The sequence below is a fragment of the Pelophylax lessonae genome (assembly GCF_965119305.1).
Source record: "Pelophylax lessonae genome assembly, chromosome: 2".
Lineage (NCBI taxonomy): Eukaryota > Metazoa > Chordata > Amphibia > Anura > Ranidae > Pelophylax > Pelophylax lessonae.
In genome coordinates, this window is record NC_138769.1 from 128,964,424 (window position 1) to 129,101,411 (window position 136,988).

The 136,988-nt window shown below is 43.7% G+C and overlaps 1 protein-coding gene across 1 annotated transcript; it reads left to right on the top strand.

Annotated features, from left to right (window-relative positions):
- Window positions 1–70,569: 70,569 nt before the first annotated feature.
- Window positions 70,570–121,102, top strand: PROCA1 (protein interacting with cyclin A1). The gene is made up of 4 exons (XM_082247392.1): window positions 70,570–71,116; window positions 75,675–75,807; window positions 104,592–104,726; window positions 120,148–121,102. Exons 1-4 carry the CDS (start codon window positions 70,681–70,683, stop codon window positions 120,860–120,862), a joined length of 1,419 nt encoding a protein of 472 aa, XP_082103518.1. The 5' UTR covers window positions 70,570–70,680; the 3' UTR covers window positions 120,863–121,102.
- The last annotated feature ends 15,886 nt before the right edge of the window (window positions 121,103–136,988 follow it).

Below are 136,988 nucleotides of genomic sequence, written 5' to 3' on the forward strand. Positions count from 1 at the left end.
TGGAAGCAGGATACTGAGCACCTACACTGCGAGCTGGTTTACCAGGACTGTTTTTAGGTGCACCAACGTGACCTAAGGGCCACAACTAAAATCAACAGAACACAATAGGGGACTACCCCCTATAAAGCCATTCGACAAGTCTCTCTATCTACACTACTACACACTAAAGAATACTTCCATCCAGTTAGCCTAAGCCTAGCATAGTCACCATTAATGCACTTTGGTAGTATAGTCTCCTGAATGCAGTAAATTTAGCCTCATTACTGTCCATTGCTGCACTCATTGTGATCTTGCTTCTGTTAATGCTGATTCTGGTGCATAGTGTTATCCTATACCTACTGCTGACCACTGATCACACTATATGTTGAGTTGTATTACTACATTTTCTATTCTACTTTAATGCCTTTATCATCACCAATCATATTGGCTGACAATAAATTGAGAATTACTTTTATAATTTGTTTGGTGTCTGTTTCCTTACACAGCATCCTTATTGTGTAGTATGTGTACCTAATAACGCCGTCTGTATATTCTGTGATATTGCAATCCTTGCTTACTTAACCGGTTGCCGACCGCCGCACGACTATATACTGCGGCGGTCAGCCCCGGCCAGGCAGAGTGACGTATCGGTACGTCACTCGCCTGTCACTGACTTGCGAGCCTATCGCGGGCGGGCGCGCGCCCGCCGAGGCGCGCGCCCGCCGCGGCTCGTTCACAGGCAAGTCAGTGCGTGTGACCGGCGGACTCGATGTCCGCCAGTCACACTGCGATCGCTCCTGTGAAGGGAGAAAGACAGAGCAGCTTGTGTAAACAAGCTGCCTGTCAGTTCTCCCTGTGTAAAAGTGAAGATCTGTCCGTTCTACTATGTAGAACGGTGGATCTTTGCTTTTACACCAATAGGAATGTCCCTACACAGTTAGAAGCACGCCCCTAGGACACACTTAACCCCTCCCTGTCCAATAAAGTTAACCCCTTCCCTGCCAGTGTCATTTTTGCAGTAACAGTGCATATGTATAGCACTGATTACTGCAGTAATGTCACTGGTAACCCCAAAAGTGTCAAAAATGTCAGTCAAGGGTCCGATCTGTCCGCCGCAATGTCGCAGTACCGAAAAAAAAATCGCAGATCGCCGCCATTACGCGTTAAAAAAAAAAAACACCAAAAATGACAAAAATCTTTCCCTTTGTTAGTAAACGCGATAACTTTTGCGCAAACCAATCAAAATACGCTTTTTGCGATTTTTTTTTACCAAACATAGGTAGCATAAAACAAATTGGCCGAAAAATGTTAAAAAATTTTGATTTTTACTTTTTTTTTGGGGGAATTTCATATAAAAAAATGTGAAAAATATTGTTATTTTTGCAAAATTTACGCTCTTTTTTTGTTTATAGCGCGTGATCAAAAAATCGCACAGGTGATCAAATACCACCAAAAGAAAGCTCTGTTTGTGGGAAAAAAAGGACGTCAAATTCGTTTAGGTACAGCGTCGCACGACCGCGCAATTGTCCGTTAAAGTCACGCAGTAAAAAATCGCAAAAAAACCCCTGGTCCTTTAGCAGCCAAATCCTCCGGGGCTTAAGTGGTTAAAGGGATTGTAAAGGCAGAAGGTTTGTTTTATCTTTTTCCTTTTTTTAACAGTTATCTTTTTCCTTTTTTTTAACAGTTTTTATTTTTTTTAACTTAAAGCATTCTATGCATTAATATAAAAAAAAAAACTTTTGTGTGCAGCAGTCCCCCTCAGCCCCTCCAATACTTACCTGAGCCCATCTCTATCCAGTGTTGTTGCAGGAGTGATGATTTAAGACAAAAATTGGGTTTGGCGCTGGTATTATCGTGCCTGAATAGGGTTAAATAAGGTTACATAAAAATAAAAATTCCTAAATCACAGTGTACCAAAATGCATATACAGTGCCTTGTGATAAAAAGAAATATGTGTTAGTGCCAAGTGAAAGTGACCAGTGCTATAATAGAAACTGTGCAATCCAAAAGAGAATAAAGCCTAATGTGATTAAAAAAACAACAATAGATCAATATTGGCACAATTCATATAAAGTGACCAGTGCTCCGAATATGAAGTCCTTGTGTGATACAGAGGGACCATATTGTGTCCTTATTCCAGTGTTCCAAATATCATGTATCCACACTATAAAAGTCTTTGTAATGGTGCTGCTAAGAAAACATTTATTGGTGATGTTGCGACAGAAGAGAGTCCCACAAAGTCATGTTGTGTGCCCGATGTCCCCACACATGTCCCCCTCTTGTTGCTTCACTCACTAGAAAACTCTCCCCTCAAGGGGGTAACCAGCATTAACAGCTTCCCATGGCTGTATGTGGAAATCCAGGACCAGCCCTGGGGTGTCTCTCCTTATCCTTTCTTCCACTTCCCCCAGCAGCCTCAAACATGCATGGAAATAGCAAAAACAAACTCTATAGCGTAATTACCATAAACCACAATTTATTAAAACTAATAGTATTACACTTACATTTGCTTTAAAATCAATCAGCATAAGAAGCCAGGAAGTCCGGGACGCAATGCGCTCCACCGACCCGAATACAGAAGTGATGCAATTGGGCTATACAACAATGGTGCAGGAGTGTCTCAGCTGCCCTGGACTCCCCTCCTCATTGGCTGAGGCAGCAGTGTGGCATCAAAATCAGTCAGCCAATCAGGAGAGAGAGGAGGCAGGGCCAGGTCGCAGCTCCATGTCTGAATGGACACAGGGACTCGGCTTGGGTGCCTCTATAACAAGCTGCTTGCTGTGGGGGCACTCAACAGGAGGGAGGGACCAGGAGCACTGAAGAGGGAACCGAGATGAGGAGGAACTGGGCCACTATGTGCAAAAGCAACTGCACAGAGCAGGTAAGTATGACATGTTTGTTATTTTAATTAAAACAAGACTTTACAATCACTTTAACCTAGTGTGTCAGAGGGGCTGAAGTCATTGAGGTTGAGGCAGAAAACAGAGGACCTATCATATCCAGTGGCTACTGAAGGGTAGGGCTACAGAACATCACCTGTTTCAGTTTTTTTAACAGGCCTCAGATGTGCCAGAGCAGAATTTAATTAAAGTAGTATCACTTTTTTCCGTTATTCGGTTCTTCTACATGTATTTTGTCCTATCTTCCTAGGTGCATTGTAAACGTTAGCTGCTAGTTGATAGTGAATGCCTGTCTCCAGCATCAGTATTGGCACGAGATGCACTGGAAAGAGAAAGGTTAGCCTTACGTCAGCTTCACTTCCCGCTACCTTAGGTTATACCTGCTTTTGGAAAAGCAACATGTTGCTTTTAAAGTGTTACTAAACCCAGGACCCTGCATTCACTATATCTGGTCTCCTACAGTACAAAACATGGACGTGCAATTATTTATTAAATATAAACTGCTAATTACCTTTTCCTTTTAGCAGTACATAGCAGTCTCGTGATTTCTATCAGTGCCTGGTTAAAGCTTGTAGGAGGAGTTTTCATACCACACTGGCTGTCCTATTAGGATGCAGGACCCTCTGTCTGGACAGTGCTAATATGCCCTTTACTGATCACATGCACTCTCGCAAGAAAAAAACAATAACTGTCTAGCAACACACATCAAACTGTGCATGTGCAGACTGACTCGGCTAACTCAGTCTTATCCAGAGATGTTTTGGGGACAATGCAAGAAGGGGAAGATCTGTGCATACAGGATCAAGCAGCCTTTTTACACAATGCAGAGGATTAACCCCTTAGGTTCCACAGAGTATAACAAACATGCTTTACTGCATATACAGACTGATTTTACTGTTATGGGTTTAGTAACACTTTAAGACCTGACTTTAATGAGCCAATGGCACAGTGCATAGTTCTTTAACCACTTTACGTCTGCCTGCAGTAATATTACTGCGGCAGAGTGGCTCGTTATCGTCTGACGACGTAGTACTACGTCGTCAGACACTCTCCTTCCTCGGCGGCGCGCGCGCGGCGCCGGTGGCTCGCTTCCTCTGTATTCAGTCACAGCGGGAGTCGGGCCAGGGGAGGAGCAGCGGCGATCGCCGCCGCTCTTCCCCGATCATCGGGGATCTAGTGTGGCAGGGTCAGATTGCAGGGTTCAGCATAGCAGAACATACATTAACCACTCCCTCTCCGATAAAATTAACCCCTTCCCTGCCAGTGTCATTTTTACAGTAACAGTGCATATATAAACCACTGATTACTGCAGTAATGTCACTGGTACCCCCAAAAGTGTCAAAAATGTCAGTCAAGGGTCCGATCTGTCCGCCGCAATGTCGCAGTCCCGCAAAAAAAATCGCAGATCGCCGCCATTACGCGTTAAAAAAAAACACCAAAAATGACAGAAATCTTTCCCTTTGTTAGTAAACGCAATAACTTTTGCGCAAACCAATCAAAATACGCTTATTGTGAATTTTTTTACCAAACATAGGTAGCAGAAAACAAATTGGCCATAAATTTAAAAAAATTTAGATTTTTACATTTTTTTGGGGGGAATTTCATATAAAAAAATGTGAAAAATATTGTTGTTTTTTCAAAATTTACGCTCTTTTTTTGTTTATAGCGCAAAAAGTAAAAATCGCACAGGTGATCAAATACCACCAAAAGAAAGCTCTGTTTGTGGGAAAAAAAGGACATAAATTTCGTTTGGGTATGGCGTCGCACGACCACGCAATTGTCAGTTAAATTTGCACAGCGCCGAATTGCAAAAAGTGGCCCAGACGTAAGACAGCAAAATCCTCTAGTGGTAAAGTGGTTAATACAAGTGCTGCTAAAAACATACCAATGTATTTTGAGACAAATTAAAGGACAAATGAAATGACAAGAATTTATGACTAATTTCTGAGTTCAGTTTTGTGGGAATTCTACATAGCTTTCTCTGTTCCTGAACAACATGGATATGGAAATACATTGCCCTAAAATGTATGTAAAGCCCAACATTAAACTTCCCTTATTTGCTTCTTTTTAGCCTGTTAAAGTGTTACTAAACCCAGGACCCTGCATTCACTATATCTGGTCTCCAACAATACAGAGAACATGGAAATGCAATCGTTTTAGTAAATATAAACTGCTAAACACCTTATCTCATCAGCAGTATATAGCAGTCTTCTGACTTCTATCAGTGTCTGGTTAAAGCTTGTAGGAAAAGTTTGCATTCTCCCCTGATTGTCCTATGAGGCTGCAGGACCCCTGACCCTCTGTCTGGACAGTGCTGATTGGCCCTGTGCTGATCACATGCACTCTCCCAAGAAAAAAAAAACTCTCTAACAATACACACCAAACTGAGCATGTGCAGAGTGCCTCCTAGGGCTCTGAGCTATAAGCAGATGGACCGGGGACATTAAAAGAAGGGGAGGATCAGAGAAGACAGGATCAAACAGCCTTTTTACACAATGAGGAGGATTACCCCTTAGGTTCCACAGTGAGTATAACAAGCATGTGTTACTGTCTATGCAGTTCAGCTCCAGAACATTTTTTTTATTTTTCGCATACATGTAAAAATCCTAATTTTTGGCAATAAAATGAATTAAACCCAATGCAGAACATTATATATTTTCTGAAAGCAGAGGCACTGTAGAAAAAAAGGTGATAGTTGTATATTTTTGTTTCACGTGATATTTGCGCAACTGTTTATTAAATGCAAATTTTTAGGAAAAAATATAATAAAATCAATTTTAGTGCAAACCACGCCATATACAGTAATACCCATTTTTGGTTAAAATACAAAAGATGAGGTTGCACTGAGTAAATAGATACAAAACATTCCATGTCTTAAAATTGCGTGCGCCTGCGATATCGGCAAAAACTATGATGCCCAAAAATCCCCAAAAAGGTGACGCTTCAAAAGCCTTTACAGCTCATCAGTTTAGAGTTAACTAGTAGATCTTGTGCTAGAATTATTGTTTTCACTCTGACATTTGCGGGGATATGTCACATGTATGGTGCACCCTGCTGTCAGATGTGTAAAAGTGATCGGCAGATATGGAGTTTCCTCATCACTTTCACTTTGAAGCAGAGGGGCGGCTGAACAAAACTGCAGCCATCAGCTTAAGGCAGTGATTAAGGCCCCTTTCACACTTATGCGATTTTGACGCGACTTGCTATGGCTCAAAACGCAATCAAATCGTGGCAAAGTAGTGCAGGAACTACTTTGAAGTCGGTGCGACTTCAAAACGCACTGATATGAATGGGGCTCATTGAAAATAATGGAAAACGACTTGTCATGCGATTTTGCGGTCCAAAATCGCGGGACAAGTCGCACTAGTGTAAAAGGGGCCTAAAGGTTCACTCTTTGGATGTACATAGTACTCCCAAGGAGCTAAATATACAGACCGATTTTACGGTTGTGGGTAAGGTTGCCAGGTGTCCACTATTTGAGCGGACAGTCCACTTTTTTCACATTATGTTCACTATTTTTTTTTCACAAAATAGTGGACATTTGAGACGCTAAGTTGTTTCAATCTAATTGATCGCAATAATCCTCCAACTTTAGAAGAAATGACGAACATCTGGTTATTATCACCATGGCGAGAAGAACTTCCACCCAACACTCTCTTCGATGAAATTTCTGCCTTAGAAGAAGTTTATGTTCATCTGCTGGGCGATTCATCCCTTGAAAAGTGGACGTACTTTTTTAAGAAAGAGCCAGCTCTGAGTTTACTGACACTGTTCCAGTATTGTGCATCAATTCCGGTATCAAATGCAAACGTTGAACAAATTTTCAGCGTCATGGGAAATTTGTGGACTGACGAACGTAACCGACTGCTGGTACCATCAGTTCGAGTGAACTTTGTATATTTTTTAATATTTCTCAACGTTGTACTGAAATTAAAGAATTATTCCTTAAACACAAAAAAATTGATCAAAGCTGTGCAGTCAAAAATAAAAAAATACACACGTCGACAAAGTAAAATGTAATTTAATATTTTACATATTATTATAATATATTTAATGTTTTGAATTTCAAGTAAAGTTTTGAAGTGATTATTTTAACACGTGTTAAAATGTTTGTAAGAAAATATATAATTTAATTGTAAAATTTTTTTTTACTTTTTTACTACTTAAGCCCCCAATCCCCCCCCCCCCCCCCCCCTGCGCTTGTCCGCTATTTTCTGGAAGCAGACCTGGCAACCCTAGCTGTGGGTTTAGTAACACTTTAAGCATTCAGTTGAAAGCATTTTGTTCTATTTGACAAGTTTGAAAAAACTGAATTTTTGTAAAATTCGGGCAAGCAGAGTGACTTTCTTCAGTGACAGCTGTTAACTCAGAAGACAACTGCTCAAGGCAGTATCCAGCAACTCCAAAGAAGACATTGAGTGGAAGATTTTTTACCAGAAGCGGCTACCTGCAGGTAATTGGATGCACACCACTACACATGGACACAGGAGAGCACTGGGTTTCTGACCGGATCAACAGATATTTCTCTTACGTCCTCCGACAGTCGCCGCCCCCTCACAAGTCTTCACCAATGGGTATTGACCTTTGCTCCGCAGGAGTAGCTAGGCACAAGATTTGTTAATAACAAAAGCTTTTAGCATAGACACACCCCTAGGGGTTGTCCCATTAGTCAATACCTCCCTGCACCAGCATTCCCAACTCAGTTTGGTAGCATAGCAGTAAGAGTACACAAAAACCCCCAAAAGAGGGGCGGGGGGCGGCGACTGTCGGAGGACTCAGAGAAAGGAATTTTACGGTAAGATTTTACAAAAATTCTGTTTTCTCTTACGTCCTCCGACAGTCGCCGCCCCCTCACAAGTCTTCACCAATGGGATGTCCCAAAGCAGTGTAGACATGAGGGGTGGGAGACGTAGCCGCAGAAAAAGCAACGCAGTACCCACATCAGAGAAAGGAACCTTACGCACAGTAAGAGAACCAGCTGGGCAACAGGAAATGTGCTCAACAGAAGCAACAACCCAGTAACACAAGAAACCCAGGGGTGAAAAACACCCCAACAGCCAAAGACCCATAAACAAGGGTTCCTATGGCACTGCCGCACTGAGAACTCGCGGCCAAAGGAGGCATCGGTTGATGCCCAAGCATACACCTTATAAAAAGTGGAGAAAGTGTTCCTGCAAGTATAGGCCAGCATAGTGGCCTGTCAGAACCATTCGGTAATGGTCACGCAGACTCCGCCATGCCCTTCCGAGGTCCCTCAGGAAGGACAAAGAGGGAATCCGACTCGCGAAAGAAAACAGTGGACGACAGGTGAACCCTGATCGCCCAGACAACATCCCAGGAATGCAAAGCAACCCCCTCAGGATGCTCAGGCTTCGCACAGAGCAAAAGCACGACAACGTCCTCAACAAGGTGAAAGTCCGAGACCACCTTAGGGAGGAAGGACGGGTGAGGTCGCAAGACCACCCTACCCATGTGAACCACCGGGTAGGGAGATCGGCAGGACAATGCCGCCAATACTGACACCCAGCGAACCGAAGTGATCGCCACCAAAAAAGGGAAATCTGACCCGACAGCAGAGGCAACGACCTCTCCTTGACGTAGTCAAAGGGGACACGCTGCAACACGGACAGAACCAAGTTCAAGTCCCATGGAGGCAAGGGCGCCCCCCGAGGGGGGCCAAAAGGCGCACACCTCGAACAAGGGTGCGAATGAGGAATGAGACGCCATAGGGCGCCGAAAAAAGAACAGCCAGTGCCGAAACCTGGCCTGGAATCGTGGCCAGCGCCAAACGCTGGTCCACACCAGTCTGAAAGAAAGCCAACACTCTTGACACCGAGCATGAGCGAGGGGAGAACCCCCTGGACACACACCAGGTAAAGTATGCTTTCCAAGCACGGTAACAAATATTACCGGACAAGGCTTTTCCAGCCTTGAGTAGAGCAGGAATGACCTCAGCGACTGTAAAGCAGGAAGGAAGATCGGTCTTCGAGACAGAAGGGCTTCCCGCAGTGGCAGGTGCCACGGAGGCACGACTGCCATATGAACGATGTCCGTGTGCCAGAACCGGTGAGGCCAGTCCGGAGCCACCGGAAATACCGCGTGCGGTTTTAGGCCAACCTGTGAAGGAACCTTGACCGCAACTGAAGTGAAGGAACGGCATACCGCGGACTAAGCTGATGCCAAAGTGCCACCAACGCGTCCGAGGCGGCCGCCCGAGGATCGCGCGTGCTTGCCACGACCCTTTCCACCAGGTTGTCCAGCCGAGACGCGAAACAGATCCACATTAGGGGATCCCCACCTCGCACACAGCATCAGGAAGAATTCCATGCGTAGGGACCATTCCCCCTGGTCCAGGGTCTGGCGGCTCAGATAATCGACCCGCCAGTTCCCCACCCACAGAATGTGAACTGCCGTGAACGCCGGGACGTGAGTCGCGGCCCAAGACAGAACGTCAGTCACTTCCCGGGCCGCTCGGGCACACCCGGAGCCCTCTTGGAGGTTGATGTCAGCCACCGCGGTGACATAGCCCGTCTGTGTCCGAACCAGACGGCCCCGAAGTTGTTCCGACCAATGGAGAAGGCAAAGCTGTATCGCTCACCATTCCAGAATGTCGATCAGAAGGGAGGATCCCTCTCCCCGACCAAGTTCCCTGGGCAAACAGGACGCCCAGAACACCACCCCAGCCCCGACGGACTGGCAGCCGTGGTCATCACCGACCATAGCAATCGGGCGAAAAGACCTACCCCCCGACACAGCCGGGGACTGGAGCCACCACAGAAGATCCCTTCTGGTTTGGCGCTCAAGGAAACCCTCAGAGCCAAGACTGAGGATGTTTCTTCCCACGTGGCCAGAATCTCCACGTGGAGAGACCGCCCGGGAAAACTGAGTAAAAAGAATCGCCTCGAAGGACGAGACCACTAACCCCAGGCACCGCATACAGGTCCTGAGAGAGTAGGAACGGGTGTCCCTGAGGGACCCGACCCCTTCCTGAAGAGTCCGGAGCTCTTCCTCCGGCAGGAATACTCTAGCATGAGCAGAGTCCAGAAACATTCCCCGATAGGGAAAGCTAACAAAGGAGACAGCGTCGACTTCGGAAGGTTGATGGACCAACCGAACTCCTGAAGCGCCCGTACCGTGGTGGACAGGGCGTTCAGCAGGTCCTGACTGACCCTCGAGCTTAACAGGAGATCATCCAGATATCCCAAGACCGCAATGCCCTGGGCTCTCAACAGGCCCAGAACAGGCGCCAGCACTTTGGTAAGAACCCGTGGGGCCGAAACGAGACCGAAAGGTAACGCCACGGACTGGCAACGGTCCACCGTAATGGCGAACCGAAGGAACCTCTGGTGACCTACGAAAATGGGGATGCGAAAGCACGCATCCTTCAGTGCGACAGAGGCCAGGAATCCTCCCGGGCTCAGGGCAACCCCACTGAGTGCAGGGATGTCATGCAAAACTCCCGAACACGCACAAAGCGGTTCAGAGCATACAAGTCCAGGATCGGACGTACTTCGCCCTCCCCACTGGGCACAGTGAGCAAATCGGAGTAAAAACCTCCGAAAACCTGTCCCGGTGAAGCACCGGGACCACCACCCCCTGGGCCAGGAGATCCTGCATGCGCCCAGGAGACAGCCGAAGAATTGTATCTCGTTCGAACGAGTTCCTGAACCCACCTGTCCCGAAGCGGAACAGCCAAGGCTGGAGGAAAAAACGCACAAAAACGTCCCCCCACCCCAGAAGCGGGTGAGGGTGTCCCTTCAGGCAGAAGCGGAATAGGGCGCAGAGCCGGCGTAGCCGGACCATCGCTACCCGCCCAGGGCTTCTTCTGGCCACCTTGGCCTTTCGAAGGGTCTGCCTTGGACTGCGACTTAAAGGCACGAAAAGGACCCCTGAGAGGGTCCAAATGCGGGGCCCCGCTCGCCATGAAAGGATCGTTCTTCGGATTCTAGGGCAACAGAGTGCTCTAGCCCCCAGTGACTCCATTCACCAGAGTATCCAAAGCCTCGCCAAAAAGGCGAGACCCAGCACAGGGAAAAGCATCCACCGTTTTCCGTGACCATTGGTCAGTCGACCAACACTTCAGCCAGATCAGTCGACGGCAGGCACCGCGACACTAGACAGGCGTGCAGCGAAAAGGGCCTCACGCAAGGCCGCATCGCAAAAGTACATGACCCCCTGATGGAGTAGGTCTACCATAGCCAGCGCAGCTGGTGGTGCAGCAGCGGACACAAGGGTGCGCCAGAGCCCCTCAGTCCAGGCGGTCCCCGCCTGGGCCACCATGACAGAAGGGAAATAGGTTCGAGCATAGAGCCCGCCACCATACAAGCAAGGCGGGTAAGAGACTCCAACTTCCCGTCCTTAGGATCCCGGAAAACCGGGGTATCCTCAGTGGAAACCAGGGTAACCTAGGTCAACGCGGCCCCAGCGCGATCCACCTGGGGTGCCACGCACTAGCGCTCCTCCGTGGAGGGCGCAACGGGGTAAAAGCAGTGTAAACGGACCAGGCACCGTAAAGGGCTTCTATTCTTTTTTTTTTTTAAAAACGCCATTGTTCAATCACAGCGTGATGAAATGCAGTAGGGCAGGGGAAAAAACCTGCGCCGACTAGCGGGGTCTATGTATCCCAAAGGATGATCTCTTATGGGAGGGAGCAGCTCATCTATGAGCGCAAGCTCTTCAGGCGAGTCCGGAGGAGACGTAGCAACCCCTTCAACCTCTGCCTCCCCTGTAGACCCCAAAAGGTCCAGAGATGAGCGAGACCCGGAAAGGGGGAAGCCAGGCACAGCAGCCACATCACCATCCGAAACAGAGATAGATAACCTTGCCCACTACTATGCAGAACATTCAGCCATCCGCACCTCCATCCATGACATCAAAAAAGTCACTACAGCGGCCAATTAGGCACAGTGGGGGTTCAGCAGACCCAGGGTCCCCCACCAGGCTGGGGGGAACCAGCTATCCTGATAATTGAACAAAAGGTACTGGCCCTTTAAGTGCCGCGGCGAGCGCAGCCCACCGCAAAGCTCACATATGAATTAGGAAGGATAGCCCAGTAAGGAATGGAGAGATCACCTGCAGAGCTCGCAGAGCGTTGCTACTGATCGCCGCTCCATAGAAAGAGGAAGCGAGGTCACTAAGGCTGAACTATACCTGCAGCAGGCTCAGGGAAAATGGCTGCCCATAGAAACCAATGGGGGCTTCTAGAAAATGGCCGCCGACATGTGCTCTGATCGAGCGGCCCGCCACACACAAAAAAATGGCGGCGATCGGCGCCAAAAGCACCGCACTGCAACCCTGTGCGAGACCCAGGGTGAAACCAGCAAATCACACACAGTGAAAATGGCGGACCGCGCGGCGCTCCGCCGCAGCGGTCGCCGCCACACATGTCTGCACTTACATCTCCCATAGTTATTCTCACAGCGGAGCGAGAGAGGCCCCCCCCGCAGCACAAATAAAGGCATGTAACCCCCATAGGGTTCGCAGCAGGGAGCCCGCACACAACAGACATGGGAGGGGACACACAGCCACAGACTGACACCCCAGACAGAGGGTCCCCACACAGAAGGTGCTTACCGTACCGGATGGTGTGGGGAGCCGTCTCCAGGCGACAAACTGCTATCCATAATGACAGGGAGTGCCGCAGCCAGGACGCAGTGGACCGCAGCACGAGACCGCAGAATGGCGTCCAGTGAGGTAGCCACCTCACAGGCAGCATCCCTGCAGCGAGCAGGGATGGGTCGTTCATGGCGCCAGGGTGAACCGTAGCTGAACGCTCGATGGCAGGCTGGGGATCCATCTGGCCCTCAGCCCTGGGATCCAGGGCGGCCAGTCCGAGACCCAGCTCCGCATGACACATCTTCATCCGAAGATCCCTAACTAAGAGCTGACAAAAAAACAGCTAGTAAAGTAGAGAGAAAATACTTGAAATAAAATCAAAAAAAGGGTAGAAGGCTGAGACTGAAGCCCCAGCACAGGAAAGCCAGCTACTCCTAAGCTAGGCAAAATCAAACTGAGTTGGGAATGCTGGTGCAGGGAGGTATTGACTAATGGGACAACTCCTAGGGGTGTGTCTATGCTAAAAGCTTTTGTTATTAACAAATCTTGTGCCTAGCTACTCCTGCGGAGCAAAGGTCAATACCCATTGGTGAAGACTTGTGAGGGGGCGGCGACTGTCGGAGGACGTAAGAGAAATATCTGTTGATCCGGTCAGAAACCCAGTGCTCTCCTGTGTCCATGTGTAGTGGTGTGCATCCAATTACCTGCAGGTAGCCGCTTCTGGTAAAAAATCTTCCACTCAATGTCTTCTTTGGAGTTGCTGGATACTGCCCTGAGCAGTTGTCTTCTGAGGCTGTCAGAGTTAACAGCTGTCACTGAAGAAAGTTACTCTGCTTGCCCGCCCCCTTCTGTTCCCTCCACCATTTAAATTGTTAGTATTGTTACTCTCACACAATGCATCGTGTTCTGTGAATGGGCGGTGGAGATCCTCTCATTCAAGTGCTCCTCTTTCATTCACAGAACGTGATGCATTGGTGGAGAGCAGTAATATGCGTTTTGTGAATGGCAGAGGGTGGTGCATCTTTTCTCAGTTGCAGAGGCTGCTTTTAACCACTTAAGCCCCGGAGGATTTGGCTGCTCAAAGACCAGGCCCTATTTTGCGATTCGGCACTGCGTGACTTTAAGGGATAATTGCGCGGTTAAATGAAATTGACGTCCTTTTTTTCCCACAAACAGAAAGATTTTTGTCATTTTTATTGTTTTTTTTTTAACGAGTAATGGCGGTGATCTGCGATTTTTTTTTGCGGAACTGCGACATTGCGGCGGACAGATCGGACCCTTGACTGACATTTTTGACACTTTTGGGGGTACCAGTGACATTACTACAGTAATCAGTGCTATACATATGCACTGTTACTGTAAAAATGACACTGGCAGGGAAGGGGTTAACTTTATTGGTGATGCAGGGGTTAAGTGTGTAAAGGGGTGTGGCTAATGATGTAACCACAGAGACATACGATCCTACAAAGCAGGATCATATGATCTCTGCAGTTAGATCATGGAGAATGACAGGCGGCTTTGTTTACATCAGCCGCCTGCCTTTCTCCCTCTTTCCCCCGGGAGATCGCGAGTGACCGGCGGACATCGGGTCTGCCGGTCACATGCACGGGGATGTTAGGGAGTGAGCGGGGGCGGGAGCGCGCCTCCGGCGGCGCGCGCTCGAGCCCTAGAGGCTCTCAGGCTAGCGACGTAGTACTATGTCACTTTGCCTGTACGGGGGCAAGTGGTTAACCTTAACAGCTCCAGAAGATAGCCGCCTAGGGAGTATCCGACAGCTCTAAAGGAGACACTTAGCAGAAGATTTTTACCAGAAGCAGCAGGCTGCAGGTAATGGGAAGAACACTATTACACATAACTAATGTGTTTGTTCCAAAATCTCAAAAACTAAAAACTAAACCTCAGCTTTCAGACTTGCTGACAGTGAAAGACACGGTATAGATAAAATCCAGGATCTAGCCTGCTTCCTGCTTTCCAAGTATATACGCCTACAGTTAGTGGGATTTTTAGGATATCAGAAAGGAGTTTTGCATTATTACATGACTATCCATTCAAATAATAAATTTTTATTTTAAGAGAGTACAGAATGTTCTTAAAACCAAGTACACGGCCAAATATCTGTGCTCCAAAATATGTTGATGCGTAATATAAAAAGGGACGCTACACTTCCTATCATCATGTGGCAAATATCATTATTTACATACAGATATGAGGTAGCCAATCTATAAATATACCTAACACCAATGAGATGTCATGCATCCACATATACATATATTTACATATTAAAGTGTTACTAAACCCACAACAGTAAAATCAGTCTGTATATGCAGTGAAGCATGCTTGTTATACTCAATGTGGAATCTAAGAGTTAATCAACTGCATTGTGTAAAAATCTGTTTGATCCTTTCTTCTCTGATCCTTTCCTTCTTCCATAGTCCCCAAACCATCTCCTGATAGAACAGAGTTTTGGGGGCAAGCTGCACATGCTCAGATTCGTGTGTATTGCTAGAGAGCTTTTTTTTTTTTTCTTGGGAGAGTGCATGTGATCAGCACAGGGCCAATCAGTACTGTCCAGACAGAGGGTCAGAGGTCCTGCAGCCCCATAGGACAATTAAGGGAGAATGAAAACGCCTCCTAACCAGACACTGATAGAAATCACAAGACTGCTCTAATTGCTGATGAGAAAATGTATTTAGCAGTTTATATTTACTAGAACTATTGCATTTCCATGTTCTGTGTACTGTAGGAGACCAGATATAGTGAATGCAGAGACCTGGGTTTAGTAACATTTTAAGTTGCACAACATGATACTAACAAAATGAAAAGAAAAGTATTTATTTGTCTGCCTGTATCAGCTGGCATTCACACAGTGGATATAGAAAGGAGGGCTGAGAGGAGCAATAAAGGAGGGCACATAAGTCCCACTAATTTTCAAAAAAGATATACAGATTTAGATATACCGAGTAAACTTAGCTTCACGTGAAAAAATAAAGTTGAAGGCCTCACTATGGGAAAATTATGTATGTATATGTGTATAGAAAATCAGACACATGGCATAAAGATGTATTAAATTTGGGTCCACTCCAGATACAGTAGGTCCCATAGAATCTAAAAATAAATAAAGATATATAAGACATATTTGGTGGTTTCCATAAAGGACCACACAAAAGCAGGAGGTGAAGTTTCAATCCATGTAGCCTCTATGCAAGCTGACTCTGGCGCATTGTATCTTTAGCGCATTTATTTGCACATTTTTTTCAGCCCACTTATTGAGTGGCAACATTCATTTGAATGGGCCTCCCTCTGCTCCAAAAACATGCTAAAGAAGCTTGTGTACCAAATTCTGGCACTAAGCTAAGCAAGTTTTGCTTCAGACGTCTTTGCATATTTTTGTGTGGGGTTTAGGAAATAATTGCACATTTTAGCTTTTTTTCATGCATTTGCAGAAAACGTGGGGCAGAAACAAACATTTCTGCTACCATCAGATGTGAACAGCATTTCGTCACATGTGCTTCTCAGCTCCACCAGCTATCTTCCAAACAAATTCACATCTGGCCTATAAAAACGTCTAAAACGTCTAAAAAAAAATGTTAAAAAAATGAGGCCTGAAGCAGAGGCCATGGCTTCCAAGGACTGCATGCTCAAGTCCCACTGGCTTAAAAGAACCACCCCTTAGAAAATGCTGGGTCATAGGACCCATTTTTCTGTAGTTGCTTATAACCATTCTGTGAAAATCTTTCCCCAACGTACAAGGTCTTTCCTTTTTGCATTATAACTCCCTTTGGCCCGGAGTTTTTTTTTTTTTAAAAAGTACTTTTTATTGAAATTTTTCAAAATTGAACAAGACATACATAAAAAAAATAAAAATAAAAATTTTAGTAGAGATAAACACGACTGTTACATCAAAGTAGGTAGTGTACATGCACAACCATTATTCAGTAGGCTTTTGAAACACCCATCCATATGAGAGTAACATAATGAGCACAGTGACATCATGAACAGTGTCATTAGGTTATTCATACAAGAAAGAAAGGGGAAAAGGTGATTTAAACAGAGCCCATCATAATGCCAGTATTACAAAACAAACAAAATAAGGCCCCTTTCACACATACGTTTGTCCATTTTTCATCCATCCATTGACGGATGAAAAACAGACATCAGTGCATTCCTATGGAAAAATAGATGACAACGGATGATCATCCGTTTACATCCATTTTCATCCGCTTCCGTCAATATCCATTTTTTGAAACGGATGAAAGCCCTATTTTTCTTCCGTTAAAAAACGGATCGGAAGAAAAATGGATGTAAAATGACAAACTGTCCGTTTTTCATCCGTTTTTGAATTTGTAGTTAATGTAAAAAAAAAAACGGATGAAAAATGGATGACAAACTAACAAAAAACAGATGAAAAATGGATGAAAAACAGATGAAAAACTGACGAATACTTCATCCGTTTTTGCGTGACAGAACTGATGAAATGAACGGTCCGTATGTGTGAAAGGGGCCTAAAAGACATTGAAGAAAAGGGGTAACAAACCATGTTGCATCTCATTCTCATCACCAAGTAACCAAAGTAGATATTAAGTAGAGCACCACTCATTAAGTTCCTCATGCCATGGTGTTTAGACAGTAAAGGACAATCTTGGACGTTACCTGGTTCCCCAGGAAAAATACTTGCAATAGTGAACTAACTAGCACTGGAATAGTCTTAAGGAAACCAAGAAAAAAGGGGCAAAGCCTGGGATTGCTATCCAAGGTTCCCAGAACTTAGAGAACAGATTAGGAGTACCACTCCGTGTGTATATTTGTTGTTCTCTCAATAGGGTAGTATTCACCTGCTGTCTCCAATCTTCAAATGTAGGGGAAATAAAAGACATCCATCTCATGGCTGTAGGTTTACAGGCTATGAAGAGTAGCCGTAACACTGGCACTCTAACCTCTGGTGGAAATTATTCCTCCTCTATATCTCCCAAAAAGCAAATCACTGGTGAGAGTTCCAGTTGTATAAAAAATACTCTATTTATTGTGTCCACAACCTCCCGCCAGTATCTAACAAGCTTAGGCATCATCATCAAAGCGTATGAATAAAGTCAGCTGTGTGCCCCTGACATTTCGGACAGTCCGGGGTAGATCTACAGCCCCATCTATATACAGAGAGTTTATACTGAATAAATGGTGCCTCCTACAGTATGTGTACAAATTGTTAATTACCATGCAGCTGCTGGTAATTATGGGAATGAACCCAAAGTGCGTGAACAAGTGATTTAAATTTGAAGCGCTACGTGGGTTTGTAATGCTTGTTTTAGTGCGTCAATGTAAAAACTGTTATATTTGTGCCATAAACCATCAAAATATTCACATGAATATTGAAAACATTATTACAAAGAGATAAGAACATGTATATTGATAAAATTGATAAATGAAAAAATAAATTATATAAAAATGTGTCCAAAATGAACAAATATGGTGTCTTCTACACCCAGTGCTTAAATGTGCTCTATATTTCTGTCTCACTCGTGCTCCTATGTGCTCACATCCTTAGATCATTTTCCACTCACCCTAGTGTAGCACCCTCTAGCTAGTGTACTAGGTGTATATAGTTCAGTTGATAGTGTAGGTAAATTGGCTTGGCTGAGAGCCAGGCCTGGGCTGAATCTGGGTCAGGGTTGAGTGACTCAGGAAGGTTGGATGACTCATCTGACAGCCCTTCTGATTCCTCCCCATGCTTCTGGAACCTTGGAGAAGCTTCTAGATGTAGTGGGTGGAAACTAGGAGCGGCTGCCATGCAAATTTATGAGGACTCTGGCCAATCCCCAGCAAATAGTCTGGCAGGGGGCAGTCTTACCTCATAAATAGACATGAGTCATGCCAACAGGAGCAGTCGGGTGGAAGATGGAGATGGATATGGAGTTCTGAGGAGGCTATCAGAGGCCCTCGCAAGGTGCCCTCTAGTCTGGGAGGGGAGGGACCTCAAGTCTGGGCCTGGGGTGCTGGAAGGATCCATCTACAACACACGAAGGAAACCCTTCCTGGAGGCACGGGAGCAGGTGAGAGGCAGCATGCCTGGGGGTTCTCCTTAGATGTTACCTGGGTGGGCTGGTGTGTGTTCAGTCTGGGAGGACTGTGGAGAGATTGTCAGTGTCAAGGGTGTCGTGGCAGGGCCTGATGTGTAGAGAAATGTCTCACCGGATGAAGAGCCTGGAACTACGTGCGATCCCAGGACAGGGATGCTGACAGGATATCTTAGCAGGACACAGGTTCACCAGAGGCGCGGAGTCTAAGTGCTAGCCGGTATTCACCAGGGCCCCTGATGGTGGGGATGAATTTGGCTGCGTGCTAACACCAGGTCGTGGTCCTCTGGATTCCCCAGCCAAGCCAAGAGCAGGTCCAGGTCCAATAGCTGGTAGAAGATAAGCCGATCAGGGTGAGGCAGAAGAGTAGTCAAGACAAGCCTGGATCAGGGCGGGCAGCAGGTAATTAAGGTCAAAGGCAAGCCTGGTCAGATGATCAGGAACAGCAGGTAATTTCAGGGACAGGAGACAGGAGAGCTGGAGATCACACAGCAAAGATTCAGTGTGACCATTGCCCTTAAATAGGGCGTTTGGCACCAATTATGATAGGTAGCCTCAAACTATTCCATGCTAGCCTCGAACTGTTCCATGGTAGCCTCAAACTATTCCATGGTAGCATCAAACTATTTCATGGTAGCCTCAAACTGTTGCATGGTAGCCTCAAACTATTCCATGGTAGCCTCGAACTATTCCATGGTAGCCTCTAACTTTCAAGGCGCCTCTGCATACGCACATGTGCATAGGCTTTCGCCGGTTTGTGGCACCAGTGCGTCTGCGCATAATAGTGAATCCCTGACAGTCAGTCTGGGAGGACTGTGGAGAGAGTGTGGGAAAAGTGTGGAGGAGTTACCAGGAGGGCTAGAGAAAGAGGCAGCTGCAGCCAGGTGGGTTGGCAGTGCCTGAAGAGATGGTGCTGGGATAAGTGACCACAGAGAGGAAGTGCTGGGAAAGTGTGAGCTATGTCACCCTGTCTCCAAGTATAGGGGCTGTGAGTCCCTGCCTGTAATGGGCCTTTGTTGCCAGATTGCAACAAGGTGATAACACTGAAAGTCTGCAAACAAGTGAGTGCTGGAGGAAGCATAGTGTACAGTATATAGACTGTATATAGGAAAAGTTTGTTTTGAAGTCAAGTGCGCATCCCATAATTTTTCAATCCCTATCTATGTTCTAATCCCTCAATAAAACAAAAAAAACAAAGTACCGGACTGTTTTCTGACTCTGTAGTGACTGTGAAAATTCCTGGCTGTGCAGGGTGGGGAATCCAATTTTACTTGCGGCTCCTTAGGGGGTGTGCTACACTGGAAACAAAAGAGATGTCTGGGAGGCCGCAAGCCAATGCAATCCCATTTATTGAGAAAGGTAACATTTTTACAGCATACAGTGGAGCAGGACCAAAACAGCTGACGCATTTCGGACTTGTATCAGTGCTTAATCATAGCTACATCAAGCTATGCATTACCAAACTCCATATATATACAGTGCCTTGCGAAAGTATTCTGCCCCCTTGAACTTTTCAAACTTTTGCCACATTTCAGGCTTCAAACATAAAGATATAAAACTGTATCTTTTTGTGAAGAATCAACAACAAGTGGGACACAATCATGAAGTGGAACAAAATTTATTGGATATTTCAAACTTTGTTAACAAATTAAAAACTGAAAAATTGGGCATGCAAAATGATTCAGCCCCTTTACATTCAGTGCAGCAAACTCTCTCCAGAAGTTCAGTGAGGATCTCTGAATGATCCAATGTTGACCTAAATGACTAATGATGATAAATAGAATCCACTTGTGTGTAATCAAGTCTCCGTATAAATGCACCTGCACTGTGATAGTCTCAGAGGTCCGTTTAAAGCGCAGAGAGCCTCATGAAGAACAAGGAACACACCAGGCAGGTCCGAGATACTGTTGTGGAGAAGTTTAAAGCCGGATTTGGATACATAAAGATTTCCCATGCTTTAAACATCCCAAGGAGCACTGTGCAAGCGATAATATTAAAATGGAAGGAGTATCAGACCACTGCAAATCTACGAAGACCTGGCCGTCCCTCTAAACTTTCAGCTCATACAAGGAGAAGACTGATCAGAGATGCAGCCAAGATGCCCATGATCACTCTGGATGAACTGCAGAGATCTACAGCTGAGGTGGGAGACTCTGTCCATAGGACAACAATCAGTCGTATACTGCACAAATCTGGCCTTTATGGAAGAGTGGCAAGAAGAAAGCCATTTATTAAAGATATCCATAAAAAGTGCCGTTTAAAGTTTGCCACAAGCCACCTGGGAGACACACCAAACATGTGGAAGAAGGTGCTCTGGTCAGATGAAACCAAAATTGAACTTTTTGGCAACAATGCAAAATGTTATGTTTGGCGTAAAAGCAACACAGCTCATTACCCTGAACACACCATCCCCAGTGTCAAACATGGTGGTGGCAGCATCATGGTTTGGGCCTGCTTTTCTTCAGCAGGGACAGGGAAGATGGTTAAAATTGATGGGAAGATGGATGGAGCCAAATACAGGACCATTCTGGAAGAAAACCTGATGGAGTCTGCAAAAGACCTGAGACTGGAACGGAGATTTGTCTTCCAACAAGACAATGATCCAAAATATAAAGCAAAATCTACAATGGAATGGTTCACAAATAAACATATCCAGGTGCTAGAATGGCCAAGTCAAAGTACAGACCTGAATCCAATCGAGAATCTGTGGAAAGAACTGAAAACTGCTGTTCACAAACCCTCTCCATTCAACCTCATTGAGCTCGAGCTGTTTTGCAAGGAGGAATGGGCAAAAATGTTAGTCTCTCGATGTGCAAAACTGATAGAGACATACCCCAAACGACATACAGCTGTAATCGCAGCAAAAGGTGGCGCTACAAAGTATTAACTTAAGGGGGCTGAATAATTTTGCACGGACAATTTTTCAGTTTTTTATTTGTTAAAAAAGTTTGAAATATCCAATAAATTTCGTTCCACTTCATGATTGTGTCCCACTTGTTGTAGATTTTTCACAAAAAAAAATACAGTTTTATATCTTTATGTTTGAAGCCTGAAATGTGGCAAAAGGTCGAAAAGTTCAAGGGGGCCGAATACTTTCGCAAGGCACTGTATTTATATATATATATATATATATATATATATATATATATATATAGTGTAAACATGGTATACATAATTACCTTGAGTTAGATCAGGTGCACTCCAAACAAACAGACTACCGGGCTGCCAAAGCAATCAATGGTGATCAGAATTAACCCTTAAAAAGGTCTATTAACAGATCCCAAATCATTTTGCCATTTACAAGCCTCATTATACATAACATAATATTAATAAAAAGTTATATTAGTGTGTATATCCATACCACCTCACCTTCACTAAAATAACTGTTCAACATACGGATAAAGATAAAAAATGTCCATATAAAACATACGTCAGCACTATACTATATTGAAAATTCATCATATTAATTACACCATATTTATCATGCAAACCAAATAGCACACACATGTAGAGAACCATCACACCAAAGAAAAAAGAGGAGACACCACACATACCGTGTATGTACTCTATAGACAATAGAAAGCTCTATAGATTTATAGATACAAAAAGCATCCCAAAAAGAATTTAAATAAATAAACAAAATAACTAACAAAAATGAGAAACGGGGGGAAAGATGTTCATTAAGAGGGCAGAGGATGAATAGACAGGCAGGTGTAGTAAGGTAGAGTTCACCACACAAAATGAGCCATATTTATAAAAACATACAATATAACAAGTATTGCACTGCATGCACAACAATAGGGAATGACGGGAAACAACCCATTCACAATTTAGATCCATAGACCCGTTAATAATGGAGCTGCCAAGGAGAGGGGTGTACTATAAACAAAAATACTTTTCATTATAATAGGAAACATCCCACTAAAAATGCATACCCACTGGCCTTCGAGTAATCAAATTTAATATCCAGAACACCTCTCTCTTGCACAGTAACCTAAACCTGTCTCCACCTCTAATAGATGTCTGGCTTTTCTCAATGCCTTGTATTACGAAACTAGAACTATCCTTGTTATGACGTTCACGCTAGTACCTGGTATTACGTTGGTATTATGATCCTTCTTTATGTCATACAAATGATTGTGCAATCTGTCTTTCAATCTGTGTGTGGTTCTACATTCATATTGAATATAGGTGATACAGCTGAAAGTCTGCAAACAAGTGAGTGCTGGAGGAAGCAGAGGAGTGTATATAGACTGTATATAGGAAAAGTTTGTTTTGAAGTCAAGTGGGCATCCCATAATTTTTCAATCCCTATCGAAGTTCTAATCCCTCAATAAAACAAAAAAAAAACAAAGTACTGGACTGTTCTCTGACTTTGGAGTGACTTTGAAAATTCGATGTGCCGGGCTGTGCAGGGTAGGAATTCCCATTTTAATTGCAGCTCCTTAGGGGGTGCGCTACACTAGTATTCCCAAAACCTTGAGCACAGATAGCGACCACAGCCACTATGATCATGTTTTGGTCAGGGGTGGCTGATGATTGACTTCAGGCATTCCTAGGCACTGCAAGTATGATGTCCAATGATGGTGGGTAGGGCTGCCCTACTCTGACATTGGGATGGGCTTAAAGGGGTATAAATAAATAGGACCTGAGCCTACACTGCAAACATATGCCGCCTTTGTACCCACACAATATCCTTTAAAAGTCCTTGCCACCAGTTCAGGTTTTTTTATAAAATGTTTTTATTAAAACACGAAGAATGATGGATACATTTGTTATATCTTTTAATTAGTCTCTCTGGACAACAGTAATGGAAATAACGGCGTTAGTTTTTACAGTAACCAGTAATCAAACGAATTACTGTTTCCCCTATAGTAAGGCCGTTACCATTAGTGCCGGTTCACACTAGGTCGCTCTGACTTAGGGGGCGACCTGTGAAGTCGTGTGCAGCGTGACTTGGCGCAACTTGCACGGACTTCATAAAATGAATGTCTATGCAAGTCACCTCCAGGTCGCCTCGAAGTAGTACAGGACCCTTTTTCTAACTCGGAGCGACTTGTGTCGCTCCTATTAGAAAGGCTCCTGTACCGCACAATGGGAGCGTGACGGACCGCGACTTGTCAGGTCTGACAAGTCGCGGTCCAAGTCGTAGCAGTGTGAATGGGCTCTTACTGACAATAAAAATGCGACGTTACTATAATTTCAGTGGCCAGCAGTGTAACATCTGATCCTGCATCCAGTGATTGGTGGGCAAGCAAGGGGCGGCCGCAATGAGAGTAAGTGGAGCTGTCAAAATGAAACATTGTTGTCGGGGTGGGTGGGGCTGGTATGCGGGGCTCCAATCCCCTTGTTCCGTGCATAGACAAACAGCAGCTGGCTGGCGAGGAAGATGGCAGGGGGCGGGACCAATTGTAACTACTCTATGTGCATCCACAGCGGTGTATAATAAACCTGAATTATACACTGCTGTGGGTGCATATACAGTAGTTACAATTGGTCCCGCCACCTTCCTCCCCAGCCAGCAATGTATACACACTGCAGATGCCGGCTGAAACAAAGGGGCGGAGACCCGCATATCGGCCCCGCCCATCTCCGACATCACTGCTTCAATTTGACAGCTCCAATCACTCTTATATTACTCCAGCTGAATACAAAGGTTATCACAAACGGCTACAGAAAGAAAATGACCTCCTGTTTCTCTGTTTATACTGAGTCTGCGACTAGGTAATGTCACACCTTAGTACATCAGTCTATGTCTGGGATGTCATTGACTCTGAGGCAAAATATATATGCTTGGAGATGAGGGCCACTATAGCCAGCATATTTGGGGATCCAAAATATGATATTGTTCTTGTCCTGCATATAAAGCATTTTGCAGAACTGGCAAACATCTGGTTTAGTCAGATTCGGCTGAATGCAAAGTCTTGCCACCAAAGCTGTCAGGCTCCATGTTGGCTGTCTAGTCTGCTTGTGACTAGCCAAACAATTTCAGGACACTTATTTATGTACCAACTAATGCCGCCATTGTTCCTGGCTCCTGTGTGCTGCTAATCAAGATTTTAAGATAAGTGTGCTATGTTTAACTAATTGGTGTCTTTGCAGTTAAACTAATTCCTGTACCTTGCACTCTGTACAACGCATTCCTGAACTTTGCACCCTGTACAACGCACTCCTGAACCTTGCACCTCTTGAAAAAGCACTCCTGAACCTTGCACCCCGTACAACGCACTCCTGAACCTTGCACCCCGTACAATGCATTCCTGAACCTTGCACCCTATAAAACGCACTCCTGAACCTTGCACCTCGTACAACGCACTCCTGAACATTGCACCTCGTACAATGCACTCCTGAACATTGCACCTCGTACAACGCACTCCTGAACCTTGCACCTCGTACAATGCACTCCTGAACCTTGCACCCCGTACAACGCATTCCTGAACCTTGCACCCCATACAACGCATTCCTGAACCTTACACCCCGTACAAAGCATTCCTGAATCTTACACCCCTACAACACATTCCTAAACCTTACACCCCGTACAACGCATTCCTGAACTTTGCACCCCGTACAACGCATTCCTGAACCTTGCACCCCGTACAACGCATTCCTGAACCTTACACCCCGTACAACGCATTCCTGAATCTTACACCCCTACAACGCATTCCTAAACCTTGCACCCCATACAACGCATTCCTAACGCAATAGTTACTTTCCCTGGTAATTAGTTACTTTTTTAATGATGTAACTCAGTTACTAACTCAGTTACTTTTTGTGAGAATTACTAATTACTTTTTTTAAGTAACATGCCCAACACTGCTGGACAATAAATATAAAGCTAACTCTTCTGGGAGTGTCAAATCCTACTTTTTCTTTTTATTTCAGCTGTCTATTTCCTCCCCAGCTGTCATGGCTCACGCTGACAGTGCTTGAGCTGCTTGTTAATAGTATTATTGAACAAAAGTGGTTTCATCTGCAGCCCTTACAGCTCCAGAAAGAGTGTCTCTAGAGCTCTTAGGGCTGCAAAATGTGAAAAGCGTCATTCATTCTGTAGCCAGGTGCTTGGCTAGATAGAGAGAAAGTTAGGACATTGTGCTACAGCTGCTTTCTTTAAGTATAACTAAAGGCAAAACTTTTTTTTTTTAGTTTTGGATAGAGTGGAGATGGATTAGAACACCTGTACATTTTTATTTCTGTCTGCGACCCCGTTAAGAAGATTCCTCCTCTCTATTTGTCCTGTATCATCATTGAAAAGTGAAAGTAAAAGAAAATCACAAATTTTGGGTTGTCCCCAAAAAAGCAATAGCGGGGAAATCTTCCAATGGGGACAATAGTTTTGGTGACCATGGGGTCCCTAAGAAATTCCTTTAATTTGCAAATATTTATTTTTGTGTATAAAAAGTAACACTTAAAGAAGTGCACTCCCCGCGCCTAGGACTTTTTAAATATGGTGTTTTTTAAATTTAAAATTTATAAAAATTATAGTGATATTCTGTGAATATAGCAGCAGCAGTAGTGAAAAATAGTATATAAAAAGAATAAATGTATTTCCAGACCAGTTAAATACATCTACCTCTTCAAACAGTGTCCAATGTTTGTATACCCACTATAAAGCATATGGAGTCTCTGTTTTCACCATTGGCTCTGTTTTAATGTATTGTTTTACATATATATATATGATTTTCTTTTTTCTTTTTAAATATTTTCAATAAAATGTTAGTGTTTTAACCAAATTAAAATTACTCTGCCTGTCCATCATGTACCTCTAAAGTCCGTATTCTTTTTGGTACAACTAGTTGTTGTACCAAGTTCTCCTTTGGTCTATATATTTAGGATTATGGCACACCGGGGCTAGCTCACTTTCTTTTTTCAACTGATTTAAAACCTTACTCCTTTCGGATTGGGCTTCCACACTGGGGACCTTGTGTCCCCTCTTCCTTTAACCCCTCCCTCCCCCCTCCTCTCTTTCTCATGCTGTCCCCTTGTAGCTGGCCAGCTAAAACCTGTCCTAGGTTGCTAATATGACTCACATGCATATACAGCTAGACCTGCTAATAACCTTAATACAGTGCATATGTTTATATGTGAGAGACAAAAGCAGTTATTTACTGTGATTTTATGTTTGGATGTCACATAACAGTTGTATATTGTGTTCACAGAAGCAAAAAGAAAATATGCCTGTAAGTTTCATTGTATGCCTGTAAGGTAAGCTCAGACACAGAAGAATTGAAACCAGAAAGCACAGAGTTAAACTTTATTACCCATAAGGAGTTTGTGGCCAATCACAGCCAATCTCACACTCAGCAACAGTCTTGGCCAATTACAGCCAGCCTTACACCCATTTTTTTGTCTAAAGTTCCATGCTCTCAGCCAGCATTCTCATTCCACTACAGAGAGGACATCTCTACAGACACAGATCCACAGAGTATGTTTTATGGAAGCAAGTGGCCAAAAATAGGTAATTAACAGTTCTATATGTTCCTATTGTTAGTAATGTGATTAGAAATGTATACTGAACTAGTTATGTGTTCACTTGTAGTTCCACCGAACGAACACAAACTCTAACGTCATAGCAAACAAACTATTGAACACAAACTCAAAAGTTATATCAAACAAATACGTAAACTATCGAACAGTTGAACCACCATTTGTTATACTTTATTAAGCACATGTTTGTACATGGACTGTCTGCTGCAAAGTGTCAGTGTTATCTATGAAGAAAAGTTGAAGTTAATAAAGAAGACATCTTAAGCGTTTGGTGTGCTCTTTAAACCTACTGCTTTCCATAGAACGGTATTAGAGGAATTTATAGAGTAACAGACAGTCTGGTTAGACTGAAGTCAGAGAAATCTAATTATTCTAATGCCACAGCGCATAAGGCACTTCATAGTGCTGCGCCTGCCACACCCCTGTCTTTATCTTCTTCTTCCTTTTTGCTATCCTTCTACTTCAGTTGACTCTAAACTACCTTCTTCCTTCTTAAGTTGCTGGTTTATAGTGACTTAACAACATCCGATACAGATTAATGCCTGTACCATTGCGAGTTCACTATTCACTTGTTTGTAGACTTTATACGCTTTCAACACTCTGAACTCACGAAACAAGCAAGTTGTTTTTCTCTCACGTATGATATCGGCTAGATCCTATGCATTTAATGAAACTTTATAAAACCTAATGTTTATCTAATGTTATTGCTGTTATTGCATATGCTTATCCATATATTCTATGTTACGTGATTGTTAATTTTCATTACTTCAATAAAGCACCATTTTGTGAAAAAAAAAAATATGTTTTGATAACGTCCAGCGTGCATGAGGCCTAAATGATCACATTCCCTCTGTTCTCAGCTGCATAAGAGCTGGGGGAGGAGAAGCATCAGTACACTAAACTCTTCAGTGAATGGCTATGCAGCAGGGGCATGTCAAGACAAGTCTGATCATTAGAGGAGAGGAGACTGAGTTCCCAGCATAGATAGAGAACTGACCACAGTGTGTTCTGCTGCTTAGTGTGGTCAGTTTTTAATAGAAAAGCAGAGGGACTGTCAGGAACACCAGGGATTTCACATAAAGGAAGCTGTATGCTCTGGCTCTGCCATATGTTGCACCCTTCCTGACTGCTGCACTACCAGAGTGCAGAGGTCCAGAGTATTTAACACACAAAATGCCCCGCCCCCCCTCAAAACAAAAATCTACCATCCATACCTCAAGTCAACCCCACCAGCAAAAACTGCCCCACAAGGGAAAATCTTCCTACCAAGCAAAAAATCCCCACCCCAAGCAAAAATCAACCCTCAAAACTACTTCTGCACCCTTCTTCTTTCCATCCCTGCACCACTTGTTCACTACTCCTGCACCCCCTGCTTACCATTGACCTCTGTACCCCCTTGGCCACCACTCACCTCTGTACCTCCTCATCCACAGCATTCTGTCATCTACCACTCACCTCTGCACACCCTCATCTATTACTCCACTACTGCTAACCTCTGAATTCCTCTGCCACGACTTCTGAACCCCTTTTCCACTACTGTTTACCTCTGCACCCTTCCCTTGCTCACAATGTAGCTCCCTGCCCCCCTCCTGACCAAACTTACAAACAAACTTACATAAAATAACATGGCTGGCAAGGGTGGTGCAGCTGAGATAGCAGAGTAACCTATTAAAAAATAGTTTGGCAGTTGCAGTGTCTGGGCCCGGGTCACTTAGCAAGAGATACAGGGCTTGTGCAGCAAGTGCCCATTGCTAACTGCACCCCAGCAGCATATTCTGTTTATGAATGCTGCTATATGTAATTGTAATTCAGATATGGCTAGAAGGAGAATGTTGTTTTGGATACAGTAGTGAAGGGTTAAAACCCCTGCAAGGTTATTTTTTCTTTTGCTGTCCTATCATTTTCCTTCACTTCTTGTTTCAGAGACACAGCAGGAAGTTAGTGGAAATCTCCTAAAGTTAGGACAACCCTAACATTTTGGACTTCCCTTTTTCTCAGTGACGATGGTCACCAGTACAAATAGAGTGGTGAATCTCCGAAAATGGGACACAGAGAGCAATAGAAAAATAAAATAAGGGCTAACCCTTCCCCACTTTATCCAAAACTTTAAAACACAGTTTTGCCTAAAGATGTACTTATATTAGATGGTATATGGACTGACAATGCAAAAGTTAAAGGAAATGTTGTTACAAAAGAGAGATTCTGATGGCACCTGTCATCTCCTGATGAAGTCTAAATGATAAAATTGGTCAGGCATGGTCATGTTGACTGAAAAGGTAAGGAACAGAGGGCGCACCAGCCTAGTTCATTACCTTTGTGATACTTTTATTATTAAAAAAGGATGTAGATACAAACTATATTACCAAAAGTATTGGGACGCCTGCCTTTCCACGCACATGAACTTTAATGGCATCCCAGTCTTAGTCCATAGGGTTCAATATTGATTTGGCACTCCCTTTGCAGTTATAACAGCTTCAGCTCTTCTGGGAAGGCTGTCCACAAGGTCTAGGAGTGTGTGTATGGGAATGTATGACCATTCTTCCAGAAGCGCATTAGTGAGGTCAGATACTGATGTTGGAGAGAAAGCCTGGCTCGCAGTCTGCACTCTAATTCATCCCAAAGGTGTTCTATCGCTTTTAGGTCAGGACTCTGTGCAGGCTAGTCAAGTTCCTCCACCCTAAACTCGCTCATCTATGTCTTTATGGACCTTGCTTTGTGCACTGGTCCAAATCATTTGGTAGGGGAGGGGGGGGATTATAGTGTGGGGCTGTTTTTCAGGGGTTGGGCTTGGCCCCTTAGTTCCAGTGAGGGGAACTCTTAAGACATCATCATACCAAGACGTTTTGGACGATTTAATGCATCCAACCTTGTGGGAACAGTTTGCGGTTGGCCCCTTCCTGTTCCAACATGACTGTGAGTTTTAGGTGAAGAAAAATGATTGGCCTGCACAGAGTCCTGACCTCAACCCGAACACCTTTGGGATGAATTAGAGCAGAGTCTCAGAGCCAGGCCTTCTTTCCAACATCAGGGCCTGATCTCACGAATGCACTTCTGGAAGAATGATCAAACATTGCCATAGACACACTCCTAAACTTTGTGGACAGCATTCCCCGAAGAGTTGAAGCTGTTATAGTTGCAAAGCGTGGGCCAACTCAATATTGAACTCTACAGACTAGTACTGAGATGCCATTAAAGTTCATGTGCGTGAAAAAAGGCCCGTGTCCCAATACTTTTGGTATTCTAGTGTATAATCCCAAAGGTCAACATCAATAGGACCTAACAAAGTCCAAAAGGTACTTCAACCAGTCTGGTCCACTAGACGAGTCCCAAATGTGAGATGAATTTCTAAAAAAAGCTGATTTGTTTAGTGGGGAATCCCCTCTTCTTCAGAGCTGGTTTTGAAACATGCATAGCTTATTCTTATATTGTGGTCTAGGAGGATCACATAAGACCCCAGAACACGGCTCCTTCCATCCATAGGCGGGTATATAACATGAATCAAACTTGAAAAAATGGTAACAAGAGAAATGGTAACAGGAATATGAACCCAAAATTGACTTCCTGTGGCTCACATTCATTGTAAATATAGATAGCACTTTAGTCACATCAAGTATCATGCACATAAAAAACAATTTGTGAGAATTCATAAATCATAATATTATTAAAGATTTATTGAAAATAATACCAATGAATTCTCACAAATTCTTTTACTGTTTCTCTTGTTGCCATTTTTTTAAAGTTTGATTCATGTTATATACCCGCCTATGGACAGGAGGAGCCCTGTTATGGAGTCTCATGTCATCCTCCCAGACCACTATATAAAGATCAACTATTCGTGTTCCAAAACCAGCTCTAAAGAAGAGGGGTTTCCATTCGAAACACGTCAGCTTTTTTGGAAATTTATCTCAGTTTTGGGACTTGTCTAGTTTAGTGGACCAGGCTGGTTGAAGTACCTTCTGGACTTTGTTATGCCCTATTGATGTTGTCGTTTGTGAGTATATATCTATATCCTTTTATAATATTAAAGATATCGCAAAGGTAATGCACTAGGCTGGTGCGCTCTTTGTTCATTATCTTTTTAGTTTTCATTCTGGGTTCCCCTAGCCTGTTGTGGAGGGCAACATAGCCTGTGCGGAAGATGGATTAGCTGAAGATTTTAGACTATCCTTTCCCACATAATTTTCTCAAGTACAGGACATTTGTTTATTTTCGTGGTCAAGTTGAGATTGTAAGATTTTTAGTTTTAATAAGTTGAAATCACTAGAAGCATTTTTCTTCATCCTTTATTCCCCTTGCAATATAAAATTGAAAGGACTCCAAGGTGGCCATGGGTGAGGGAATCTGGCTGAATGGTTGTGTGGAGCTGATAACAACTTGTGAGCTAAGTGCTAGAAGGTTGATCCACAAAACAAGTTTTTACTTACCTTACCACTAGATGGTTAAATAGTTCTGGTGAGTGTGCCTTCCTGATGTTATGTTAAAGAATCATGATTGCTATTGTGCAAATGTTTGAAGACTTTTTTTCCTTAGCTGGAATAACTACTGGAATATTATTTTTTTTGTTTTTTTAATTTTTAGGTACAATAGTTGAAAGCTTCAAAACAACACAAAATAAAATATTTTTCTGGATTTAGATTTGAATCCTATTGTTATATTACTTTTTATCTCCCTTTAATTTCATCCATAGCCATTTCCCAAAATTTGATAACTGCCTTCCCATTTTTTTTTTTTTTTGCTGAGGTTCATTTTTAAACATTGTCCACATTCTCAGAAATGACTTTGCAATTAAAAACCGATTAAGAAATAGCTGTCTTCAGCTAATCTTGAGGAAGTCATACAGAGAGTTGCCCTTGACATCCTGAAAGACAAACAAGGAAACACAGAATGAATTCAGCATGTTTGTCTTTTGAATTATCTTACTATAAGAAGACAAAACAGGTGCTGATGCCAAATGCCAAGTCTGACGATACAAGTATCAAAGTTCGGTACACCAAGGTGGAAGAAAACATCTAGAGAATGGAGATTCTAGGACAGGGATCTCCAAACTATGTCCCTCCAGTTGTTTAGGAACTGCAATTCCCAACATTCCTAGTCATGTCTGTGAATGTCAGAGTTTTACAATGCCTCATTAGATGTGTAGTTCTGCAACATCTGGAGGGCCATAGTTTAGAGATTCCTGCTGTAGGACATCAATGAGAGGGTAGTACCTCAACACAAAACATTCTCAATTAGTTGAAGTTTCCACCCAAATAGATTACTTTTTAACAGAACTTCCATCAAAATAATCCTGCTTTTATACTATAAGGGCATAGTCACAGACCATTGTTACAGTGTGCATTAACAAAATGTAAACTAATGTCGTGCTACAAACAAAACCTTTCACCGGAAAGCCAAACTGGAAATTACATTAATGGCCAAAAAGTTTGTGAAAATATGACCTACTATATGATCCAAACCCTGTAATTTATTTTACGTTTGGGTGTTTCCACTGAAGAGTACTGTTAATGTTACAGTATACAAAACATCTTAGGTAATTGTGCACTTCCCAGCTTGTGGCAACAGTTTGGGGAAGACCCTTTTCTGTCCCAGATGACTTTACACTGTACACAAGACTAGCTCCAAAAAGGCATGGTATTATGAGTTTGGTGTTGAGGAATTCAAGTAGATTACACAGAACCCTCACCTTAACCCTACAGAATACATGTGAGATGCATAGGGATGCTGATTGCAAGTCAGGTCTTTTTGTCCAGCATTAGAATCCGACCTTACAAATGCTTTTTTTGGGTGAATGGGCACAAATTCCCACAGCTGCAGAAGGAGGGTCAACTTCATATTAATACCCATGGCTTTGGAAAGGGAAGTCTAACAAGCTCATATAGGTGTGATGATCTGGTTCCACAAGCATTTGGCCATATACTATAGCTCCAATCAGATATCCAGCTTCAGTTTATTAAGGTCTCATAAAACATTCCCAAAGAAGAAACACCTATCCCTTAACAGGTAAGAAGTCTGCTCATCTGATCGAGAGGACGACTTCTTGCATAGAGACAGTTACTTTAAAGATGCTGAATTCATATCTTTCAGCATTTATTTTCACTACCATGACAGCAGGAGATGAAGATGTGATCACAGGAGTCCCAACTATCAAGACAATACGGTTGACTGAGCTAACATTATCCTTTTTTAAAATCTACCTGAATGTAGGAATCTCAACTGCAAGAAAAAAAAAAACATTTTAAAAGAATTACATGAATTGATAGGGGAATGCTTTGGATTCTAGTGAAGCCATTGTCTACAGTGGATCAACCTACACCAAAGTGAAAAGGGATGCCTGACCCTATGTCCTTACAATTATTCGAATAACCTAGTTTTCCCCAGATATCAAAGAGTGTCTTATTGTCCTAGTACTGACCACCACTAGTTATATGAAATATACACATCCTAAAGCCTGGTATACACAAGTCGTATTTATTTTTCCTTCACCTCAGCAGGGCTGAACAATAAAATACTGACAGCAATTGTCCCTGCTGTTCTATTGTGTTCTGACAGGGTGATGGCACCCCCCCCCCGACAGAATACTCCGGTCAGCTCTCTCAACCATTGGCAGGAGCTGATTGGCAGACCTTTATACCATCATGCCCATTCAACAGAGGCTGTCTGACTTCCCTCAGACCGACTGCAGTACACAAGGGCCGGATGTTGGGTGGTTTCTTATAAACCGGGCGAAGCTGGCCGACATTCAGCCCATGTGTACTAGGTTCTAATTGGAGTTAACAAGCATTATTTAGGTAGTGATAGACAATGCAATAGTGCAAATTCCAGTGCCAGATATTGTGATTACACAACCTCCTAGCTATTTGTTGACTAAGTCACACGAGTGAACCAAACAGCATCCTCATTTGATGGTGATAAGGTGCCTTGACCACATTCTTTAAGACAAAGTTTATTTTGTCAGAGTTAATAGCTGTAATGGAACTGCGACCCCCACTATGGGTTTGTGTGTTTCCGTCAGAATACCGCTTCCTTCGGTCTTGAACATAGATATCAGATATTCTAGCCGCCCCCATACAAAACTAGCCAAGAATAGCTTGTATAAGATCTGGAACATTTATTGAACAAACTCACACCAACTATATACCCCACCTGGTCAGGTGCCTGATTACATTATCATATGCAGATGAAATTGTGTACAGAAATATAATAAACATATCTAAGGAACAATCAACACAAACAGTATTGTACTTTCCCACTAGCAACTAATAGATGACAGTGATTTATTTAACTTGAGCTAATTAACTAGCAGACTGATCGAGCTCATGAAGTACAATGCACATTATTATAAGTGTAAACACATCCCCACAGTAGACAATAGGTGAGTTAATCACAAAAATAAACAATGTGAAGAAGACAGGTGGTTGAGCTGATGATATTAGCATCTGCCATGAGTCTGACTGTGCAGAGCAGTCCTCTATTGGCAATAGGCAGCTAGGCCTTTAACATGGATCCTAGGCCTAGAGTCCCAGAGTCTTTGTGTCTTGGGGAGATGTGGACGTGAATCCAAAGCAACATTACTCAAAGGGTCCCCCCCAGCATACACCCCACAAAGAGCAGTGTTCCCCCCACAAGGCAGGGTCCATAGTCAGTAGGCAAGAGGCTAGCCTGCAGTCCCCTCAAAAAGCCCCTGTCCTGAGTGAGTTTGTCACAATAGTCTTGGAGGATAAATTAAGCTTTGGTAATTACATGATTAGATACCCATCCAATCCTTTGCAATATTTATATCAGTTTAAAACTAATTACAGCTCCAAAAAATAGGGTGCAAGGAATTACAGAGAAGAATTGCAAGTGCAAAAAGATGGACAATCACTTGAAACTACTTTTCTTTTAGTGATGTAATGGAGCTAAGTAAGAGACCAACTGTGACGGTAGTCACTTTGGTTGGAGGTCTTGTGGAACTCAGCTTACCTTAGAGGGGTTGGGAAAACCCTCTCTCTGCCCCCTAGTCTCCTCTTATGTGTAAGTCCCCTGTGTCTATTTGGGGCACAGGGTGACCAAGAACCCCAGTTGGGTCTGCACTAACCAGACTCACAGTACAACCACACCGGACTCAGCATTTGGTGTTATCCCGGCTATCCTGGGTTCTGTATGTGTGGTTTGTGTTGAACCTATGACAGCAATATTTAAGAACAATATTCCTCAGAGAAATATATAAAGATGAACAATTTCAGACTGTTATAATATTGGAAATGGTGTCCCATAGACCTCTGCAAGATAGGTTGAAATGGGGTGGGGTTTGTTATTGTTAAGTACCTGCATTCCTTTGTTCTATTGTTGTTCTGTCTGCCTTATGATCAACCTATTATGGGATGTACATGTGTATTAGCTTCTAGAGGGGAGGAGGGGATTTCTCCAGCAGCCCTTCCTGGGGACTGTCTACTGTTGGAAAGTTGAATACACCTGTGTGTCATGTTACGCAATGTAGTTCCCCGCCCAGTGTGTTGTTATTATGCAAAGAGGGGGAGGGGGGATTGTCCCCTGAGTTTTTATCTTTTGTGCCTGTGTTCAATAAAGGGTTAGTTGCTTTCAGAGACATACAAGCTAAGTTCAGGCTAGTTTTTGTATGTAGGGCGGCTGGAATATCTCCATCTATGTCCAGACTGGAGGAAGCCACATGCTGACGGAAGACCACAAGTACGGTGTGGGTCGACGGTTCCATTACACCAACATAGAGATATTTATACTTTTTATTTAATTATGATAACAATGAAGAACAGGACTATAAGAAGAAAGCTGGAGCCTGTAGAGAAATCTTGAGACATCCTCTCATATAGAACAGATAACATCTAAAGGCTCTACTTCTAGAAGTGAGGTATTTCAGGTGTATTGGGTGAGCAAATCTTGCTTCTATTTGAGAAAAAAACTGCTGTGGTGTTGGTTTGTTTTCTTGGTTCTTTCCTAAATTCCAGAGTTGCATTAAAGCTGCTTTACCCAGATAGAGTATACTTTCTAATTAAGCATATATTTCCTTTCCTTTGTAACTTCAACAGGTATTACAAGCACTTACCCATTTCTGCTGGTGTACAGGTGATGGTGGCAATTTTGTATAGAGAACGATTACATGCAGCTACACATACTATGGCAAAAATAAGTCTTTATTTTTTTTTTTTTTTAGAAAGTAATTTCAAGAGCGTGCTTATCCCAAGTTTGAAATACCTACTAAGAACTCCATGATTCCCTGAGCCAAATAGCTCACTGTACATTAGCAAACTATTCTCTTCCCTTAATCAAATACTGCACAGAGATAAATGTGAGGTACAGCATACACTGTAACATTTCATCCCTTGAATTTATGAAGGTCTCTCTGCATACCTCTGAATGCCCTAATGCACAAATCTTAGGAAAGGGCTAAATCCTAGGACGGAGGAGGAAGTTTAGGCAGGGCATGTGTGTACAAAGCCTAAAAATGCCCATAGATTTGAAATGTCGATCTACTATTTAGGCAATTTCCAAGCCATTTGGCATATCATTGCATGTCTATGAGCACCTTCAGACAATCCTAGTTTGCTGACCTCAGGGGAAAAGTAAATACATAAAACTTAGTTGTTCCCGCTGTGATAATAAGAGCTGACAATATCTGCAATATGTGTGCTGCAGCTTGCACAGACAAAGCAATGCACAGAAATGTTTTTACTACCTGAGTGTTCCTGTTATGTCTGAAGCTGGGTTTGACCTGCTAATAAAATCTACAGCCAGCTTAGAAGGTGCTTTTATTGCAGGGGTAGGCAACCCTGGAGAAACCTACCTGAACAAAAATGGAAGATCACAAATCTCCAGGTTGCAGCACGCTTTTAATTTTTTTTAAAGAGATAACCTAGAAAAGCTAGTTGAAAAGTATGGTAGGTTTAAAGTACAGAGGGGTCAGTATTAGGTAACGCAGAGTTCAGAGGTCAGTAGTAACTCAGAGTACAGGAGTCAGTAACACAGTATGCAAAGGTTTGTTGTATGTAACACATAGTGTAGGGGGAAGGAGTATGTAACACAGAGTGCCGGGGGTCAGGACTAGTGCAAGGATATTTGACATCCTAGGTGATGACAGGCTAGGTTATTATAATGACAGGCTAGGGTAGTATATAGACAGGCTAGGGTAGTATAATGATAGGCTAGGGTAGTATATAGGTAGGCTAGGGTAGTGTATAGACAGGCCAGGGTAGTATATAGGTAGGCTAGGGTAGTATATAGACAGGCTAGGGTAGTATATTGATAGGCTAGGGTAGTATATAGGTAGGCTAGGGTAGTGTATAGACAGGCTAGGGTAGTATATGGACAGGCTAGGGTAGTTTAATGACAGGCTAGGGTAGTATATAGGCAGGCTATGGTATCATGACAGGCTAGGGTAGTATATGGAGAGGCTAGGGTAGTATATGGACAGGCTAGGGTAGTATATGGACAGGCTAGGGTAGTATATAGGCAGGCTAGGGTAATACAATGACAGGCTAGGATAGTATATGGACAGGCTAGGGTAGTATATAGACAGGCTAGGGTAGTATATTGATAGGCTAGGGTAGTATATAGACAGGCGAGGCTAGGGTAGTAAATAGACAGGCTAGGGTTGTATATAGGAGGGAGAGAGGAGAGGAGAGGAGAGGGGGAGGGAGGGAGAGGGGGAGATCAGCCAAGTTTTTTACAAATTCCAGAGGGGCAGGTTAGACAGCGCAAGAACTGTGCTGTTTAACCTGCTATAAGGAAACAGGATCTCTATTTTTTTTTAGGGTAACAAACACTTCAATGACAAGGAAGGGTTTAAAACACTTACAAGATGTAAGTGAAAAACAAGCATATCAATGAATCCATAACATCCAGCAGAATGTCATTAAAGTGTTTTATTACTGCACTTAGAAGCGCCTTCTTCTCTGCTTTGTTTTACCTATAGAGTGTGCTTCCCTCGTCTGAAGTGCTGCTGTGGTGCATTAATCACATTTCAAGAGCCAGTCATCAGGTACTGTTTATCAAAGTCTCCTTGTCATCCAGAGCGCCCTATTCTCCACACCCCTACCATATGGGATACTCTCCCGGCTGTCAGGGGTAGCAGTGATATCTATGGTTGCCACCTTTGAGTTTACCACCTCCACATCTTCACCCGACTTGTTAAATTTGTTTGGGTGCTCACTCAAACCCAGGGATGGCCTTCCTTTTCTGTGACCCCTACCACTTCCTCTGACTACAGTAACCCACCTTCCTACCTGATAATCCTGGCTTATCCCTCCACATCAACCCCATTAACCACCTTCGCAGTGAGCAAAAGACCCCTTTCAAGGTTGTCAGTTCTGCCCAGTGAGGTAATTTGCTCCTCCAGATCTCTAATGTGAGCTTCCAGAAGGGCAACCGCTCACATGTGTCGCAGCGGTATTCATCCTGGAGCTGTTGCTCCTTTCCTGTATACATGTGGCACACCTTGCTAAAACTCATTATCCCAGTTACAATATTATTATTACTTACAAGAAATTTCAAATGTTACTCCTGTTTCAATCTCCTGTTTTAAACTCCAGTTTTTAACTCACCACTTTAAATCAGATTTTTCAAATTTTCCACTATGTCAAAGTTCCAGCAAGTAAAATGTGGGCAAGCTCAAGGTGCGCAAGCTCAAAGTAAGTTGTACAGAAAGTTATATACTACCTGAAGCACCTGTAGAAGTAAGTAACACAGAGTGTAGGGGTGAATAGTAGGTAATGCAGAGTTCAGAGGTCAAAAGTAAGTAATGCAGAGTGAAGAAGATGGTAGAAAGTAACACAGAGTTCAGAGGTCATAAGTAAGTAGCTCAGAGTGCAGCAGTCAGTGGTATGTAATGCAGAGTTCTGAGGTCAGTAGTAAATAGTGTAGCGTTCAGAGGTCTGTAGTATGTATCGCACATTATAGGGGTCGAGAGTAGGTAATGTACAGTGCAGAGATCTGTAATTTGTAAAACAAGGTGCAGGGGTCATGAGTAAGTAATGCAGAATTCAGAGGTTAGTAGTATATAACACAGAACACATAGGTGAGGAGTAAGTAATGCAGGGTTCAGAGGTTAGTAGTATATAACACAGAACACATAGGTGAGGAGTAAGTAATGCAGGGTTCAGAGGTTAGTAGTATATAACACAGAACACATAGGTGAGGAGTAAGTAATGCAGAATTCAGAGGTTAGTAGTATATAACACAGAACACATAGGTGAGGAGTAAGTAATGCAGAGTTCAGAGGTTAGTAGTATATAACACAGAACACATAGGTGAGGAGTAAGTAATGCAGGGTTCAGAGGTTAGTAGTATATAACACAGAACACATAGGTGAGGAGTAAGTAATGCAGGGTTCAGAGGTTAGTAGTATATAACACAGAACACATAGGTGAGGAGTAAGTAATGCAGGGTTCAGAGGTTAGTAGTATATAACACAGAACACATAGGTGAGGAGTAAGTAATGCAGAGTTCAGAGGTTAGTAGTATATAACACAGAACACATAGGTGAGGAGTAAGTAACGCAGAGTTCAGAGGTTAGTAGTATATAACACAGAACACATAGGTGAGGAGTAAAGCCTCGTACTCACGCAACGATTGTTGGCCGTGGATTTACGGCCAGCGTCCGATCGGCCGTTTGTCGGCTTGTTAGTATGATGCTTCCGACAACCGACTCTGACTTTTCGGCCGAACAAAATCTGGTGTGCATGCTATAAAATTTTTGTTGGCCGTCAACAGAACGGCCGATTGTTCGTCAGTCAGTACAGATTTCGGCAGACAAAAATGTGATGAGCAAGACTGGGCATGCTCAGAGAAGAAAAAACACACGGAAAGTAAACCAGAACATGACATCACTTCTGAAGTTGGTTTTTGTTGGCCGATAAAATTAGTGTGCAGTCTAGAGCACATTTCAACCAACACAACAACACTGGACAAAAGACGGCCGATCGGTCGGCCAACAATCGTTGCGTGTGTACGAGGCTTAAGTTACGCAGAGTACAGAAGTCAGTATGTATAGCAGAGCACATAGGTCAGTAGTAAGTAAAGTAGAGTTCAGAGGTCAATAGTAGTTCAGATTGTAGGGGTCAGTGGTAAGTAACTCAGAATTCAAAGGTCAATAAATAGTAATATAGAGTGCACGGATCAGTAGTAATTCAGAGTTCAAAGGTCAGTAGAAAGTAACACAGAGTGCAGAGATCTGTTGTATATAAAATAGAGTGTAGGGTTGAGGAGTAAGTAATGCAGACTTCAGAGGTCAGTAGATAATGCAGAGCCTAGGAGTTAGCAGTAACACAGAGTACAGAGGATAATACTACTTTATGTAACGCAGAGCAGAGGAGTCAGTAGTTAATAAAGCAAATTTCAGAGGTCAGTAGAAGGCATCAGAGTGCAGGAGATAGTAATGTAAAGTGAAGGGGTCAGGATTATGAAACAATTGCAAAGCTCAGAGGTCAGTATTAAGTAATGCATGGCACAGGGGTCATTAGTATGTAATGCAGAGCTCAGTGGAAAGTATCACAGAGTGCAGGGGTCCATATAGGGTTCAGATGTCAGTATTAAGTAACCCAGAAATCAGAGGTCAGTACTACAGCACTAATCCCCCTCTCTCTGTAAAACTCATTCACCAGACCTCAGATGCAGCGGTGCCCAACTGAGTGAGTGAGGTCCGCCCAGGGTTCCCCTCTGCCGTATTATATGATAGGTCAGAACAGAGGAGGTGTCTACAGTAAGATGCATTAATCTGAGATCTGAGAGGTGGCGGGAGCTGGTGGTATGGAAGAATCCCAACCAACCTATCACATAGCTGCGACTGGCAGGTAGATTGCAATTGACCAGTTGCTAAACCTTGTTCAATGAAATAAGAAGTAGGCAGGGATTTTATTCTGACGTGTCCAAACTACGGCCCTCCAGCTGTTCAGGAACTACATTTCCCATGAGGCATTGTAAATCACTGACATTCACAAGCATAAATAGGCATGATGGGAATTGTAGTTCCTGAACAGCTGGAGGGCCAAAGTTTGGACATAGCTGCGGCATATGGTTTAAATTCCCTCTTCTGTGGAGGTCTCTGTCTCCATCTCACGCCACATTTTTTTTTTTCCTTCCACATTTTACAATTCAAAGCGTTATTCTACACAGGGCTGCCTCCTAGAATGACAAGTATGCTGTCTAAAAGAGGATTGTGTGGGACCCAAGCTAGAGGTGAATGACCAGAAAAGACCAATGTTCAAAGGGGAAGCCATAGTGAATACATTCACTCTAAACCCCCAGCTAAGCCCACTTTCAACTGTATAAAGAAATAAAGTTTAATGACTAATGGCAGGAAATATTACCTTCTTAGAGTGTTCTGCGCCCACATTACACACAAGAGATAAATACTTTCCTAAAAAATGGTTAGAGATCTAAGTGTCAAGATCCTATAAGCAGAACCTTCCTTTTGACCTTTCTGGGCCACATTGAAAGAAGAGGATTTGTATTGGGCCATACATAAAACACACTAACAGTATGAATAGCTGATGAGCAGAAAAAGTCAGGCAGATCACACGTTTTATAAAATATTTTTTATTTGAAAAGTAAAAGAGGGCAACATAAAACTAGTGCAAAATTTGACACTATTTTTTATAAACGAGCGTATCAATATCTGGTTTGATGGATATAGTAGCAATTCTCAACAAATTTTCAAGTTGCTCATCAAATATTTTGGTTCTAATTTTGCCCTTTTGTGTGCTTCATCCTTGAAAATAGTTGCTCACATACAGTATCTCCAAAAGTGAGTACACCCCTCGCATTTTTGTAAATACTTTATTATATCTTTTTTTACGTGACAACACTGAAGAAATGACACTTTGCTACAATGTAAAGTAGTGAGTATACAGCAGTGTTAATTTCGTCGACTAAAACCGACTAAAATGTTTTCGTCGACTAAATTAACACAATTTTAGTCGACTAAAATACGACTAAAACTAAAACAATTCAGATGACTAAAATACGACTAAAATGGCATTTTAGTCTTAAGACTAAAATACGACTAAAACTAAAATTGCATTTTAGTCAAAAGACTATAACTAAAACTAAATCGAAATTTGCTGCCAAAATTAACACTGGTGCATGCTCAAAGCTTAATACCGTAAATAATAACATATTAGATTTTTCACTCCAGGACCAGCAGTAGTATATAATGAGTTTGGAAATTGTAGAAAAAAAGCTTAAATAATGCATTACAAATTACAATTGAACTACACCCATTCGATTATAGATGACTAAAATTAGTTTTAGTTGACTAAAATGTAGGACGTTTTAGTCGACTAAAATGTACTGGAGTTTTAGTCGACTAAATACGACTAAAACTAAAACACTTGCAGAAGACTAAAATGGGACTAAAACTAAAATGACATTTTAGTCCTAAGACTAAGACTAAAACTAAATTGAAATTTGCTGCCAAAATTAACACTGGTATACAGCTTGTATAACAGTGTAAATTTGCTGTCCCCTCAAAATAACACAACACAGAGCCATTCATGTCTAAACCGCTGGCAACAAAAGTGAGTACACCCCTAAGTGAAAATATCCAAATTGGGACCAAAGTGTCAATATTTTGTGTGGCCACCATTATTTTTCAGCACTGCCTTAACCCTCTTGGGTATGGAGTTCACGGAGAGCAACAATTCTTTTTTTCAGAGCCTCAGAGATTTCTTTGCCATGAGGTGCCATGTTGAACTTCCAGTGACCAGTATGAGAGAGTGAGAGCGATAACATCAAATTTACCACACCTGCTCCCCATTCACTCCTAAGACCTTGTAACACTAATGAGTTACATGACACCTTGGAGGGAAAATGGCTAATTGGGCTCAATTTGGACATTTTCACTTAGGGGTGTACTCACTTTTGTTGCCAGTGGTTTAGACATTAATGGCTGCGTGTTGAGTTATTTTGAGGGGACAGCAAATTTACACTGTTATACAAGCTGTACGCTCACTACTTTACATTGTAACAAAGTGTAATTTCTTCAGTGTTGTCACATGAAAAGATATAATAAAATATTTACAAAAATGTGAGGGTTGTACTCACTTTTGTGAGATATACTGATATACTGTGGCAGGCTGGCTTGGCTGCGCAAATCGCCGTACCTGTACCTATTAGCCAGTGGGGAAGCCGATTCATGGGGCCGGCCGCCGCAAGTGCCGTCGGCCACCCGCGATCACTCCCCGTGGAGAGAGAACAGCGGTCTGCTGTTGTAAAAACAGCAGACCGTTGTTCTCTCAGGAATCAGCACAGAGCGCCTGTGATCCTCCTATTTAGGATCACAGGTCTCTGTGTTGATTCCACAAGTCCATCCCCATCACAGTTAGAAAACACCCCCTAGGCATACACTTAACCCTTTGATCGCTCCTGAGCTAACCCCCTTCCCGGCAAGTGTTATTATTACAGTAACAGTGCATATTTTTGCACTGATTACTGTAGTAATGTCACTGGTCCCCCCAAAAAAGTAAAAAATGTCAGTAAGGGGTCCGATCTGTCCGACGCATAGTCGCAGTCCCGCTAAAAATCGCTGATCGCTGCCATTACTAATAAAAACAAAAATCTTTCCCCTAGTTTGTAGATGCGATAATTTTTGTGCGAACCAATCAAAATATGCTTTGTATTGGGAATGTTATATAGCAAAATGTGAAAAATATTGTTTTTTTTTTCAGAATTGTCGCTGATTTTTTTGTTTATAGTGCAAAAAATAAAAATTGCACAGGTGATAAAATACCACCAAAAGAAAGCTATATTTGTGAAGAAAATTTTATTTGGCTACAGCATTGCACGACCACACAATTGTCCGTTAAAGTAACGCAGTGCCGAATCACAAAAAAATGGCCTAGTTTCTAAGGGGGTAAAACCTTCTGGTCCAGAAGTGGTTAAATCCATTGACATCCCAATCCACATTAAGGCCATGTAGGGAGAATGCCTTCAAATCAAAAAATCCCCCAGGGGCATTAGAGTAATTCAGAGCTCTCTGAACGAGAGAAGTCTTGAACAATGGGACTATAACAAGTTCATCTTGAACCTTTTGGAGTTTATCCTCACTCATAACATTTTTTTTTTCAATGGTTTCCACTATCTCCAAAATCAGGGGTGAAGATGGGGACCAAGTATTATGTGAGTTTGGTCGCATTTTGAATAAAAATGCATTCAATTTGTTTTTTACAATTACAATTGAGAACCAAAGTTTACCTCTTCTTGACTGTACATATAAGGATACAGAAAATAGGATACCAACCAGACTTGTTTGAAAACTTACAGCAAGTAACTCACTTCTCCACCCACACAGTCATCCATGCCCTTCCATCTGCTGTCCTGTTAGCTGGATGCAGCAAGCTCCTCGTAACGAGGCTGGTGGCATTTCCAGCTTGATGGAAGGGGCGGTGCATGTGTGGGGATGACATCACTCTTGGTATGTTTACCAGTAGTGAAATGCTAGATGGAGCATCCCACCGAGTTGCCCATGTCTTTTAGACATGCTGGCAAGGCAGGGCATGGGTAAAAGGGGCCGGGGCATGGCTTCCTCTTTTGGAGCCATATTTAAACTTAGCATATATGTGGTGAGAGCTTGTAAGTTTCTTATTTTGGCAGACAACACTGAGGGACAATATGAGGACCTTCATCTACGCAGATGATTTTATTTTATTTGATGCTGCCATGTATTTTTGGGCTCTTGGTGGTTATTGCTGAGGGATGGGACATTTATTTATTCATTGCATAAGACATGGTGCTATTTATGTGCCGATTTACCAGGTTCAAAGCATGCATAACACTACACTGTAGGAGTACTTGCTATTTCTTTTGGATTGCACCACTTATAGATCTCACTATGGGATACTGTGATGGTTATTGATATGGATTGTTACAGTATGGTATTTATTATGTTGCGTTGGTCTCACATCTGAGATTTATGGTGCTGCTGACTTTTCTGAGTGCTCTTTCATTTTTAAAGCTTATATAGTCACTCCATTTCCTTTGCATGGTGAAATTTACAGGGTTAGTCATCCTGACCTCTTGCTGGCTCCTTGAAACAACTATGTTTTTTAAAATTGTGGTAAGAGTCATGTGGTTGAGCTGATATATGTCTTGGGAGAGGTTATGCCATGCTCAGGTCTATTCTTTTTCTTCCTCCCATGGCTCTTTCTGGTATCTTTGTGGAGTGGTGGGGTTCTTGGGCGGCTCCGGACTATGAGGAGACTTAGGTGCGATCTGGGGAGAAGAGGAGGGAGAAAAATGGATGGTTGTGTGCATGTTCGGAGTTATTTTTTTTTTATTTTTTTTTTTCTGTATAATGCCTGGAACAAGATGTTGTATCAATTGTAAAATATGAGGTTTTGTTAGCTATTCTATGTCAGTGTCATTTAATATATATTATTGTTTTTGAATAGCCAAATCGTTTTGTGAACATTGGCATGGATCCTGAAGAAGCAACTACATTTGCGAAATGTGTTGATCTGCTACGCCAATTTGTAACTGTCCCTTTGTGTAATCTATTACATCAATTTGTAACTGTACTTATGTGTTCATTATACTGTATGTATGTGTAATGCATATATGGCATTGTTTTTAATTTTTTTAAATTATTGTAATAAAGACTTTTATGATATTTTGTAGATGATATTTTCCAGTTGAGGCACAATTAAAGTCCCATTTTAATAGTCTCTCATCTATGATTTAGTGAAAGAATGTGGTTTACAATACAATGTGATTAGGGATGGTGCCATAACAGGTGAAGGGTAGATCTACCCACGATTGTTTGAATAATTTTGACACTGAATGCTCAAAACCTGAAGAAGGCGGAGGCATTTTTCCCTATAATATGATGGCTGTATCTGATGCTCTTAACTATTAAATGTTTCGAACAGTCATTTAAGTGAGATGAACTTTTGCACCAGTCGTTCCTTTGTGCACATTCAAGAATCTACTTGAGCTGTGTGGAAAGATCACAAGACCTTCAGCGGAAGAAATATTTCTCTCCTTTTCTTTGAAAAAGGTGTTAATGTGAAAACTTAAAGCCATTGAGTAGTGGAACTTTTTGTTGAGCAAACACACAATGGGACCCCCATTTCTAGAACAATCCCTTCAATGTCTTCAAATGGGGGACGTGGAGAGAATCATTCTGTTTTTGCATCAGCAGTTCTAAAAGACTGGGAACGAGCCCCAGACAATTTTGGCAGGAAAAGTTAGAGACAAAAAGAATGGGAAAGCTATTCCTTCTTTTTAGAATATACTGTATGTGGGTCTATTACCTCCATTTCTTTAATGATAGCTCAGATACTGACAGAACACTGTGTAGAATATTATAGTTAGCTTTATCAAAAATGTAACTCCTGATTTTCTGACGGGCACAGATGCAAGTTTTTTTGAAAAATAAAAATATTTTGGTATTCTGAAAGTGCTCCCTAGAATCTAAAACATTAGACCTAAAACTTCTCCCTTTCTAGGGGATTTGGAAAAGCTAATTTATTTACCTGATCCACTGCTAGATTGGTCCCTGCAGTCTCTTCTCCCCCATGCACAGGTAGCCTAAGGTCCTTTGATGTCATCAAGACTGATGCAAGCTCCATAGTCCTATAATGGACCTGAGGACACCAAGGGACAGCCCACTTGGGGAGCACAGTCTGCCAAGGGAATCTAATATTAGTAAATAAAAATTATTTTACTGTCCCCTAGAATAAACAAGCAATTAATCCTTCTAGAGTGGGCACAGTCCCACTGCAAGGGGGAATTTTAGGGTTAGCTGGAGTTAGGTTTTAGGAAAGGATGGGTTCATCTATATTTGCTTTAAGACATTTTAACTTTAAGTGCCGGTTCACACTAGCGCGATGTGGAAACCAACGTGATTCCAGTGCCGGTTCCCGTATCACATAAGACTCGCAGGCAGTTCACACTGCCCTATGCGAACCGCTGCGGGTGTCAACAGAAAATTAATGACACCCCAAGATCAGTTTGCATATCGCAGTGTGAACTGTCAAATGGTGCAGGAATCAGATCGAATAGATGTGAACATGCATGCGATCTGATTCCAGTGCGGCCAAAAAAAGGGTCCTGCTCCATTTTCATCTGAATAATATGCAAAAGCAAATTCGCATCTCACAGACATTGCATGTGATCTGCATAGCAATGCGATACAAAACACATGCAAAGTCTGGCATCGCTCTAGTGTGAACCGGCACTAACTAGCAGCTGTCCCCTGCCGCCTCTAAGACCGAGAACTGAGCTATCAAAGACTGCTGATCACTCAGTACTTGATCTTCAGCCTGTAGAGAGCTAGTGACTATCAGCCCCTGTCTCTCTGCTTCTCCCCTACAGCGCTCACTGGAGTGCTGGGTTGTGGAGGGGGCCAAAGCGGCTTACTCAGTGTCTCAGCGGCTCACTGAGAGGATGAGCCAGCTGCCGGTCTAGGCATCTGAGTGGATCCCAACTGTAAAGACTGACATAGTATACATGTGCAGAATGGAAAAAATTGTTTGTTTATGAATTTTGTTTTATGGATTTGCTTCAGAATCAGTTTTTTTTTTTTTTTTTAAAGGTTTTTTATTAAACAAACAAAACACAGTACACCAAAAGAAAAATGGCAGTGCAACATAAAAGAGAGGATACAGAACATACAAAGCATCCTCTCCAATCATCTAACAAAATAAAACCACAGTACAGAGAATACCCAGTAATCGTGGTAAAAAGGGGGGGGTAACACATTATTATAAGCAATATATAACGACACATGCGGAGCAAAAGAAGGCACTGTAGACATCGCCTAGGAGGCGTCAGACACCGATGAGGCAGTAAGATCAGAGTCTACCCAGAAGGACCAGATTTTATTGAATTTCTTCGGACATCCTCTGGCCTCATACGTCAGTTTATACAGAGGCAGAGCCTGATTAACAATAGAGATCCAAAATGGAACGTCAGGGGGTGTGGAAGATTTCCAACGGAGAGCAATAGCTTTCCTAGCGTAGAAAAAGAGCAAACGCAGCAATAGTTTCGTGCGAGCCGGAGCATCCTCATCATCCACATATCCTAGGAGACAACGAAGGGGGCTACAGACATTGGACAATTGAGAGATATCAGTTATAAAGGCCGTCACCCCTGACCAAAAGGCACGGACAGGGGGACATTCCCAAAACATGTGAAAGAAGGATCCCACACCATCAGAGCACTTAGAGCAGAGAGGGGAGGATAATGTACCAATTTTATGAAGGAACAGGGGAGTGTAGTAAGCCCTATACAGGAATTTTAATTGTATGACTCTATCCCTGGAGGAAATTACAACCGGGATTTGTTCAGGAAGGACGTCATGCCAAACCTCCTCCGTCAAGTCCGGGACGTTTTCACGCCACTGGGACTCAACCACCGCCAAGCGCTTAGACTTAGAATGCAAAAGCCTACGATAATATGTGGAGACCAGTTTCTCATGTGAAGAGTCAGAGAGGAGATATTCCAAGGGGGATGGCTCCAGCGAGACATCCCGGAGGCCGAACTGCGCAGCCGCCGCATGTCTCAGCTGGAGGTAGCGAAAATGAGCCGTAGATGGTACAGCAAAAGTGGACTGCATGTCCGCAAAGGACCGGAAGGTTCCCCGGACATACAGGTGATCAACAGACTTCACCCCAAGACGGGCCCAAAAAATACCGTCGTCCCGACCGAAAAACTCCCGAAACCGAGGATTGTGCCAAAGGGGGGCATTAGGGGAGTACGACCCCGGAGGGTCGGCCTCACCCAATGCGGTAGCCGCAAAAACGCGTAGAGTGACCGAGATAAGTGCAGTGTTCGGCCTGCCCATAGTAGATCTACGGTGCAGCAAATTTTGCAGAGATTCATAGGACGTGAAAATAGCCGCCTCCAAGGCCGCCGCAGCATGATTGTCCTCGGGATGGAACCACCAATGTGCGTGTGCCAACTGGGAGGCAAAATAATAAAGGCGTAGGTTGGGCGCTGCCAGTCCCCCCGCTAATACAGGTAACTGTAACGCATCTCTGGCCACACGTGCCGGCCGACCCCCCCAGATAAATGAAGTGAAGAGCGAATCGATGACCTGGAAACGACGTTTGGTAACATATATCGGGGAGTGACTCAACACATACAGAAATCGGGGAAGGAACATCATTTTAAAAATATTGATCCTACCCAAAACCGTGAGAGGAAGCTGGGACCAGAGCTGCAAAGAAGATTTAAGTCGGGCAACCAAGGGATCTAAATTATTGGGGAGGAAACGAGACAAGGGAAGTTGAATGTCAACCCCCAAGTATCGAAACCGATCTACCACCTGGAGAGGGCATAATGCGAGAAAAGGGGGCAGAACCTGTGGATCCAGGGGGAACAGAGTAGATTTACTCCAGTTCACCCGGAAACCCGAGAAGTGACCGAAGCGATCAATAATGGACAATAGAGTGGGGAGGGATTGATGTGGATCCGCTAGATATATCAACATATCATCCGCATACAAGGAAACCTTTTCCTCCAAGCCATTGATCACAAAGCCCGCAACAGCCGCACACTGGCGGATCTGCGCAGCCAAAGGCTCAATGGCCAGGGCGAAAAGTAACGGGGACAACGGGCACCCCTGCCTAGTACCCCGAAAAATGGGAAAGGAGTCAGACACGGAATTATTGACCCTGATACGGGCACGAGGGAGATAATATAGAAGTTGTACCCATTTTATGAACCCCGGTCCGAATCCAAATTTCGCCAATACCTCCAAGAGATAAGGCCACTCCACTGAATCAAAAGCCTTGTGAGTGTCCAGGGCTACCACAACCCTGGCCCCCACAGAATCATGAGTCGTCTGAAGGTTGGTAAAAAGTCTACGCAAGTTGATCGAGGTAGACCGGCCAGGAATAAACCCCGACTGGTCCGCCCCGACCAAGTCCGTGACAACCGTATTCAGCCTCCTCGCGAGGACCTTGGCCAAAATCTTCACATCTGTATTAATAAGTGAGATCGGACGGTACGATTCACAGAGAAGAGGGTCCCTGCGCGGCTTCGGGATGAGTACTATAAGGGCTTCCGTCATGGAGGGTGGCAGACGCCCTTCCTTCAGAGCACAAGTAAACACTTTCAACAAATGGGGGACCAGCAATTCCCTATAGTGAAGATACCATTCAATGGGGAAACCATCCAAGCCAGGGGTCTTATTATGTGCAAACGTAGCTATGGCCTTGTCAATCTCCTCTGTGGTCAAAGGGGAGTCTAAGAAGCGAGATTGGTCGACCGACAATGCGGGCAATTCAATATCATATAAAAAATCATCAAGTTCGATAATAGTGTAATGGGCCTGGGTGCGGTATAAAGAGGAATAAAATTCAACAAAACTATGAAGAATAGCAGGAGTTTGTTCTACAATGACACCGGCCTGGTTGGTGACCCGGGGAATGATACAAGGTTGAAAATCCGGCCTAGCCAAGTAGGCCAACAAGCGACTGTTTTTGTCCCCCAGTTCAAAAATTCTTTGATTCTGATATAACAGTTTTTTCTGGGTGCGCTCAATAAGGACGAGATCCAAATCACGGGCTCTGGCCCGCCAAGCGGCGTGATTCTGAGGGGAGGGGTCATCAGAGTATTGCCGTTCAGCCGTATGCAATGCCCGTTCGGCGTCAACCAACTTGGTCTGACGCGCCTTCCGAGCATGGCCTATGGCAGACGAGAAGGTGCCCCGCATAGTGGCCTTGAAGGCGTCCCAGGTCAGCAGTGCCGTCCCCTCCCGTCCATTGAGCGCCCAGAAAGAATTCAATTCCGTGAGCCCCTGATCAGTCACCGCAGGGTCCGCCAGCCACAGAGGGCTTAGTCGCCACAATTTATAATTAGGTGGGGACCCCAAAGCAAGGTCCACCAGCAAAGGGGAGTGATCAGATACCGCCCGAGGGAGGTACCTGATCCCCGAGAGCGGACCCAGCAGTTCCCGAGAGAGTAAACAGAGGTCAATCCTAGATAGAGTGTGGTGTGAGCTCGAATAACAAGAAAACTCAGTAATCCCCCCATGTTTCCACCTCCAGGCGTCCGTGAGGTCCAATTTGTCTAAGTAGGAGCGCAGGGGGGTATGTTGGGAAGAAGCAGCCCCAGAGCGGTCCAAAGCATTGTCGAGGACCGTGTTAAAGTCACCCGCCATAATAAGAGGGCCCTCCGCCATTTCCAAAACCAAACCCAAAACACGGTCAAAGAATGACTTAGTAAACGGCGGGGGGACATAAACATTCACCAGGGTATAAGGTTTACCTAAATATTCAATAACAAGGATAACAAAGCACCCCGAGGGGTCCGTCTTTAAATGTTTAATAGTGACTGGAGCGGATTTGGCAATCAAAATGGACGTGCCTCGGGCATAGGAAGAGTAGGTAGAGTGTAGCTCATACGCCACGTGTGCCCGCTTAAGGGCCATAACCCTGGACCCCTGGAGGTGTGTTTCCTGTAACAAAACAACGTGAGGACTATGGCGTTTTAAATAGTCAAACATCAGAGACCGTTTCACTTTAGAATTTAGCCCCCTGACGTTCCATGAGATTATACGTAGAGTAGACATAGGAATATACCAACAATCAGCGTTAGCGCCCCGTAGGTCAGCCCAAAAACAGGCAAACCCCGAAGGGCCAAGGCACAACCAGCATCTGAGAGGAGCCCAGAAAAAGGAGTACACATAAGACATAAAAAAAGTGACCACAGTAACATAGTAAACAAAATCAACTGCATCGCATAAGGAGAGAGCATGACCCCAGAAACAAAAAAAGAAAAAACTGTACCGACCCTGTGGATCAAAATGGTGCAAACAAACAAACCAAAAAGAAAAAACCCGCCTAGACCCGCAGGTTGCGGATGGCAATAGTAACAAACACCCCCTCCCCCCACCCTAGCCCACCCGGCCCTCAAACCCCAACAATTGAGAGCTTTGTAGCCCATAACAACAAAAGGAAGTCAAATGCAGGGAAACGTGGATCTGCTCGTCCTGTAGTAGACAAACGAGAAAAAACAATAAAAAGGAAAGAGATGAGGGGGGAGCCCCCCCACCCCAAAAATGCCCATCAGAAAAAACAGAAAAATAGGAACCCCGACCCCCAGAAAAAGGGAATAGCCATCTGTCCCAAAAAATCAATCAGGCGAGAGAGGGTCCATGAGGAGCACCAGGACGAGCCCAGAGCCCAACCATACTATCAGCAGACAAACAGTCTTTCATCTAGGAGGAGACCGCCGGTCCTGGCGGCCAGGAGAGCCACGGCCCAAGGAGTCCACCCAGTGCGCAGCCTCCCGAGGATCCTGGAAAAAATGAGCCTTGCCTTGAGAGATGATCCGGAGACGGGCAGGATAAAGCATACTATATGGTAACTGGAGATCACGCAGCCGCCTCTTAACTGCCATAAAGGAGGCCCGCTGCTTTTGGGTGGCTGCAGAGAAGTCAGGAAAGATGGAGATAGCATTATTATTGTAGGAGACACGGCCCTTCTCCCTGGAGGCCCGTAGCACAGCCTCCCTGTCCCGGAAATGCAGAAGTTTAATGAGAAGAGGACGGGGTGGCGCCCCTGGTGGCAGGGGGCGCAGCGGCACCCTGTGCGCCTGTTCAATGGCGAATAATGGTGAAAAAACATTCTTCCCAAAGGTGTCAAGGAGCCACTTTTCCATAAATGATTCGGGGGTCTTTCCCTCCGCCCCCTCAGGGAATCCCAGAAAGCGGAGGTTATTACGTCGGAGGCGATCCTCCATGTCAGTGATCTTATCAATGGTGGCCGTGTGACCCCTCTGTAAATCAGACACAGAGGCCTGCAAGGGGCGGTGGGCATCCTCCAGGTCGCCAATACGTTGCTCCGCGTTGCCCACCCTATGGCGGAGATTATGGACATCCTGCTTCAGGAATGACATCTCCATCCTCACAGACTCAATTTGAGTAGTGAGAGAGGCCTGACAATGGCGGATGGCATCCATGATGGCAGCAAGGGATGGCTCAGGCCTATCTACCCCCACCCCTGCCTCAGCAGCGGGGTCTAGGGGGGAGGAAAGAAGAAGGTCACTCACAGTCTCATGCCGGTGCAGGGAGGAAGAGTCGTCAGGCTCCGAACCACCTCCGTGGGAGAGAGAGGCGGATGGCTGCGAGGATCGTGCAGCAGCAGCTGGCTGGCTCGAGCTCCGTGGCGGGCCGGCGCCATCTTGGGACCGCTCGAGGAGGGAGGCCGACGGCCGGGATCCAGGCGCCTCCGGACCAGGGGGACCGATCTTCACCATCTCCGCTGATGCACCGAGGGATCAGGAGTACACGGGCGTCGGAATCAGGTGAGTAGCGGCTCGGGGTTCCACAGGATCACTGAAGGATCAGGGCAAGCAGGAGAGAGCTCCGGGACCGCGCTGCTCTCACATCAGTAGCCGGCCACGCCCCCAGAATCAGTTTAGTTTTGTTTTTTAATTTTCTAACGAATTCCAAATTTTCCAAATCATTTTAGTGAACCAGAATAGCTGGTTTTTAAGAAGCGGGCCGGGAAGCCAGCCACTGTGTCCTTAACAACCAATGGCTCATCAGCTGTCAGCGGGTTTCCCCACCGACAGCTGAATGTAAACACAAGAATGGTGGCAATAAAGAATAAAGACAAAAACCATCATGGCCCTCCCCTCCTATTCATACCAGAACGTTCTGATCTGGTATGGATTCTAAGGGGAACCCCATGCCAAAATTCTTTAAAAAATGGTGTGGGGCTCCCCTAAATCTATACCAGACCCTTATGCGAGCATGCAGCCCGGCAGGTCAGGAAAGGGGGGAGGAAAAGTGAGCGGCTCCCTCCCGAAACCTACCAGGCCACATGCCCTCAACATGGGGGATGCTTATTGATGAGGACCCTGACCAGTGGTTGTGGGGGTCTTTACCAAGGGGGCCCCCAGATCCCGCCCCCCCTTGTTAATTACCAAAAAAAGTGTCAAAAATAAAAAAGCAATGTCCTCCGAAGTAAATACAACATCAATCACGATAAACACTGCCCCCCCCCCCAAAAAAAAAGGTCTGCACCAGTCAAAGGCTTCTGCCATCTGATAGCTTAAACATCGCACAGTTCTTAAGTAATTAAGGGGAGGGGCCACCAGCCAATGATGTCACCAGGTTACCCCGCCCCCTTGTGACATCATTGACCCAGCATGACGTCACAAGTCGTCAACTCGTCAATGTCATCAGGTGGCCCTGCTTCTTCGTTATTTAAGAACTGCCAGACGGTGGTAGCCTTCGTTGGGTGTGGACCTTTTTTTTTTAAAGGATAAGTCCAGTCAAAGCCTAACTAACACTAAACCTGCTCTTTGCTACATTCTAAGACTATTCTATCTAACCCTGTAAAGCAAAATTCACCGTACTTACCTTTTCTGCACCCGATCCAGGCTCCAGTGACGAAAGCTCTGTGCAGGAGAGGACCGACAAATTAATGGGAAGTGACGTCATTTATAGACTTACAATGGGGCTTTTGTTGTCGAGTGCCTCTCCTGCACCCGCCTTCATGCTTAAGCCATCGCTGACAGCTCTGCGTAGGACCGGACCAGATTGGGTGTAGAATCGGAGACTCAATCAAAGCTGATTCTGGCTTTGTCCGGGACTCCGACCAGCAAGCGGACGTGCCGGCTGGTTGCTCGAGTCTCCCAGTGGGACAGGAGACCAGGGCGGAGCGGCGGGAGGGGGGACGTCCCCTGCCACTCCTTGTGATAACGGCCAAGCGGCTACTTAGCTGCATCGGTTGTTAAGCACCTGAAAGCCAACAGTCCGCTCTAAAAAAACTGTATCGGGGTGAAGCCTACAGTTGCAGGCTTCACCCCGGTACAACCACTTTAACAAAGTGACAAAGAGGTACGTTGTTTAGCGGGAAGTAGTTAATAAAGGGTGTGTGAAGAAATGTCCTAAAAAACCAAACTAATTGACTTTTTCATTGGTTTTAGCACTGGTCCTTGCTTTTGGCTCTGAGCAGCATTTATAAATGGTCGTGGCACTGGGCCAGTTTTACCAATCTCTATGAAAAAGGAAAACATTAAGGAGCTTAAAATGCCTTTTTTCTATTGTCCTAAAGTGACCCTATTAAGGAGTGGACTATTGTCCAACAGCAATACTCTGTAAAAGAAGAAGGATGACATGTATTTCTCAAGAGCTCCAGGCCCAAATACTCTATTGCTTGGCTGTCAAGTGGCAGGTCTTCTGTTGATTACTGTGGTACTCAAACGCCTATGGACACAGATAGCAATTAAAAAAAAAAAAAAAATAAGATGATCAAGGCTTTTACTTTTCTAATGCTACCAAAAAAAAATTATTACGGTCATTTGTGTTCCTACTGGAAATATTTCTGCCACTTTCTGTACTTTTGATTATGCAAGGCAGGGGAAATTTCTCTAAACAAAGCCAGCATGGAAATCCTTCTTCACTTTTTCCTAAACAAAAAAAATGTTTTGGCCAGAGCTACACTTTATAAAAGTTTGGTAAATGCAGTATTTACTAATTACATTTTATTGTTTATCAATCATATAATGCAAATGCAGGATACAAACGTTATTTTTAATTACCTTTGTCCTGAGTGCAAAGAGGCCGTGCCCCAGACTTCCTGGTGTCTTTCATCATCTGCCAAGGTCAAGGCTGCCTTGTCTTCCCAAGTTTGTAGAACACAGGGCACACAGTGGGTCAGAGTTTTCTCACCAGGCCATAGAACACACTCAAAGGGAGTGCTGTGAGTAAAAGCTTGGGGATGATGCAGTCTATTGTGTAACTTGCTCTGAGCTCCATGTAGCCTCCAGGCCTGTCAATGCTTGAGCTACACAGTGGCTAGTGTAAATGCCCAGAAAGAACAAAGACAATAAAAAGAATGTATCTGTTAAAAAAAAAAAAAAAATATATATATATATATATATATATATATATATATATATATATATATATATATATATATATATATATATAGATATATTTATACACACACCATCTAATGATCCTGTTTTTACCATGCTTTGCCATACACTATTTAGCAACCATATGTCCCACGTCAATCAATTTATTTATCAGTAACCTACCTTAGTAATTGGCTGTTATGGGCTACTACACATTAATGTATTTACTTATTAATCATTATCTATGTGCTCTAGGCTATGATACACAGCACAATTGAATTGTCCATGGGACTTTAAAAGGTACATCACCAACATCAATCAATATTAAAAGCTAAAAAATAATTGACGGTTTATTTATGCAAAAATAGTTCAAAATGAATTGCAGGAATAGAAGATTTGTTTAAAATACATATACACTATATTGTCAAAAGTATTGGGACAGCATTTGTGTGGTCAGGCACTAATGTTGGACAAGAAGACCTGGCTCGCAGTCTCCGCTCTTATTCATCCCAAAGGTGTTTTATTGGGTTGAGGTTAGGAATCTATGCAGGCCAGTCAGGGCCCTCTACCCCAAACTCGCTTATCCATGTCAACCAAAAACGCTATTAAATTATTTTTTAATATTCAAAGCAAACTCCCCAATCCATCATTATTTTGTTGAAAAAGCACTTTGAAAGACATCCATCTAGCCTTTGTGGCTGCAGGCATCTTGAGTATGAGGAATGTATGAGATCATTTGCCCAGGCCTGGAGACCAGGAAGTAACTGAATACATGTAAAAAAAAAAAAAAGTTAAAACAAGTAAATCTGATATACTGTCCTATCTATTTACTAATGCTAGCAGCATAAGGATTAGAAATAGTAATTGTTGATGGAGAAATCATCAATGGTGTGCAAAAGGCCAAAGAGAGAAGACATCAGGTCAGAAGAAGTAAAGGAAAAGATGGCAGCAGCTGCAGAAGGAGCGGGAAGTTGGTCTTAGGTATAGAGCAGGGGTCTTAAAACTATGGCCCTCCAGTAGTTCAGAAACTACAATTCCTATCATGCTTAGTCATGTCTATGAATGTCAGAGTTTTTCAATGCCTCATGGGATGTGTAGTTCCACAATAGCTGGAGGGCCGTAGATTGAGGATCCCTGGTATAGAGCATTGCAATACAGCAAAGGTGAGTTTGGAAAGGATTACACTGACTGTGGAAACTTCACACTGGACCTCATGCAACTTGGATTCTGTGGCTGTCCACTGTTCCTCCAGACCCTGGGACCTTGATTTCCAAATGAAATGCAAAAGCCTGTGAAGATTTGGGGAGCCATGTCATCTGCTGGTGTTAGTCTACTCTGTTTTATCAAGTCTAAAGTCAGCGCAGCCCTCTATTAGGAAATTCTAGAGCACTTCATGCTTCCCTCTGCTGACCAGCTTTATGGAGATGCGGATTTTATTTTTCAGCAGGACTTTTTTTCACTTTTTGACACACGCACGCACGCACGCACGCACGCACAGACGCACGCACACACACTGAAGTTTAGCTGTTTCAGCAATCCCTGTCTAATGATCAACTTCTGTTGAATGGTAATGGAAAACTTTTGTCGACCAGAGACTGATCGGTGTATTCTGACAGTGGAGGATTCCTACTATCAGAATACAATGTCCTGGTGGAAGTAGTCCTCCATCAACCTCACATTTATGGATGAAGAAATGTGTTACTTTTTATATTCAGCCCTCTAGGTGAAAGTAAAAAAAAACATTAATCTTTGTCCACCTTAACAGTCTCACATAACATGTCTCCAATTTTTGACTGTCTTTTGCAGCAGGTTTCTGATCTTTACAAACATTTGCAATATGTCTGCAGCATTAACATCTTCTCTAGCATATTTGTAATTGCTGAATATTATACACGGCCCTTTGGTGCTTTCAGGGGCCATAGATGAGACACCCTATACTTCAACGTTTAACAATCACTGGTGTGCATACTCTAAAGTTTGTAAATTAGTACTTATTGGTACACTTTCAACGTGTACTTACAGCAGCCATTCTCAACCAGGCCTCTGTGTGTAGGCAGGTGCAGTCTACTTTCTCCACCGCAGGTGGCGGTCAACTGCAGTTGCATTGCAGAGGGAGAAAGAGTCGAGGGTAACATAGTTCCTCTATGGTTTCCTGGGTCACTGGGTGACTGCGGAGGCCATCTTCGATCAAATGCTATTTAGGGCCATTGCTCACAGGCTTGGCGCACATTTTTGTGTGTGGATAGTGTAGGGTCAGATCACCTATCTGGTAGGGACAGTGATAAGTGGTAAGGAGAGGTTCCAGATGAGAAAGGAAAGGATATGAACACCCCATCCTTCCTGGAAACCTCCTCATTTGGGTACGGACCGGTCAGACTGAATTCCACCCCTCAAGACAGATGCTGTTGACACATATGAGACCTGCTCTGCTACACAATGCTGTTGCTGTAAGTGTTCCAAATCAGGTGCCTTCCCACAGGGTTTGTTGTGAAATATTACATTCTACATTAATACAAATTCAGTTCTTTGCAACTGAACTCTGAGTGTTTACTGCTGCCGTACCATGCTGCACCTCCCCACACTTGGAACCCTAGGGTTCCTCCAGAAGTTGCTAGTGGTTCCTTGAGCTGTGGCTGAATGACCTCCCATTTGATGGTGTCTGCAAAATTCCAGGTCCAGTGCCACTTGGCAGAGCCATCTTTATGACAAAAATCATTTATTTAACTGTCTGTGAGGGTGGCATTCTGACCACCATTGTGTGTGGGGCATCCTTCCAACTGGCCAACAATGTAATGGGCATTATTCTCACTGAGCCCAATTAAAGAATTTTAGCAGGAGTTCCCCAAGATCTGGAAATTATTTCACAGGTTCCTCTGTGGCAATAGGTTTGTGAAAGGCTGACTTTGAGCCATCACAGATATGGTTAATACATTTTAACAATCCAGTCTACTGTGAAGGACGATGGGAAAGAAACAGCTGATTATCTGGGACCAATCCCAGAGGCACGGTCTGCACAGCTGTGGAATGTATCTACATACCCAGCTTTCCCCGTAATCCCCTATGAAAACTCCACTGGGTTTCTTACTACAAGAATGTTCTGTGCAAAAACTGTGAGTGTTTACTGCCGCCACACCATGCTGAACCTCCCCACATGTGGAACCCTAGGGTTCCTTCAGAGGTTGCTAGTGGTTCTTTGAGCTGTGGCTGATTGACCTCCCATTAGATGGTGTCTGCAGAATTCCAGATCCAGTGCCACTTGGCAGAGCCATCTGTATGACAAAAATCATCTACAGTGTATTGCGAAAGTATTCGGCCCCCTTGAACTTTTCAACCTTTTGCCACATTTCAGGCTTCAAAAACATAAAGATATAAAACTGTAATTTTTTTTGAATAATCAACAACAGGTGGGACACAATCATGGAACAAAATTTATTGGATATTTCAAACTTTTTTAACAAATAAAAAGCTGAAAAATTGGGCGTGCAAAATTATTCAGCCCCCTTAAGTTAATACTTTGTAGCGCCACCTTTTGCTGCGATTACAGCTGTAAGTCGCTTGGGGTATGTCTCTATCAGTTTTGCACATCGAGAGACTGAAATTTTTGCCCATTCCTCCTTGCAAAACAGCTCGAGCTCAGTCAGGTTGGATGGAGAGCGTTTGTGAACAGCAGTTTTCAGTTCTTTGCACAGATTCTCGATTGGATTCAGGTCTGGACTTTGACTTGGCCATTCTAACACCTGGATATGTTTATTTGTGAACCATTCCATTGTAGATTTTGCTTTATGTTTTGGATCATTGTCTTGTTGGAAGACAAATCTCCGTCCCAGTCTCAGGTCTTTTGCAGACTCCATCAGGTTTTCTTCCAGAATGGTCCTGTATTTGGTTTCATCCATCTTCCCATCAATTTTAACCATCTTCCCTGTCCCTGCTGAAGAAAAGCAGGCCTAAACCATGATGCTGCCACCACCATGTTTGACAGTGGGGATGGTGTGTTCAGGGTGATGAGCTGTGTTGCTTTTACGCCAAACAAAACGTTTTGCATTGTTGCCAAAAAGTTCGATTTTGGTTTCATCTGACCAGAGCACCTTCTTCCACATGTTTGGTGTGTCTCCCAGGGGGATTGTGGCAAACTTTAAACGGCACTTTTTATGGATATCTTTAAGAAATGGCTTTCTTCTTGCCACTCTTCTATAAAGGCCAGATTTGTGCAGTATACGACTGATTGTTGTCCTATGGACAGAGTCTCCTACCTCAGCTGTAGATCTCTGCAGTTCATCCAGAGTGATCATGGGCCTCTTGGCTGCATCTCTGATCAGTCTTCTCCTTGTATGAGCTGAAAGTTTAGAGGGACGGCCAGGTCTTCGTAGATTTGCAGTGGTCTGATACTCCTTCCATTTCAATACTATCGCTTGCACAGTGCTCCTTGGGATGTTTAAAGCTTGGGAAATCTTTTTGTATCCAAATCCAGCTTTAAACTTCTCCACAACAGTATCTCGGACCTGCCTGGTGTGTTTCTTGTTCTTCATGATGCTCTCTGCGCTTTAAACTGACCTCTGAGACTATCACAGTGCAGGTGCATTAATACGGAGACTTGATTACACACAGGTGGATTCTATTTATCATCATTAGTCATTTAGGTCAACATTGGATCATTCAGAGATCCTCGCTGAACTTCTTGAGAGAGTTTGCTGCACTAAAAGTAAAGGGGCTGAAAAATTTTGCACTCCCAATTTTTCAGTTTTTTATTTGTTAAAAAAGTTTGAAATATCCAATAAATTTCGTTCCACTTCATGATTGTGTCCCACTTGTTGTTGATTCTTCAAAAAAAATTACAGTTTTATATCTTTATGTTTGAAGCCTGAAATGTGGCAAAAGGTCGAAAAGTTCAAGGGGGCCGAATACTTTCGCAATGCACTGTAACTGTTTAACTGTCTGAGAGGGTGGAATTCTGACCACCGTTGTAAGCGGGGCATCCTTCTAATTGGCCAACAATGTAATGGATATTCTTCCCACTGAGCCCAATCAATGAATTTTAGCAGGGGTTCCCCAAATTCTGAAATTGATTTTACAGGTTCCTCTGTGGTAAAAGGTTTGTGAAAGGCTGACTTCGAGCAATTATAGATTTGGGTAATACATTTTAACAATCCAGTCTACTGTGAAGGAGGCTGGGAAAGAAACAGCTGATTATATGGGACCAATCCCAGAGGCATGGTCTGCACAGCTGTGGAATGTATCTACATACCCAGCTTTCCCCGTAATCCCCTATGAAAACTCCACTGGGTTTCTTAATACAACTTTGATTAGTGTGCTGTAATAAAGAAGGTCTTTCTTTTAAATTCCTTGCAGATCACAGACTAGAAATAGGTCACAGGCTGTGCCACAGTGCACAATGGGCCCTTCTCCCAGGGGGTGGAGGGAGCAGTAATAATAAAGGATAGCAACATGAAAGGCAGGATGACAAATGACGCTGTAGTATGGGGACGAATTTAAAAAAGAAGCTCGTTCCTATGGGTCCATTTACATCACACCACCAGCCTAGCACAGCAACACTGGCCGCGCACGCCCCTGTCACACCCTCCTAGGGGAGCCCGGCTTTGGGAGGTAACTAAAGTTCACATAGCTATGGGAAAGGAATAACACAGAGGGATTAATTTTGTACACCCAGACTAGGAAGCAATCTGTTCCACACTAGAACTCAGTGTGTAGCCCAGTTAGAACATTTTGTCTATACAGATACTGCCACAGTGAGCCAAAAGTCCATGCTATCATTCATTTTATGAAAAAAAGAAATCTGACATTTAACGGTTTCCTTGACTTCAGGCAGACATAACAATTTTAAATATTAAAATACGCCTGGTTTGAGAAAATAAAAGGACTGCCATTGCTGATTCCCTTTTGAAAATGATAAATAACGGGCTGTCATACTGACTAACTAAAGATGACCTCCAGGGAGAGATAACATACAAGAAAGAATTCTGCTTTGTAGTCATTAATGCATCATTTAAACCCTAACTCTGGACAAAAAAACTATTTTCTGTATTTGTACAGTAAAAATAAACTGCCACTACTGAAGTGTGCCACATCTATGGCTGCTGCAACAGTAATTAGGCCCATGGCTGCACTGGTGCGACTTGTCATGTGATTTGACAGGTCTAAATCACATGACAAGTTGCACCCTATTGTCGGCAATGGGACTGTTCAAAACGGTGCACCGCTGACTTTGTGGTCTCGCACTGATTTAAAAAATGAATTCCTGCACTACTTTTGCTGATTTCAGGTGCAACTTGCATAGACATCCGTCAATGAAATTGCACAGATGTCAGCCAAGTCGTACCTGAAGTCGCACTGACATGTGGGCTTTGAAATTGTGCAAGTCGCATTAATTCCAAAGTCGGATTTGGTGTGATCAGGGGTCTAAATCTTTTAGGGCCCTTTCACATGGGCTTTCCGATCAGGTCCACCTGTCACTCTTTCAGGTGAACCTGATCAGAAGCTCCATCTGGGTCTATGGGCAGGCTAATGTAAAGGGACTTGTGTCTGCGTACACCTGCCCACCTCTGAGTCCATCCAGGGCACTTTAAATACTTTTCTATTTTTCCGGACCCAAACATGATGGATTGGATGTAGCCTGATGAAAATGGACACAAGCCCATTTACATCCAGCCGACCGTAGAGCTATTATGGGTCCACCTGTGTCTTTCGGATACAAAGTGAATGGCACAGATGTAAAAAATCTGACATGCGTTCTGATTCCGCAGGGGATTCACTCAGCAGAGCGGCTCTGTGTGAAAGAGCTCTTATTTTCATTCAGCCCACATTCTCCTGTTGGCGCTGAACATCTGGTGCTAACATTTCTAGTTCTGGCTGTGGTACATTGATCACAGTTGCTTGCACGCTGTACCCCAATCCTCCATTCTTTTTATGGAATTCAAGGTGCTCTGTGATTGGCGGAGGTGCAGATGATAATTCTCTCCTCCAATCACAGAACACCTTGTTTTCTGCCAAAAGAATGCAGGGTTTGTCTGCATTAAGAATGGGGTCCTTTGAGGTCAGCCACGGTGATCAGTGTACCACAGCTGAAACGTGAAGCCCCAGAGCCAGACATTTGGACATCTCCTACAGGAGAGTGTGGACTGAAAGTAAGTAAAATACTTAATTAAGTGTAATAACAAATGTTTCGGCAGCCAGAGATGAGGCACACTTTATTATTGGAAAACTCTTGTAACCACTTTGTGCCTTCTGCCTCCTGGCCCTTTAAGAGTTCTAAAAGCCAGGAGGTGCAGGCGGCCATTTGGGTCATGTGACCGCCGTGATTGGCTATCACAGCGGTCACATGAATGGTAAGCTTCCAATTGCAAGTATGCATCAGGAGCTTACTGATCCCTACCGGCTTCCATGCTGGGAGCATGCAATGGTAAGTTGCAAACACAGGGCCACATATACGTGCAGGCTCGGCCTCAAGGTCCACCCACTGAAAGGTCGCATATATGCGTAAAGCCAGTGCCAATGTGCAAATGTACAAAAATAGTTTTTAAACGCAAGCAGTGTAGTTATCTGGATTTGACTTGGTATCAGCATCTTGCAGTCCCTTAACAACAGAGCTCAGACTGGAAGAGCCAGCACAAGGACAGTTATGCTGCATTGTTCATGTGCTACCAACAGACATGTTGAAAAGAGAGCAGATAAGCTAGTCAATGTATTACTTTACTTTTCAATGTTCAGTCACAGGTCATGGGAGGGACGAGACCCGTGAGTATTACTGAACTGAAGCAGAGAAAAATCAGATCTCCTGACCTGTCACGCAGGAATGTGCTATGTAGCAGAGCTGTGTAAATCGCAGGAATGGACACATATACAAACTTTGCCAGATAAAACAGCTCCCTTACATATATAGTGTTTTATGTGAATATTTTGCTATTTGCCTTGAGTTCAGCTTTAGCTTGAGTCTTTGACCCAAAATAAGTATGTTGACTGGGAACGACAAAGAAAAAGTTAGAATCTCACATATGAATACTTGTTTCATGTAAGTGACTCAGAGTACCCCAGCATGGCACAGTAACTTACCTCCCAAATTTTTGAGATGGGAACAAGGGACACCTATTAGCAAAAGTATGGAGGCATATTGTGTGTCTATTGGTACCAATAGACACACAGCAGATCAAAATAAAATCAAATATATTTTATTACAAAAATAGCAGCAAAGCAAAATATTAATACAACGTGAGAATGTGCATTAAAATATTTTGGTTCTAATTATACCCTATTGCACTGACTCAACTGTGCTATAGTCTGTAAATACATGCAGTATAGGGTAATACTATATAACGGTAGGAACACAGCTGGTCAGTACTCAACAAGTTTCGTGGTTACCCGCTTCTTCAGGAGTTTGAAGGGTGAAACACTGAAGCATTATTCACTGGGTGCGTGAACAAGGTGGAAAAGGGGCCAGACAGACAAAGGATGCCAATACCAGGCTCCCGGGTGGATGTGAAAGCAGACAAAAGCTATAGATATCTATATAACCCTCTACAGTCGTCAACCATATCTAGTGTATGGAATTGGGCAAGTATTCCACCTTTCAGTTTATGAGGGCACAGAAAATTAATTAAACTGCTCCCAAAAGAAGGGAGGGAATAGAAAGTGCCAGCGTAGATGTCCACAGTACCTGGTCAAGCAGTTCCAATAGATCAATCAGTGGTGGATAATGATAGTAAAAGAATGTAGCATAGTTTATTTATGTCATATATTGAAACCTGGATCCGCTACAATCAGGGTTGTATATACCGTTGGTGTATATGCTGGAGGAGGTGTATGTGCTGGAGGAGAAGAGAAGAGGTTGTATATACCGGTGGTGTATATGCTGGAGGAGGTGTATGTGCTGGAGGAGAAGAGAAGAGATTGTATATACCGGTGGTGTATATGCTGGAGGAGGTGTATGTGCTGGAGGAGAAGAGAAGAGGTTGTATATACCGGTGGTGTATATGCTGGAGGAGGTGTATGTGCTGGAGGAGAAGAGAAGAGGTTGTATATACCGGTGGTGTATATGCTGGAGGAGGTGTATGTGCTGGAGGAGAAGAGAAGAGGTTGTATATACCGATGGTGTATATGCTGGAGGAGGTGTATGTGCTGGAGGAGAAGAGGTTGTATATACTGGTGGTGTATATGCTGTAGGAGGTGTATGTGCTGGAGGAGAAGAGAAGAGGTTGTATATACCGGTGGTGTATATGCTGGAGGAGGTGTATGTGCTGGAGGAGAAGAGAAGAGGTTGTATATACCGATGGTGTATATGCTGGAGGAGGTGTATGTGCTGGAGGAGGTGTATGTGCTGGAGGAGAAGAGAAGAGGTTGTATATACCGGTGGTGTATTTGCTGGATGAGGTGTATGTGCTGGAGGAGAAGAGAAGAGGTTGTATATACCGGAGGTGTATATGCTGGAGGAGGTGTATGTGCTGGAGGAGAAGGTAAGAGGTTGTATATACCGGTGGTGTATATGCTGGATGAGGTGTATGTGCTGGAGGAGAAGAGAAGAGGTTGTATATACCGGTGGTGTATATGCTGGAGGAGGTGTATGTGCTGGAGGAGAAGAGAAGAGGTTGTATATACCGGTGGTGTATATGCTGGAGGAGGTGTATGTGCTGGAGGAGAAGAGAAGAGGTTGTATATACCGATGGTGTATATGCTGGAGGAGGTGTATGTGCTGGAGGAGAAGAGGTTGTATATACTGGTGGTGTATATGCTGTAGGAGGTGTATGTGCTGGAGGAGAAGAGAAGAGGTTGTATATACCGGTGGTGTATATGCTGGAGGAGGTGTATGTGCTGGAGGAGAAGAGAAGAGGTTGTATATACCGATGGTGTATATGCTGGAGGAGGTGTATGTGCTGGAGGAGGTGTATGTGCTGGAGGAGAAGAGAAGAGGTTGTATATACCGGTGGTGTATTTGCTGGATGAGGTGTATGTGCTGGAGGAGAAGAGAAGAGGTTGTATATACCGGAGGTGTATATGCTGGAGGAGGTGTATGTGCTGGAGGAGAAGAGAAGAGGTTGTATATACCGGTGGTGTATATGCTGGATGAGGTGTATGTGCTGGAGGAGGTGTATGTGCTGGAGGAGAAGAGAAGAGATTGTATATACCAGTGGTGTATGTGCTGGAGGAGGTGCATGTGCTGGAGGAGAAGAGAGGAGGTTGTATATACCGGTGGTGTATATGCTGGATGAGGTGTATGCGCTGGAGGAGAAGAGAAGAGGTTGTGTACACCGGTGGTGTATATGCTGGAGGAGCTGCCTGTGCTGGAGGAGAATAGAAGAGGTTGTATATACTGGTGGTGTATATGTTGGATGAGGTGTATGTGCTGGAGGAGAAGAGAAGAGGTTGTATACACCGGTGGTGTATATGCTGGATGAGGTGTATGCGCTGGAGGAGAAGAGAAGAGGTTGTATATACCGGTGGTGTATATGCTGGAGGAGGTGCCTGTGCTGGAGGAGAATAGAAGAGGTTGTATATACTGGTGGTGTATATGTTGGATGAGGTGTATGTGCTGGAGGAGAAGAGAAGAGGTTGTATACACCGGTGGTGTATATGCTGGATGAGGTGTATGTGCTGGAGGAGAAGAGAAGAGGTGGTATATACCGGTGGTGTATATGCTGGAGGAGGTGTATGTGCTGGAGGAGAAGAGAAGAGGTTGTATATACCGGTGGTGTATGTGCTGGAGGAGAAGAGAAGAGGTTGTATATACCGGTGGTGTATTTGCTGGATGAGGTGTATGTGCTGGAGGAGAAGAGAAGAGGTTGTATATACCGGAGGTGTATATGCTGGAGGAGGTGTATGTGCTGGGGGAGAAGAGAAGAGGTTGTATATACCGGTGGTGTATATGCTGGAGGAGGTGTATGTGCTGGAGGAGAAGAGAAGAGGTTGTATATACCGGTGGTGTATTTGCTGGATGAGGTGTATGTGCTGGAGGAGAAGAGAAGAGGTTGTATATACCGGAGGTGTATATGCTGGAGGAGGTGTATGTGCTGGAGGAGAAGAGAAGAGGTTGTAGTTACCGGTGCTGTATATGCTGGAGGAGGTGTATGTGCTTGAGGAAAAGAAAAGAGCTTGTATATACCGGTGGTGTATATAGTTCAGTCCCTATGTATATCTCTTCAATCAAGTGGGCATCCCATATGTACCCCATTCCCATCCAAGTTTAATTCCCTAAAACGAAAAAAACAAAGTGCAAGGACTTCTTCTCGACTTGGTGTGTTTGGAAGTGCGTGTGACTGACTGTGCAGGTAGGGAGACGGACCACAATCACCAGCGGCCCCAACAGGGGTAGTGCTACATATACAGTGCCTTGCGAAAGTATTTGGCCCCCTTGAACTTCAAACATAAAGATATAAAACTGTAATTTTTTGTGAAGAATCAACAACAAGTGGGACACTTGTTGTAGATTTTGCTTTATGTTTTAGATCATTGTCTTGTTGGAAGACAAATCTCCGTCCCAGTCTCAGGTCTTTTGCAGACTCCATCAGGTTTTCTTCCAGAATGGTCCTGTATTTGGCTCCATCCATCTTCCCATCAATTTTAACCATCTTCCCTGTCCCTGCTGAAGAAAAGCAGGCCCAAACCATGATGCTGCCACCACCATGTTTGACAGTGGGGATGGTGTGTTCAGGGTGATGAGCTGTGTTGCTTTTACGCCAAACATAACGTTTTGCATTGTTGCCAAAAAGTTTGATTTTGGTTTCATCTGACCAGAGCACCTTCTTCCACATGTTTGGTGTGTCTCCCAGTCCCAGGTGGCTTGTGGCAAACTTTAAACGACACTTTTTATGGATATCTTTAAGAAATGGCTTTCTTCTTGCCACTCTTCCATAAAGGCCAGATTTGTGCAGTATGCGACTGATTGTTGTCCTATGGACAGAGTCTCCCACCTCAGCTGTAGATCTCTGCAGTTCATCCAGAGTGATCATGGGCTTCATGGCTGCATCTCTGATCAGTCTTCTCCTTGTATGAGCTGAAAGTTTAGAGGGACGACCGGGTCTTCGTAGATTTGCAGGGGTCTGATACTCCTTCCATTTCAATATTATGGCTTGCACAGTGCTCCTTGGGATGTTTAAAGCTTGGGAAATCTTTTTGCATCCAAATCCGGCTTTAAACTTCTCCACAACAGTATCTCGGACCTGCCTGGTGTGTTCCTTGTTCTTCATGATGCTCTCTGCGCTTTAAACGGACCTCTGAGACTATCACAGTGCAGGTGCATTTATACAGAGACTTGATTACACACAGGTGGATTCTATTTATCATCATTAGTCATTTAGGTCAACATTGGATCATTCAGAGATCCTCACTGAACTTCTGGAGAGAGTTTGCTGCACTGAAAGTAAAGGGGCTGAATAATTTTGCACGCCCAATTTTTCAGTTTTTAATTTGTTAACAAAGTTTGAAATATCCAATAAATTTTGCTCCACTTCATGATTGTGTCCCACTTGTTGTTGATTCTTCACAAAAAATTACAGTTTTAGATCTTTATGTTTGAAGCCTGAAATGTGGCAAAAGGTCGCAAAGTTCAAGGGGGCCGAATACTTTCGCAAGGCACTGTACATCCCCTGAGGGTGCAATCCTCAAAAGGTAACCAAAATCCCAGAGTTTAATAATGGTATTCACTGGAAAGCCCCATATGGTACACTGGTAATACCCCCAAGGTGCTCATTGGGCCCTGTGGTCCAGGTCATGTGTATTTCCATCAAATAAAGAGATCCAGAATTGTTCTGTCCATTTTGGTCTCATAGACTTCAAGTGCTTTTGTGTGTTTTTGTGCAAGTTTTTGCACTTAATGAACAGTTCTCCTTATTTATCACTCCTCCTCTCTTCCCACCTAGGAGCTAAAAAAAAAAAAAAAATACACATGCGAAATTGCCAAAATTTAAAAAGTGTATATGCATGCAAAAAATGCCTGTAGAAAGTGCTTTTGATATGCTAGGTGTGAAGGGAGGCTTATGAAGATAAGAGGAGCAGGAGGTGTTCTGTAGTCCAAATCAGAAATGAGTAGTCTAAGGTGACAACGCTATTCCTCCATACTAGGGGATCCCCTGAAGAACCCACGTGAGCGGAAGTGGCGTAACGCGTAGGGCCGTTTGACCGGAAGTGACGTTCGGATGCGGAAGTTAGGACCACAATACCCTGTTTGCAGCGAAAAACGATATTTTAAACATCTGTTTGTAAGTGCATTTAAATCTTTTTCAATAAAGCAGTTTAAGTATGGAAATATGTGAGTTTCTAATTTTGATATCCGTGGGACATCTGGAGAGCCATATACCCCGATCCATACAACACAGGCTGTACACCATCTCTAACTGTAGGAGAAGGAAGGAGAGGAAAGAAGTAGCTGATTTGTCACATAAGGCGTATTACCTTATACATTAAGGTGAGCATCTAGGACACCCTTAGGGGTGACGAATGAGAAGAAGCACCACACATTCTACACGGTGTTTGGTGGAGGCAACACTTTATAGAAGAAGAAGATCACTGTTTCTTTGCAACACAATTGATTTGTGCTTTTTTGGACACTTTTTAAGCACTTTATAAGGACTGAAGATTAGGATTAATCAACTCACTCACCTGTTATTTTAAGCACTGAGCACTTTATTGTCACCCTCACTATTTTGTGGTTTTTATCCTTGACTAATTTATTTTGTTTTAAGAGTTATTTATTTATATATATATAAATTCTGAAGACACTAAGTCCCCGTTCACACTGGGGCGACCTGTGAGGCGACCTGGTCGCCTCACAGGTCGCCTTCCATAGGGAAGCTGCGGACCCGTTCTAATAGGAGCGACACAAGTTGCTCCGACTTAGAAAAAGGGTCCGGAGCTTCTTTGGGGCGACCCGGAGCAACCGTCATAGACTTCAATGTTATGAAGTCCGTGCCGGCCGCTCCGAGGTTGCGACGCGCTGCTCGCACCGCAACCTCGGAGGTCGCCCCGGGAAGTCGGATCGCCCCAGTGTGAACGGGGCCTCATGCACTTTATTTGTTAGATATTGAAGAGATTTTGGTATTTGATTATGATATATTTACTTATTTAGAAACACATTTGTATATATTGATAACTGACACATGGATGTGGTTGAGCACTATCACAGTAATTGAACACATGTTTGGTTGGTGTTCTCTGATCAGGTATTAGACTAGGTGCGTTACTTCCCTGAAGCGTGGTACCCCTTCTCCCCTAGTATACACTTCATACTGTATGGTCTACAGTACCGGTACACGCAGCATCTAGGAAGTGTACACTAGATTCTCTCCAGACAGCGCAAGACTCATACCAATACATGCTATTCCTCCATAGATTGGATATAGTGAGCGTTGTCACTCTAGGACAAGGATTAGGTTACCAACAACCAAAGCAGCCACCACAGGATTTGTAACATTGTTGTTATTGGATTTACATACATAGGACCATCGCTTCACAATAACTTTAACTGCTACAACTCTAACAGTCATCAGAATAAAAAATGTACATTACTATGAGTAGCCAGTAGTAGGAGTGTTCGGCTTTCCATTCACTTACTGCACAGCACAAGATCTCTCTATACAATAGGCAACATATTGAATAGATGAAAGGAGATAGTATTCCTATTATTAATAAAGAATAGCAAGGGGGGTGTCCTCAGGAAGGGGAATTCTTGTGATTGCTTAGTGCTGTGCAAAGGATCAATCTGTGGAGTGCTATGAGTAGAAGTAATGAAGAAGTTTGATATTGCCAGTCTGGCACCTCCTCCTCTTGGTTTTCATTTGTGTGAAGATCAGACCACCTCAAAAAGCCCCTGATAAATGCTGCAGGCTCCGGCTGCTGTCTCCTTCTTGTGGTGCTGAACTGGGTCAGACATGAAGGAGATCCTGACTCTTCTACTAAGCTGCATCACCTGTAGAGGGCTGGGGATTGAGAACAGCCATCCTGTACTGGACTGTGCACTGCTGTCTGTCCAGGGACATCACACCCACTACCAGGTAACAGATGGCAAGGAGCTGGTGACCTCCACCTGGGACACCAGGAGCCAACTTGTATCATGTTCTGTGGAGCAGGATGAAGGTACAGTCAGTTCTTTCCTAACCCAGTGCACCTGGCAAGATGATATGTTGTACAGTAGTTATGGAGGCTTTGCTGAAGCCAGGACTGCATGTTTATACTTCCTGCAATCAAATCAGCCTGGAAGGAGAACAGAATCAAATGATCAACATGCAAGAGTCAAGAGGGGCTTTACCTATCCAGGGACCCTGTGGTGTGGAGCTGGGGATATTGCAGACAAAGAAAGTGATCTAGGTAAGAGCAAAGCTTCTACCAAATTCCAGCTAACCTTTAGATAAGCTGTTCTCCATCAGGGTTCTTCCAGAGGTTTGCTATGGGTTCCTTGAGCAATGAGCAACTTCTGCCTCTCAGATAGGTAACCCTTGACATCCATGATCATTTAGCTATCGATGAGCATGAATACAAATAATATTATTACCGCTGACCATCACCCTTATGTATTTTAAGTTGTAGATATAGTAATTATTAGCGGATTCCCTGAGCCCAGAAACATATTCTAAGGCAGGGATATGCAAACTGTGGCTCTCCAGATGTTGCAGAACTACAAGTCCCATGAAGCATAACAAGACTGACAGCCACAAGCATGAAATCCAGAGGCAGAGGTATGATGGGACTTGTAGTTTTGCAACAGCTGGAGGGCCACAGTTTGCTTATCCATGTTCTAAGGGTTCCCTCTTGTTGAGAGGGTTCAGAAAGGCTGGACTAGACATATGAATATAGAAGGTCCTAAGCATTCAGTGACTGCTGAATCCAGGAGGCTAAATCTTGGTAGGTCTAGGCAATTGACTTTTCAGCAGTAATAGTGGAGGTGTTGTCCTCAGCAACCAAAGAATGTTCTTATGTCATTTCATCAAAGCAGAACAATTGGCTGATTACAACATACAGTCATCTGCATCAAATACAAACTGCAAATATTTTTTAACTATTCTTTTTATGATCATAAAGTTTTTATTTCAGATTTATTAAACCAGACAATAAGTATCCTTTACTAGTTTTTTTTTCCTCCAAGAGCATTTGAATGGATTTCTTTGAAAACAGGAAAGTGCTGCATCATAAAGTTTTGTACAGCTGGAAAGCACACCCTCAGCATACCATGAAAGTGACACAAGAATTCCCTTTTACTGACTTATTGGCAAATTCAGACAAATGCTTTTCAATGTTTCAGTGGGTGTAATTCAGGAACAGCTAGAAATATTTTTGTGTTACCCATAGCAACCAGCTTTTGTCACAGGAGAATGGGATGGGGTGCTACAGAAGGAAGAAACTGATATGTCCTACTGTTCTCAGTTTTATTATCTGAAACCCAGCATTTCAAACAAAGTCCTTGTGTTCTAATTTATTATGATGTGATAATTACTTACAGTACAATAATACGGAAAATGAGCTGTCAAATTGTGATGGTACATATTAGTTGAAGACAATCTGTCACCAAGAGACCTTGAATAGGACTGCTGTCAGTTGAGGATATTAAAGTTAAACTAAAGGCAAAACTTTTTTTTTTCATTTTGGATAGAGTAAAGGAGGGTCATATCTCCTGTAAGGTTTATTTTTTCCATCTGTGTCCTACTGAGGAAATTTCCCTTCACTTCCTATCCCATAGCTAAAAAAGTAAGAGAAAATCCCTCTAAAGTGAGGGAATCCCTGGTTGTCACCAAGGTCACCAGGACTGTTGTCCCCATTGGAAGATTGTCCCTCTATTCCTGTTTGGGCAACACAAAATCTAGGATTTACTTTTAATTTTACTTTTAGGAATAACAGTAAACGGAATAAAAAGACAGCAATAAAAACCTGACAGGTGCTCCACTCCCTCTCCAAAACTGGAAAAAAATGATTGCCCTGGGCCCCTGCCAAAAGGAGCCCCCCTCTATACAAATATATCTTAGTTTAAAAAATGGGTTTCTTTCTATAATATTTTCCTTGAGAAGCAATATTTTGCCCATAATCATCTTTTAAGGTTTCCACACTGGAATGATAAATTCTATCTGTTTTAAACAAAGTTATGCCTACATGTATGTATGTATGTCAGCAACCAGAGGTGCCAATTCCCCTATCCACACATACACATTCATTATGGATGGGGGACTCACTTCTGTAGCGCTATTGTGTTTTGCCAGTCGGGAGACTTCCCTGCTGGCAGAATACAATGATCAGAGCCGCTGGCTATAGGCGATAGATCACCAGCTAGCCCATACATGGGTTGGAAATTGGCAGGTCCCTGCTGAACCTGTCCATAAGTGTTTTTAAAGGGTAGCTGTGATATATGTTTGCTTAGCAAAAGGAGGGTGACACTCTCTCAACATCTGCTTGCTTTTTGGACTACCAATTTATGGGGATGAGATTGGGGCGTATTCGGATCCTAGCCTAAACCCATGTGAGTGAGCTAGCCAGGAAGCTGTCACTGTATTGGGCCAATCATCTACAGTAGAGACATTCCCCACCCCACAACCATACGTATACACACTATGCATATGTGCAGCTGGGCAGGGCAAGAAATGTTCGGCCACAGATGATTGGCCCTGTACAGGCTACAGCTTCCTGGCAGAATTGCTCACATGGGTTTGACCTAGGATTGGACAAAATGCCCAAGCTCATCCCTACTACTGAACATTGACTTCTCTCAGCTCTCTAGTTCAGGTAACTAAACTTCATCCTCCCACCCCAAAAGTAACCTCTCAGCCATGTTAAATGATTAAAACTGGAGTTTAGTTAAAACATTATTTTGCTAAATTTTTTTGTCACATAAAATACCTGCAAAAAAGTGTATCCCACATCCATCAGGCTGATTGATGTTCCTGTAGAAATCTTCTCTCCACTGATGCCTGGTCCTCTTCAGATCTATTATTGCAATACATTAAAGAGGTCCTGATGGAGGCCCACAGCTTTTTCCATTGACAAAAGTTATTACATTGTTTTCATATTATGTAAACAAACTGAATATCCGTGCTACCAAAATGAGCAGATGGCACAAACCACAATGTGATACAAGGTATAGAATATAAAATGCAGCGCTAATTTCATATTATGTAACACATTCTGTGAATAGGGGTGAGGATCCTGTCATTCACCTGCCCCTCCTCCATTCAAAGAAAATGGTCATTTTTATTGAAAACAGTGCAAGGACATTTGTTCATGAAGGGGAGGACATAAAGGGTGTGCAATTTTATGCAATATTAGACCTGAAGCTATTAACTCCCTCAGAGCCAGAAATTCAACGTTGTGAAGAGGACCAGGCATCAGCGGAGAGAAGATTTCCATGGGAACCATCAGCTTACTAGGCATGGAGCATACTTCAAAACAAAATGAATTAAATAAATCTCAGCTTTCAAAGTAAGAACCCTATATAACAAAGAAACTACAAAGTGTCTCCTATTAACTTTGCAAACCAGTAGGCTGTCCTAAATGTGCCACTTTAGAACAAGTTTTATATTGTTCCCTAATTTCAGAGATAAGTCCTGTTTACTGCCCTTTCCCTGTCCAATGAGAATGTCCCAGCAGCTAATAAGGACAAATTTTACAATTTTCACTCACTTGCTGTTTTCATTTATTTTTTATACTTAAAGATGATTTATATGACAGCCTAAGTAGTCTTTTAATAAGCGTTTGATATATGTGGTTCACATTACTATCATTTATGCATGTTAGTTAGCTGCCAGTCAGACTGTGTGCACAAATGACAGGATGACAAAGTCGAATTTCTTATTCTGAATGTGCTAAGAAAAAACTTGAGGTGCAAGCAGGAGAATAGGAATCTATTATCCAGAGAATGCCGTCCATGCTTGTAAACTTTTCTTTTGAAATATAAGTGGAGATAACTGCTAAGATCTTAAAGTAACATTTTGATCATTGCCTATTCCAAATCAAGTGAGATAATCGGTTATAACCTTGAAAGAGAAGTTTGGGCCACAGGAGTGCACTTGCTTGTGCTTTCCTGTGACCCAGAATCAGCCAACAGCAGGCTAAAGCCCACTGTCTGATGATGTCAAAGCGCCGATTCAGGCTCTGGAAGAATCCCAACACTAATGTCAGGATCCCCCCAGCTGCCTGACCAGCGGCTAGCTCAGCCCCCTCGGTATGCCACTGCTCTCTGCTCAGAGTGGACCAAGAACTGAGGGATCAGCAGTAATGTGAGAGCTGGCGGAGGACAACTTCAGCACCGGACCAATGCTGCAGCATGGAGGTATGTATCCCACACTTCTCATCTAGGAGCAGCTGTAGACTGCAGACATTTTTATTGAAACAGTGAATCGCTGCTGAATGCCAATCTGTATATGCCTTTGTTATACGGCTTTATGCTCACCGGAGGTTTTACCAATTCTTCTAGACTCCTTTTCCTCCTGGCAGCAGCATTTTGGTGTTTACAAGCGTCAAGCACTTGAGCATTAATTCATGAATAATAATTCATTCTGGTCAATGAAATTAATTGATGCTCAAGACCTAAAGGAGTCTAGCGTTAATACATGTTTAGGCGCACTTATACATGTTTACGCGCATCAAATATTTTTTTCAAAATGCCGCTGCTCCAGGTTGCAGTGGCTGTGAGTTTTTTCTCTGCTCTAAATGCCTCTGTCCCTAAACACCTATGTATGCCATTTAGAGGCAGATAAAAAAAATGCCTGACGGACCTAACAGCAGCAAAAAAACCATCCAGTGTGCATGAGGCCTAACTCTCGCTCTCTCTCTTTAGATATATATATATATATATATATATATATATATATATATATATATATATATATATTTTTTTTTTTTTTGTATTTTATACATTCAATTATTTTTGTGTGTGTATGTTCAGGTGAACACAGAGAAACAGACTCCTGCTGCAGGACACATGACCATTGTGAGCATGTCATCCACCCTTTAACCTCCAACTATGGCCACTGGAACCTCCGTTGGTACACCATCAGTCACTGCCAGTGTGACAACAAGTAAGTTTCTTATTTGTCATTGTTGAGGTGACTGGCAGGGACTAGTATTTTTATTAAGAAGTTTTGTTGTAATATAGAATTGTAAAAATGTAATAACAAGTAGTCCCTGCTAAATCGGTAGAAGTCCTATGACATCTGTGGTACTGGCAAAGATAATGCTACAAAATTTTTCAAGTGGAAGAAAAATATACGGATGTCTTTTTCCACATTGCGTTACAAGGACACAACTTCTCTGTGCACAAATAGAATATATAACTCAGGCCCACAACAATTTTACATTATCACCAATGATTAACACAATTATGCTCAGTAATTCCTTCACAGTTTAACTGACCTGAACACATCCCAAGTATACTTTCATTGCTGTTACAAGGGGAAAGAGTTGTTCATAATTTAGGACAGAACTCATCCAGCCAAGAGTTCAGTCTATCACCCTTGCAATTACAATGACTGTACATTTTCCTTATATGTGTTTGGAATTTACGCTGTTATTTACTGATTAGGGAAAAAATATATTGTCTCACCAGTGTAAAGAATCAGCTACACTGTACTGAAACATAATAGTTTGTTCTTGGAAACGTGGAACAAATGTACTTAGTGAACAACTCCAAGAATTTGCGAAAGAGTATTTAAACTAGGAAGGGGGGGCAAAAGAGTGAAAATACAAGAGTCCAATTGCCCCCCGAAACAATGCCAGAACAGGTCAGAAGCACAGAGGTTAAGAAATGATAAGCTCAGAGTCCTGTCTACAAATGCTCGCAGTTTAGGTAAAAAAATCAATGAACTTGGGTCAATAATGGAATCTGAGAATGTAGATTTAGTGGCTGTTACGGAGACATGGTTTAATGAAAGAAATGACTGGGACATAACCATACCAGGGTACTCTTTATACAGAAGAGACAGAGTAGGCAAGAAAGGAGGAGGAGTGGCCCTGTATGTGAAAGATAGCATTAAATCTAACCTAATACAAGTTGGTGAGGCCAACATAGAGTCAGTTTGGGTTACGTTGCAGTTTGCTAATCATGCAGTAACTCGTGTAGGTGTGATATATAGACCACCTGGTCAAGTTAAAGAACTAGATGATCTACTAGTTGAAGAAATAGCTAAAATGACAATGAAAGGAGAAGTTATCATTATGGGAGATTTCAATCTTCCAGATATAAACTGGAAAACCAAAATAGCAAGTTCTACCAGGAGTACAGATATTCTAAATTCCCTACTGGGGTTGTCTCTGCAACAAGTGGTTGAGGAGCCAACCCGGAGGGAGGCCATTTTGGATCTGGTATTCACAAATGGGGATTCGGTATATGATGTCATTGTAGGCGAAACCTTGGGATCTAGTGATCACCAGTCAGTGTGGTTTAATATAAGAACTGTGAAAGAGTCACACCACACAAAAACAAAAGTTTTAGATTTTAGAAAAACAGACTTTTCAAAAATGAAATTAGTCATAAATGAGTCCTTATCAGACTGGAACGGATTACATGGAGTCCAGGAGAAATGGGACTACTTAAAAGGTGCATTATTGAAGGCAACAGAAAATTGCATTAGACTTGTCAGTAAAAGCAAAAAAAGGAAGAGACCACTGTGGTACTCAGCAGAAGTGGCCCAAATCATTAAAAATAAAAAGCTAGCATTTTGTAATTATAAAAAAACCCAGAGCAATGAAGATAAGGAAATCTACAAGATTAGGCAGAAAGAGGCCAAGCAAGTTATAAGAACTTCTAAAGCGCAGGCAGAAGAAAAACTAGCTCAGTCTATGAAAAAGGGGGATAAGACATTCTTCAGATATATAAATGAAAAAAGGGAATTAAAACAAGGAATAACTAAATTAAAAACAAAGGACGGAAGGTATGTAGAAGAAAATAAAGGGCTAGCTGACTGCCTTAATGAATACTTCTGTTCAGTTTTTACAGAAGAAAAAGAAGGAGAAGGACCTCCACTTGAAAGGATGACTAATGAATCATTTGATGCATGTGTCTTTACAGAGGAAGACATTCTAAGATTGCTGTCTAAAGTGAAGACAAATAAGTCACAGGGTCCTGATGGGATACACCCAAGATTATTAAAAGAGCTTAGTGGTGAGCTGGCAAAACCATTAACAGATCTATTTAACCAATCATTAGTAACAGGAGTCGTCCCGGAAGATTGGAAATTGGCAAATGTCGTGCCCATTCACAAGAAAGGTAGTAGGGAGGAATCGAGCAACTATAGACCAGTGAGTCTGACATCAATAGTAGGCAAATTAATGGAAACCCTATTAAAGGATAGGATTGTGGAACATCTTAAATCCCATGGATTGCAAGATGAAAAACAACATGGGTTTACTTCAGGGAGATCATGTCAAACAAATCTTATAGATTTTTTTGACTGGGTGACTAAAATAATAGACGGTGGAGGTGCAGTAGACATTGCATATCTAGATTTTAGTAAGGCTTTTGACACTGTCCCACATAGAAGACTTATCAATAAACTGCAGTCATTGAGCATGGACTCCCATATTGTTGAGTGGATTAGGCAGTGGCTGAGTGACAGACAACAGAGGGTTGTAGTCAATGGAGAACATTCAGAACAAGGTCATGTTACCAGTGGGGTACCTCAGGGATCTGTACTGGGACCAATTTTGTTTAATATCTTCATAAGTGATATTGCAAAAGGCCTCGATGGTAAGGTTTGTCTTTTTGCTGATGACACAAAGATATGTAACAGGGTTGATGTTCCTGGAGGGAAACGCCAAATGGAAAAGGATTTAGGAAAACTAGAAGAATGGTCAGAACTCTGGCAACTGAAATTTAATGTGGATAAGTGCAAGATAATGCACCTGGGGCGTAAAAACCCAAGGGCAGAATATAGAATATTTGACACAGTCCTGACCTCAGTATCTGAGGAAAGGGATTTAGGAGTAATTATTTCAGAAGACTTAAAGGTGGGAAGACAATGTAATAGAGCAGCACGAAATGCCAGCAGAATGCTTGGATGTATAGGGAGAGGTATAAGCAGTAGAAAGAGAGAAGTGCTTATGCCGCTGTACAGAACACTGGTGAGACCTCACTTGGAGTATTGTGCGCAGTACTGGAGGCCATATCTCCAGAAGGATATAGATACTCTAGAGAGAGTTCAGAGAAGAGCTACTAAACTAGTACATGGATTGCAGGAAAAAACTTACCAGGAAAGGATAAAGGACCTTAACATGTATAGCTTGGAAGAAAGAAGAGACAGAGGGGATATGATAGAAACATTTAAATACATAAAGGGAATCAACTCGGTAAAGGAGGAGAGCATATTTAAAAGAAGAAAAACTACCACAAGAGGACACAGTTTTAAATTAGAGGGGCAAAGGTTTAAAAGTAATATGAGGAAGTATTACTTTACTGAGAGAGTAGTGGATGCATGGAATAACCTTCCTGCAGAAGTGGTAGCTGCAAATACAGTGAAGGAGTTTAAGCATGCATGGGATAGGCATAAGGCTATCCTTCATACAAGATAGGGCCAGGGACTATTCATAGGATTCAGATATATTGGGCAGACTAGATGGGCCAAATGGTTCTTATCTGCCGACACATTCTATGTTTCTATGTTTCTATGTGATTTCTTTCATCTAAAACCTCTTAACCTCCCTGGCGGTGTGATTATGTCAGGAATTATGTACCAAAAGCGGTGCAATTTTTTGCATGGAAATTTGGCGTTATATATTATAGGCCTACAATTCTTAGTAATTACTGACTTAAACCTGACCAAAACAATACTCTAGTAGACATCCCAGATGTGATAAATTTGAAACACAAACGCATGAATTATAATCTAATCAATAATATAATTTTATTATATAATATATAATATAATACATATATATATATATTATATATAAATAAAATATATATATGTGTGTATATATATATATATATATATATATATATATATATATATATATATATATATATATATATGTGTATATATATATATATATATATATATGTGTGTGTATATATATATATATATATATATATGTGTGTGTATATATATATATGTGTGTGTGTGTGTATGTATATATATATGTATGTATATATATATATATATATATATATATATATAATATAAATGTTATGTGTTTGTGTTTTGTGCAACATTTGAATTTCCCTCCCAGTTCCGCTCCCATGCACCATTGCTGCTGCAGGGAACGGAACCAGGAAGTCATAAGACCGACGGACGAGCGGCTGGGATCTCGGCTGGCGATCACAGCAATGGGAGATCATCGCTGGATCGCCAGGAAAAGGTAAGGGACACCGCTGCACGCTCTGCACATCTACCCCGAGCGTGACTCGGGGATACCGATCCTAGCATAAAAAATCCACCCCGAGTCACGCTCGGGGATACCGCTAAGGGAGTTAAGCAGTTTCATGAATAATGTAAAGCCTAAACCAGAACAAATCCAACAACTGAGAGTGATCTGATAGCAGTGATTTAATTGGGAGTCTGATACTGTCAGTTACTGCACTTTGCACATGAGATTTGCCTTTTTTTTCACTGGCTTGAATTAGCCAGGTCTTTTTAATAATTAACTCCACGGTACTTTTAATTTTTTTAATGTGGAACATTTTCCCAGAGGAGAAGACATTCTGCATTTTCATGTCCTATGGGTTCTTATGCATTCTTTGATGGAATCTATAGAAAATTGTTAGTGTAGCACCCTACAAAGTAGGTGCTAGGTAAAATATAGTGGGCCCTGACTGCCTAACAGCAAGGCCATGATTTTCAGCTGGGCTGTCATGTCTCCAAGGTATAGCTGTTGAGACTGGGGAGTCTCCCCACTGTGCTCCATGAGAGGGTTCTCATAGGGCAGTTGAGGAAACCCAGCCAATGGTGCACTCAGGCCTGTATCTACCCCAGAAAGGCAGATTCTGCCACACAGCATTCTGGGAGTGGGTATAAATTTGAGGGGAACACATGACGCAGCGTCTTTGTTGGGAAGCAGAGTCCTAGGAGGGAGAGTACGGCTGTCTCTCCTCCTGTCAGAAGGATCAGTGGTCCCAGGCGGCTTGCCTGAGGTGACAGAGGGCTGAGCTGAGCTGCAGAGAGGATCCTGTGTGCCAAGGACCAACAGAGCTGAGAGGGGTCCAGTTTCAGGAAAGCATTCCCAGTTTGTGAGTACTGCAACTGCCCCTGGGGTTCTGCCTAGCAAGAGGGGACCACTCCGGTGGAGGTCCAAGGGATCCAGGAGCTAGCTAGCCGGTGCAGGAGCACGTGTAGAGGGGGTGCCTAGTGAGAGGACCCTGAAGTGTAGAGGGGGTGCCTAGTGAGAGGACCCTGAAGTGTAGAGGGGGTGCCTAGTGAAAGGACCCTGAAGTGTAGACGGTGTGCCTAGTGAGAGGACCCTGAAGTGTAAAGGGGGTGCCTAGTGAGAGGACCCTGAAGTGTAGACGGTATGCCTAGTGAGAGGACCCTGAAGTGCAAAGGGGGCGCCAGCGGTTGGGCCCCGAAGTGTTAAAGTGTACAGCGTGCAGTGTACAGTGTTGAGAGTTGCAGCAGCAGAAGCAGTTACAGGAGTTACCTCAGTCAGGAAGGACTGGAGGGAGCTGTATGCAGGACTTTTGAGCTCACAGAGCACCAGAAGTCAGTTCTAAGTACAGTCCAGGACTTTTGAGCTAACCAGAGTGTCAGAAGTCAAGTTCAAGTACAGTTCAGCAAGTCAGTGTGTTTCAAGCGCCAGCAAGCGTTGGTCGGCATCCAGTCGGCGTCAAGACAGCGTTGAAAGGCATTTTTCCACAAAATGTCCCATGTGTACCTAGTTGAGTCAGAGGAGTATCCCACTCATTCCCTTCTCCCATCCCCTATATCAAATAAACAAGACAAACCAAAGATGCCGGAATGGTCATTGTCTCCAATCTCACACTTGGGTATTCAGCTTAAATGGGCTGAAGGTGTCACCGGTAACCATGGAAGACCCACATCAGGCCCAATGCATGGAAAACCTGCTACATTAGCACCAATGGAACCTTTGCTAAACAATACTCACTGTGAGTTGGTTATGGCTACTGTAGCTCTAATCCCGTAGGAGCCACAGGAATTACTGTCCAGGTCTTCCCAACTTCTTCCCCAAGCCAGACACATAACAGGCTCATTCCCTCCTTCTTCAAGGACCAGTCTAGGGGATGTATTTTATTTTTTTTTTTTTTTGAGTACTTGGCTAGGGATGAGGGATATGGTGGGATACTCCAAAGATAAGAAATATGTACAACTGAGGATTTGGTTTTCAATTAGGGAAAAGCTATGATGAAGTCTGGGCTTGTAACAAACAGTAGACTTCAGCTTAAAGGAGATGTACAGCCAAAGCTCGTTTGGCTGTACTGCTCCTGTGGATCACAGGAGTGCAGTTCGTTCCCGATTTTAGCTGACAGCGGGCTCAAGGCTGCTGTCGGCTGAGATCACAGAGCCAGTCCAGGATACAACTCAAGCAGAATCAGGACAATGAAGTCGGGATCCACCCACATGCCTGGACCATCACCCAGCTCAGCCTCTCAGCGAGCCGCTGAGAGCCTGAGCTGACCGCTCCCCTCCACACAGAGCAGCGCTCCAGTGAGCAGGAAGGGGGGGGGGTGCAGAGCAGACAGCAGTGACTGACAGTCACCAGCACTCTGCTAAGGGAGCCCTGACAACCAAGCGATCGCGATGTTAGATTGCTCGGTTTTTAGTGTTAGAGCCCGTGGGAGACATATGCAGCATCAGACCGATGATGAATCCAGCTAGGTAAGTATGATTCTAAAATTTAAAAAAAGTCCACATTTATCTTTTAATTAGAAGTAGAGACATTAGAGCAAAGTCCCTTTAAGTAGGAAAGTTACTGGAAAGAGTTCTTCAGGGCACCAGCCGGTGTCCCCTTTAATAGACCCACAGCTGACTATAACAAGGCACAAGAGGGGTGGCTAAAGCACAAGGTCCCCAAGAATTTGCAATGTCTGTACTCACAAGGTCCAAGGACAGATGGAGTCCCCTTCCAATCTTTCAAGCAAAGCCCTCCAGTGATACCAGACCAATCTATGTCAGACTGGGTCTCAGCATTCCTTACCTAGGATGAAAACTAAAAACTGTGTGTAAACCGGCGCTAATTCCAATAATTAATATTATAAAAAACAATCATAAACCATACTGAAATGACATAACACACTTGTTAAAATATTCATTAATAGTGATTAATAGAATGTCCGCGGGCTTAGGGACCAATTGAAACGCTCCGCTATCTTTGCATGCCTTAAGTCCGATAGGGCTGATGTGGTGGTATTGGTGGAGACACATGCCACGGACCATCTCCAGCGAACCCTGAGACGGCCATGGATTGGCTGGGCTTACCACTCTATATATAGCACTCATTGGAGAGGTGTCTCTATTCTCATTGCCAAAAATGTACAGCTGTCAATTATTTCTGTGTTCATGGACCCCCATGGCAGGTTTGTTTTTTTTACACTTGATGCTCTATACTAAACCTTATTCGATCCTGGCCTGTTATATACCTCCTCCTTATAGTTCTGAGGTTATCTCTGAGGGCGTTTCCTTCATGGCCCAGCACCCTATGGTACCTGCCATATGGCTCAGTGATTTTAACATGGTTTTGAACCCTCCCTAGACCGCATGCACTCTGTCACCTCCCCCTCCATGCCTACCTCCACCAGACTTAGCCGACATCTTAGAGACTTTGCACTTACAGACACTTGGCGCTATTAACCCCCCTGACACTAGAGCCTACTCCTGTTTTTCTACGTCACACTCTACCATGTCACGGATAGACTTCATACTGATCTCTGACTGCTTACTACCCTTGTTAAAAGGTAAGGGTTTTGAGCCCAGATCTCTATCAGATCATGCCCCCTGCTGGGCGACGTTGTCCATATCCCCTTAGGCCGTGCCTTGTCCGTGGCGTCTCCACCCATTTTGGCTTCTGGCCCTGATGGAGCAAGAAGACTTGCCCCGTGAGTGGCAATTCTTTTTCACCACAAACAGAGACTCTGCAACTACAGATGCGATCTGGGAAACATTTAAATTACATGTTCAATCTGTTCTCACCCAGCACATTAACCGATTGAAATTGACATCCCATTCTATCCTTCAACAAGCCGTTGACCAGATGGCATCGGTCACCGCTACCTCCATTCGGGAACCCACGCCCTCAAACCTCTCTGCACTTAGATCTTACACTCGCATTGTTGACCAACTCCATTACGAAAAAGCCAGACAGAAGCTCTTCTTCTGTAAACAATGGTTATTTGAACAGGGTGAAAGAGCGGGCAAGCTTCTTGCTTACCTAGCTAATCAGGACTCTAGACAACCGGTCATGGTGACATTGACTGACACAAATGGTGTGGATGTTACAGACCCTCCGCTCATTGCTGCACACTTTCGCTCCTTTTACGTGACGCTATATACTTCCAAAAACTCTACCAGTGTGTCAGAAACCCAGACTTTCCTGCAACTTATATCTTTTCCACAATTGTCCGATTCCCAGAGAGCTGCACTTGACGTCCCGCTCTCTGTGGACGAAATTGCTTCTGCAATTGCCTCCCTTGCCTCAGCTAAGGCCCCTGGCTCTAACGGCATACCATTAGAGTTCTATGAGACCTTTACGTGCTGACTCCTGAATTACTTTTGCTCTACAACCATGCGTATGACACAAATTCCCTACCTGAATCCATGCGCGAGGCTACAATCATTGTCATTCCTAAGCTTGATAAGGACCCCCATTACCCCGAATCATATCGCCCCATTTCGCTATTACAGGCAGACATCAAGGTCTTAGCGAAGGTTCTGGCATCACGCCTTAACAAGGCGATTCTGTCCCTTATCCACACAGACCAAACTGGTGTCATGCCGGGGAAAAACACAGCCATGAACATATGGCGGCTATACATAAACATTCAGGCGAGTCATGAGCAGGTGGGCATTAGGGCAGTGGTGGCTTTGGATGCCGCCAAGGCCTTCCATTCGATGGAGTGGGAATATCTTTGGGAATGCCTGGAGGGATTTGGTTTCAGCCCCTCGTTTATCAAATGGGTTAAACTATTGTATCATCTGCCAGTGGCTAGGGTGGCGGTGAATGGGTGGTTGTCAGACCCCTACCCTTTAGGCTGTGGTACCCGGCAGGGCTGCCCCCTATCCCCATTGTTATATGTTCTAGCTGTTGAACCCCTAGCCATCGCCCTCAGGACACATCCTGGCATCCAGGACTTGAGTCTAGGACCCATCACAGATACCGTTGGATTATACGCAGATGATATGCTGCTGTATCTTGCGGATACCGGACCCTCCCTACAAAACGCACTGCACACCATAGAAGACTTTGACCGCCACTCTGGTCTGCGTATTAACTGGACTAAATCACATATTTTGCCCTTGGATTAATTTCCCCCTGAAGTAGAATCGGCTTCCCTGCCCTTACTCAGAGTATCCAGGATTAAGTACCTAGGAGTACTTATCACCAACACACCCAAAGAATATGTCCTTGATAATATCGAACCCCTAATCAATACTGTAAAACAACGTATGCAAACCTGGGCTCGCCTTCCATTAGGGGTAATGGGTAGAGTAAACATCGTGAAAATGATACTTCTGCCCAAAATCCTGTACATGTTCTGGCATTCTCCGACCCTGATACCTCTCAAATTCTTTAACGTTATCGATGCCATCCTTAACTCAATTGTCTGGGGCACAAGCAGACACAAGTTATCATGGCTCATACCTAAGAATCTGACCACACGAGGGGGCGTGGCCCCAGTGGCGTACCTAGAGCATTTGGCACCCGGGGCGGATCCTATATCTGGCACCCCCCCCCCCCCCACACTTTAAAATGTAAAAACACCCACAAAAAATTGTAATGTGTTCAAGAATATTTTTTGCACAAATTTCACAGCCCCCCCATCACAGTGCCCCTTGCAGTCTGCCCTCCGTCTCTCTAATCACAGTTCCCCCTTTTGCACTCTCTGCCTCCCCTGCACAGTCCTACCTTCAGCATAAATAGATAGCTAATATTATTAGCAATGTGTTTAAGTTTGAGTAAGAGATTGGAGACTTGCTAAAGGAGATATTCAGAGACTGCAGACATGATACAGGAGATGGTCCGAGACTAAGGGCATGATACAGGAGATGGTCAGAGACTGAAGACATGATACAGGAGATGGTCAGAGACTGAAGACATGATACAGGAGATGGTCAGAGACTGAGGACATGATACAGGAGATGGTCAGAGACTGAGGACATGACACAGTAGATGGTCAGAGACTGCAGACATGATACAGGAGATGGTCAGAGACTGAGGACATGACACAGTAGATGGTCAGAGACTGCAGACATGATACAGTAGATGGTCAGAGACTCAGGACATGATACAGTAGATGGTCAGAGACTGCAGACGTGATACAAGTGATGGTCAGAGACTGCGGACATGATACAAGAGATGGTCAGAGACTGCAGACATGATACAGTAGATGGTCAGAGACTGCAGACATGATACAGGAGATGCTCAGAGACTGCAGACATAATACAACAGATGGTCAGAGACTGCAGACATAATACAACAGATGGTCAGAGACTGCAGACATGATACAGGAGATGGTCAGAGACTGAAGACATGATACAAGAGATGGTCAGAGACTGAGGACATGATACAGTAGATGGTCAGAGACTGCAGACATGATACAGTAGATGGTCAGAGACTGCAGACATGATAGAAGATAGAAGAGCACTAGGGGGGCCGGAGAGCACAGGGGAAGCAGGGAGCACTGGAGGAGCTGAAGGGCACAGTGGGGGGGGGGGGGCTGTAGAGAATTAAGAGGGGGTTTGGAAAGCATTGTAGGGGGGTTGGAAGGTGCAGGGGGTGGAGAGAACTGGGGGGGTGAGCAGGGAAAACCAGGGGGGTGGAGAGTACTGGGGGGGGGGGACAGGGAGCACTTGGGGGGGTGGGCAGGAAAAATCAGGAGGGTGGAGAGCACTGAGGGGGACAGGGAGCACTTGGGGGGTGGGAGAAAGCACTGTGGGGAGCTGAAGAGCATGGGGGGGGCTAAAGAACAGGGGGGGGGGGTCTAGTGCACTGGGGGGGGGGGGGCTAAGAGCACCGAGGGGGGGAGATTAGGAGCACTGGAGGGGGGCCAGCAAAAGAAGTTGTATAGGAGGGGGATGGGGCAGCTGCATATAGATGAATTGGTCTTTCCCTATTCTTCCTGCAGGAGGGAGAGGAGGAGAATCAGTTATTCAGCAGGCAGCTGCAGGAAGAATAGAGAAAGATGAATTCCTCTATATGCAGCAGCCCCATCCCCCTCCTATGCAGCACACACACCTGGGCAATGGGCACTCACCTTCTTCCCGCCGAGGCCCCGCCTCCTTATTCCCGCCAAGGCCCCGCCTCCTTATTCCCGCTGCGGCTCCGCCTCATTCCCGCCGCGGCTCCGCCTCCTTATTCCCGCCGCGGCTCCGCCCCCGTATTCCCGCCGAGGCTCCGCCCCCGTATTCCCGCCGCGGCTCCGCAGCCCCCCCCCCCGCTAGCAGCACGGACTGAAGGAGCTGCCACTGCAGCTGCCTTCACACTGCGGGATCTGTCTGAACACACAGGGCAGGACACCGGCTGACACCCCCCAGAGCTTGGCACCCGGTGCGGCCCGCCCCCCCCATTGGTACGCCACTGCGTGGCCCTGCCTGACCTTCACTCGTATTACCTGGTGTCCCAACTTTCCCACTTCTATCATTTCTGTACTTCGGAGTCTCTTCGATGTCAAACCTTGGTCTGCCGGAGCAAGGATAGCGCAACTCACACCCCGGTACAAACACTCCTTCGTGGACGCGAACCACTGACCTCACCTCCCACCTGAGACTCGATGCTCTTCCACCACCGTCGTGTTTGGGTGTTGGCCCTTCAAAAGCTAGACCTTACGCATATACACACCCATACTCCTTTCTGGCATAATCCACACCTGAGGGAGTTAGTCGCGATACCGGGAGCCGACCTGTGGACGAGACGTGGTGTTCTATACCTGTCCCAAATTATGTGTGATACTGGGGTGTGATCGTCTCAGTCTTTGAGAGATGAATCTGACCTCCCGACCTTTATGCTCTTCAGATACATTCAACTGAGGCATGCACTACAAGCTCAGTTCCCAACTCGGATTCCTACTCTATTTAGACCGCCCATCCTGGGCATCATACTGGGAGATAACCTGACCAAATTAATATCTGCCACCTACCTTGAACTGCGCATCAAGATCACCAACACTGTAAATGACAGGGCCAAAGGGCGCTGGGAAAAGGATTTGGGCCCACTGGATGAGATGGACTGAGACACCATTCTAGACTGCCCTCACCTATCTTCGCCTAAGCTTTCTGACAGACTGACTCAGCTTTACATTATACATAGAGCCTACTTGACCCCATTGCGAATTTCATGGTATCGTCCACACTATAGTTCAAACTGCCCCAGGTGCCACACACAGATAGGTACTTTTTTGCATTTGATATGGTCCTGCCCACCAATCCAATCCTACTGGCTACAAATAATTAAATTCCTGCAGATCATATGGGATCACCTCTCCAACTGGACCCAAGATATGTCTCCTTGGTCTGTTCCCTGACACTGACGTAGATAAATTCTTGCTACCTTTCTCCATGAGACATGAGAAAAGAATAGCTATGTTATGGATGCAGACGCAATCCCCATTCATACAGGCATGGAGGGCTGATGTGAACTCTACTCTCTCATACAAGAAATTGATCTATCGCCATAGAGGCTGTCCAACTAAGTATTATAAAGTCTGGAGTAGATGGCTGGAAAGTGCTGATACCTGTACCGATTAATGTCCTGCTGTGATTTACCTCAGCGGACGGGCTGCGATGGCCCTGCACTCGTATTGATGTATACACCTGTACTGTTACATTACTATGCTGGTTCCACCACATTGGCTGATGGAGTGTGCTCTCACCCTCGCCGCTTAGGCTTGCTTGGGATAGATGTCATAGTCATGTTACCTGCAAATTACTGTAATGTCGTGTTTACTTCATGCAATTTCGCACTTATGGTTGGTTGTACTATACATGTACCAAGTTGTTCTTTGCTGTTTGTATAATTTCCTGTTGAATTGATCTCAATAAACTTCTATTTTCAAGGGAAAAACAATAGTGATTAATATATAGAAGTCCATAAAAAAGTCCATGTGAGTGTGCAAAAAAATATAATTGCTAATGAAGCAAAAATAGTGATCCAAAATGTGATACTAATAATCAATCAAACAGTGTCACCAATGTAAAAATCCCAAAACAGAATCCACCCTTTATTGCAGTGGCCGCTCAATGCAATGATGAATGAATAAGGCGTTTATCATGGGTATAATACTCATTCATGAAGCTCCAATAGTAGTAATAGCTAAGCTGGTATAGAGTTGTGGATAGACTGTGGAGACCGAGCGGTCCATGCCCACATTCATCTTTTTTAACGGTTATGTAAATTACCGATTGTTTTCTATTAAATATTTACTATATATACCACACCATGGAGCCCTTATTTGTTTATTTATGAGTGAATCACCAAGGGGATATATACTTCCAACACGTTTGGCAATCTATCCACAAGTAGTTCATACTAGCTGAGCTATTACTACTATTGGAGCTTCACGGATGAGTATTATACCCATGAAAAACGCCTTATTCATTCATCATTGAGGTGAACGGACACTGCATTCAAAGGTGGATTCTGTGTTGGGATTTTCACATCGATGACACTGTTTGATTGATTATTAGTATCACATTTTGGATCACTATTTTTGCTTCATTGGCAATTATATTTTTCTGCACACTCACATGGACTTTTTTATTGACTTCTATATATTAATCACTATTTAATTAATATTTTAACAAGTGTGTTATGTCATTTCAATATGGTTTATGATTGTTTTTTACACATTAATTATTGGAATTAGCGCCGGTTTACACAGAGTTTTTAGTTTCCATTGGTATGTGGTGACACTACAGAAAGCGACAGCTATTTCATTGCTTTTTCACCTATATATTTTATTTTTAATTATCATTTACTTCACTGGTAGCACATTGGTTATTTGCTTTTATATTTACATAGGATACCCATCTGAGGTCTCCTTATGGTAGCTTGTGCCTGAGAGGGCAGCGTGGACTTCTCCACTCTGGGACAAGACCCAGTGCTCCCAGAATAAACACATTCTCCCAGCATGCCTCAGAGCCTGCTTTCCTGGGATAGGCTTGGACTGCATCAATATTCATGCTGCCATCTGCATAGCTCCACAACAATCATCCAGAAACTCCTCAAGTTTCCTGGATACAGACAGAGCTATCCAGCAGACTGGCAGCAGAGCACACATGTCAGACCTAACTAAACAATTACAGCTCACTGGATACAGTAAGCCAAACTATGCTTTTTACCTTAACCATTATTTATATCCACACTGCCTATAGTGTGGCAAACTAAACAAAAACACACTATAACACTTATCTAACTATCCTAGCACCTACGTAGGAGGGTGCTACACTATGCTAGAACAAGATAATGATAGCAAAGCTGTGTGATTTTCACTAAAACTATCCCACTTAACAAGTAGCTTTTACATTAAGCAACTCCTCTAAATTTTTTGAAGTGCTAACATTTACTAGCTTTTTTTTTTTTTTTTTTTAAAGAGATATGCTCTTGACATATCTAAGCCATAAATTCATCATTTAATATACCAAAATATATCCGCGCTCAGAAAAAAATGTAAAATGAAAAAGCATCCACTAAAAAAACTGTGTTACCAGTCCAACAACAATTAATACATAAAAAAGTGGCGCTAAGGCGCGCTAATGTGCGCTAAATAAGATCAATGCAATAACATATAAACATTGAATAACAAATTCTATTGAAATCAGTATGAACAAATAGTGCAAAAACATTTTGCAAAAAAAGTCCAATAAGGTGATAAATCAAATCTTCAATGAGAAATACAGTGCAAACCAAAATGAGGACCACCGCCACTGACACCCTTCAGCACACGCCTCTTACCAGATCAACAGGACCATAAGTTATAATTGTCAAATGAGCTCAAGCAGACAAGTGGATATGGACGATCCTCACAGGTGAAAGTGTTGGCCACAGACATCGGATCCCATGTGAACTCGAAAATATATAAATAAAAAGGCTCCTATAGTGAAGTCCATCAAAATCAATATGATGTTTATTTTAAGAATACTGTAGATGGCTACAATTAACTTTAGAATGTCAATAAAAGCAAGTTGCCGGCTTACAAACACCGCTCTCTCGTTCGCGGCTCTGCATGCATGATTACGTCACCTTGAAGCCACTCCCGACGCATTTCATCACCAAAGACGTTTACGGGGGACGGGCCAGGTGACAATCATCTTGCATTCAAATCATTATATAGCGGCTAAACATGCTGGAACCAAATTAGATAACCGAGACCAGGTGTGTGAGTCTGGCTCATCTCCATAAATTTGGTAGTAATGGATTTAAGGAACAGCACCATCTAGTGGGCAAAAAATATTATTATTAGACCGTTAACTTGCTGTATAGACGGAAAAAAAAACTTTTTTTTATATAAAAAAATTATTACAATTCATCTTTTAATATAATTTATCCTAAGAAAACATAATATAAAATCATACATAGTAAAAATATAAGACATTAAATCAAATCTAAAATTAGGAAAAGGTCATAATTCAGGCCACTCACTAAAACTAGAGGAAAGGCGGTTTAACCTTAAAGTGCGTACGAGGTTCTTCACTGTAAGAGCGGTAAGGATGTGGAATTCTCTTCCACAAGCAGTCGTATCAGCAGGAAGCATTGATAGTTTCAAAAAACTAGTAGATGGGCACCTTAGAGACAACAACATACAGGGGTATACGATGTACGGTTAAAAGCAAACACACACACACATCATAGGTTGAACTGGATGGACTGATGCCTTTTTTCAACCTCACTAACTATGTAACTATGTAACTATGTAACAAAGTAGTATCATGGACTCTCAAAAACAGCCCGGAAGGATCATATCAGCTGTTAATAAAACAGTTAATGTCCCACTCCACATTAAGTGCAAAGGGAACGTAGGATTTAAGAGAATATACCCACTGGGTTTCATGATGGGAAATCTCCGTTTTTAAAGAACTCCCCCTCCAGTGAGGTATAAAGTGGTCAATGGCTACAAAAAGGGTGTCCTTAGGGTCCCTATTATGAAATATGTCATAGTGTTAAGAAACACTGTGAGAAGAGAACCCAGATTTAACATTACTGATGTGTTCTTTTAGTCTAACTTGTAGCATACGGATCGCTCTCCCTATGTATTGTTTCCCAGATGGACAAGCGATCATATAGACCACATTTTTTGTATTGCAGGTGATACATTTATCTATAGTGTACTCCCTATTGGTTTGGTTGGACTTGAATGAGGTGATTTTCCCACCCTTAAAATGATTAGCTCTTCATACCTTAAATTTAGGACATCGATAATAGCCCTTAAAAGCTCGATCCTGTTATTTTATTAACAACATTAGGGGCCACAATATTGCGCAAGGATGGAGCTCCTCTAAACACCACATCTGGTTGGTGTGGTAACAATGAGCCCAAAATGGGGTCATTATCTATAACAGGCCAGTGTTTCTTTATGATCTTTTTTATGGCCCATTGTTGGTTGGAAAAAGAGGTAGTAAAGGCCCACTGGAAAGAGCTATAATCAGACACATCAGAGTTTTTCCCTCGGAGAAGAGAATTTCTATCTCTGCCCGCTACTTCCTCAACGATGGTGTCTAGTTTCACACTATCGTAACTTTTATCCATGAACCTGTCTTTAAGTAATGAAATCTGTTGATAGTAATCCTTAATGTTCGTGCAGTTGCGTCTGAGCCTTAAGAACTGGCTTTTGAGTGCAGATTTAATCCAAGATGGATGGTGACAACTGTTGACTCCCAGATAAGAGTTACGATCGGTAGTGTTAAAATATGTAAAAGTTTACAAAAAGCCATTTCTTACTCTGATATTCAAATCTAGAAAGTAATTTCGTCTGTACTGGACTCACATTGAAGCAAAATGCCCCGATCATCGACATTAAGTCCAGCAACAAATCGACTCAGAATCACCCCACCAAAGGAGGAGGATGTCATCTATGTAGCGACCCCAAAAGACCAATTTGTGGCGCCTATCAGCATAGATTACATCCTCCTCCCATTTAGCAATTAATCATTTGGCCATACTGGGTGCAAATTTTGCACCCATCGCAATGCCCCAGTTCTGTGTGTTGTAATTTCCCCCGAACCAGAAGTAATTATGAGACATATAAGAACAATGTAGCGCTAATCATCAGTAAAAAGTTCTCAGAAAGATTAAAAAGTCCATGTAAAGTCCCAATATGATCAGATGAAAAATGTAGCGAATCCGTGATACCACCACCAGACACCCAGTTCACACTGACCCTTACCACATAACGATGATCCCCATGACAGAGATCCCAAATGCCAAAAATAGACTCAGTAGGACTCGATATGTATCCTGGATAATATGCGTCCTTCTCTGGAAGTCTCAGGTCAGTAGTCACAGGTATGTAGGGAATGAAGCACAAAGCAGTATCATAGCGCAGACCATTTATTAACCAGATCAAAATAATAGATTAAAAACACTTACAAGGATCCAATCATAACAAGCATGTAAAGCAGTCCAAATTGTTTCCAAGCATGTTCCGCCACGGCATTCCACCAAAATGATGGCCGCCACGTCTCCTCACTGTGGGCGAGCTTGTCCACTGTAACCGCCCGACGTACGTTTCGTTACACTGAACGTCTTCAAGGGGCCTTTTTGAGACATAGCAATTATGAGACATAGCAAACTTTAATAAATCCATTACAAAGTCTGCCTGTCTAGGAGACAGAAGACTTCGGCCACACAAATAATGGCCAACTGATTCCACTCTATGAACATGCGACATAATATTATACAGGGAAGAAACATCTGCAGTAGCCAGAATGTCTCCCTGCTTCCATTCTTCCTGTCTTAACAGGATGATGACATGAGTGGTGCCTTTCAGATAGGAGGGAGTACTAGACACCAAAGATTGCAAAAATTCATCTATATACTTCCCTATGCAGGAAGTAACAGAATTTATTCCACTGATTATCGGATGACCAGGTGGATGAATTGGGTCCTTTTGCATCTTAGGTAAATAATAAATAACAGGTATCCTCAGTGCACACTGATAAATTGATGATAAAATGACATCATTGTATATATAAAAAAAAAAAGTCAGAGTGCATTCCCACACATTTATTAACACATACTATATACCGGGGGTCTCCAAACCCTTTAAACAAAGGGCCAGTTTACTGTCCTTCAGACTTTAAGGGGGCCAGACAAGAGCCAGTGGGAGTAAACAATCCACATCATTCGTTTTAATAGAAGGAATAGTGCTCAATTTGTAGCAGGAGGAACAGTTCCCCAGCATTGGTATCAGTGGGAGGAATAGTGTCCTATCATTGGTGTCGGTGGGAGGAATAGTATCCCATCATTGGTGTCGGTGGGAGGAATAGTGCCCCATCATTGGTGTCAGTGGGAGGAATAGTGCCTCATCATTGGTGTCAGTGGAAGGAGTAGGGTCCCATCATTGGTATCAGTGGGAGGAATAGTGTCCTATCATTGGTGTCGGTGGGAGGAATAGTATCCCATCATTGGTGTCGGTGATAGGAATAGTGCCCCATCATTGGTGTCAGTGGGAGGAATAGTGCCTCATCATTGGTGTCAGTGGAAGGAGTAGGGTCCCATCATTGGTGTCAGTGGGAAGAATAGTGCCCCATCATTGGTGTCAGTGGGCGGAATAGTGCCCCGTCATTGGTGTCAGTGGGAGGAATAGTGCCTCATCATTGGTGTCAGTGGAAGGAGTAGTGTCCCATCATTGGTGTCAGTGGGAAGAATAGTGCCCCATCAATGGTGTCAGTGGAAGGAGTAGTGTCCCATTATTGGTGTCAGTGGGAAGAATAGTGCCCCATCATTGGTGTCAGTGGAAGGAGTAGTGTCCCATCATTGGTGTCAGTGGGAGGAATAGTGCCCCATCATTGGAGTCAGTAGGAGGAATAGTGTTTCATCATTGGTTTCAGTGGAAGGAGTAGTGTCCTATCATTGGTGTCAGTGGCAGGAATAGTGCCCTATCATTGGTGTCAGTGGGAGGAATAGTGTCCCACCATTGCTATCAGTGGAAGGAATAGTGTCCCATCATCGGTGTCAGTGGGAGAAATAGTGCCCCATCATTGGTATCAGTGGGAGGAACAGTGCCCCATCATTGGTGTCGGTGGGAGGAATAGTGTTTCATCATTGGTGTCAGTGGGAGGAATAGTGTCCCATCGTTGGTGTCAGTGGAGGGAATAGTGCCCCATTAATGGTGTCAGTGGGAGGAATATTGCCCCATCATTGGTGTCAGTGGGAGGAATAGTGTCCCATCATTGGTGTCAGTGGGAGGAATAGTGCCCCATTAATGGTGTCAGTGGGAGGAATAGTGCCCCATCATTGGTCTTAGCAGGATGAGTAGTGCCGCATCAATGGTGTCAGTGGGAGCAATAGTGCCCCGAGGGCCAGATAGAGGCAAGCAAAGAGCTGCATCTGGCCCCGGGCCGCAGTTTGGAGACCCCTGCTATGTATATGTTGGTAAAATGAATCCAAGTGAAATTTTGGACTTGGAAGCTATTTGTTGAGGGGTAAGTCCAGAAAAGGACAAATATCACTGGGCTTTGGTAACGTGAACAGTTTTGAATAGAATCCTTTGAACTTGTTGTGTGGGAGGTACTGGCATAATTACTCCCTGGAACAAGAGATGGTTCAGGGCATTTTAAAAATCTGACTTTCCTTCAGAAATGTTTGATTGTGTTAAGCGAAGAAGGTAGTGAGAGTTTTGAACTCTATTTTGTAACCCTTTGAAACCATCGATTGAACCCACAGGTCTGGGACGGTCTGAGAGCAAAACTGTAACAGACATCCTTCCACTCACACACACATATATACAGACACACTCATAGCACTGCTTGCCTGCACATTTCTCCTCTGAGGATGAATAAATCTCTCAGTCTCTTGTTATCTCCGCCCTCATCCAGCCCCCTCCAGCTCTGAAGCTATCATTGGCTTTCCTATGACTCATCCCTCCTCCCTTGCTAGCAAACTCTCTCGAAAGTGAGAGAGAGAGCTGTGCAGGATATCATTAGCCTAGGTGTTTTACCAGACAAGAAAGAGGAAGTGGGCTGTATAAGGTATTTACTTGCAGAAAAAAAAATGTTACTATCCAAAATTAAAACAACAAGGCAGAAGATTTAATAGATGGAAAGATGAAAAAATGAGTAAAGAGTCGCTTTAAGAGTGAGAACACCTTTTTTTGGAAAGAGGGCTTTGGTGAAGACATGGTGGGCTTTGTATCCTAAAAGTTGCTCCAAAAGTAAGGGTTTTGACTTTCCTCCTGTGACATCTTTGATGATTTGGTCAATTGTCTCAGACAAAAGATGTCTGCCTTGAAATAGTGTACATGTGAGGTGCTTTTTGCAGGCAGCTTCAGCTGACCAGGTGTTGTGCCACAAGATTCTGCACATGTGAATGGAGATAAGGGCCATTCTGGAAATGTGTTCCATGAGCTGAAGGTAGTTGCTTCATTAAAGCATGGTCCTAGAACACAGGATCCTCTTGGTTGTCCATTGCCCTAGTTTGGTAAGCCTCAGTTTGACATAATGAAATGGCTGCAAGAGCTGGCTGCAGGGCTGGCCCTGTAGGAGTAAAGAGAACCTTTAGAAGCATCTGAAACTTTCTGTCTGCAGAATCTTTCAATGATGGAACAACTTCAGTTGGTACAGTAAGATCTTTGTTTAAGAACGAGACTGCAGGATCAACTACAGGAATGGATCACTTTTTGGTGAACTATACTTTCCGCTGGATAGAGATCAGCAAATATTTTTGGAGGGGTGAAAACTTTTCTGGAATAATCTAATCATCGTAGATTGCTCATTTTATTGGTTCATGAACAGGGAAAATCTTAATAGATTTTGTAGTCAGAGGACAGACAGAGACAAAGGAGAACCAAGAAGTACCACGCTGAGGCTTTTGTGCAGGGCAGAAGTGAGCTTATTCACATTACCAAGCATGTTGTATGAAGCTCCCACTTCTGGTGTGTGAAGAGTGAGAGGGAGAAAAAACTTTTACAGTCTCCCCTAACACTGCTTCTATATCCTCTTAAATCCCTTCAGTGTCTGGCTTCTATAAGGCTGGCATATTAGAACAGACTCAGGGAGGGGCTGGAGAGGGGGGCTTGGCATTTTGTAGTCCCTTGACAGGGATGGCTGTATTAAAGCTATTATTTGCCCAAGAAATTGTACCATAGATGCAGAAAAATGGATTTTTGTAAAATCTTACCGTAAAATCCTTTTCTCTTAAGCTCATTGACAGACGCAGTCCTCTTGATTAATATCAAATTGGGTTATACTGCCCTCTACAGGAGTAGGACACTAGGCAGAAGGAAAACGTTCTTGCCACACCTTAGGGGCAGTCTCAGAGGGTATATCCTCTCTCTCTCTGCTACAGGATGTTGGTTATGTCACAAAGCAGTGTCAGAGAATTTAACCCAACCCAACTCAAAAGTAGAGGGACGGGTACTGCGTCTGTCAATGAGCTTAAGAGAAAAGGATTTTACGGTAAGATTTTACAAAAATACATTTTTCTCTGTCGCTCATTGACAGACGCAGTCCTCTTGATTAATATCAAATTGGGACGTCCCAAAGCAGTGCCACAAATGAGGGGTGGGATAACAGAAATCAAAATCCAATCTAGAAGGCCCAACCGGTGCCAACTAGAAGTTTTAAAGGCTCATCAGACAAAAGGATGAGACTCAACTGAAAACCCAACAGAAAAAAACCCTCGAGGTAGACCAACGGTCTCCTCAAATTGCGGCCTGCAAAACCTTGCGGCCAAAAGAGGCATCCGACGATGCCATCACATCAACTTTATAAAATTTTGTAAAGGTATGAACCAACGACCAGGTAGCCGCCTTGCAAACCTGGACCACTGACGCCTGATGGCGGAAGGCCCAGGAAGCACTGAGCGCCCGAGTGGAGTGCGCCTTAACAGGGAACGGAGGATTCCGCCCCTTAATAGAATAAGCCTGTACCACCGTCTGTCTGATCCATTTGGAGATAGTCGCGGCAGATGCAGGCAACCCCTTTTTGGGGCCATCCGTGACCACAAAAAGTGAATCCGTTCTACGAAACGAGTCCGTAGTTTTCAGGTATACCCTGATTGCCCGAACCACATCCAAGGAATGTAACGCACACTCCCGAGGATGACTGGGCTTAGGACACAAGGAAGGTAGCACAATATCTTCATTCAGATGAAACTCTGAAACCACCTTAGGAAGGAAGGATGGATTCGGAGGAAGAACCACCTTATCCCTATGAACCACCAGATATGGGGAACGACAGGATAATGCGGCCAGTTCTGACACCCTGTGTGCAGAAGTAAAGGCCACCAAGAAGGCCACCTTCTGGGATAACGTAAGCAAGGGAATCTCCCTGATATTTTCAAAGGGAGGTTTCTGAAGAACCGACAACACCAAATTAAGATCCCAGGGCGGTAAGGGCGCGCGCACTGGCGGAGCCAAGTGCCGCACCCCCTGGATGAAATTCCGCACCAAGGAATGGGTAGCCAAAGGTTTCTGAAAGAAAATTGCTAACCCTGAAACCTGACCCTTGACAGTACTCAAGGCCAGCTTCTGCTCAACCCCCTGTTGCAGAAAAGCCAAGATTCGGGTCACCGAATAGGCACGTGGAGGAAATCCAAGGGATTCACACCACGCAATATAAGACCTCCATGTGCGATGATAGACTTTTCTGGAAGTCGCTTTCCTTGCTTTAATTAAAGTGGGAATAACTGAAGTTGACAATCCCTTGTCCTTCAGCACCTGAGTCTCAATAGCCAGGCCGCTAAAGACAGCGATTGTAAAGCAGGATGGAAGATCGGTCCCTGAGACCGCAGATCCTCCCTGAGAGGAAGTCTCCAAGGAGCGTCCGCGACCAGCCTGACCAAGTCGGCGTACCCGGGTCGATGAGGCCAGTCCGGAGCTCCCAGGATAACTGGAATTCCCTCCACCTCTATCCTGCGAAGAAGTTTCGGCAGCAACTTGGGAGGAGGGAAGGCATACAGTAGCTGATACTGTCCCCACGGGGCGACCAGCGCGTCTGCTGCGTCCGCTCGAGGATCTCGGGAGCGGGCTACAAACCTCCGCACCTTCCTGTTGAGCCTAACTGCCAACAGATCCACCTCCGGGGTGCCCCAATGAAGGCACAGCTGGTGAAATACCTCTGGATGAAGAGGCCATACCCCTTGATCCAGAATCTGACGGCTGAAATAATCTGCCTGCCGATTTTCCACCCCCGGAGTGAATACCGCAGAGAGAGCCGGAACAAACCGTTCCGTCCAACGAAGGATGCTGGCCACTTCGATGGCCGCCAGGACACTCTAGGTGCCCCCTTGGTGATTGACATAAGCCACGGCCATGGCATTGTCCGACTGGACCCGAACCGGGCTGCCCTGGAGCTGCTCGGTCCAGTAAATCAGACAAAGTCTGATCGCTCTCAGTTCCAATACATTTATCGGTAACCTGGATTCTATCGGAAGAAATGACTTCCCCTGGCTGAGCATCGGAGACCGAAGCCACCAGACCAGAGACTCCCTGGTCCGCTCGTTCAACCGGATCCGATTGTCCAGAGAATCGGGATTCCAATTCCATTTGAAAAGAATCTCCTTTTGGAGAATTCGGGCATGAGACTGGGCATACGGTACTGCCTCTAAGAAGGCCACCATCAGTCCCAGGATCCTCATGCAAGTCTGAAGGGAAGGCCAGTTGACGGACAGTAACATCCGAATCGTTCACTGAATCTTCCGGCTCCTGGTGGGAACTAGGAATGATCTTTGGGAAAAGTGAAGAAAATGTTCTGCTCAAGGAACGGGAACTACCGCTCCCTGTTGCATCAAGTCCATTACTGCCCCCCCGCAAAGCTTTTAAGCGATCCAGGGATAGTCGAATGTTTGAAGGGAAGAATCGCACTGGTAGAAGTGATCGAAACTCGATCTTGTATCCCGACCGTATGACCTCGCGAACCCCTTTGTCCGGGATTCTAGAAAGCCATGGATCCGGAAACCGGTGAAGATGTCCCCCCACCCCAGAGATGGGTGGGGGCGCACCTTCAGGCTGTATTGGTCTTATCTTCAGGTTTGGCTGAGCCGGATCTTTGTTTACCCGACCAGCGCCCTTTGAAACCCCCTGCAGGGGCTTTGGAGGGCTTTGCCTTATCGCCCGCCCCAGCGGAACGAACAAACTTTTTATGAGCGGAAAAGGAAGGTCCTCCCCTGTTACGAGGTCCTTTACCCTTAGCAGTCTGTGGCAAAAAAGTGCTCTTGCCCCCAGTGAGATCCTTTATAATCTCATCCAAGGTGGCCCCAAACAGGCGATCCCCTTGAAAAGGGAGATTAGCCAAAGCTTTTTTGGAACCTTGATCCGCCGACCAGCACTTTAACCACAACACGCGTCTGAGGACCACTGCTGAAACCGATGCACGCCCTAGCAAGGGAGTAGCTTCCAGGGCGGCTTCACAGATGAACTGTAGCCCTTGTATAATCTGCTCCAGCAAATCTGATACTGCCGGGGGGATACTTCTCCCCTTTATGTCACGGCGTAACAATTTGGTCCATTCTGTCAATGTTTGTGAGACTAAACCAATGGCCACCACTGGCCTAAATGTTGACCCTATCAGGGAAAAAATGGAGCGGGATTCCGCTTCCACTTTTCGATCCACCGGATCCCTAAAGGACGGAGCGTCCTCCAACGGGATAACAGTGGCTTTGTTTAGTCTGGAAATCGGTGGGTCCACCACTGGTGGTACCGTCCATTTTTTAAGGAGGGATTCCTCAAACGGATAGCGCCTAGCAATGCGTTCCCAGACACTTGCCAGCAAACAAAAAATAATTGCAAAGAAAAAACTTTTTTTTGTAATCCCCCGGCGCAACAGCGCCCCTCAGTGTTACCTGGTTTGGACCCCACAGAGAGAGAGAGAGACCCCAAGGGCTCACCACCTGATGCACAGAAGCTTCTATCCACCTGCTCTCAGCGCTGTCTCTTACAGACAGGAAGTCTTTTGGATTGTTTTCCCGGGTAAAGGAGGCAGCTCCGCCCCTTTACATGCCTTCCGACGCCTCCCATGCTACTCCTCGAGGTAGCTGGTCATCTCCAAAATGGCCACCCCCATGCCGGAGACACGAGGCTACGCCAAGATGGCGGCCCCGCGCGACCTGCGGGAGGAAGGCGGCGGCCCCTGTGGAAAGATGGCGGCGGCCTGTGGAATGCAAGCATCGGCCTGTGCGGCCTGCGGGAGGTGTGCGGCCTGCGGGAGGATGGCGGCCTGCGGGAGGATGGCGGCAGTCCAGGCAATTGCAACCTTATGTATAAGGTAGGATATATCACCCTCTTACATGGCCATCCTAATAGTAATGCCAGCCACTGACTTCAGTCATGGTCCCTTTACAGTGCCCACTCATACAGTGACTACCGATAGTCAGCTCCCAAACCAAGCTTCCTGGTTCTTATTCACCAAATCACTCTCAAAAGGGGGATCTGTGACACCTGTTATAGAATAGAGGGGGGACCCAGGATCATGAGGGTCCGATCATCCCAGGGAGGGGCCCGCGTCCACCCACAAACCCATCGGGGGGAGAGGGGGAACATCTTACTCACCATACCGGAACAGGCAGGCGCCAACTCCTGACAGAACCCCTCTCCACCGAGGTGGGGGGGCTGTCGACCAATACGGACGCCGCGACTCAGTTTCCAACTGGTCGTCGGCGTCCCGGCGAGACGTTTAACTCGCAGGGTCAGTCCCCGTCCAGTGGGACTATGTCGCGGCCGACCCAGCGCGGAGCTAGGGCCTGCACGCGCTCGTAGGCTGACTGGGGTAACCACTGGATCTCAACATCCAGCCCGTCGCCCAGCTCCAGCATCATTGCTTGAAGATCTCACAGGAACAACTGGAGAAAAAAAGCTGCCTAAAAAAATTTTTTCTAAAAAAAAATCTTGCCAGGACCAAAGATCCCAGCAAGGAACTTAGGTCCTTACTCCTGACTAGACAGAAAAAACTAACATCCTGTAGCAGAGAGAGAGAGAGGATATACCCTCTGGGACTGCCCCTAAGGTGTGGCCAGAACGTTTTCCTTCTGCCTAGTGTCCTACTCCTGTAGAGGGCAGTATAACCCAATTTGATATTAATCAAGAGGACTGCGTCTGTCAATGAGCGACAGAGAAAATTCTGCTTTTATTAGCTAGGCTGCTGGTTGCTTGCCAGAGACAGAGCTAGAATCGGAGATGAAGAGGTCAGTGTTGAAATTGGTTCCTGCTTCCAGTGCAAGGGAAGCATCATCACTCTGAGGTTTAATGTTGTGCGGGTCTTCATCATTGTGAATATTTGCCTGAGGTTTAGCCTTGGCTCCCTTTCGTCTGGTTTCTGTAATGGATACATGTGAGGGTATTCCCCGATGGCAGTGATGACGAACCTTGGCATCGCAGATGTTTTGGAACTCCATTTCATATGATGCTCATCTACAACGCAGAGTGCATGAGCATCATGGGAAATGTTGTTCCAAAACATCTGCGGTGCCAAGGTTGGCCGTCACTGCCCTATGAGGTGCTCAAAGAGTAGAGTGTGGAATATAGGGTAAACATGTCCAGAAGGAGTACAAAGCAACTTGGATTTAGACTTTCATGTAGCAAATACTCATAGTGAAATTGCAGGAGGAAACACCTGAATAACCTATAAGAGCTATGGGTAGAAATGGCAATAAAGTGTGTGACCAGTGGTGAGAAGTAACACCTAGTCATCTACCTGAGACTAAGCTCTGAGTGGTTGAATTTTAGCACCAAGTTTAAAAAGTTTTTATTATTAAATTAATACATTACAAACATAGCCCCAGTTTTCACAATAACAGTTAGGGATAAAGGATGCCCTGTCTTACCTGTCCGCAATGCTGGACTGTATATAAAGTCTATGCTTCGCCTATCAAGGTTGGCATACCCTAAAGGTGTCTGGGTTGTGCCGAGGTGAACCCCAGTGCACGATCCAGTGCCCAAAGCAATATTATAAGCCATCCCTGCAGTGTGGGATCCAGGTACAGCTCCCAAAGTTTTACCGTGGTTGCTCTGATCTGGATGCTTGTATTTGTGGTATAAAAATGCAGCGAACATGATAATCCAAATATAAAACAATAAACTGTGTGTAACATAGGAGACTGCCGGCTCTTGCAGTTAATCATACCCACTCTCATGCCTGCCTGCACCCAAGGCCGATCACTCGCATGTGATCGCAGTATGAGGGATTACATGCAAGTGGGTGCAATTAACTGTGATTGCTGGCAGCCTTCCAATGCCTTTAATGGGGCTGCCTACTCGCAGCTAATCGCGGTAACCCCCACTGAGCTGCTCGAATATAGTTGTTGGCAAGGTGTGCATTTTCCATTGATCAAAACCTGGATTTGATCTATTTATTTGTGATGAGGGTTAGGTGAATTTGTTTTGTGTGTTTATCTGCCATTAAAATTTAGTACCAATAATAACAATAATAATGCACCAAAAAATACTTACACCGCGTGTTGTTACGTGCAATAATGTGCTTGGTATATATGAGCACAAGTATAACTGGGCCCTAAGGGAAACCTGTACTGAAAGAAATATAAAGATTGCACTGGTTGATTACTTACTACTAAAAGTGTTTGGAGAATGCCACTTTCTGCTTTGGACAACTTCGTCTGCTTAAGGACATTTAAAATGACCAGACTTACTGGAAGAATTAACAGTTGAAAATAAAGGAAAGTAAAGCCTAAAAATGAAAGCTAATGTAACCACCACATCTAATAACTGGTAAGCTGCAATATATTAGTGGTTGTAAACCCCTACATTATACCCAGTAAAGTGACTGGCCGCAGGTGATAAACAAAAGTCAAACAAATCCTCCAACATGAGTTGCATCTGTTTATCTGCATCAATTCAAGTCCAGAATTTATATAGCTTGTCTGAGCTTCCAGAAAACGGGGTGGAGAGCTGAAATTAAACACTGCAAAGCTCAGTGAGGAGAGCTCTGAGAGCTGATTGGAGGGAAGGTACACACCCCCTTCACACGGCACCCTGGATTCTGGAACAGAGCTGAGGCTGTCAAACACAGACTGCATGCTGGAGGTCCATCCCGTCAGCTTTTTTCTCTTGGTGTGAGGAACACTTATCAGACGTGACGTGATTAATGCTAATAGCAGAGGAACAAAGAAGAATACAGAAATAATACATAGGGGGAGATTTACTAAAACTAGAGCACTCAGAATCTGGTGCAGCTGTGCAGTTAGCCAATCAGCTTTTTCAATTAGGCTTTGACAATAAAATCTGGAAGCTGATTGATTTATATGCAGAGCTGCACCAGATTTTGCACTCTCCAGTTTTAGTAAATCTCCCCCTTAGTGCTCTTCATAGAGACAAGTACACACTATAGAGGGGTAAGCTTTGTTCAAATTTCATGTCTGAGGTTTACAACCACTTTAATTTGTTTTTGGGTTTAATATGGCAAGAAGCCTGCTGTAATCTACGCAATTGACAGTAAATGAAACTTTGCTCTTAAAAGTGTATGGAAGAGCTATTGCCTGCTTGCAACGGCAGCTTTATGACTGCATTAATGTGCTGTTGATTGTTACATTTTTCTCCTAGATTTAAAGAATGCCTTCGAAAAGTCAATGATACAGCTTCACGGGTGGTTGGACAGGCTTTCTTCAATGTCATTAAGGTGCAGTGTTTTGAGTTAACCTACAAGGAGCAATGTGCAAAAAGGACCTGGTATGGATGGTAAGTACAGTGAAAGCAGCAATTTTTTTGCCAACACATATACAGTATCTCACAAAAGTGAGTACACCCCTCACATTTTTGTAAATATTTTATTATATCTTTTCATGTGACAACACTGAAGAAATGAAACTTTGCTTTAATGTAAAGTAGTGAGTGTACAGCTTAACCATTTCAACTCCCGAAGTTTTTACCCCCATTAATGATCAGGCCATTTTTTGCAATTCAGCATTTTAACGAAAAATTGCGTGGTCGTGCGACGCTGTACCCAAATACAATTGATGTCCTTTTTTTCCGACAAATAGAGCTTTCTTTTGGTGGTATTTGATCACCTCTGCGGGTTTTAGAGTTTGTGCTATGAACAATAAAAGAGCGACAATTAAAAAAAAAACATCATATTTTTTTACTTTCTGCTATAAAACATTCCCAATAAATTTTTTTTAAAAATCTAATTTTTTTATCAGTTTAGGCCAATTTGTATTCTGCTACATATTTTTGGTAGAAAAAATCCCAAAAAGCATATTTTAATTGGTTTGCGCAAAAGTTATAGCGTTTACAAACTACTGGATAGATTTTTGGACTTTTTATATTTTTTTATTTTTATTAGTAATGGCGGCAATCAGCGATTTTTAGCGGGACTGCGACATTGCGGCGGACAGATCGGACCCTTAACTGACATTTCCGACACTTTTTGGGGGACCAGTGACACTAATACAGTAATCACTCAGTGCTAAATAATATGCACTGTTACTGTATAAATGACACTGGCAGGGAGGGGGTTAACACTGAGGGTGATCAAAGGGGTTAATGTATGCCTGTTTGTGCTTACTGTGGGGGGGGGGGCTCTGTGACAGGCACAGAGAGATACTGAAACTCCTGATCTCTCCCTGCCTGTGTGACAGAAGACTCGCCTGCTTTGTTTACATAAGCAGGCGGGTCTTCTGTCAGTTTCTCTGATGATTGCAGAAAGGCCAGTGGCAATCGCCACTGCTCCTCCCCCAGCCCACCTCCCGCTGTGTCTAAACACATAGATCTACGTGATTCTGCACCGCTGAGCCACCCTGCCACAGTATATTTGCATGGGGCGGTTGGCAAGCGGTTAAAGTAGTGAGTGTGCAGCTTGTATAACAGTGTAAATGTGCTGTCCCCGAAAAAATAACCCAACACCCAGCCATTAAGGTCTAAACCGCTGGCAACAAAAGTGAGTACACCCCTAAGTAAACATGTCCAAATTGGGACCAAAGTGTCAATATTTTGTGTGGCCACCATTATTTTCACTGCCTTAACCCTCTTGGGCATGGAGTTCACCAGAACTTCCCAGGTTGCCACTAGAGTCCTCTTCCACTCCTCCATGATGAAATGACAGAGCTGTGGATGTTAGAGACCTTGCGCTCCTCCACCTTCTGTTTGAGGATGCCCCACAGATGCTCAATAGGGTTTAGGTCTGGAGACATGCTTGGCCAGTCCATCACCTTTACCCTCAGCTTCTTTAGCAAGGCAGTGGTCATCTTGGAGGTATGTTTGGGGTCCTTATCATATTGGAATACTGCCCTGCGACCCAGTCTCCTAAGGGAGGGGATCATGCTCTGCTTCAGTATGTCACAGTACATGTTGGCATTAATGGTTCCCTCAATGAACTGTAGCTCCCCAGTGCCGGCAGCCCTCATGCAGCCCCAGACCATGACACTCCCACCACCATGCTTGACTGTAGGAAAGACACACTTGTCTTTTTACTCCTCACTTGGTTGCTGCCACACACTCTTGACACCATCTGAACCAAATAAGTTTATTTTGGTCTCATCAGACCACAGGACATGGCTCCAGTAATCCATGTCCTTAGTCTGCTTGTCTTCAGCAAACTGTTTGTTGGCTTTCTTGTGCATCATCTTTAGAAGAGGCTTCCTTCTGGGATGACAGCCATGCAGACCAATTTGATGCAGTGTGCGGTGTATGGTCTGAGCACTGACCTCCTACCCCTTAAACCTCTGCGGCAATGCTGGCAGCACTCATATGTCTATTTCCCAAAGACAACCTCTGGATATGACGCTGAGCACGTGCACTCAACTTCTTTGGTAGACCATGTCGAGGCCTGTTCTGAGTGAAACCTGTCCTGTTAACCACTTAAGCCCCGGAGGATTTGGCTGCTAAACGACCAGGGGGTATTTTGCGATTCGGCACTGCGTGACTTTAACGGACAATTGCGCGGTCGTGCGACGCTGTACCTAAACGAATTTGGCGTCCTTTTTTTCCCACAAATAGAGCTTTCTTTTGGCGGTATTTGATCACCTGTGTGATTTTTTGATCACGCGCTATAAACAAAAAAAGAGCGTCAATTTTGCAAAAATAGCAATATTTTTCCCTTTTTTTTATATGAAATTCCCCCCCAAAAAAATGTAGAAATCAAAATTTTTTAACATTTTCGGCCAATTTGTTTTATGCTACCTATGTTTGGTAAAAAGCGTATTTTGATTGGTTTGCGCAAAAGTTATTGCGTTTACTGACTAAGGGAAAGATTTTTGTCATTTTTGTTGTTTTTTTTTTTAACGCGTAATGGCGGCGATCTGCGATTTTTTTTGCGGTACTGCGACATTGGGGCGGACAGATCGGACCCTTGACTGACATTTTTGACACTTTTGGGGTTACCAGTGACATTTCTACAGTAATCAGTGCTATATATATGCACTGTTACTGTAAAAATACACTGGTAGTGAAGGGGTTAACTTTATTTGAGAGGGAGGGGCTGTGTGTGTCCCTAGGGGCGTGATTCTTACTGTGATTGGCTGTGGCTTCAGCTGTATGCAGAGTGATCAACGGATCTACATAGTAGATCCATATGATCAGCTCTCATACAGAGGGGAGAATGACAGGCAGCTTGTTTACACAAGCTGCCTGACTTTCTCCCTCTCCCCCGCCGATCGCAGAGTGGCCGGCGGACATCGGGTCCGCCGGTCACACGCGCGGGGGGGGTCCGTGACCACGCGGGATCGGGAGCGCGCCTCCGGCGGCGCGCGCTCGCTCCCTAGACCCTCACAAGCTAGTGACGTAGCCCTACGTCACTTTGCCTGTGAGGGGCTGACCACCGACGTAGATCGGCGTGCGGCGGTCGGCAAGTGGTTAAACCACTGTATGGTCTTGGCCACCGTGCTGCAGCTCAGTTTTAGGGTCTTGGCAATCTTCTTATAGCCTAGGTCATTTTTATGTATATTAATAGATTCCAAACATGTCAAGCTTAAAAACTTTGTGTGCCTGTAAAACTGTGACAAACTTGGGTACCCAAATTGTCCATAGGTGAAATTTCTGTCTTTATGAATTATTAAGTTAGAGTTAACTGAATGATGGCCCTAGAATTGTTGCTCTTAAACAGCAATTTGTAACATATGTAGCGCAATTTAACATGTGTCGGTCGTTTCCATACATGAGCGCATTTACCTAATGTGTTTATGTTACTTTTTATTGCAAATAGCCCCCTATGTGACAGCATACTGTAATGACAGATTCTCATTACTGAGACAGCAGGAGTCTATCAATCCCCTGATGTCTCCCCTGCCTTCCACTATAGTTAAAGGAGCACAGATTGTGTTGCATTAGCTTCTTCACTGGCCACAGTAGCCAGGAAAGTGACAGCTGAATAACGTCCACCTGAAAGCCAATCACCAACTGAACAAATTTAAACATTTTCCCCACTGCTACAATAGTTGGGACTGTGTTTATAAACCTGTTCTACCAGCCACCGTATATAAATGGTGCTGGTATACAGGTGGTTTAAGTGCATGTAAGCCCCAACTATAAACTTCAACTACTGTATTTACTTCCTTTTAGCCTGTTAAATAAACATTTGAAAGTGTTTGTTATACTGTATCTGTTTGATAGTGCCACAAAAAAAATACCTGCCGATCCTGCTAATTTTCCTTTTTTTTTGCAGGTAAAAAAATGAGCATTTATTCTTTTTTTCTAAGGAGCCTGCAGAGCATTGCACCTGCAGTCAGCAGATCATGGGTGCAATATCAGACTCCTGCATACTCTCAGCTTGTACCTCCAACACAGGAAGGCAGTTACTGGAGGGAAAGAAGATCAGTGAATTAGGAGAGCCCTGGCTAACAGTGCTTGTACTCTATTCATTCACAGGAAAGTGTGAATGAGTGACACAGCCATATGGGTGGATCCTTGCAATGGCAATGCTGTATTCAAATTGTGTCAGGGGGTCCAGGGCGAAGATGCCCTGCCTGCTGTCACGGGGGGGCATTTTGGGGGAAGGAGGTGCAGATGATAGAACATATTACATGTTCTACTGTAGAAACATGTTTCAAACATGAACTCATCCTTTAAGCTGTCCTAAAACATTGCTATCAGCACTGCCCACTTCACCTCTGAGCTACAGAACACCACCTATTCTGGGAATGGGTAGGAGAGGTGTTCTGCAGTACTAACACACTTCCTTTCCTAGATTGAAAATGCTGCTCCCCCAATGATACAGTAGGGTGGGCCACCTTAGGACAGGCATTGGGTATGCTGGCAAGATCACCAGACAAAAATGAATAAAAGCCTGAACAAGAAAAAACATCTAAGGACTGTAAAAAAATAAAAAAAATAAAAGTAATTTTGATTGTAAATTCCATATCTTGGAGTGTATACAGTACAGGACACCGGCTGAATAATCATAGACCCCCCTGTTATAGGCTGGTACCTTAAGGTGATTGGCCGCTGGCAAACTTTTAAGAACATGCCCCCTGAACATACACCCTATAACCCTATCCCACTCTGTGAGTCCTCAGTTTTGTAGTAAGCAGTACAGAGAAACACAGGAATAGAAAGGAAAGTGGCTTGGGTCCTGTACTATAGCCAAAATTCCCTTTATCCTGATTGTACAGTACAGGACAAATGCTGAATATTAATATACCCTAGGGCGCCGATGCAAGGATTGAGAAGGTGTTGTCTGCGATGATATCCTGGACAACACCAGAGCCCACGTGGGTGTGGGCCACATGACAATACCAGTGGAATGATCGGGTGAACGGTGGTGAACAGCAGTGTCTCACGGGTTGTCCAGGATATCATTGCGGACAACACCAGAGCCCACATGAGCACCCCAATCCCCTTCTATATGCTGCTATGTACTTTACAAGATATGTTAACTGTACATGCAATATTAGAGGATAATTGATTTTAATAAAGGGTACTAATTACACTAGTGGGGCCCTTTTTTGTTCTCTCATATATGAGCAAGAGAGGATTGCCTAATCAAAGGAGTGTCGGTGTTACCCTTGTCCTGATTGCCACAGTGGGATATCTATGCGCAGATGGCCTTTTCCATGAGAATGGATGGCAAATAGCTGGGGTGAGTTGCTGGGCTGAGTTGCTGGGCTGAGGGGCTTTCAGCACGGAGGTGGTGGATCTCCCTGGTGTCTCTTTATTCTGCACACAACAGGATTTCATCTGGTCATCCTATTATCACTATTCTTTAATGATCTGTGAATACTGCACTAGTTAATGAGAACTGTTTATATTATATATCATTTTTCACCCATTGGAGTGACACACAGTGGAAACTGACTATTTTTCACTTGTTTAAGTGGAAGTTACTTTTGCTGGTCATTTTACTCTTGATTCATTTCACAGTGTTTGAATGCACACACATGTTTATATATACAGTAAAACCTTGGTTTGAGAGTAACTTGGTTTAAGAGCGCTTTGCAAGACAAGCAAAAATTTCAAATAAATTTTGACTTGATATACAAGCGATGTCTTGATATACAAGTAGCCTCAAGTCACAGCTGAGTATAAAAGAGAAGAGAGACGCCTCTAAATGTAGCACTATGGTTAAATTTAATGAAGGTACAACATTTAGCAACTCACATGGCTGATGATTGGAACAGGCACATCTAAGTATGCAGGCATCAGGGGTAAAGCTGTCCACATAGACCATCCTCCACACCGCCATCTACGTCATCCCTTCCATGCTACCCCTCGCTTTCAGATCGCTTTACTGCAGGGTGGTCTTCCCTGTCAGTATTACAGACTGGCAGCCGGCAGTGCAGAAGATAGTCTATGTGGACAGCTTTACCCCGGATGCCTGCATACTTAGATGTGCCTGTTTTATTCATCAACCATGTGAGTTGCTAAATGTTGTACCTTCATTAAATGGAACCATATTGCTACACTTAGAGGCGCCTCTCTTCTCTTTGATACCCTGTAGCTCCTGCTGGATTTTGCTTCCAATCCCCTTGTGGAAGCGGCTATTTGTGGATGGACATTTTATGGTTACACCACCTATCGCAATGCTATAATCTTTTTATATGGACTATAAATTGAAGGATTTATGAATAAATAGTTGTGAAACGAATCATCTGAGTTTCCATTATTTCTTATGGGGAAATTCGCTTTGATATAAGAGTGCTTTGGATTACAAGCATGCTTCCGGAACGAATTATGCTCGCAATCCAAGGTTTTACTGTATTTTGTTGCGTGGCTAGTGGGATATTTTGATCACTATTGTATATTGATTTACTTTTAAAGCTGCGGCACCATTTTTTGATTGCCTCACTTTTGTACACAGTAGTTGGAAGCAGGACCTGATTTATTAGCGTGAGAGCCTGCCTGACTTTAGTTTTAAATATTCGCTATTGTCACACTGACTCTCCTCCCAGTCAACCAGGAAGAGGGTTGTGAGACCCCTTTCCCGATTAGCCAAAAGGAAAAGCGATCTTACTGGCCAGTGGCCAGGAAGAGACAGAAGACACACGGCTGGAGGAGAAGCACAGTGGCTCAGCCATCCAGCACTCCCCGACTCGGACAGGAGGAAGGAGGAGGTAAGGAGGCAAGCCGTTCAGGGGGGGGGGGGATGTGTTGCCTGCCCCACAACCGACCATCGGGGGGGGGGTGCATTGGTTTGCCGCCACCCCCTGAATTACCGAGCACCAGCCATTACTGCACAGTAGGAACCACAGCATTTGAAGCCAACCCCAAAGTTCTATAAAAGCTCTTTGCATTTTTGCAGGGGATTCTTTCTGAAGCTGATTTTCTAAGCAGGTGTCTTTAGTTATGTATGGGACACTCGTGATTTGGATCATTTTTAGAGCCTGCAATTTTCCTGATGAACTTGCAGAAGCAGGAAAAGGGAAACTTTATTTTCTTTTTTGTACTTTGTTCCAAATGATGCCCCTTTTTACTGTATACTATAAGGTAATGTGGACACTTTTGGGTTAACCTGATGAGCAGTATCTAGGTAACTGATGCCAGGTAGGTGAGTATCGGCTTTGGGGAGCAGATCACTGAGCTCTTGAAAACATTAGATTGTCTGGTGTACTGAGGTCAAAGTAGGCAGATTATCTTGGGAGCAGTGCACTGACCTTGGTTGAAGGATACAGCTGCTCTGACTGCGAGATGCAAGCTAAGGGAGACATGTGAGGAATTTGATGCAACAGAGTGTCTGCTACTGTTACGTCCTTAACTTTTGCTTGCTCTAAAACTTTTAATCTTGCCACGGCCGTGGCTCCGCATTGTTTCTTCAAAGCTTCCACCTCTGCTCTCTTGAATGCAGCTTCTTCTTACATCTCTGCTTTCTAGCGTGCCACTTCCATGGCTTCGGCTTTCATCTTTGCTTTCTTGTGTACAGTTTGTGTTTCTATCTCTGCTTTGCTTTACGCAAAGGCTCCCTGAATTTTAGAAGCTTCAGCATCTGTATGGGCTTTATTGTTTTTGGCTGCGTGTGGAAGATCTTGATCGCATTTGCATGGAGGTTGGGAACATGCAATTTTGTGCATGTTCCCGATCAACAATAATGTGACCTGGCCCTAGATGAAGTTGTGTGATTCTCACTTCTGACTTTGTCTTTATAATAGTAAACTGTCTCGCTCTAGATTTGGCTTATTAAATTCTTTTAATTTGCGCATTTTTTTTAAACTAGATTTTATGCACACATGGTGTGAACAAGTCCTAATTCTTCATGTGACTCTTCTGTGTTGTACCTGTTTAGGAGATGGGTGTAGTTAAAGTAGAACTAAAGGCAACACTTTTATTTTCATTTTAGATAGAGTAAGGGAGCGTTATGACCCCTGTAAAGTTTTGTTTTTTGCCATCTTTGTTCCATTGTGTAGATTTCCCTTCATTTCTTGCCCCGCAGCCAAAACAGGAAGTGATAAAGTGAGAGGGAATTTATAGTTATCATCAGAACTAGTGTCTCCATTGGAAAATATCCCTACTATTCCAATTCCAGGGACAACCCAAAATTTTGGATTTTCTTTTACTTTCACTTTCCTTGATAAAGGTAAATAAAGAGAGTGAGTCTCCCTCATTCCTGACAGGCGTTCTAATCCCTCTCTACTTCATTTGAGACTTTAAAAAAAAAGTTTTGCCTTTAGCTACATATTGAGAAATAGTCTTTGATAACTCTCATAGGCAGCAACCAATTACTTTCAAACACACTTGAGAAAGTATTATAAGCAGAAATCAGAATGGCATTTGGGAATGTAAGCAGCTTATACTGTATAGATGTATGATGCACAAACGGACTTGCAGAACCGATCCATTAGAAAACACTGGAGTATTGCTGTCTTGTAAGCTGTAGAATGTTGTGCTGCTATTAGCTTGCTGGCTTTTACAGTAAAAAGGTCACCAGATTTTTAAAATCAAATCCTGGGACATTTTTGTTTCAATGGCAAATGGCACAGGACTGGATAATAAACAGAGCGCTGGGCACAGGACTGCATCATACACAGAGTGCTAGGCAAAGGACTGCATAATACACAGAGTGCTGGGCACAGGACTGCATAATACACAGAGCGCTGGGCACAGGACTACATAATATACAGAGCGCTGGCCAAAGGACTACATAATACACAAAGCGCTGGGCACAGGACTACATAATACACAAAGCGCTGGGCACAGGACTACATAATACACAAAGCGCTGGGCACAGGACTACATAATACACAGAGCACTGGGTGTGACAGTATTTACCGTCACTGGAATTTAAATACAGATAAGTAATGGTTTGGATTGCTTTATATTTGCCAGCAATATTTCCATATAGAAATATTAAGATTTATTCCCATTTGCCATGAAATCTGTAATTCCTAAATGCTGTGTATATTACATATCTTTCAATGTCAGCAAGGTTTTCCTTTTGTTTGTGTATTGGGAGGGAATGTGGATTGCCCTGTCTCATTGTTAAGTGCTAATGACCTCCCATTGTTCTGTGTCTGGCTATTGTGTACATTGATTGCCCCCCTGGGGGCTTCTGTCTCATTGCACATGGCAGTCCTTCTGGTCAAGCTATCGGACCAATCCCTGCTGACTCATTTTCAAGTCCTCATTTGCATGGCTAAGGAGGACCTGAAGGAGGCACTATATGTACTTTACAATTGACCAATAGGAAATCGGTTGTTGGGGCGGGATGTTCCAAATTCTGTATATAAGTCTTGTTCAATAAAGTTGTTCGAGAGTTCCTTCACCCTCAATCTAGAGTTCTGTCTCTTATTGGGGGAATCTGCTGCAAGGGATTGCTATGTCCTCCATACTCCCTTGGATAATCACTGAGCTCTTGTAAGAGCTTGTGTAAGAGCTTGTTCTGCTGCTCTCTCTGGGGAAAGAGAGGTTCACCCACAGAAACCTGGAGACTTGTCAGAGGTCCAGGGTGGATAGGAAACTGTGAGACCCTAACCAAGCTGCGGCGGTTCGTGGGGTCTGAAGTGGTTACGGTATCTGGTGGAGTGCTTGGAGCCCCTCGGGAAGCACTAGGAGCATCTGTCAACCGAGGTACCCGGTCAGGGGTGCTCTGTTCCGTTACATTGGTGGCAAGCGGTGGGATGGCGTCCTAGTGTGAGGAGAAGCAGCTCGGAGACACCGGTAACGTTATGGAACGAGATAACACCTGTGCAGCGGCCCCATATGAGGAGGAGTTTCTCTGGAGGTTGCAGCAACACTTGGTCCAACAGGATGGGCCTGTATCAGAGGAAGCCATACTGGACTGGAGAGATGCCACTCGAAAGGAAATGTGGTATGAGGCCATAGAGGATGTGCAGTGGAGGTGGAGAGAGAACCTTTCCAGCGAAGAACAGCAGTTCCAGGTATATACGTTGCCATGCGGTTACCTTTCCTAGGAGAACAACCCCTGGATGAGTGGGTGACGGAGCTGTGGAACCTGATTTGGAAGGAGTTGTGGCTGGATAAAGCTTACCGGGCACTAAAGTGGTACGTCCCCCGGCACTGGATGGCTGATTACAATATGCCAGAAGGTGAGGACTATAGTGGCCCGGGCTTGCTGTGGGAGGCCTTTGAGGAGAGGGACTTTGGATGTCCAGCAGAGTTTCGGCGTAGGGAAATCCAGGACACCAGGGAAGCCCTACTGGGTCTCCCCAAAGCGGATGACCTGGGCTCAGACCTGATTCATCTGGTCACAATGGAGTGGGAACTGGAGCAGGACTACCAACGCCTGCTCTGCTCCGTTCCACCCCAATCTACCCTACAAGCAGAGTCCTGGGTGGCAGATCCAGACCCACAACCCTTCAGTTGGAGAGACAGTACAGACTGGGGGTACTGTGAAGACCCACCGATGGCAGGTGGAGATGGGACCGAGGTTTCTCTACCGGCCCTACAGGGAGGCTGGGCAGCCGGCCCAGGTCCCCAGCTACAGCAGGAGTTACAGGGAGCCGAAGGTGTCGTCCTTCCTTCCAAGCAGCAGTGTACCTTCCAGGGAGAGGAGACAACTAATCCTTCTCCTCAACCACAGGGAGACCACAGCGCTGACCCCAATGGTACAGATGGGACCACGGTCTCTGCACCAGACCTACAGGGATGCTGGACGGCCGGTCCAGATCCCCAACCTGCCCCGCAGGAATACCAGGAGGAGGAGGTAGGCGATCCCTCCTCTCTACAGCAGACCCCCAACCAGGTCCTGGGGGTAGAATTCGCCAACCCCAACCCAGCAGGCAACAGAGCTGGCAACAGGGCAGAGTGTTACCAATCTCTGCCCAGCACCCGCAAAAGCTACAGTCTTCATTTGTACACCCCAGGGATGCTGGACAGTCGGCCCAGATCCCCAACAGCCTGACGAAGTGAGCCCCACCACCCTGTCTTCTCCCCAGCTGCTGAAAGGACTCGAAGGGCCAGTCCACACTTATCCCCAGGAGTGGGTATGTTCTGCGAGAGAGGCAGAGGTTGGCTGGGTGAGTAACACTGTTTTCCCGACAATTTGTTTGGGGTACTGGTTGGGTGCAGACATTGGGAGGGCCCGTGGAACACAGCCTACCTTAGAGAGGTTGGAAAGTTCTTCTCTCAGCCTACTAGGCTCCTCTTATGTCTAAATCACCCTGTGTCTTTTAGGGACACAGGGTGCCCAAGAAGCCCAGTCTGGCATGCCCAAACCAGACTTTCACAGACTGATCGGCTAAGAGAGCTCCATGCGCCTTGCCAAGACAAACTTACAAACTATGTGGAACTTTGTCAAGGAAGCTGCCATGATGGATGGACTCTTTGGGACTTGTTACCCGACTAACTCAGGCACAGACCGTTTGGAGGTCTGGTAACTGGATTAGTCTACCTTTGGGGGGAAGATATGTGACAGTATTCACGTCACTGGAATTTAAAGACAAATAAGTAATGGTTTGGATTGCTTCATATTTGCCAGCAATATCTCAATATAGAAATATTAAGATTTATTCCCATTTGCCATGAAATCTGTAATTCCTAAATGCTGTGTATATTACATATCTTTCAATGTCAGCAAGGTTTTCCTTTTGTTTGTGTATTGGGAGGGAATGTGTATTGCCCTGTCTCATTGTTAAGTGCTAATGACCTCCCATTGTTCTGTGTCTGGCTATTGTGTACATTGATTGCCTCCTGGGGGCTTCTGTCTCATTGCATATGGCAGTCCTTCTGGTCAAGCTATCGGACCAATCCCTGCTGACTCATTTTCAAGTCCTCATTTGCATGGCTAAGGAGGACCTGAAGGAGGACTACAGGTACTTTACAATTGACCAATAGGAAAGCGGTTGTTGGGGGCGGGATGTTCCAAATTCTGTATATAAGTCTTGTTCAATAAAGTTGTTCGAGAGTTCCTTCACCCTCAATCTAGAGTTCTGTCTCTTATTGGGGGAATCTGCTGCAAGGGATTGCTATGTCCTCCATACTCCCTTGGATAATCACTGAGCTCTTGTAAGAGCTTGTGTAAGAGCTTGTTCTGCTGCACTCTCTGGGGAAAGAGAGGTTCACCCACAGGAACCTGGAGCCTTGTCGGAGGTCCAGGAAACGGTGAGACCCTAACCAAGCTGCGGCGGTTCGTGGGGTCTGAAGTGGTTACGGTGTCTGGTGGAGTGCTTGGAGCCCCTCAGGAAGCACTAGGAGCATCTGTCAACGGAGGTACCCGGTCAGGGGTGCCCTGTTCCATTACACTGGGCACTGGAATACATAATATACAGGAGGGTGTTAGGCATAGAGTGCAGGGTTCAGAGGTTTGTTATGACAAGAGGACACCTCTGCCCCCACATCTATAGCTCACCTCTGCACCCTTCTCTCACATATTATCCCTGCAACCATCTCTTGGCCATTCCCCCACAACAGCTAAACTCTCCATGCAGCTCTGACCCCTGCTGCTCCAGTGCCCTTCCCCGTTTACAAACAGACCCTCCCCCATCTGCTCACCTCCCGGGTTCAGCCCTCCACACAGTCAATTCTTGACTCTGCCTCTCCTCCACTGAACAGTAGTAGGAGCAGCAGTGGGATCGTCCATCGGCATCTGAGCCACCAGGCTGTTTCTCAGCCAGCATGGGATGCCCTGTCTACGTTAATCTGGCCCTGAATCCGGGGATAAAACCTGGGACAGACTTGGTCCGGGGATAGTGCCCTCCCGGAAACCAGTGCCGTCTGGCCACCCTAATTTACAGGCTTGTGTGGAAAAAGCTGCACTGTCCTACCCTGCTGATCCAGGGTCCCTACCAAAACTCACAATATATCACAGAGCTTTAAAAGGATGTTTTGACTGTTCTGCCCCACTAAGTCTAAGCATTGAAAGTGTGATCTCTATACCTTATCCAGGTAAAGCAAAATAGCTATAACTCACAATGGTAGCAGTGTTGGCAGAAAGTGACTTGCCACTTGATATTCTGCAGATCGTCGAAAATCTTTAATGCAAAACTTTGCAAATGAACACCCAGATAGATCAAAAGGTTAATAAATCACAAGCTCCAGCTTGTCCTGTCCTGTGGTGTACTTCAAGAAAAGTATTTTACAGGTAAACCAAAAATCCTATTTTACTTATTGTACATCCCAGGACACAGAGTATCTTCATATCCATTACAACAGGGATGCACTAAATGATAGAGGAGGGCAACACAGCAACAGGCCCCAAACAATTAAAGGTAGGGTCCTCAAGGGTTCAAACATCCACATGGTAAATGTATGAACCAAAGCCAAGGTAGCAGTTTTATAAAGTTGAGCTACAGAAGCCTGATGACAAAAAGCCCACGAGGCACCAATGCTCCTAGTGAAACCTTTTCCTTCAGACAAGCCTGAGAAAAGAGGACAAATCCACAGAGAAATAGTAGAATTGGAAGCTGCGTGATCCTTCCTTGGGCCTTCAGGAAATACAAAGAGGGAATCAGACTGACAAACTGCAGCAGTCGACTTCAGGTAACACCTTATAGCATGAGCCATGTATAAGGAATGAAGAGCCTTGTCCACTGGTGACTGAGGCTTGCGACAGAAAAAGACAACACAATGGGGTTGGTTTACTAAAGGCATATATACTGTGCACTGCAAGTGCACTTGCTCCAGAGCTTAATGAGGTTTAAATTTCACTTTGCAAAGAATACTCAAATACAGTAATGCAATCTAATGTTTCAAGGAGCCAACATGTGTTCCACAGTGAGCGAACAGAATGCCACATCCCCCCCAAAGCTCCGCCCTAAAGCATTATGTCCCACCCAGGTGTATCAGGACAAACTGAGATATTACCAACTTGAGCAATGGAAGGTTTTAGCCCCTTCACGACCAGGCCATTTTTCGCTATTTAGCACTGCGCTATTTTAACTAGTAGTTGCGCAGTCATGCAACACTGTACCTAAATGAAATTTATGTCATTTTCTTTTCACACAAATAGAGCTTTGTTTTGGAGGTATTTGATCACCACTGGGTTTTTTATTATATAAATGAAAAAAAAAAAGATCAAATATTTTGAAAAAAAAAAAACGTTTATTTTTCTGCTATAAAACACATCAAATAAAACTTCTTCATGAATTTAGGTCAAAGTGTATTCTGCTACATGTCTTTGGTAAAAAAAATAAAAATCCTAATAGGTGTATATTATTTGGTTTGTGTGAAAGTTAGAGCGCCTACAAACTATGGTGTATATACAGTGTTTTTTTTTTTTTTTTTATACTAGTAATGATGGTGATCAGCGACTTATAGTGGGACTGTGATAGTGTGGTGGGAAATCTGACGCTGAAATCACCAGTGACACTAATACAGTGATAATACTATACACTGTTACTGTACTGACACTGGCTGGAAAAGGGATTTACATCTCAGGGTAATCGAGGGATTAGGTGTGTGCCTAACAGCTGTTAAGGTCTTTAATGTGTGCTGCTTTTTACTAAAAATCAAATCTGTTTATTTTCCCTGCTTTGCAAGGAGAGGAAACAAAGATTGTTCCCTCTGTACAGAGCCCTGTGTTATTTGTCAACACAGAGCTCTGGGCAGTGATTGGATACAGCCGATTAGCAAGTCCTGACCATGAATCATTGGCTAGGACCTGCTGACAAAATCCTGTTGTGTCCAATCACAGTGGGAGCTGGTGGTGGGGGGGGGGGGGGGGGGTGAGTGCGCGCACCCTGGACCCAGGAGACAGGCGACATATAAGTATGTTGCTGTGCCTGTTCAATGCCGGAGGTGGACCTAAAGTGGGTAAACTAATATTAAAGGCTATTTTTTAAATTAAAATAAAAAATGTGTTATACTTACCTGCTCTGTGCAAGGATATTGCACAGAGTGGTCCCTTGCCTCCTCTTCTGGAAGTCCTCCACTGGCCACTTCTCCCAGTGCATCCTTAGCAAGCTGCGTGCTATGGGGGCACCCATGCACACTCCAGAGTTGAGCTGTGTGCATTCCTAGACACACACACAGTGCCGCCAAGCCATGCCCCTGCTCCCTTCCCACAGGAGTTTGACTGATAGCAGCAGGAGCCTATGGCTCCCACTGCTCTCATTGTCCCCTGTGAGCCCAGGAAGTGAGAGGAGCAGTGCTGCAGCCAGGATAGTGCTGGAGAAGTTAGAGGAGTCAGGTAAGTGTTTAAGTGGGGGGGGGGGGGTTAAATATTGCATTTATACATTTTGTTAAAATTATAACTGTAAAAATATAATCAAAGTTCACTGTTTATTACAAATTTTCTAAGAGATTATAATGCACATCACCTATACATTTGGCTATTTTTCAGGTGTGAGAAGTATGTCAATATAACAGTGGCTGTTCCAGAGGAATCAGGCTTGTATGATTATGGAGGAAATCTCATTGACAAACCAACTCTAACAAAGGAAATAGATTCCACTAAACCACCATCAGCAGACCCGTCACCTGAGCCACCAACTCTGGGGCAAGTCATGAAAGCTACTGAAGACCTGCTGAAGATCATGATGACAATAAGTCCAGGCACCTCACCTGACCAGACTAAAGTGGATGACACCACCACTGGAAAGAAGAAAGATAAAATAAAGAAGAAAGAAAGGAAGAATAAAAAAGGAAAGGGCCTCAAAGGTAAAAGAAAAAATCAGTCTAAAAAGGAGAACACTAACTCTCCAGCCAAAGACCTATTGGGTGAGAACACTGTAAAGGAAGAGAAGGCTGTGCCAGAGAACCAGCCACTTGACATCTTGGATGTAGAATCTAAGCAGGATGCATTCAATGATGTCCTCAATGACGAGCCCATCAAAAACAGTGATGCTAAAACACCTACGTCAATAACCCCTACCTACAAAAAGGAAGAACAGAAAGATAAGATAACATCACCTCCACCGGTATCTAGACCTTCCACAAGGAAACCCCAAAGGAAAAACAGGCAGGAACGAAAGGGGAGACGAGAGAGAAAGAAGAAACCTAAGACAGAGTCTTGTGGTCCTTTAAACACACAGTGCACAGTGTTTTCTAATCCATAATATGCTATATTTCTGTATACAAATGCTAGTGAATAGGCGAAATTCCAGGGAAGGTGCAAAAATAATGACATTAATCACATTGCTGCTAACTATTTTGCCATAATCAATACATGTTTTTTGTAACGCATAAGAGTGAATACAATCTGCTGTGTGTGTGTGCACTTTGTAACAAACTACATTAATGCCGATGAGCTGGAACTGGATTCCTGTATGATTTGGTGTTCCTCCGTGTCGAACAGTTATAATTTATTTCCAAAGGCTACATCGCATGGTTTTACATGTGTTACTGTATTGCTATGGATGTAGCAAGCACAATTGTTTAACACACTGCACAAAACACTTAGAATGTACTCAACATTTGCTATAGGATTGTGTGTCACGCACAGGGAGGAGTATATTACACTCAACCACCAATGACAACCACATTTTATAAATACCTAATATATACAGAACATATACCACTTAAATAAATGTTAAATCTTGCTTGAACTAAAACGGATGTTGTGGAATTTTTAATATAGACACATCTTATTTTTACATTAACCAGTTGAAGAGCAGGCCTTTTCTGACACTTGTTTACAAGTAAAAACCTTTTTTGCCTAGAAAATTACTTAGAACCCCCAAATGTATATTTTTTCAGCAGAGGCACTAGAGAATAAAATGGTGCTCGTTGCAACTTTTTATGTTACACGGTGTTCACGCAGCGGTTTGTAAAACGCAATTTTTTGGAAAAAAAGTACACTTTAATGAATTTTTATGCAAAAAAATCCAAACACATACCCACATTTTTTGGTAAACAATAAAATATGTTATGCTGAGTAAATAGATATCTAACCTAACAAGTCACGCTTTAACCACTTAAGCCCCGGAGGATTTGGCTGCTAAAAGACCAGGCCCTTTTTTGCGATTCGGCACTGCCTGACTGTAACGGACAATTGCGCAGTCGTGCGATGCTGTACCCAAATTAAATTGACGTCCTTTTTTTCCCACAAACAGAGCTTTCTTTTGGTGGTATTTGATCACCTGTGCGATTTTTACTTTTTGCACTATAAACAGAAAAAGAGCGACAATTTTGAAAAAATAACAATGTTTTTCACATTTTTTTATATGAAATTCTTAAAAAAAAATGTAAAAATCAAAATTTTTTAACATTTTAGGCCAATTTGTTTCCTGCTACATATTTTTGGTAAAAAAAAAATCACAATAAGCGTATTTTGATTGGTTTGCGCAAAAGTTATTGCGTTTACTAACTACGGGAAAGATTTATGTCATTTTTCTTGGTTTTTTTTTAACTAGTAATGGGGGCGATCTGCGATTTTTTTTGCAGGACTGCGACATTGCAGTGGACAGATCGGACCCCTGACTGACATTTTTGACACTTTTTGGGGTACCAGTGACATTACTACAGTAATCAGTGCTATAAATATGCACTGTTACTGTAAAAATGATACTGGCAGGGAAGGGGTTAACTTTATTGGTGATCAAGGGGTTAAGTGTGTCCCTAGGGGTGTGATTCTAATGGTCAGGGGGCGTGGCTTGTTAGATCATCACAGAGACATACGATCCTACATAGCAGGATCGCATAGCCTCTGTCATGATCTAAGGGAGAATGACAGACGGCTGTGTTTACATCAGCCGTCTGTCTTTCTCCCTCTCCTGAGGGAGATTGCGAGTGGCCGGCGGACATCGGAGCCGCCGGTCACACGTGCGGGGAAGGCAGGGAACGAGCGGGGGCGGGAGCGCGCACCCTACAGGCTTGTGGGCGAGCGACGTAGGTCTACGTCGTTTTGCCCAGGAGCGGCTGACTGCCGCAGTAAATAGTCGTGCAGCAGTCAGCAAGTGGTTAAAACTGTACATGCTCATGAACTACTACGATACATAATCTCTCTATAGGCAGCGCTTATAGGTTATGAGTTACAAAGGAGTTCTAGAGCTAGAATTATTACTCTCGCTAGAATGGTCACGGCGATACCTCACATGTATGGGGTAATCACTGTTTACATATGATAAATGGGTAAGTATCAGCGCTGCTCAAAATATGTGCAAAATATCCTTTTAAATAAATATCATTATCATACCATACCGTGTGAAATACATCATCTACATGGAATGTACTATAAAGTGCTCAATGATATTCATTTTAATTCATTACCATAAATACATAAATCTAAATAATTATTGTACAAAATATCCAGAAATAATTATAAAGTGCTATATATTAAACTCATTTGCATAAATGTATAAATAATTCCAAATAAATATTAATCAAAGTGTCCAGTGCTTAGTGACAATAAATAAATTCTCCTCCTCATACAAAAAAAGTGCTCAGTGCTTGTCTGCTGTCTTACACCAATATGGAGACAATCAAAGTGTTCAGTGCTCATGCGTCCGGGTGCTCCCCTCTCAGTCCCCTACTCACCTGACTGTTAAGGGAATCAAGCCTTAATATCTTTCCCAACGGCCAGGATCCCAGGAAAGCACCAGGTTTACAGGCACCCCACAACGCTATCTCCTCTTGCTCAAATCTCAGCAGTTTCCAATTAGTACCATTCAGGAACAGATCCACCATATGAAAGTTCAAATAGAGAGAGACCTCATCGTGCAGTATTATCCACTTTATTAAAGATCAATTAAAATTGCACTTACAGCGTTACAAGTCAAACATGCGGTATGAGCTCCTATCTCGGGACGCCAAACATTCCTATGCGTTCCACCCGCTCGGCTGTGGGAAATTTTGCACATAATTTAGCACAATATTTGCACATATTTTGAGCAGCGCTGATACTTACACATTTATCTTATGTAAAAGGTTTCCCCCTTTTTTATCAGCAGCAGCCTACCCTTAATTTATTAACAATTTTAGATATTTATTACCTAAGCGCAGGCACTTTTCAATATAATCACTGTTTACATATGTGTGCACGACCTACGTATGCATTTACCTCTGTGCGCAAACATTGGGTGACTTTACATTTTTTTAAATATTTATGTTATCTATATTTTTTTTTTTTAACACTGTCTATATTTTTTTTATTTTGGATCACTTTTATTGCAGTCACAAGAAATGTAAACATCCCTTGTGATAGCAATGAGGGCCGGTTCACATTTGTGCGAGTGCGGCGATCGCATTTAATTCGGAGCGCACTGCTCCTTCATTACATGCGATCGGATGTGCGGATGCGAATTCAGCCATACACTTTGTATGGCTGAATTCGCACTGTATCCGCACCAAACAAGCACATGACCCTTTTTTCCAGCTGCATCAGGATCGGATCGCACAGTGGTTCACACTTGTGCGATCCGATCCTGTGCGAACTGTCAGTTTGCACTGCGATATGCGATGAAACTGGGGGTGTCGTTAACATTTTATTGACACCCCCTGCGTATCGCATATGGCAGTGTGAACTGCCAGAGGTGCGTTTGCGATGCGGGAACAGGCTGCAAATTCGCAGCCTTCCCGCATCGCACAAGTGTGAACCGGGACTAAAGCATGACAGGTCCTCTCTTTGGAGACATCTGGGGTTTATAAGACCCCAGATCTTTCCTCTACCCTTGAAAGCAAAAGATAAAGAAAAATAAAAACCTTGATCTCATGATTTAATAAAAAAAATGCCTGTTTAATATTTGCCCTAACCGGATGAAATGCTCATCACTTATGGTCTCCTAGACCATAGAGATGATCGGAGACTTTCTGGTCCCCGATCAGCTCTATGATCAGCCGCTGGCGGAACCCTCCCGCTACATGTAAAAGTGATCCAGCAGCTAATCAGCCACTCGGATCACTTTTACAGGGGGTGGGAATCACCGGTTGAAAGTTTTAATACCGGGTTATGGCTGACCCCGGTATAACCACTTGATAAAATCACGTATATAAAACAAAATGCCTCCAGGTCAGATACATCCACTGCAGGACCACTTTTTTCCATGTTTGCAGCCAAATTGGAAAAACACCTACTTTATATTTGTTATATGTTCCCATTAACATAGCATAACTTAAAAAAAAATTCAATGAATGGTTACCCTTTTAAGTATTTTACTGGCTTAAAAATCCATGCTTTGTAATATTTAAGAGGGTGCTTTGAAGTAATGTTGAATATAATTAATCCTGTCTGTACTGTATTCGCATTTCTTCATTATCAGCTGTAAATTAACCTAAAACAATCAGCCCTAACAAAGGGATAGATATTTAGAAACCACACTCCTGCATTGTATATTAATTAGGGATATCCACTGTGTGTGGGGACAAGACACCGTAAAGCCATCCATACATGAATCGAAAATCAGCTGGTTAAGCAGGGACCATGTATAGGAAGGGAGGTTGTACAGAAGCCGATCTACTGATCAACTTCTGTACAAATGCCATGTTATCAGAATACAATAGCTCAGTGGGAAGGATTCAACCATCCACATTGAGTGTGTGGATGAGGGAATTGAGTTTTAATTCAACACGCTGCTTGAATGAAAAAAGAAAACTGACTCATCTAAGGGCTCCCTTTGTCAATCCAGAAATTCTTAGAATTAGCCATGACACTTTCTCCCTAGGAACAGGTAAAAAGTAAGAAATCTTTTTAAAAAAAATTGTTTTAGGTATGCTGTGTGAATAGGAACACGTAACAAACAGTTGTATTTTCTGAAATTTGACAGCAAAAATGGAAATATCCTTTAAAGCAAAATAAATCTCAGACTCAATAATAAGTAGGTATCCTCTCCTCTCACAGTGTGGGAAGACCACAGAAGTATGATAAGAGGGGAACTGTCCATCTCAACACACAATTGAAGAAAAGCTCACCAAAACAAAAGAGAGAACCCTCTTGACCCAAAAGTGAACCCAGGAGACCATCCAAAAGGAAACAAAAAAAAAACCCTTTGGTGACCATAAATTTTCAAACTTGCTCAAAGCAAATTAACAAGGGAAACAAACCAGAAAGTATACCTAGTACTTAAAGTGATTGTAAACGATCACCTTGTAAAACAACCCATTCAATTTAAAATAGAAATTAAGGCAAAAACATTTATATATAGAAAAAAAAAAAATATATATATATATATATTATAAATTCTTTTTCTTTCCTTTTTTTTTTTATAATGGATCACATTCCCTCAGTTCTCAGCTGCATAAGAGCTGGGGGAGGAGAAGCAGCACACTAAGCTTCTCAGTACATGACTATGCAGTGTGGGTGTGTCAGAACATGTCCGATCATTGTAAGAGAGTACACTGATATCCCAGCATAGCTAGAGAACTGACCACGGTGTGTTCTCCTGCTTGCTCTGATGACAGGTACTCGGGTACTTTGAGTACCTGTCAACGGAGTACCTGTCATCAGAGTACCTGTCACCTACCCATCAGAGTACCCGAGTACCTTCCACCTGCTCATCAGAGTACCTGACGCCTGAAGTACCCGAGTACTTGCCGCCTGCTCATCAGTACCCATCACTACTCATCAGTACCTATCACGTATCAGTACTGATCATCAGTACCCATCAGTACAGTATCACCTATCAATATCAGTACTACTCATCAGTACCTATCACCTGCCTGTCACCTGCCCATCAGAGTACCCGAGTACCTGTCACCTGCCTATCGGAGTACCCGAGTACCTGTCACCTGCCTATCGGAGTACCCGAGTACCTGCTCATCAGTACCAGAGTACCTGTCACCTGCCTGTCACCTGCCCAACAAAGTACCCGAGTACCTGTCGCCCTTCATACAGCCACCATGTCTAAGTCCAAAAAAGTTTATATACGTCTTCCGTTTAAACCTAAATACCGGTGTTATGGCATCAGATAGCTGCCATAACCCTGGTATTTTTTTAAACGGTGGACGGTTGGCTTTCCGATAAGGGTGGTCCCAGCGGCGGATTCGCCGTGGGATCACCCTTCCGGGGTGGCGGAAGAGGTGCCCTCCCCCCCTCCCGCCGCGTCCGGTCCTTTTCCCCGCTTATCGGACCCGCCGACATCGGGGAAAACGATCCAGTCCCGGATCCTCACAGACAGGATGTCGAGTGAGGGCAAGCTTGCCCTCACTTGACTCTATGGTCTTGGAGGACCGGAGCTACGGAAAATGTTGTTGCCTAGCAACCGGTTTAAAGGTCCTTTTTTTTTTTTCATTTTATATAATAATTTTTTTTTTTATATCTTTTAGTGTACTTGTGAGATCTGAGGACTTTTTGACCCCAGATCTCACAAAAAAGAGGTCCTGTCGTGCCTTTTTCTATTACAAGTAATGTTTACATTTCTTGTAAAAGAAATAAAAATGATCCATTTTTTTTTTTTTGTTAAACGGTGTAAAAATAAAAAATAATAAATAAAAAAAATAGTAAAAAAAAAAAAAAAAAAAAGCACCCTGTCCCCGTTAGCTCGCGCGCAGAAGCGACGCATACGGAAACCCCGCCCACATATGTAAACGGTGTTCAAACCACACATGTGAGGTATCGCCGCGATCGTTAGAGCAAGGGGAATAATTTGAGCCCTAGACCCCCTCTGTAACTCAAAGATGGCAACCTGTACAAATTTTTAAATTGTCGCCTATGGGGATTTTTAAGTACCAAAGTTTGTCGCCATTCCGTGAGCGTGCGCAATTTTGAAACATGACATGTTGGGTATCTATTTACTCGGCGTAACATTATCTTTCACATTATGGAAAAAAATTGGGCTAACTTTACTGGTTTCTTATTTTTTAATTAAAAAAAGTGAATTTTTTCCAAAAAAATTGCGTTTGGAAGACCGCTGCGCAAATACGGTGTGATAAAAAATATTGCAATAATCTCCATTTTAATCTCTAGGGTCTCTGCTAAAAAAAAATATATAATGTTTGGGGGTTCTAAGCAGTTTTCTAGCAAAACAACTGATTTTAGCTTGTAAACACCAAATGTCAAAAATAGGCCTAGGCAAGTGGCTAGGATGCATGATGATGCTCCTTGGATGTTAGGCCCCTCTATATGGCTAGGCTGTGAAAAAGTCTCACACATGTGGTATTGCCATACTCAGGAGGAGTGGCAGAATGTATTTTGGGGTGTCATTTTTGCTGTGTACATGCTATGTGTTAGGAATATCCTATAAATTGACAACTTTGTGTAAAAAAAAAAGTTTTCATTTTTTTCCCACATTTTCCAAAAACCTGTGGAAAAAAATATGTTCAAACAACCCATAATGCCTCATAGAATATACGTTGGAGTGTTTGCTTTCCAAAATGGGGTCATTTTGTGGACTTTTCCATTGTATTGGTGCTCTAGGGCCTTGAAAAGTGTGATAGGTAGTAAGAAAGTTTTATGTGTATTTATGCTCCTAGAACGCCTGAAGGTGCTTCTTGGACGTGGAGTCTCTTTTTGTGGCCAGGCTGTGTAAAAGTCTCACACATGTGGTATCGCCATACTCAGAAGGAGTAGCAGAATGTTTTTTTGGGTGTCATTTTTGCTGTGTACATGCTATGTGTTAGAAATAGCTTATAAATTGACAACTTTGTGGGGAAAAAAAAGAAAAAAATTTTTTTTCTTCATTTTCCCAAGAATTGTGGGAAAAAATTACAACTTCAAAAAACTCACCATGCCTCTTACTAAATACCTTGGACTGTCTACTTTACAAAAAGGGGTAATTTGGGCGGTATTTGTACTGTCCTGACATTTCAGGGCCTCAAGAAAGGAGATAGGCAGTCAGTACATCTGGTGTAATCAATTTTCAGTAATTGGTACCATAGCTTCTAGACTCAATAACTTTCACACAGACTAAATAATATACACTAATTTGGGTTAATTTTACCAGAGACATGTAGCAGTATACATTTTGGCCCAAATGTATGAAGAAAAATTAATTTTTTGCAAAATTTTATAATTGAAACATATATCACGAAAAAAAGAAAACCCCAGTTGTGATCAAATACCACCAAAAGAAAGCTCTATTTGTGTGAAAAAAATGATAAAAATTTTGTTTGGTTACAGTGTAGCATGACTGAGCAATTGTCATTCAAAGTGTGAGATTGCTGAAAGCTGAAAATTGGTCTGGGCAGGAAGGGTGTCTAACTGCTCTGTATGGAAGTGGTTAACATGTATCCTCCAGCTGAACAAGTCCTTTGCAACAGAACATCAGACAATTTCATAAAACATAGCCCTCAGCCCTTATTCCAGCACTAGAGGGACCATTTTACCACAGAACATATTCTTGTCAGAAATAGTCTTATGTGTTAAGACTATCTACAGCGCTTGCTAATGGTATTGTGTGCAATACAAATAAATAATACGTATCGATGAATTCATGTGCAAAAGTTGGATGTCACAATGGTGAACAATAGATAATTATAAATAAATTAATAAAATAGTCACATAGCTGTATGCAGTATACAAATAAATAATCCAGTGTTCTACTCAACAATAGTGTAATGATCAATAAAATATGACAGTAGTGTGGAATAGTTCATTAACTATAGTGCAGTAGTTGAAAGTCCATAAATAGTGACAATAATTTAGTCCAAAAATCTTCCAGTTCCTAAATCAAGGTGCAGGTGCTTTGTGCTCAATTTATCCAATATGATTCGTGACTTTTGGTGGCATGGGTTCCTTTTTCCAGTAAATTTGTTAAAAATGCATCACTTACCACAGATAGTGGGTCTTATGAGCTTTATAGCACTAAGACCGATCATGCTTGTAGGCCCTCCGGGCCAAGAGCAATTCCCTTGCGCCGCTCCTATACTGGGGGTAAAGGATGGATTCCTCCTCACCTTTTTTCTCTGCTCAATAAGGGGCCAGGGTATGCAAAAAAAGTAATGCTCCAATAGTGTAATAGAGTTTAAGACAGTTTATTTCCCATCCATGGGTAAAAGCAATATCAAAGTACAGGCTCTGTGACAATGTAACCGCTGACATGCAGAGTGGCGAGCAGAGTGTTTTACGGCTTGGGTTCCAGCTACGCAGTTACGTCACGCCTGTACTTTGATATTCCTATTCCATTTTTAACAAATTCACTGGAAAAAGAAACCCATGCCACCAAAAGTCACAAATCCTACTGGATAAATTGAGCACAAAGCACCTGCACCTTGATTTAAGAATTGGAAGATTTTTGGACTATATTATTGTCACTATTTATGGACTTTCAACTACTGCACTATATTTAATGAACTATTTCACACTACTGTCATATTTTATTGATTACACTATTGTTGAGTATAACACTGGACTATTTATTTGTATATTGCATACAGCTATGCAACAGTTTTATTAATTTATTCATAATTTCCATTGTTCACCATTGTGACACCCAACTTTTGCACATGAATTCATCGATACGTATAATTTATTTGTATGGCACACAGTACCATTAGCAAGCGCTGCAGATAGTCTTAACACATAAGACTATTTCTGACATTCTTAACCCTGTCCCTATAGCTGCTGCTCACTCTTCATTCACGTTCTATAATATTTAACCCACCTAGGCACGGGGGATACACTTTTCTTAGTGTTATCTTTCTTCACAGAACATCTTCTTACTGCTATTAAACATTGAAATCAGGAAAAAGCTCAAGTCCTGGTGGCCTCTCCTTCAGTATTATAGACCTTCTAGTTACATACTTGCACCCAATATACACTGCTCAAAGAAATTTAAGGACCAATTTTTAATCAGAGTATAGCAACAAGTCAATTAAACTCCTGGGATATTGATCCCAGTTAAGTAGCAGAAGGGGTTGTTAATCAATTTGAGCTGCTTTGGTGTTAATGAAATTACCAGGTGCATTCGATTGGCAACAATGAGACAACCTACAAAAGAGGAACGGTTTTACAGGTAAAGGCCACTAACATTTTTTTCCTACTCATCTTTTGACCGTTTTTCACTAGTTTTGAATTTGGCTAGGGTCAGTGTAACTACTGGTAGCATGAGGCGATACCTGGACTCTAGAGGTTGCACAGGCAGTCCAACTCCTCCAGGATGGCACATCAATACTTGCTATTGCCAGAAGGTTTGCGGTGTCTCCCAGCACAGTCTCAAGAGCATGGTGGCAATTACCGGAGCCAGGCAGTTACTCTAGGAGAGCTGAACAGGGCCATAGAAGGTCCTTAACCCATCAGCAGGGCAGTTATCTGCTCCTTTGTGCATGTAGGAACAGGATGAGCACTGCCAGAGCCCTAAAAAATGACCTCCAGCAGGTCACTGGTGTGAATGTCTCTGACCAATCAGAAAAAGACTTCTTGAGGCTGGCATGAGGTTCTCTAGTGGGCCCTGTGCTCACTGCTCAGCCCCGTGGAGCTTGATTGGCATTTGCCATTGAACACCAGAATTGGTAGGTCTTCTTCTGGCACCCTGTGCTTTTTAACAGATGAGAGCAGGTTCACCCTGAGCATGACAGACATAACAGGGAAAGCCATGCAGAACATTATGCTGCCGGTAACATGGTTCAGCATAACCAGTTTGGTGGTGGATCTGTGATGGTCTGGGGAGATATATCCATGGAGGAGGCCCAGACCTCTACAGGCTGGATAAGGGCCCCCTGACTGCCATTGGGTAGTGGGATGAAATCCTTGGACCCATTGTCAGACCCTATGCTAGTGCTGTGGGGGTCCTGGGTTCCTCCTGGTACATGCCAAAAACTAGCCTTACGTGGCGAGAGTATGCAGCCAGTTCCTGGAGGATGAAAGAATTGATACCACGGAATGGCCCCCACACTTGCCTGACCTAAATCCAATAGAACACCTCTGGGACATTATGTTTCGGTCCATCCGTTGTGGCCAGGTTGCAACTCAGTCTGTTCAGGAGCTTAGTGATGCTCTGGTCCAGATCTGGAAGGAAATACCTCAGGACACCATTCGTCATCTCAGGAGCATGCCCTGACATTGTCAGGCATGCAAGCAAGCATGTGGGGGCCATATAAACTACGGAGTACCATTTTGAGTTGCTGCAATGACATTTCAGTAAAATGGACTAGCCTGCTGCATCATTTTTTCACTTTGGTTTTCGGGGTGTCTGAGTTCAGGCCTCTGTAGGTTGATAATTCTCATTTCCCTCAAACGAAGTGGCATCCTTTCGTTCCTAACACATTACCCAGTCCATATCAGTATAGATATCCAGCATGATGTTTTTCCCCATTGAGATCTGATGTGTTTTCAAAGTGTTCCTTCAAATATTTTGAATAGTGTATTATAACCTCTAACTCTTTGAAAAAAAATTAGATTTTTGACTTACCGTAAAACCCATTTCTCTGATGTTAATTGACAAACACAGCTACCAATCTTCACCATTTCGTTATACTGCCCCCCACAGGAGTAGGAGACTAGGCAGAAAAAAAGTCTGGCTATGCCTATGTGGAGTCCCAGGGGGTATACTCACTCTCTCGGCTATAAATATTCCATTTTGTTACAAGCAGTGTCAGAAGAGTTACAACTCCATAGAGGGGTGAGTGCTGTGTCCGCCAATGAACATCAGAGAAATGGTGGATTTTATGGTAAATCAAAAACCCATTTTCTCTATCGTTTATTGATGGACACAGCTCCTGATCTTCTTAACCATTGGGACGTCCCAAAGCAGTGTTAAACATGAGGGGTGGGAACAGCGAAAATAAGCTCCCAAGGCTAATTATACCCAACCAGGTAAACCGGAGCGCAACCAAAACAACTGGAGCTCACCTGAAAAAAACAATACACCCTCAAAGAGGACTAGGTCTTCTAAACAGCAGCCTGCAAAAACTTGTGGCCAAAAGAAAGCATCCACAGATGCCAACACATCCACTTTATTGAACTTTGTAAAAGTGTGCACCGACGACCAGGTGGCTGCCCTGCAAACCTGCGTCACTGACGCAGAATGATGGAAGGCCCAGAGGCACTGAGCGCCCGAGTAGAGTTTGAGACATAGGAAGGAGGAACCTGACCCTTGAATCACAGTCTGTCTGATCCATATGAAAATGGTCGCAGAGGAAGCGGACAACCTTTGCCGAAGCCCATCTGTGAGCACAAATAGAGAGTCTGACTTCCTAAAAGACTCCGTAGCTACAAGGTACACCCTAATTGCCCAGACCACATCCAAGGCATGCAAAACAATTTCCTTCAGAGGTTTTGGCCTGGGAAATAGGAAAGGCAACAGAATTTCTTCATTCAAATGAAAATCTGAGACAACCTGAGAAAGGAACGACAGACAGGGGTGAAGAACCACCTTATCACTGTGAACCACCAAGTAAGGTGGACGACAGGATAACGCCACCAATTCCGACAACCTGCGCGCAGAGATGAAAGCCACCAAAAAGGCTACCTTCTGGGACAGCGTAAGCTGGGGAATCTCCCAAAGATTCTCAAAAGAAGGCTTCTGGAGGACTGAGAGCACCAAATTGAGGTCCCAAGGTGGCAACAGTGACCGCACTGGATGGGTCAAGTACCTAACTCCCTGAAGAAAAGTATGCACTAGGGAGTATGTGGCCAAGGGCCATTGAAAAAAGACTGCTAGGGCCGACACCTGACCCTTGATAGTAATCAAGGCCAGTTTCTGCTAAACCCCCTGTTGAAGGAAAGTCAAGATCCGAGCCACCGAAAAAGAAAGAGGATGAACCCCAAGAGACTCTCACCACGCAATGTACAACTTCCACATACAATGGTAGATCTTCCTAGAAGTAGGTTTCCTAGCTTTTAACAGCATTTGAATCACCGACTCAAACAAACCTCTATCCATCAGCTCCTGTCATTCAACAGCCAAGCCATCAAAGCCAGCGACTGTAAAGCAGGATGAAAGATTGGTCCTTGGAACAGATCTTCCCTGGGGAGGAAGCTTCCAAGGAACGTTGGCAACCAGCCACACTAGATCGGCGTACCAAGCCAGGCAAGACCAGCCCGGGGCCACTAAGATGACCAGAATCCCTTCTGCCTCGATCCTGCGTAGTAGTCTTGACAGAAGCTTGAGAGGAGGGAAGGCATAAAATCAGACGATACTGACCCCACGGGGCCACCAGCGCATCTGTCGAGGATCCCGTGAAGGAGCTACAAACCTCTGCACCTATTCTGTTGAGCCGGGACACAACTCCCACTGGTCCAACGCCTGCCAACTGAGGTAATCCGCCTGCCAATGTTTTCATCCCAGGAATGTATACAGCAGAGAGGACTGGAACGAACCGTTCTGCCCACCTTAGAATGCCAGCTACTTCCAGAGCCGCCAGGACACTTTGTGCCCCCCTGGTGATTGACATAAGCCAGGGCCGTGGCATTGTCCGATTGAATGCGCACTGGACACCCCTGAAGAATATCCGTCCAATGTTCCAGGCACAGTCTGATTGCTCAGAGTTCCAAGACATTGATCAGTAGTCTGGACTCTTCCAGTGTCAAGATCCCCTGAGCATAATTTTTGCAGAGGACGCTTCTCCAGCCGGACAGGCTAGCATCCGTCGTGACCACTGTCCAATGCAAGGGGAGGAAGGATTTGACCAGCCGAAGCGCCGAAGAAGCCACCATATTAGGGACTCATTCGTTCCCCGGCTAAGCCAGATTTGATTGTCCAGAGACAGCAGATTCTATTCCCATTTGAGCAGAATCTGCCTTGCAGGGACCTCGTATGGAACTTTGCAAAGGGAACCATCTCGAAGGTAGACACCATCAGGCCCAGCACCCGCATGCAAGTCCGGAGGGATGACCATCTGCTGTCCAGCAGATGAATTGCAGCCTACAGTTTCTGGAGTTTGTCCAGAGGAAGGAGCACTCTGGCTAAGGCAGAGTCGAGTCAGACCCAGATAGTCCAGCTTCATGGGCGGAACCAGAGCAGACTTCTGAAAATTTAAAATCCAGCCAAACTCCCTCAAGCTCGTATGGTGATTTCCAGGTTTTCCACCAGAGCAGTAGGAGACTCCGCTCGCAGAAGGCAGTCGTCCAAGTAGCCCAGTACGGCAATCTTCCATTGGCGTAACAATGCTAGCACCGTGGCCAACACTTTCGTGAAGACCCGAGGAGCAGAGGCGAGACCAAAGGGTAACGCCACAAACTAATAATGCTCCACTCCCACGGCAAAGCGAAGGAAGCGCTGGAGACCGACACATATTGGAATGTGAAGGTAAGCATCCTAGATGTCGATGGAGGCAAGAAAATCTCCCTGATGCAGGGATGCCACCACCGTTCTAAACTTCTGCACCCACACTGTCAGGTTATCTCTATATAAAATTATAAGTTGATGAAACAAATCTGCCACCTGTACATTGACCTTTGTCTGACACGATAACATCTGTGCAGGAAAAATGGCGCACACACACACACACACACGTGTTGACAAACTCTTACTAGTGCAAATTGGACTACAACCTGGGTATTTATTCAGCCACAATTGACAATACTGAAAAACGTTTCCCCTTTCAAGGTCTGTAAATAAAAAGATGTGAGAAGGACTTGAAACTCAAAGTTAAAAATGAAACTTCATTAACAACGAAACAAAGCAATAGACTGTCCTCATTGTTCTAAGGGTGAATTTATCTAGCCTTGAGACACCCAGTGTTGACTCAGCTGACAATACCAGCCTAGCTCAAAGTTGATGAATAATTTTGGATGTGTATGTATGTATGTATATGTGTGGGTGTGTATGTGCATGTGTATATATCCAGTTATCACCATATATTGAATTTTGGTGTTGTTATATGTAAAGGATAATGCATCACAAGAATAACTCATCAACAGAGATGGCTCACCCATAAATAATGTCCAATGACGCTATAAACTACAAATAGCATGATATATCCCTATGAATTTCTTGTAATTAAAAATCTTGCACAAAGATTATGGGAAAAAGAAATAAAGAGTTTTCCTACAGGAAATGAATGCAGCTACTAATAATGACACTACCAGCAGAGAACACAATCTTGGAACAAGATATTGGAATGTTATAAAAGCAGAAATCACTAGATCCCCAAAATATGATTTATATTAATATATGGTTTACAGCAAATCCCACATCACATTATAGGACAATTCCAATGATGTAACTGAACTGTTAGCCAATGGGCAGGTGAGAGATGACCAGCCACTCCCCACTTCTGAAACCACCACTGAGACAGTCAATATTGGTTGGGGAGTGGTCATTTCAATCAATCGTTTCTGATCGTATAAATGAGGACACCTGGAAAAAGTAAAAGACACTGAAAAAAAAAAAAAAAAACCTGAAGAACACAGGAACAAGACCGCTGCCATTGACCACCTTGCTGATTTCTTGCTGTTGAGACGAACCACCATACTTTGAACATTTTTCCTTGGAAGGAGTGGTGAGAGATAGACTTAATTTTTCCTTAACACATTTGCTTCCAAGATAGTAGGAACTGTATAGTACTGTCTGAAATTTTATATGTGATAATTTACATAGGGTAGAGCAAATTTACATGTTAATTTTTTTTTCCCCACTGAATTAATCGATTTTATGAATTGAAATTGTTTGTCTAGAGTTTAGACTAATTTAGCAGATTATTGAATTTAAACGTATTGGGTATAATAGTGTGTTGCTCTTTAAGATAAGTTTCTTTATTTCCTACGGCTGCGGAAAGTGAGAAACTGCCTTAAGAGTGGTCAGGTATTTTGTTTTTGATATTTTAATTCACAGTTAATTTTACTTTCTATCGGGTTGTATCTAATTCTGTTTTTGGTTTCTAAAATGTATCTCTAATCACATTGTAACTGAGTAACATAGCTTTGATATTGTGTATGGAATATGAATCACCAGTAAATTTAGTTTTGTATGTAAATATATAATTATACTCATATTTTAATAAATTATATTTAATAATTTAATTGGGAGATATTTATATATTGGTAAGAAATCACCATAAGCTCCAAGAACTCAGGAAAATTGCTGTGGTATACTATTGAGTGTCTGAACAAAATTGATTGGGTTTTTCTTAGTTATTAAATTATTTGCCGTAATCGGCTGGAGACACTGCGTAATAATTCTAATGATAAATTCAGACACCGCCTTTTAGTAATAAATTAAAATAATCATACTTTATACCACACTGCACAACAGCACAAAGCAGTTCAGTGCCTGGAGGTCCAAAATTGGATGCACCTTGCCTTCCTTCCTGGGGACTGTAAACAGGTTTGAGTAAAACCCCTGAAAACATTCCGAAGTCAGGACCGGGACCATCAACCTTTAAAGTAAAAGGTCTTGCACCACCCCAAAGAGCTGGTAGCGGACCGGGGAC

What these genes read in the sequence shown, in the direction of transcription:
- PROCA1 (XM_082247392.1), top strand. Translation starts at nt 70,681, where the DNA reads ATGAAGGAGATCCTGACTCTTCTACTAAGCTGCATCACCTGTAGAGGG. An exon ending in AGACAAAGAAAGTGATCTAG is followed by an intron (nt 71,117 to 75,674) that starts GTAAGAGCAAAG and finishes GTGTATGTTCAG; the next exon opens with GTGAACACAGAGAAACAGAC. An exon ending in CACTGCCAGTGTGACAACAA is followed by an intron (nt 75,808 to 104,591) that starts GTAAGTTTCTTA and finishes TTTTTCTCCTAG; the next exon opens with ATTTAAAGAATGCCTTCGAA.